This window comes from Impatiens glandulifera, chromosome 3 (assembly GCF_907164915.1).
Source record: "Impatiens glandulifera chromosome 3, dImpGla2.1, whole genome shotgun sequence".
Classification (NCBI taxonomy): Eukaryota; Viridiplantae; Streptophyta; class Magnoliopsida; order Ericales; family Balsaminaceae; genus Impatiens; species Impatiens glandulifera.
In genome coordinates, this window is record NC_061864.1 from 8,449,722 (window position 1) to 8,577,671 (window position 127,950).

Here is a 127,950-nt window from a genome sequence, read left to right on the forward strand (position 1 = left end):
TATTATTTTCAATCATATCTACAATAATATCTTATATGTTTATTATTTTATTTGTTTTTTATATTAAGACCAAGGAATGACAGTTTTATACTTTTATGTTGAGTTATCATACTATAAAAGAAAAACTAATTCTCTGTATTTGGTTTTTTCTTTTGACAGTATTGAGTATTAATGACAGTATTGATGACTGGCTGTAGTATCTAAAGCTCTATTTTTGGATTTAATTCATTCCAGGTTTGTCTTGTCTATCTTTGTTTGATTGTTGATTGAATGTTTCTATATAACATATATGATATATGTCAGAGATAACTGTTTATAGAAATATTTGTTAGTGATAGATGTGTGCACCAAAATCCTTATTAATCATGATTATCAAAGAAATTTGTCAATTATTATTGTTCATCTTTATATAATTAATAACATTATATATTAGTGATTTAAGTAGATTCACTAAGGTATTCTACTTTAAATAGTTTATATCTCTCATAATCTCTTTATTGGTTATTGAAAACATTTTTAAACTAGATATTTGTATTTCTAATGCTATTATTTTGCCTACATTGGAAACTTTTTTTTGTCTGGATTTATATAGGTAAACTATTATTTTGTGTCTATTTAATTCACATCAATATATTATTTTCATTCTTATCTTAAAAATAATTTCTTTTACATAATTGCAGGATCCAAGATGAAGCTGGTGTCCAAGAAGAAGATTAGTGGATGACAACCATTGTAGTTTTGTTCAAAAATTGTTTTTTTTTTGACAACCATTGTAGTTTTGTTCAAAAATTTTTTTTTTTTTACAACCATTGTAGTTTTGTTCAAAAATTATCTTTTTTGTTTGAAATATTTTTATGTTGTGAGAATTTATGTTTATTTAGTTATTATTAAAAATGTCACTATGCAATTATTTTTAAACGTTTTTTTCAATAAATATTTAATTTCAAAAATGAAAATTCGGATAAAATTGTTAAAATAAATAAAAAATAAAAAAAATTGTTTTTAAAATTTATATAAGGCTTTTTGCGACGCTTAAATGGATGTTACCGACGCTTAAATAAGCGTCGCTATAACTTGCGCCCACCCTGCTTATGGCGACGCATAAATAAGTGTCGGTGATATTTTTAGCGACGCTTTTAAGGGTTGACAGAAGTCTTTTTAAGCGTCGCTGTAAGTCTGTTTTGTTGTAGTGCATGAAATAATGGAATTTTTGGCATGATGTAAATTACATGTAAATCAATCAGCAGCAATGTTATCAGAAAAAGAACATCTGTTGTTTTCAACAATTTGTCAAACTAATTAGACATTATTCAACTTAATGTTGAAGATAAGATTTCTGAAGGTTAGCTCCCCTGAAGTTGTCATTATTCAAATTAAAACACAAAGAGCCATATTAAAGAAATAGACAAATATTTTGAAATTGTGGGATGTTTTGAAAATTATTGAAAGTTCATTATGAAAGCATGTGCCCTACACATAAAATGCCGTTTCAATTCAGGTCAAGTTGCATTGAATTGTCCTTCATATTGTTAAAAATGTAAAATATACTTATTTATTTAAAATATTTTATTTATAGATATGAACTTCATCACACCACAACTTGCAAGACTCAAAGCATGAACATATATGCTTAGTATATGTCCACCACAAAATTACTAGACCTTTAAAATATATTTCATATTTTCATTTATTTATCTTATTTAAAAATAATGAGTAATATAATATTTTGAAATAATAATTTTATTTTGTTTTTTTTAAAAGATTATATATAAAAATTAAATCATTTTTAAAATAAAATATTTATTTAAAAAATTAAAAATTCTATATATAATACATTTTATCCACAATAATTAATAAATAAATACGAAACAAACATTCTAATCGTATTTTATTTTGAATTTTTTTTTAGGTAAGATTAAAAATATTAATATCTATATATATATATATATAATTTTATTTATTTAAATATATTAATAAAATTATTAGAAAAACTGTATTATAGTAATATTTTTTATATATTTTAATAGTATTTTGAATTTTTTTAAAAAAAAAAACGGTTTAACACCATTTAATTAAGAATTAAGAAGACAAAAAAAAGTAAGAAGGTCAAGAATCAAAACTAGACAAATCCTAACTTTGATTATAAGATCACAAACAAACGACCCTAGAGTTTCTGAATGGTAGCCATCAAAGATTACAATTAACGTTCTTAATCTTTGTTGTTAATTATTTTTATATTCGCCTTGTAGGCCATGTTGCTTTCTTTCACGTCCCTTTCCTCGCTTATACTTCACGAAAGGTGATTGAATTATAGCAGATGATGATGCATGTATGCTCCCATTATTTAGCCTATCTCTGTATGAACATGTACTAATCTGATAAAAAGAATTCGTTTTTAGAATTACAAGACTTTTATCAATGTTTTTCTCTACTTCAGTTTTGCGGGTTTGAGTATCAACAACTCTAGTTTCCTCCTCACTCTTCTCCTCTATTTTTTCTTTGCTTTTATTCTTTTGCTTATTCCTCTTTCTTGTCTTCATCTTGAACTTCTTCAACAATCCTCTTTTTTTCAATCCTATTCTTTAGCCTACCTCTATATGAACATGTACTAATCTGATAAAAAGAATTTGTTTTTAGAATTACAGGACTTTTATCAATGTTTTTCTCTACTTCAGTTTTGCGGGTTTGAGTATTAACAACTCTAGTTTCCTCTACTCTTCTTCTCTATTTTTTCTTTGCTTTTATTCTTTTACTTATTCCTCTTTCTTGTTTCATCTTGAACTTCTTCAGCATCCTCTGTTTCTTCATTTTTATTGTTTAGCCTACCTCTGTACGAACATGTAATAAAAGAATGTGGTATATACCCGAATACCTAACTATTACATAACAGGGTAAACTAGAAACTCTAACTTTCCAATCAAGCATTTCAGATGAATGATCGATTTATTATAAATTAATACTTAAAATAATATAATCTTTTTTTTTAATTTATTAAAATAAGTTCATAGTATTAAAAAAAATTATTATCTTAATTATTTATTGTTTTATCTCCATATTTATTTAATAAATATTTTATTAATTGTTCTAAATAAATATATTATATATAGTATATATAATAATTTATAAAAAAAATAAAATAAAATCTTTGTCTAAAAATAGTTACTATAAATTATTATTGATTTAATAATTTAAGTGCCATATTTAAAAATCGAGATATATTTAATATAATTAAAACGCACTTTTTGAATGGTAAAATTAATGTCTTAGACATTTAGTGAGCTTCATATTGTCAATGTATCTATAATTGTAGGTAAATGCTAAAATAAGTTAGTTGAAGATTAACTCCTCTAAAATTGTCATTATTTAACTTTGAGGTACTCATATGTTCAAATCTTAAAGATAAGATTGATAAAAGTTAGCTCTTCTGAAGTTGGCATTATTCAACTTTGAGGCACTTGAAGATAAGTTTGATGAAAGTTAGCTCCCCTAAAGGTGACCCTATTCAATTTTGATGCACTTGAAGATAAGTTTGATGAAAGTTAGCTCTCCTAAAGTTGGCATTATTCAACTTAATTTGAGGTACTCATAGGTTAACATATATGCATGTTGAAGATTTGATAAATGTTAGCTTCCTTAAAGTTGGCATTATTCAACTTTGAGGTACTTGAAGATAAGTTTTTGAGGATCTTATCTCCCCCAAAGATTGCATTATTCAACCTCTCAACTGTACTTACATACATTTTTGTATTTTTTGGGTTCAGACAGAAGTAGAAGGTTTAAATTCATTGGATGATCCTTTTCTAGGTTAACAGAAATAAGATGGGAATACTCACCTTAAGGTTCTGGGTTCGAGCCGTCAAGCGGCAAGTTCTGCGCCTAGTTATGATTAAGTGTGTTTGCGGACTACATAATTAATTTGTTGTCCCATTTTTAAATTTTTTTTTTTAATACTCATTGAAGTTAACATCATCCCACGTTTGGTTTGAAAGAGTGAATGATGTGGAATTAATTGGGTTAAATTATTAAATTAGTTTTAATACTTTTTAAATTAAAAATAATAATTTTATTATGAAAATAGTTAGATTAAGTACTTTCTCATTCATTATTACTTAATTCATTAACTAAAATATTATTAATGGATACTCAACTTAAGCTTCTGGGTTCGAGTCCGTCGCAGCAAGTTCGGCGCCTAGTTAAATGATTAATTATGTTTGCGGACTACTTAATTCGTTGTCCCATTTGTTTTTAAAAAAAAAATCATTTATTAAAAAATTATTTTATCAATATATATTAATATATTTTATTTTTTTTACAAATAAATAAATTAATTAATCTTCTTAAAATTATCACCTGGTCAATATTATTTAAATAATTATTAAACTATTTATAAAAATAAAAATAAACTGACAAAATAAAGAATTATTAGAAAATAATTCAAATAACCCGACTAATTAATACTCTGAGGTCCATGGCTGGCCTGATTCTACACCACAAATAAACAAATATAAAAATTCAATGGATATGAGACATGCGTCTATTTTAATCATCTTCCTCTTACTCTATTTTACGTTTTCCATTCATTGCAGCATTTAATATTTTAAATTTATTATATTATAAAATTAGAATAATATATTATAATTTTAAAAAAATAGATTTGAACTGTTATTATAATAACTTACTTTTAATATATTATGTTATTTAGTTTATATTTCAAATTTTGTCATCCTTTAAAAGAGGGTAAATACGTACGTTTTATCATACATTAAATGTTAATCAATTTAATCTATTAATAGGTTTTTACCAGCGTTTACAGACGACACCATTAGTTACTTGCGCTTAAGTATGTCACGACAATAGAGATCTTTGAAATAGCATTGTTTGTTATAATACATGTTATTTTTTACCGGCGCTTATTTAGTTACACATGAATGTCGGGAACAATATATTACTTTATATTTATCTTTAGCAGTTGTTTTTATGTTTTTAGCTACGTTTTTCCATATTTCATAGTACCATTACTTTTTTAGTGAAATCTTAATTTTAAATTGATAATATTAAAATTTATTATTACTTTACTTTTGATTCTTAATATAAAAAATATTAAATATTTCAAATGAAGATAAAATTATATATATAGTTAGAGAAAACAAAATCAAATATAGGCTTAAAATAATGGTCTTGAAAATACATAATAAAAAAATGGAAGGTTGAGGCTTCTTATCAAGCAAATAGTTAATAATTATTGTACGTATTCCATACATAGCATTAAATTTTATATAATTTTTGGTAGTACAAATAATTCAAAACCCAACATTCTTAATTTATTTTTATTAAAATTAAATACAAATAAATTAATTTTAAAAGTAACAATAACATACATTTTTCTTTTATGAATAACGAATTTAGCCTTGTTTGGTCCGGCCATTTTTTGGTTTTTTTATTTTTGTAAAATTTCTGTATTATATTACTATTATTTTAACCATTAGATAATTGATTTTATCAAATAAAACATTCTTAGTTTATTTTTTTATTAAAATTGAATACAAATAAATTAATTTTAAAAATAACAATAACATACATTTTTCTTTTATGGAAAAAAAAAAAAAGATCAAACAGAGTCTAGGTCTTGTGGATAGAGAGAAGGGAAAAGGTCATCTTGTGTGACTATAAATAGAGGAAGAATAAGACTTGAACTTCACACATTAAACCTTGATTCAACTTAAAATTAGAGATATGGTGATGGAGAAGCTTCTCTCTATTCAATCTCTTGTTCTTCCTCTTCTTCTTCTTCTTCTTCTAGCTTTTTCTTCCCTTGTAAGTTGTCAACTGGATTCTCTGCCCTCCTACGATCTAACCTCCCTCAACCGAAGTAGCTTCCCCGAAGGTTTCATTTTTGGGGCTGCAACTGCAGCTTATCAGGTCGGTTCCTTTTTTTGAAAAACCAAAATTCACGGGTTTAATTCATACTTTAAACGTTTAAATAGACGTGGAAAGTTGTAGGTTCGTAAGTATGGAGTTTTATGTTAACTTCTTAGATTAAAAGTAAAATAAAAAATAAACTAACTACTGTTTCATGCTTGTTCTTGTTTTTTTTTTTTGTTTCAATAAATATTCTCTAGCTAATTAATTTTGTTGATGCAGTATGAAGGAGCAGCTTTCGAAGCAGGCAAAGGGTTGAGTATCTGGGATACGTTTACTCATGAACAACCATGTCTCTTTTCTCACTTTCTGTTCTTTACATTATGATATAATATTTGATGAATTAATCCAAATTCAAACAAAACCAAATCAAATTTAAATTAGTAATTTGGGTAAATTATATTTTTATTAGGTTTGAATTGGATTAAATTTGAATTGGTTTAAGATATGATTAATTTAATTAAAATTATTCAATTTATCCAAACTTAATATATTTTAGCTCTTTAATTATGAAATTGATCATAATGATTTACTTTTTGGTTTTTTAATAAATAAAAAAATGTATATAAAAAAAAGTTATCAAAACATATTCAATTTGCTGAATATAGGTCTGACATAAATATTGACATTATAAACTAATAAATTTGGATTTGATTTTTTATAAATAAAAAAAAAACATTTTGCATAGATCTCTTTGGTACGTACTACTCCAAATCTTGTCTTTTTTTTCAAATCAAACTGCATTATTTGTTATATGCAACCTAGCTAGCAGTAAGTTCATCATAAAGACCAAAAAAAACAATTCTAATATTTACTCAAAGGTCCATTTTTTGAAAATTATATACATATATCATTTATTTTTTTTGTCCATACAACAAAACAAAATTATTATGTGCTTATAAATAAATGTAGTACTTTAATTACCATAAAATATAGTACCTTATCTATATGTCGCCTTCATATCTTCTCATATTTTAATATTTAACTACAGGGAAAATACCGGATGGTAGTAACGGAGATGTCGCACTTGATTCTTACAAACGTTACAAGGTAAGTAATATTTTTATTTTTTATTTTATAAATAATTCGGTTGTAAAGACCCGAACTAATAACCTGGAAAGTATGAGTTATTGCGCTCTACTACTAAATTATTAGTCTCAACAAACTTTTTATTAATAGTATTAGTGATGTTAAAAGACATCGTTATAAAATTAACTTGTCGTTATAAAATTAACTTGTCATGATTGTGTCTATATACTTTTTAGCATCATAATTAAAATCAGAAAAAATGATTATTCTTATTTATTGAGGTAATACAAATTTAGAGGCTTTTCGTTTATTATAAATATCTACATTCTCACTAAAAAAAAGTAAATTTGTTGAATCGAACTCCCCAATTTAACTATATATCTTCCTAATATTATTGCAGGAAGATTTAGAAATCTTGGACAGCATGGGCATGGACGCCTACAGAATGTCAATTCCTTGGGCCAGAATATTACCTAGTAATTAATTAAATTAATTACCACTTATTTTCATATGTTGATTGTTTAAACAACAACTTAACATATTAATAATAATATTAATATTAATATTAATAATGTAGATGGATCATTGAAGGGTGGAAAGAATGAGGAAGCAATTCAACATTACAAAGATCTCTTCAATGAGCTTGAAGCTAAAGGTGCATGCACACACACAACCCCATTTAATCATTTCTATTCCTACATTAATTTGTTTTTTATTACACAATATAATATTTAATTTATATATATATATACAAAAAGGTAAAAAGCCCTTTGTGACAATATTCCATTGGGATGTTCCCCAAGCACTCGAGGATGAATATTTGGGTTTCCTAAGTCCCCATATTGTGTAAGTACAGTAAAGATCTCACAATTACAAATAATTTTTTTATATAGCTACACAAGTTCATAAAGTCGTCATTTAATTGTTACAGGGAAGATTACGTTGACTATGCAGAAGTTCTCTTCCAAGAATTTGGAGATAAAGTAAAACATTGGATCACTTTCAACGAGCCATACATGTTTACTGTCGGTGGCTACATTAATGCTAGTCTGGCACCGGGTCGGGGCTCTCCTTGGCAAACTCAATTGAATGCCACCCAAGGAGATTCTGCGGTAGAGCCTTATATGGTTGTTCACCACATACTTCTCGCTCACGCAGCAGCAGTTAAAGTGTACAAAGAGAAGTATCAGGTTAAATATATATAAGTTTTGGTTACTTAATTTACTTCTACCGTGAAAACAAGTAGAAAATGAAAAGGATGAATAAATTAATTTTCAGGAAACACAAAAAGGTGAAATTGGAATCACTCATGTTGCTGACTGGAGGATACCATTCACACAATCCAAAGATGACAGGGAAGCTACACAGAGGGCTCTTGATTTCAACTTTGGATGGTCAGATTAATCTTTAATTTAGTTTCTTGATGACCAATATATATATATATATATATATATATATATATATATACAACAAGCTTAAATATTAACTAATTCTTGTAATACATTAATTAATTAGGTTTGTGAATCCTATTGTTTACGGTGACTATCCAGAAGTGATGCGTCGCATTGTTGGCCATAGACTTCCAATATTTACAGACGAAGAATCTGCTTCGTTAATTGGTTCATATGATTTCATTGGTATAAATTATTATACCTCCACATACGTATTCAATAGACAAGTACCCGCCAATCCATCTGAACATAGCTACTTCACCGATACTAACGCCTACGTTTTGTGTAAGTTGAGATTGATGTTAATCGATCGATTTTGACTTATATAATAAATAAATTTCCTTGTTCTCTGTCTTATAAATACTCTTATTTTCAATTGTTTATCTTAGCGGAACGCAATGGACAATTAATTGGACCTGTGGTATGCATGATCAATTTAAATTATGTTCTATTTTAAAAATAATTATAATTTTTGGCTTGATGCTCATGTATAATTAATTAATTCCAGGCCGGTTCCCCTTGGCTTAATGTCTATCCAAAAGGAATTCGTGATTACCTTATCTACATGAAAGAAAAATTTGGAAATCCAAGAGTTTTTATCACTGAAAATGGTATATTAAATTAATAATTAATGTCACACTTCATTTAACTATATTTTACTATAAGAAAACATATATAAGTATTGTAACCTCATCTCTCAGGGATATCTGAAGCAAGTGATTCGACAATTCCTGTTGAAAAAGCGCTCATCGACCCATGGAGAATTAGTTACCACTTCTCTCATCTTGACTACGTTAGAGCTGCTATTTCGTAAGTTTCTATTTATAATAAGTTATATTTATAATATTATGGAAGCATTTAACATATGTTTTGCTATGGATGATCAGGGAAGGATCAAATGTGCAAGGATACTTTGTATGGACGTTGTTAGATGACTTTGAGTGGAATTCGGGCTACACGGTTCGCTTTGGAATCGGTTACATTGACTTCCAAGACAATCTCAAAAGATACAAGAAGCTTTCTCACAAATGGTTCACCAAGTTTCTTAAGCCGGATTCTAATATTTCTTGGAGTGATTTGGAGGTCACAGCGTAATGAGATTGAATGTTTGTTTTATCTGAATTATGTTTTTTTGAATAAGATCTATAGTGACATCCTCTTCTATATCGATGTCATGCGATCAATTATCTCTTACTGAATCATTTTCTTCTAGTAATGTTGTATGGCCATGGTGCACTAAATAAAATTACTTAATTTGAGTTTCATTCCACTTAGTACTCTATATATCACTTGGTGAAAGCTAAAAGATAGGGGTGTATTATTAATAATGAATATTATTCAATACATAATATATAGTCTCTCTTAATATATAATATAGTTCAACATCTCACAAAGATTAGTCAATATTTAAGTGGTAAATAAAATATTCAAATATACTAATATATATTCAACATTTATTTCAAAATATAATTAAGAGAGAAAGTTTTGGTGTCATTCAAAATAATCTGAATTTTGTAGGCAATAATTGGCTTCTGTCTCAGTGCGTGCAGAAACCTGAAAAAGTTATTTAATGATATGCCCAGGAAGTTGACAATTTTTCTTCAGCTCAGATCATCCAAGTTAATACATTTTGTAATACAAACAACAAAATCAATCAATTAAGATTAATCCTAAAATATTAATGATCCAAAAACACATTGAAATCTCATCTACTTCAGAACAAAACAAAAACATATGAGCATGTACACAAATAAAAAATAAAAAAAGTTGTGTTACATGATGCAGCCAATGTCAGAAGTTGGTAATTAACATGATAATTGGGCAGAGCTCAATTTGTGCCTAATCCATGATATATCACTAAAACAAAAAAATAACTTTTTCTGACGCTTAAAAATGGTTTGTCTGGCGTTATTAACCGCCGCCAACTATTACCGGCTCTTAATATAACGTCGTAAGGTGTAGAGTGGCAAAAGGGTTTACCGACGTATATATTTGCGCGGGTAAACATTAATTAGTAAGTAGTTCCTATCAAATTTTTAATAGTTTATGCTATGCAGCTGATTTAATTATTTAGCTATATTTGAATTTAATATTATTTTTATTTAAAATTTATAAAACTCTAAATACTTATGATTAAAACAAAATTTAATTACTAAAATATGATTATATCAACTAAAATAAATCAACAATCATTTCATATAAGAAAAAAAAAACTTATTTGATTTTAAAATAACTCATTTTCATGTTTAAAATTTCTTCTATAAAATTTAAGCATGAATATAATAAATGTATTTGATTTGTAATTCAAAATAATAATAGGGTCAGTATTCATGTAATTTAATATTATCAACAAATTTATATCCGTTATTCAACAAAATAAATAATCTTATAAGATTATAATATAACTTAATTTAACAAATTCAACAACTCTAAAAGTGATAATTGAACCTGTGATTATTGGTTTTAAATATGGATTTTTGCATTTGTACTAATTTAGTGATTAAATTAAAACCAAACCAAATGGTTGCATTATTTTAAATACCTAATAATCTTAATAATAAAAAATAAATTAACTTTTCAACAACAAAATTAACTTCATTCAACAATTGTCACAATAATTTGAATATTATTTTTTAGCTACAATTCTTTATAAAGTTGATTGAAAAATGAGATATTAAAGATTCTTAATGTATGCATAAATCTTATCACAAAAAAAGTGAGTAGAATTAACTTTAGCATCACTACTACATAATATAGCAATCAAATATCTATATATGTTCTCAAATTTTTATGTGAATCACGGACTAAAGAAGTTAGTAAATAAAGAATCTTCATTTATTTTACTAAATTAAAGTGTGTAATTAAAGAATCTTCATTTATTTTTACTAAATTAAAGTATCTAACGATAATAATTACATATAATTGACAATAATCTATCTTAGATAGTATACTCCATATTTATATAAATGATAATTAATTTTCATTAGCTTTTAAGATAGAAATATAAGACATAAGTCAACTACAAAACAATACAAACTATCAAATCAAACAAATGCACAAGAGTAAGACATTTATAAGACTACTTCACATAAACCAATCCTAGAACATGAACACATTACCAGTAATTTATACAAACCTTGCAGTAATATTTTTAATAAATTAAGTTTTTTTATTTAAAATTTATAAATAAATAAATAAAGAAGTATTTTAGTTGATTTTTTAAATGATTTGATAATTAAACAAATAGATGATGTAATAAATGTTTTTTTAGCCAAGATCATACAATTTCCAGAAAAACATCAACAAATATATATGTCAAAATCTAAAAATGCAATTTAAGATGGCAAGAGAATAATGTTACTATTTATAATCAACATTTAGATGTGTACCACCAAACATAATAAGACTTAATTATATTCAGAATCAATAAATTCAAACATAACCCGAGTGGGATGAGCTAGCATGAAATAATGGAATTTTCTCGGAAAAAGAAAATACGTTGTTTTCAACAATTTATCAAACTTATTAGACATTATTTAACTTAATCAACAATTTGTCAAAATTATTAGATATTATTTAACTTATTGTTGAAGATAAGCTTTCTAAAGGTTAGCTCTCCTTAAGTTGTCATTATTGAAAACACAAAGAGCCCACCAAAAAGGACATATTATAGAAAATAGACAAGTATTTTGAAATTGTGGGATGTTTTGAAAATTATTGAAAGTTGATTATGAAAGCATGTGCCTTACATATAAAAGTCTGTTTCCATTCAAGTCGAGGTGTATTGAGTTGTCCTTTATATTGGTAAAAATGTAAAATATACTTATTTATTTAAAATATTTTATTTATAGATATGAACTTGACACCACAACTTGCAAGACTCAAAGCATGAACCTGTTTTATGTATGTGCAGTGTTCACTAGGGGTGAGCATTGGATGGATTAATCCGAAATTCAATCCAATCAGAATCCTAACTAATTCGGATTGGATATTTCGATCGGATTGGATTGAGATCGGATCGGATTGAGTTCGGATTAAATTAAATCGGATTGAATTAGGATTATCGAAATTATCCAAACTATCTAAATAAAATTTTATTTTTCAATTATTTTTCTTTAAATTAAATTTCATCTCAATATATTATATATTTTACCTATCATCACTTTAACAAAAATAGTTATTTTTATTATTATTTTTAATAATAAAAAATTCGAAACTTAAAAAAAATTGTTAATTATTTTCAAGTTGATATATCTAAATATTTTTTAGTTTGGCTTATCCAAACCATTTTCAATCCAATCCGTATTCGATCCGTATTAATTAGTAAAATGGTTTGGATTACGGATTAGATGAATTTAGTTTGGTTTTAATACGGATTTGACAAAACATATTGGTTTTACCCATTTGCTCACCCCTAGACTGTGCACCACAAAATTACTAAACCTTTTAATATTTTGATTAAAACTTATTTGTTAGAAATATATATTTTCATTTATTTTTTATATTTACAATAATTAGTAATATAATATTTTGAGATAATAATTTTATTTTATTTTCTTAATAAGATTATATAAATATAAATTAAATTATTAATCTTATTTAAAAAAATTAAAATAAAATCTTTGTTTAAAAAAATAAAAATAAAAATTATATATATATATATATATATATATATATATATATATATATATATATATATATATATATATATATATATATATATATATATATATATATATATATAATACATTTTATACACAATAACTAACTAGTAAATAAAAAACAAAACCAACATCTTTGGTAAGTCTATAATTAAAATTAAAATTAAAATTTAAATTTGAGTTCAAATTCTTCAATTTTGTAGATCCTTTAATAATAATTAGTTATATAATTAGAATTAAAATTAAAATTTTAATAAAATTCAATCTAGTATAATTTTATAATTTTCAATTTTACTCATTTTAAGTGGAAATTATTATTTCAAATTTTATTTTTTATGTTTTGTCAAATAAAATAACTTATTATTTTACCACTTAAAACCAGATTAAAGTTTTCAATCGATAATTATTTTATGAATTTAGTATTTTAAAATATCGAATCGATATTTTATTTTTAATTTAGTAAGTTAACAAATTGATAATTTTTTTAATTTATGAATTAAATGAACCGACACCCTTTATAATAAAAATTGAAACATAAAAATAAGTTTTTGACTTTTATTTTAAAATTGGTTGTATCAAACCAATATTTAAATAAACTAGATAATATATATTAAAATTATTTTTATTATATTCATTTTTTTCAAATATCGATAATTAGATTAAATTACAATTTTATAGTTTCCCAAACATAATAATTTAATTTAAAATTTAATACTAATTTTCATTTAATTAGAATTCTAATTTCACTCATTCAAATCTTTTGGATATGCCATAATGGTATTTTATTTTGAATTTTTTCAATAAGATTAAAAATATTAATATATATATATATATAATTCTATTTTTTTAAATATATAAATTATTTTATTTTTTTATTAGAATAACTGTATAATATTAATATTTTTATATATTTTAATAGTATTTAGAATTGTTTTAGTATGATTAAATACTTTGAATTATTTTATCCCATTTTCAGAATAAAAACAATTATTAAGATTAATAATTTAAATTTATATATAATTTTATTTATAATAAATTATTATTTAAATATATATAATCCTTTTTTAATTTATTAAAATAATTTCATATTATTAAAATAAAATTATTACATATCTTAATTATTTTATTATTTTTTAGTGTTTTAGCTCCATATTTATTTAATAAATAATTTACTAATTATTCTAAATAAATATATTATATATAGAATTATATATATATATATATATTTATAAGAATTTATAAAAAAAAAAAGTATTTGTCTAAAATTATTTTACTATAAATTATTGTTGATTTTAATAAGTTTAAGTAGATTATATATATATATATATATATATATATATATATATATATATATATATATATATATATATATATATTACTTAAATTAAATTTATAATTTATTATAGAGTTCAATATATTTTTTTTAGAGAACTGTCATCTATAATATTTCTTCAATTTAAAATTCAAATACCTTTTAATAAATAACTAGACAATTAAGCACACTTTTGTTTTTTTTTAAATAGACATATATTATAATTGACAAATAATTTAAAAAAATCTTTTACCTTCCTCCAACTTATTGAGACCATGTTTGATAATATAATTTTCTCATCTAATTTAATATATTAAAACCTTATTTATTATAAAACATTTTTTGTTAACACATATTTAGAATTATTTTTTTAATTTTATAAACTAAAATAAAAATATGTTCAAAATTTAAATGTTTAGATTATTTGAAAAGAGAAAAATAGCTAAACATGTTATGTAAATAAATCACAAAAGAAAAACTTAAAATTTATACTTTTAAATTTAATAAAATTGTTACTATATAACGTATATTAAGTTTTATATTTTTTTCTTATCATTACAAAAAACTCTCTCTACATCTCTTTATAATTTAAACTCCCCTCTTCTTCTTTTTTATAATAATTAATCAAATTTACTTAGATTAATTTTGAACACCATCTAGATTATAAAAATATGATTAGATCTATATAAATTATGAAAAAAAAAACAAAAAGGAGAGATGATTATATATATTATTGGGATGTTTGAATTAAGCCAGCATTACTTAAATGGTCGGGTCAATAATCGACGTAGTTTTAGTAATGGTATTCGAGGCGTTTCATTTCCATCAATATTTTTATGATAATTTCTTAGTTTCGTTATGAAAACCCGTGAATCGGTTGTGGAGTTTATTGTATTTTTTAAGAATTTATGTGCTCTATAATTTTTTATTTTTCATTAATTTTAATTTTTATGATGTAATGGTTAAATTGGTTTTGCAAAAAGTTTTCATAATTATTAAATTATTTTAAAAAATAATAATAATTTGACCACTCTCTCCATGTATATAATTCAACATTTTTCTAAACAGTGGAATGTGTAGGGTTTAATTTCTCTCAGCAATCTAAACAAAATTCAGCAGCTATAAACACAATTTAAACAAGTTTTAAATTTGTAAACAAAAATGTGTAATGGTCATCATAATGTTACAAAATAACCAATAATTATCATTTTTTTAAATTAAGCATGTTAATTCTACAAGTTAACTATGGTCCATTTTAAAATTATCCAAAAACTATCTATACCCAACAAAAAGTTCTTTACACGTTCATTAAAAGGTCTTTACCCATAGAAGCCAGTAGTTACTTGCACTTAAGTCTATCTAAAACAACAATAGAGATATTTAAAATAGCATTGTCCATTACAATACATGTTATTTTTTAACGGCGCTTATTTAGTGACACATGAAATGTCGTGATCAATATATTACTTTATATCTATCTTTAGCAGCTGTTTTTAAGTTTTTAATTAGCTAGGTTTTCATATTTCATAGTACCATTACTTTTTAGTGGAATCTTAATTTTAAAATTGATAATATTAAAATTTACTTTTGATTTAATATAAAAATTATTAAATATTTCAAATGAAGATAAAAAAAAAAATATATATATATATATATATATATATATAGTTAGAAAAAAAATCTAATATAGGCTTAAAATAGTGGTCTTCAAAATACATAATAAAAAATACAAGGTTGAGGCTTCTTATCAAACAAATAGTTAATAGTTATTGGTACTTATTCCATACATGGCATTAAACTTTATATAATTTTTGGTAATACAAATAATTCAAAACCCCAACATTCTTAATTTATTTTTATTAAAATTAAATACAAATAAATTAATTTAAAATAACAATAACATACATTTTTCCTTTATGGAAAAAAGAAAGATCAAACAGAGTCTAGGTCTTGTGGATAGAGAGAAGGGAAGAGGTCATCTTGTGTGACTATAAATAGAGGAAGAATGAGACTTGAAATTCACACCTAAAACCTTGATTCAACTTAAAAGAGATATGGTGATGGAGAAGCTTCTCTCTATTCAATCTCTTGTTCTTCCTCTTCTTCTTCTTCTTCTAGCTTTTTCTTCCCTTGTAAGTTGTCAACTGGATTCTCTGCCCTCCTACGATCTAACCTCCCTCAACCGAAGTAGCTTCCCCGAAGGTTTCGTTTTTGGGGCTGCTACTGCAGCTTATCAGGTCGGTTTCATTTTAAAAAATTAAAAGTCACGTGTTTGATTCACGTTTCTATTTTTCTATAAATATTCTCTAACTAATTTTTTCTAATGAATTGTGTTGATGCAGTATGAAGGAGCAGCTTTCGAAGCAGGCAAAGGATTGAGTATCTGGGATACATTTACTCATGAACAACCATGTCTTTTTTCTCTCTTTCTTTATCTCTTCTTTACATTATAATATAATATTTGAATGAATTAATCCGAATTCAAACTAAATCAAATTTAAATTAGTAATTTGGGTCGAGTATATTTTTATTTGCTTTGAATTGGATTAAATTTAGATTGTCTTAAGATAGAATTGATTTAATTAAAATTATTCAATTTATCCAAACCATAATATATTTTTGCTCTTTATGAAATTGATCATAATGATTTACTTTTTGGTTTTTTAATAGAAAAAAGTTATCAATATATATTAAATTTGCTGTATATAGGTCTGATATAAATATTGAAATTATAACCTAATAAATCTGGATTTAAATTTGTATTAAAAAAAACATTTTTCATAAATCTCTTTGGTACTACTCCAAATTAGTTAGCTAGCTTGTCTTTTTTCAATCAAACTGCATTATTTGTTATATTCAATCTAGCTAGCTAGCAGCAGGTCGTCATAAAGACAAAAAAAAAAAACAATTCTAATATTTACTTATATTTTTCAATAAACTTTTGTCATATTGTTACTATTTTATACAGTAACCTAATCTCATTTGAAAATTTATTTTTGAAAAAGGTCCATTTTTTGAAAATTATATATACATATATCATCTATTTCTTTTTTGTCCACACAACAAAACAAATTTATTATGTGCTTATAAATAAGTTTAATGTAGTAATTAATTACCATAAAATATAGTACCTTACACTAGTAGAAAAAGGGGCATTAGTAAGGGCTAAAACCGTTACTGAAAGCATCTAACGCCGTTACTGAAAACTATTTGTAACGGCAAACAAAACCGTTACCAATCGTTACTAAAAATTACGTTACAGAAAATGAACTAGTATCAGTAACGGCGTTCGAAAACCGTTACTAATAGTCATGTAATAACAGTAACGGTTCTAGCCGTCTAAAAACTGTCACAGAAACAACACTAGTATCTGTAACGGTTATCTAAAACCGTTACAGATAGTAATGTGACAACAGTAACGGTTTTAGCCGGCTAAAAACCGTTACTGAAAGACTTTAGTATCTGTAACGGTTTTAGATAACCGTTACAGATACTATTGTTGTTTCTGTGACGGTTTTTTGTTTCTTAAACCGTTACAGTTAGATTTATATTAACGGTATTTCAAATTATTTAACCGTTACTAAACCCTAATAGATTTTTTTTTTTTCAAATTTTTACCTATTTAAAACCTCAATCAATAACCAATAACCAAAAACCAAAAAGCACACAATCATCAATAACCAAAAACCCAAAACTACAATCATTAATTCAAAACAATAATCATCCACAAACTACAATCCATCCAAAAGCTATAATCCATCCAAAAACTACAATCGTATCACAAATTCACAAAAACCATTAATTAATGTAATTCAAATTACATTCAACTAACCAGAAGCGACGATCACGAGGAAGGGGATCATCTCTAAGTAGGAGGGGCATCATCTCGTGTGGGAGGGGCAGGTGGAAGTTGATCACGGGGAATCCTGGCTAATAAGAAGTTCATCGTCGATCTCAGCTCAAGCATCTCATCCCGCATTCTCTCACGCTCCCTTCGAGCTTCTTCACGTTCATCCTCACGCTGCATCAATAACTCTTCGCGTTCCATTTCACGCTGCCTTTGTGCTTCCTCACGCTCCATTTGACGCTCCATTAAGGCTTCTTCGCGCTCTCTCCGTGACTGAAGCTTCTCAGCTTCACGCTCCTCTCGCATCCTCTGTATCTCCTCAAGTAAAAGGGCGTTTTGCGTGTCACCGCGCTGTGTGCTAGTACCACCCCGAGCATCAGGTCTAAAAGATCTAGGTGTGACACCGGAGCCCAAACCCACAACTCGCCCATGTCCCTGAGACCCGAATGCGCACTCAGCCAACTGCAATTCATTTCTATTCGGGTCTTCTTCTATAGCAGTTCGCAAGGCAGTCTACAAACACAAATTACATTCGATTACATACATACATAAAATAAATAAAAGAAATATAACTAATAAACACGACTTACCACTTTTTCTTGAATAATAGGGGGAACCTCCGGATTTGGATCTTGCAGAGTCGGTTTCTTTGTATGAGTGTGCAGAAATAATTCTGCAAAATTAGGCGACGTACCGGTAGTCTTCTCCTGTACAAATTTAATTATTAATAAAAACTTAATAACTTTATAAACTTTGTTATTCAATGATAAAACGAACCATTTGCTTCTCCACTTGCGAAAATGAGATGCTGCCCGCATGATTCTTGTACACAACATGCGACCTATTTTGCGCATTCACAGCACTTGTTTTCTGCAAATAAAAAACATTTGTGTTTAATGAATGATTAATGTAAGAGCTATTTATAAACACATTAATTTACCTTGAATTCCGGCGTGAGAAAGCGACGATCAAGTAGATAATTCCAATCACTAATTTCGATCTCGGGAGGGGGATTTGCCCTAATCGCTTGCTCGTCACCTTCACGGGATTTAATGTACATGGTGTTCCAATGACATCTCCATCTATCCCATAATTTGTTGGCTTGAAATAAGCTTTGTCTTCGATATTTGTTGATGTCATCCCCCACAGCCACGAAAGGATCCTAAATAGTTTTCATTAAAATACGATTATAGATTGTGTTGAATACATAAAGGACTTAATAATATAAAAAGTTATATACCGTGATAGCCATCCATATGTGATCTAGCTGTGTGGAGCTCAGGTCCGACCAACGCAAAGTCCTATGAGGTAGTGCATTGGAGTCTCGAATGACACTCCCAATATGCCTCGACCAAGCTGTTCTATTCTCGCACATTGGTTTACCATCAACAGGGTTAAAATGAAGAGTCATCTTTTGCCCCGCTTGCAATCTACCAACAGCTTTATTCTTGTTCTTGCCCCGTCTCCTTCTCGAAATAGATCCTAAAATTAAACAAAAAATTATATAGGATCACAACAACTAACTTAAGCAAAAACACAAGTACCTCCATCTTGCTCCTCAGACGGGGGCTGTGTCTCATCATCATCATCATCATCACCGGGGATAGTGTTGGGTACACTATCAACATTCATAATATCATCAAGGTCCAAATCAATTTCCCCGACAGAGTTACACAATTGCACGGGATCTTCTGAATGCTCCTCGGTCCTTCGTACAAGCTCGTGTAGCGCGCTGCTTAAACTCTTACCTTGCATTCTTTTAGGAGCCATGATAGCTGCAAATATTGAATGTAATGTTTATAAGACAAATTTACAAGTAACCCTTCATAGAAATTAATTCAACCTTAATTAGAATAACGAGGATTTATTGGTGTCACAATTTTCCATTCAAGCCTTGATGCCATATCTGTAGAGTAAAACACTTGTTGTGCTTGGCTTGCCATTATGAATGGTTCATTTAATTGAGTCTGTAGAATCCTGTTGATATTTATACTAACATAACCATACTTATCAACTTTAATGCCCCGATCTTTGTGATAAACATCAAACCATTTGCATTTGAAGAGAATCACTCGTCTTCCACAAAAGAATATCACTTCTATGATTTCATTGATCACTCCATAGTAGTTAATATTCTCGGTCCCATTATTACCAACAACCAAAACCCCGCTATTTTGGGTAGTCAAGCTCTCGTCATGTTTTTCAGTGTTAAACTTGTACCCATTTATTTTGCACGAGTTATATTTCTTTGCATACAATGTAGGCCCACGTCCTAAAATCTTAAGATTCGTTGTCCTATCGGATTGATCGGTTAGTTGCTCCACCTATATATTCATTACAAATTATTGTTAAACTTATGGTCATATACTAAAAAAAGAAAATTTTTGAGACGATTACTTACTCTTTCTTGGAAATATCTAACGTATTGTTTATCCCGAGCCTCATTGGAAATATTAGGAGGGCATGATTGAACGAAATCGCTGCGCAAATGACAGATTAAATTATTACTTTCTTAAATCATACCTCATAATGACATTAATGGACTTACTTATAATATTCTTCAGCTTCGCGACAATTTTTTAAAATGTACCAATGAGCACGCTCACGATCACCCGGTTCATATGTGTAGGATGTGCCATTAGATAAGTCTTCCATAGTGATGAAAATGGAGAATGTTGTACTTGTATTTATGGATTCATCATTTGACTCTTGATCGTCCAAATATCGGGCACACATGCTCATACTCTCATTCAAAAGGTAACTCTCGCTGATTGAACCTTCTGGAAAGTTCCTGTTTCGAAGGTATTTCTTGAGTGTGCTCATATATTGTTCAACTGGATACATCCATCGATACTGAACGGGCCCTCCAAGACAAGCTTCAAAAGCTAAATGAACTGGCAAATGCACCATTATATCAAAAAAAGAAGGTGGAAAGATCTTCTCCAATTCAAAAGCTAAATGAACTGACAAATGCACCATTATTCCTAATTTTTGATAATTATCTATATGCCACCTTCATATCTTCTCACATTTTAATATTTAATTACAGGGAAAATACCGGACGGTAGTAACGGAGATGTCGCACTTGATTCTTACAAACGTTACAAGGTAAGTAACATTTTATTTTTTTATTTTATAAATGATTCGGTTGTAAAGACCCGAAGTAATTACCTTAAAAATATGAGTTATTACGTTATACACTAAATTATTAGTCTGGACAAACAACAAACATTTTATTATTAATAGTATTAGTGATTTTAAAAGACGCCGTTATAACATTAACTTGTCAGGATGGTGTCTATATAATTTTTAGCATCATAATTAAAACTGGAAAAAGTGATTTTCCCTTATTTACTGAGGTAGTACTAATTTAGAGGCTTATCTACATCCTCACTAAAAAAAATATCTACTATTGCAGGAAGATTTAGAAATCTTGGACAGCATGGGCATGGATGCCTACAGAATGTCAATTCCGTGGGCCAGAATATTACCTAGTAATTAATTAAATTAATTACCACTTAATTTCACATGTTGATTGTTTAATTAAACAACAACAACTTAACATATTAATGTTAATATTAATATTAATGTAGATGGATCATTGAAGGGTGGAAAGAATGAAGAAGCAATTCAACATTACAAAGATCTCTTCAATGAGCTTGAAACTAAAGGTGCTTGCACACACACAACCCCATTTAATCATTTATAATCCTACATATTAATTTGTTTTTTATTACACAATATAACAATTAATTTATATATATATATATAGGTAAAAAGCCCTTTGTGACAATATTCCATTGGGATGTTCCCCAAGCACTTGAGGATGAATACTTGGGTTTCCTAAGTCCTCAGATTGTGTAAGTACAATAATAAAGATCTCACAATTACAACTAAAAATTTATATATATATATATATATATATATATAGCTACAAATGTTCATATATAAATTCGTCATTTAATTGTTACAGGCAAGATTACACTGACTATGCAGAAGTTCTCTTCGAAGAATTTGGAGATAAAGTAAAACATTGGATCACTTTCAACGAGCCATACATGTTTACTGTCGGTGGTTACATTAATGCTAGTCTGGCACCGGGTCGGGGCTCTCCTTGGCAATCTCAATTGAATGCCACCCAAGGAGATTCTGCAGTCGAGCCTTATTTGGTTGTTCACCACATTCTTCTCGCTCACGCATCTGCAGTGAAAGTGTACAGAGAAAAGTACCAGGTAATTAATTATATATATACATAAGTTTTGGTTTACTTAATTTCCTTTTACCGTGAAAACAAGGAAGAAAATAAAAAAAAAAATTAATTAATTTTCAGGAAAAACAAAAAGGTGAAATTGGAATCACTCATGTTGCTGACTGGAGGATACCATTCACACACTCCAAAGATGACAGGGAAGCTACACAGAGGGTTCTTGATTTCAACTTTGGATGGTCAGATTAATCTTTAATTTAGTTTCTTGATGACCATTATATATAAATATTAACTAATTCTTGTCACACATTAATTAATTAGGTTTGTGAATCCTATTGTTTACGGCGACTATCCAGATGTGATGCGCAGCATTGTTGGCCTGCGACTTCCAAAATTTACGGAAGAAGAATCTGCTTCGTTAATAGGTTCATATGATTTCATCGGTATAAATTATTATACCTCCATCTACGTAATCAATAGAAAAGTACCCGCCAATCCAACTGAGCAAAGCTACTTCACCGATACCAATGCCTACGTTCTATGTAAGTTGAGATTGATGTTAATTAATCGATTTTGGCTCATATATAATTATAAATAAATTTACTTGTCCTTTGTCTTATAAATATTTATATTTTCACTTGTTTATTTAGCGGAGCGCAATGGTCAATTAATTGGACCTGTGGTATGGATGATCAATTTAAATTATGTTTATTTTAAAATAATTATAATTTTTGGCTTGATGTTCATGTATAATCAATTAATTATCTCCAGGCCGGTTCAGTTTGGCTTAATGTCTATCCCAAAGGAATTCGTGATTACCTTATCTACATGAAAGAAAAATTTGGAAATCCGAGAGTTTTTATCACTGAAAACGGTATATTAAATTAATAAGAATGTCACACTTCATTTCATTATCTATAAGAAAACAATACAATATATATATAACTATTGTAACCTTACCTCTCAGGGATATCTGAAGCGAGTGATCCGACAATTCCGGTTGAAAAAGCGCTCATCGACCCATGGAGAATTAGTTACCACTTCTCTCATCTTGACTACGTTAGAGCTGCTATTTCGTAAGTTTTTATTTGTAATAAGTTATATTTATAATTATTATGGAAGCATTTAACATAAGTTTTGTTATGGATGAACAGGGAAGGATCGAATGTGCAAGGATACTTTGTATGGACGTTGTTAGATGACTTTGAGTGGAACTCAGGCTACACGGTTCGCTTTGGAATCGGTTACATTGACTTCCAAGACAATCTCAAAAGATACAAGAAGCTTTCTCACAAATGGTTCACCAAGTTCCTTAAGCCGGATTCTGATATTTCTTGGAGTGATTTGGAGGTCACAGCGTAATGAGATTGAATGTTTGTTTTATCTGAATAAGATCAATAGTGACATCCTCTGTTATATCGATGTCATGCGATCATTTATCTCCTCCTGAATCATTTTCTTCTAGTAATGTTGTATGGCCATAGTGCACTAAATAAAATTACTTAATTTGAGTTTCATTCCACTTAGTACTCTATATATCACTTGTAGAAAGCTAAAAGAAAGGGGTGTATTATTAATAATGAATATTATTCAATACATAATATAGTCTCTTAATATAGTTCAACATCTCACAAAGATTAGTCAATATTTAAGTGATAAATATAATATTCAAATATACTAATATATATATTCAACATTTTATTTCAAAATATAATTAAGCTAGAAAGTTTTTGTGTCATAAAAAATAATTTGAATTTTGTAGCCAATAATTTGATCAAACATGATACACATAATAAAGCCATAATTGCCTTCAGTCTCAGTTGTCACAGCCCAATCTTCCTGGCCCATAAAGAAGAGGCTTAAGGAGAATGTCACGATCCAATATTCCAGGCCCAAGAAGAGGAGGAGGCTTAAGCCCGCTTAACCCCAACGCAAGGAATATTCTAATTGGAAGGAAGATGCTTGATTGACGCATCACTAATTGAGAGTTGAAAGGCATGTCCTTATTAGCGCATCACTAATTGATACTTAAAAGGAATGTTCTTGATTAGTCCATCACTGATTGACAATTAGAAGGAATCCCTAAATTAGTGCATCACTGATTGACACTTATAAGGAATTCCTAAATTAGTGTGTCATTAATGTAATAACTAAAATTAGTCTTATAAATACCTGTGAGGTATTACATTGTAAATCACCAAGTATTCGAGTAATATAATATTATTCTTTGTAAGAGTTACTCTCTCTCTAGAATTCTTGTGTCAATTCTATTAAACGTCGAGTGTTGCGTCGAGTAAGCCTGACTAGTTACTCGTTCTTGAGAAGATCGTAACTAGTGCCGCACGGATCGTCAGTGAAAAGACTGAGCCCGTAACACAGTGCGTGCAAAAACTGAAAAAGCTATTTAATGATATGCCTTTGATTGCAATGTTTCAAGGAAACTTATCCTGGAAGTAGACAATTTTTCTTCAGCTCAGATCATCCAAATTAACACATTTTGTAATAAAAAAACAAAATCAATCAATTAAGATTAATCCTAAAATATTAATGATCCTAAAACACATTGAAATATATCTCTTCTACTTCAGAGCAAAACAAAAACATGAGCATCTACACAAATAAAAAATGATGTGTTACATGATGCAGCCAATGTTAGAAGTTAGTAATTAACATGATAACTGGGGCAGAGCTCAAATTGTGCCTAATCCATGATATAACACTCACTAAAACAAAAAAAAAAAACAAAAAAACTTTTTCTGACGCTTAAATATAGTTTGTCCGGCGTTATTACTTATTAACCGCCGCCAAGTATTACCGGCTCTTAATATAACGTCGTTAGGGGTATATTGGCAAAAGTATTACCGACGTATATATTTGCGCGGGTAAACATAAATTAGTAAGTAGTTCCTATCAAAATTTTAATAGTTTATGCTATGCAGCTGATTTATTATTTAGCTATATTTGAATTTAATATTATTTTTATTTAAAATTTATAATACGCTAAATACTTATGATTAAAACAAAATTTAATTACTAAAATATGATAATATCAACTAAAATAAATCAACAATCATTTCATAAAAGAATTTTTTTTTTAATCTTATTTGATTTTAAAATAACTCATATTCATGTTTAAATTTTCTTCTATAAAATTTAAGCATGAATATAATAAATGTATTTGATTTGTAACTCAAAATAATAATAGGGGTAGCTATTCATGTAATTTAATAATATCAACAAATTTATATCCATTATTCAACAAAATAAATATAATATATATATATATATATGTATTAAAATTATTAGTTTTATTAAAAAAATAATAAATTTTTTATCCATTATTCAACAAAATAAATATAATATATATATATATATATATATATATATATATATATGTATTAAAATTATTAGTTTTATTAAAAAAAATAATAAATTTTTTTGTAATTTAGCTCCCCTAAAGTTGGCATTATTCAACTTTGAAGCACTTGAGGATAAGTTTGATGAAAGTTAGCTAGCTCCCCTAAAGTTGGCATTATTCAACTTTGAGGTACTCATAGCTAGGTTTACATGTTGAAGATTTGATAGATGTTAGCTTCCTTATTCAACTTTGAGGCACTAAAAGATAAGTAGTTTTTTTTATGAATGTTAGCTCCCTTATTCAATCTCTCATCAACTGTACTTACATTTTTTTATTTTTTAGGTTCAGACAGAAAAAAGAAGAATTCATATAGTTGGACGTTGAATGTGACACTAAGAACCGGCCTGATCCATTCCAATTTATATGTGCAATTAGTACGTACTAGATAATTGAAGGCAACATAATCCCACATTTGGTTGGAAAGAATGAATGATATGAAATTAATTGGGTTAAATTATTAAATGATTTTTTTATATTTAAAAAATTAAAGTAAAAGTATTTTAATTAAAAAATTGTTTTAATTATATACTAATATATTTTAAGTTTTTTACAAATAAATTAATTAATCTTTTAAAAATTATTAAGCTATTTATAAAAATAAAACTAATACCGACAAAATAAAGAAAATAACCCCAACGAATTAATAGTACTGTCCATGGCTGGTCTGATTCTACACCACAAATAAACAAATATAAAAATCCAATGGTTATGAGTTATGACACTTACATAATTAGTCTATTCATTTAATCATTGTCCTCCTCTTTCTCTACTTTACGTTTTCCATTCTTTGCAGCGTTTTAATATTTTAAATATATTATATTATAAAATTAGAATAATATTTTATAATTTAAAAAAAAATTATATTTCAACTATTAGTATAATAACTTATTTTTAACATATTATGTTATTTAGTTTATATTTCAAATTTTGGATAAATAATAAGAAAAGCTCTAATTAATAACTTTTTTTCTTCTTTTTTTATCAAATATAAACAGATAGGTCACTATCCATTATAGTCACTGATGAATGTTCGTCAATATCTTCAAGTGTTTTTTCGCTAACATTGTTTATCATATTTGGATGGAGAGGAATGATAGAGCCTTCTCAGGTGTCCGCAACAATGCGGATACAGTCAAGAAAAATATTACCACCGACGACAACTCTCTCATCTGAACGTGTAGACGTATTCCCATAGGCGTGAAGAATTGGTGAATCTGTAAATTAAAACCCTAAATAGTCTAGAATATTTTTGTGAATATTCATGCGTTTCGTTCACAATAATATTTTTATGATATTTCTTACATTCGTTATGAAAAACCCGTAAAATCGGTTGTGGAGTTTATCTTATTTTTTTAAGAATTTTTGTGCTCTATATATAATTCTTTATTTTTCACTAATTTTAATTTTCATAATGTAATGGTTAATTTAGTTTCGCAAAAAGTATTTATAATTATTAAATTATTTTAAAAAGAAATAATAATTTGAACACTCTCTCCTCCATGTATAGAATTCAACATTTTTTAAATAGTGGAATGCGTAAGGTTTAATTTCTCTCAACATTCTAATCACCAGGATACAATGCATCTAAACAAAATTCAGCAGCTATAAACACAGTTTTAAACAAGTTTTAAATTTGTAAACGAAAATGTGTAATGGTCATCATAATCTTACAAAATAACCAAATAATTATCAATTTTTTAAATTAAACACGTTAATTCTACAAGTTAACTATGGTCCATTTTAAAATTATCCAAAAACTTCAGTTCAAATTTGGATTAATTGAGAAACATTAAGTCAAACTATCTACCCAACAAAAATATTCTTTACACGTTCATTTAAAGGTCTTTACCCATAGACGCCAGTAGTTACTTGCACTTAAGTATGTCTAAAACAATAATAGAGATCTTTAAAATAGCATTGTCCATTACAATACATGTTATTTTTTACCGGCGCTTATTTAGTGACACATGAAATGTCGGGATCAATATATTACTTTATATCTATCTTTAGCAGCTGTTTTTAAGTTTTTAATTAGCTAGGTTTTCATATTTCATAGTACCATTACTTTTTAGTGGAATCTTAATTTTAAAATTGATAATATTAAAATTTACTTTTGATTTAATATAAAAATTATTAAATATTTCAAATGAAGATAAATATATATATATATATATATATATATAGTTAGAAAAAAAAATCTAATATAGGCTTAAAATAGTGGTCTTGAAAATACATAATAAAAAATACAAGGTTGAGGCTTCTTATCAAGCAAATAGTTAATAGTTATTGGTACTTATTCCATACATGGCATTAAACTTTATATAATTTTTGGTAATACAAATAATTCAAAACCCCAACATTCTTAATATATTTTTATTAAAATTAAATACAAATAAATTAATTTAAAATAACAATAACATACATTTTTCCTTTATGGAAAAAAAGAAAGATCAAACAGAGTCTAGGTCTTGTGGATAGAGAGAAGGGAAGAGGTCATCTTGTGTGACTATAAATAGAGGAAGAATGAGACTTGAAATTCACACCTAAAACCTTGATTCAACTTAAAAGAGATATGGTGATGGAGAAGCTTCTCTCTATTCAATCTCTTGTTCTTCCTCTTCTTCTTCTTCTTCTAGCTTTTTCTTCCCTTGTAAGTTGTCAACTGGATTCTCTGCCCTCCTACGATCTAACCTCCCTCAACCGAAGTAGTTTCCCCGAAGGTTTCGTTTTTGGGGCTGCTACTGCAGCTTATCAGGTCGGTTTCATTTTAAAAAATTAAAAGTCACGTGTTTGATTCACGTTTCTATTTTTCTATAAATATTCTCTAACTAATTTTCTCTAATAATTTTGTTGATGCAGTATGAAGGAGCAGCTTTCGAAGCAGGCAAAGGATTGAGCATCTGGGATACGTTTACTCATGAACAACCATGTCTCTTTTTTCTCTTTCTTTATCTCTTCTCTACATTATAATATAATATTTGAATGAATTAATCCGAATTCAAACTAAATCAAATTAGTAACTTGGGTCAACTATATTTTTATTTGGTTTGAATTGGATTAAATTTAGATTGGCTTAAGATAGAATTGCTCTTTATGAAATTGATCATAATGATTTACTTTTTGGTTTTTTAATAAAAAAAATAGCTATCAATATATATTCAATTTTCTGAATATAGGTCTGATGTAAATATTGAAATTATAACCTAATAAATCTGGATTTAAATTTGTATTAAAAAAAAACATTTTTTCATAAATCTCTTTGGTACTACTCCAAATTAGTTAGCTAGCTTGTCTTTTTTCAATCAAACTGCATTATTTGTTATATTCAACCTAGCTATCAACAGGTCGTCATAAAGACAAAAAAAAACAATTCTAATATTTACTTATATTTTTCAATAAACTTTTGTCATATTGTTACTATTTTTTACATTAACCTAATCTCATTTGAAAATTTATTTTTGAAAAAGGTCCATTTTTTGAAAATTATATATACATATATCTTCTATTTTTTTTTGTCCACACAACAAAACAAATTTATTATGTGCTTATAAATAAGTTTAATGTAGTAATTAATTACAAATATAGTACCTTATCTATATGCCACCTTCATATCTTCTCATATTTTAATATTTAATTACAGGGAAAATACCGGACGGTAGTAACGGAGATGTCGCACTTGATTCTTACAAACGTTACAAGGTAAGTAACATTTTTATTTTTTTATTTTTGTAAATGATTCGGTTGTAAAGACCCGAAGTAATTACCTTAAAAATATGACAAACAACAAACATTTTATTATTAATAGTATTAGTGATGTTAAAAGACATCATTATAAAATTAACTTGTCATGATTGTGTCTATATAATTTTTAGCATCATAATTAAAACTGAAAAAAGTGATTTTCCTTATTCATTGAGGTAGTACTAATTTAGAGGCTTATCTACATCCTCACTAAAAAAAATTCTACTATTGCAGGAAGATTTAGAAATCTTGGACAGCATGGGCATGGATGCCTACAGAATGTCAATTCCATGGGCCAGAATATTACCTAGTAATTAATTAAATTAATTACCACTTATTTTCACATGTTGATTGTTTAATTAAACAACAACAACTTAACATATTAATGTTAATATTAATTAATATTAATGTAGATGGATCATTGAAGGGTGGAAAGAATGAAGAAGCAATTCAACATTACAAAGATCTCTTCAATGAGCTTGAAGCTAAAGGTGCTTGCACACACACAACCCCATTTAATCATTTCTATTCCTACATATTAATTTGTTTTTTGTTACACAATATAATAATTAATTTATATATATATGCAAAAAGGTAAAAAGCCATTTGTGACGATATTCCATTGGGATGTTCCCCAAGCACTTGAGGATGAATACTTGGGTTTCCTAAGTCCCCAGATTGTGTAAGTACAATATTAAAGATCTCACAATTACAACTAAAAATTTATATATATATATATATATATATATATATAGCTACAAATTAATGTTCATAAATTCGTCATTTAATTGTTACAGGCAAGATTACACTGACTATGCAGAAGTTCTCTTCGAAGAATTTGGAGATAAAGTAAAACATTGGATCACTTTCAACGAGCCATACATGTTTACTGTCGGTGGTTACATTAATGCTAGTCTGGCACCGGGTCGGGGCTCTCCTTGGCAATCTCAATTGAATGCCACCCAAGGAGATTCTGCAGTCGAGCCTTATTTGGTTGTTCACCACATTCTTCTCGCTCACGCATCTGCAGTGAAAGTGTACAGAGAAAAGTACCAGGTAATTAATTATATATATACATAAGTTTTGGTTTACTTAATTTCCTTTTACCGTGAAAACAAGGAAGAAAATAAAAAAAATTAATTAATTTTCAGGAAAAACAAAAAGGTGAAATTGGAATCACTCATGTTGCTGACTGGAGGATACCATTCACACACTCCAAAGATGACAGGGAAGCTACACAGAGGGTTCTTGATTTCAACTTTGGATGGTCAGATTAATCTTTAATTTAGTTTCTTGATGACCATTATATATAAATATTAACTAATTCTTGTCACACATTAATTAATTAGGTTTGTGAATCCTATTGTTTACGGCGACTATCCAGATGTGATGCGCAGCATTGTTGGCCTGCGACTTCCAAAATTTACGGAAGAAGAATCTGCTTCGTTAATAGGTTCATATGATTTCATCGGTATAAATTATTATACCTCCACCTACGTAATCAATAGAAAAGTACCCGCCAATCCAACTGAGCAAAGCTACTTCACCGATACCAATGCCTACGTTCTATGTAAGTTGAGATTGATGTTAATTAATCGATTTTGGCTCATATATAATTATAAATAAATTTACTTGTCCTTTGTCTTTTAAATATTTATATTTTCACTTGTTTATTTAGCGGAGCGCAATGGTCAATTAATTGGACCTGTGGTATGGATGATCAATTTAAATTATGTTTATTTTAAAATAATTATAATTTTTGGCTTGATGTTCATGTATAATCAATTAATTATCTCCAGGCCGGTTCAGTTTGGCTTAATGTCTATCCCAAAGGAATTCGTGATTACCTTATCTACATGAAAGAAAAATTTGGAAATCCGAGAGTTTTTATCACTGAAAACGGTATATTAAATTAATAAGAATGTCACACTTCATTTCATTATCTATAAGAAAACAATACAATATATAACTATTGTAACCTTACCTCTCAGGGATATCTGAAGCGAGTGATCCGACAATTCCGGTTGAAAAAGCGCTCATCGACCCATGGAGAATTAGTTACCACTTCTCTCATCTTGACTACGTTAGAGCTGCTATTTCGTAAGTTTTTATTTGTAATAAGTTATATTTATAATTATTATGGAAGCATTTAACATAAGTTTTGTTATGGATGAACAGGGAAGGATCGAATGTGCAAGGATACTTTGTATGGACGTTGTTAGATGACTTTGAGTGGAACTCAGGCTACACGGTTCGCTTTGGAATCGGTTACATTGACTTCCAAGACAATCTCAAAAGATACAAGAAGCTTTCTCACAAATGGTTCACTAAGTTCCTTAAGCCGGATTCTGATATTTCTTGGAGTGATTTGGAGGTCACAGCGTAATGAGATTGAATGTTTGTTTTATCTGAATAAGATCAATAGTGACATCCTCTGTTATATCGATGTCATGCGATCATTTATCTCCTCCTGAATCATTTTCTTCTAGTAATGTTGTATGGCCATGGTGCACTAAATAAAATTACTTAATTTGAGTTTCATTCCACTTAGTACTCTATATATCACTTGTAGAAAGCTAAAAGAAAGGGGTGTATTATTAATAATGAATATTATTCAATACATAATATAGTCTCTTAATATAGTTCAACATCTCACAAAGATTAGTCAATATTTAAGTGATAAATATAATATTCAAATATACTAATATATATATTCAACATTTTATTTCAAAATATAATTAAGCTAGAAAGTTTTTGTGTCATAAAAAATAATTTGAATTTTGTAGCCAATAATTTGATCAAACATGATACACATAATAAAGCCATAATTGCCTTCTGTCTTAGTTGTCACAGCCCAATCTTCCTGGCCCATAAAGAAGAGGTTTAAGGAGAATGTCACGACCCAATATTTCAGGCCCAAGAAGAGGAGGAGGCTTATGCCCGCTTAACCCCAACGCAAGGAATATTCTAGCTGGAAGGCAGATGCTTGACTGACGCATCACTAATTGAGAGTTGAAAGGCATGTCCTTATTAGCGCATCACTAATTGATACTTAAAAGGAATGTTCTTGATTAGTTCATCACTGATTGACAATTAGAAGGAATCCCTAAATTAGTGCATCACTGATTGACACTTATAAGGAATTCCTAAATTAGTGTGTCATTAATGTAATAGCTAGAATTAGACTTATAAATACCTGTGAGGTATTACATTGTAAATCACCAAGTATTCTAGTAATATAATATTATTCTTTGTAAGAGTTACTCTCTCTAGAATTCTTGTGTCAATTCTATTAAACGTCGAGTGTTGCGTCGAGTAAGCCTGACTAGTTACTCGTTCTTGAGAAGATCGTAACTAGTGCCGCACGGATCGTCAGTGAAAAGACTGAGCCCGTGACACAGAGCGTGCAGAAACTGAAAAAGCTATTTAATGATATGCCTTTGATTGCAATGTTTCAAGGAAACTTATCCTGGAAGTAGACAATTTTTCTTCAGCTCAGATCATCCAAATTAACACATTTTGTAATAAAAAAACAAAATCAATCAATTAAGATTAATCCTAAAATATTAATGATCCTAAAACACATTGAAATATATCTCTTCTACTTCAGAACAAAACAAAAACATGAGCATCTACACAAATAAAAAATGATGTGTTACATGATGCAGCCAATGTTAGAAGTTAGTAATTAACATGATAACTGGGGCAGAGCTCAAATTGTGCCTAATCCATGATATAACACTCACTAAAACAAAAAACAAAAAAAACAAAAAAACTTTTTCTGACGCTTAAATATAGTTTGTCCGGCGTTATTACTTATTAACCGCCGCCAAGTATTACCGGCTCTTAATATAACGTCGTTAGGGGTATATTGGCAAAAGTATTACCGACGTATATATTTGCGCGGGTAAACATAAATTAGTAAGTAGTTCCTATCAAAATTTTAATAGTTTATGCTATGCAGCTGATTTATTATTTAGCTATATTTGAATTTAATATTATTTTTATTTAAAATTTATAATACGCTAAATACTTATGATTAAAACAAAATTTAATTACTAAAATATGATAATATCAACTAAAATAAATCAACAATCATTTCATAAAAGAATTTTTTTTAATCTTATTTGATTTTAAAATAACTCATATTCATGTTTAAAATTTCTTCTATAAAATTTAAGCATGAATATAATAAATGTATTTGATTTGTAACTCAAAATAATAATAGGGGTAGCTATTCATGTAATTTAATAATATCAACAAATTTATATCCATTATTCAACAAAATAAATATAATATATATATATATATATATATATATATATGTATTAAAATTATTAGTTTTATTAAAAAAATAATAAATTTTTTATCCATTATTCAACAAAATAAATATAATATATATATATATATTAAAATTATTAGTTTTATTAAAAAAATAATAAATTTTTTTGTAATTTAGCTCCCCTAAAGTTGGCATTATTCAACTTTGAAGCACTTGAGGATAAGTTTGATGAAAGTTAGCTAGCTCCCCTAAAGTTGGCATTATTCAACTTTGATGTACTCATAGCTAGGTTTACATGTTGAAGATTTGATAGATGTTAGCTTCCTTATTCAACTTTGAGGCACTAAAAGATAAGTAGTTTTTTTTATGAATGTTAGCTCCCTTATTCAATCTCTCATCAACTGTACTTACATTTTTTTATTTTTTAGGTTCAGACAGAAAAAAGAAGAATTCATATAGTTGGACGTTGAATGTGACACTAAGAACCGGCCTGATCCATTCCAATTTATATGTGCAATTAGTACGTACTAGATAATTGAAGGCAACATAATCCCACATTTGCTGGGAAAGAATGAATGATATTGTGAAATTAATTGGGTTAAATTATTAAATGATTTTTTTTATATTTAAAAAATTAAAGTAAAAGTATTTTAATTAAAAAATTGTTTTAATTATATACTAATATATTTTAAGTTTTTTACAAATAAATTAATTAATCTTTTAAAAATTATTAAGCTATTTATAAAAATAAAACTAATACCGACAAAATAAAGAAAATAACCCCAACGAATTAATAGTACTGTCCATGGCTGGTCTGATTCTACACCACAAATAAACGAATATAAAAATCCAATGGCTATGAGTTATGACACTTACATAATAAGTCTATTCATTTAATCATTGTCCTCCTCTTTCTCTACTTTACGTTTTCCATTCTTTGCAGCGTTTTAATATTTTAAATATATTATATTATAAAATTAGAATAATATTTTATAATTTAAAAAAAATTATATTTCAACTATTATTATATTTTTTAATATATATATTATGTTATTTAATTAATATTTCAAATTGTATCATCCTCTTAAAAGAGGATAAATAATACGTTTTATCACACATTAAATGTTTTATCAATTTAATCTATTCATAAACAAAAAATTTTACTTTTGTCCATTATAAACATATATATATATATATATATGTCAGTATCTATTATAGTCACTAATGAGTGTCTTTTTTTTTCAAAACTTAAATTCTTATCTCAAATTTGGTTACATAAATATATATATATATATATATATATATATATATATATATATATATATATATATATATTAAGTCTGTTTACTTAAATTAAATTTATAATTTATTATAGAGTTCAATATATTTTTTTTAGAGAACTGTCATCTATAATATTTCTTCAATTTAAAATTCAAATACCTTTTAATAAATAACTAGACAATTAAGCACACTTTTGTTTTTTTTTTAAATAGACATATATTATAATTGACAAATAATTTAAAAAAATCTTTTACCTTCCTCCAACTTATTGAGACCATGTTTGATAATATAATTTTCTCATCTAATTTAATATATTAAAACCTTATTTATTTATTTTTTTTTGGGGAAAACAGCTTAGTGCCATTTCATTAAAAAAACCCAAAAGAGAGAAAAAAATACAAAAGTTTAAGATCAGATCTAGACAATTTCTAGATTTGACAATGAAACAATAATTGAATTACAGACAATAACAATAACAATTAGCGCCTACAGCGTTTTTACTTTTATTCTACTTGTGACCTTCTCAAACGAAATATCCCATATATGACAGAGCTTTCTATTCTCTTCATTCCTTTCGATTCCTCTCCAGGATTGAATGAGTGCGTTTCCATCTGAAGTTATATCTCTCCAAATATCTTCAGCGGTTCTACTTCTTCCACTGTGAGTTCTTGAATTTCTTTCTTTCCAGATATTGTAGATTACTGCTCCAAAGTAGCATTTCAACATACTTACATAGAAGGATCTTCCTTTTGCTTTATTCTTCATCCACTCTTGGATTTCTTCCCATATTCTTGGAAAGTTGATGATGTTCATGTTTGCAGCATACATCCTCCAGATTTGTATTACAAAAGAGCATTCCCCAAATAAATGGTTTATGCTTTCCTCAACTCCCGAACATAGGACACAGTTGATATCAGTAATGTTTATATATTTTCGAATTCTGTCTTTTGTTGTCAACCTTTTCCTGTATACCAGCCAGAGAATAAATTGGTGACGAGGAATAATCTTTGGAGACCATACCACATTATGCCAATCTACCTCCTGTCCTCTTGTTCTAACAATTTCCCATGCCTTTCCTGTAATAAACTTCCCATTGCTTTCTGTTTTCCAGCTTATTTCATCATTATTTTCATTGAGTTGCTTCTGCCTCATTAGGTTTAGGATTCTATCACCTTCTGGAATACGCCTCAAAAATGAATCACATCTACCTTCATATACGTCTCTAAATGAGTACTTGATGTATTCTCTTCTAACTCTGTTTCCTTGCATTTCTTCTTTGAATATAATGGGAATATTATCCAGCCAAGGATCATGCCAGAATAGTACCCTCTTCCATTTCCAATTGTGGTTTTCACCATTTGAAAGGCATCTTTTCTTGTAAAACCTTATTTATTATAAAACATTTTTTGTTAACACATATTTAGAATTATTTTTTTAATTTTATAAACTAAAATAAAAATATGTTCAAAATTTAAATGTTTAGATTATTTGAAAAGAGAAAAATAGCTAAACATGTTATGTAAATAAATCACAAAAGAAAAACTTAAAATTTATACTTTTAAATTTAATAAAATTGTTACTATATAACGTATATTAAGTTTTATATTTTTTTCTTATCATTACAAAAAACTCTCTCTACATCTCTTTATAATTTAAACTCCCCTCTTCTTCTTTTTTATAATAATTAATCAAATTTACTTAGATTAATTTTGAACACCATCTAGATTATAAAAATATGATTAGATCTATATAAATTATGAAAAAAAAAAACAAAAAGGAGAGATGATTATATATATTATTGGGATGTTTGAATTAAGCCAGCATTACTTAAATGGTCGGGTCAATAATCGACGTAGTTTTAGTAATGGTATTCGAGGCGTTTCATTTCCATCAATATTTTTATGATAATTTCTTAGTTTCGTTATGAAAACCCGTGAATCGGTTGTGGAGTTTATTGTATTTTTTAAGAATTTATGTGCTCTATAATTTTTTATTTTTCACTAATTTTAATTTTTATGATGTAATGGTTAATTTAGTTTTGCAAAAAGTATTTATAATTATAAAATTGTTTTAAAAAGAAATAATAATTTGAACACTCTCTCCTCCATGTATAGAATTCAACATTTTTTAAATAGTGGAATGCGTAAGGTTTAATTTCTCTCAACATTCTAATCACCAGGATACAATGCATCTAAACAAAATTCAGCAGCTATAAACACAGTTTTAAACAAGTTTTAAATTTGTAAACGAAAATGTGTAATGGTCATCATAATCTTACAAAATAACCAAATAATTATCAATTTTTTAAATTAAACACGTTAATTCTACAAGTTAACTATGGTCCATTTTAAAATTATCCAAAAACTTCAGTTCAAATTTGGATTAATTGAGAAACATTAAGTCAAACTATCTACCCAACAAAAATATTCTTTACACGTTCATTAAAAGGTCTTTACCCATAGACGCCAGTAGTTACTTGCACTTAAGTATGTCTAAAACAATAATAGAGATATTTAAAATAGAATTGTCCATTACAATACATGTTATTTTTTACCGGCGCTTATTTAGTGACACATGAAATGTCGTGATCAATATATTACTTTATATCTATCTTTAGCAGCTGTTTTTAAGTTTTTAATTAGCTAGGTTTTCATATTTCATAATACCATTACTTTTTAGTGGAATCTTAATTTTAAAATTGATAATATTAAAATTTACTTTTGATTTAATATAAAAATTATTAAATATTTCAAATGAAGATAAAAATATATATATAGTTAGAAAAAAAAATCTAATATAGGCTTAAAATAGTGGTCTTGAAAATACATAATAAAAAATACAAGGTTGAGGCTTCTTATAAGGCAAATAGTTAATAGTTATTAGTACTTATTCCATACATGGCATTAAACTTTATATAATTTTTGGTAATACAAATAATTCAAAACCCCAACATTCTTAATTTATTTTTATTAAAATTAAATACAAATAAATTAATTTAAAATAACAATAACATACATTTTTCCTTTATGGTAAAAAGAAAGATCAAACAGAGTCTAGGTCTTGTGGATAGAGAGAAGGGAAGAGGTCATCTTGTGTGACTATAAATAGAGGAAGAATGAGACTTGAAATTCACACCTAAAACCTTGATTCAACTTAAAAGAGATATGGTGATGGAGAAGCTTCTCTCTATTCAATCTCTTGTTCTTCCTCTTCTTCTTCTTCTTCTTCTAGCTTTTTCTTCCCTTGTAAGTTGTCAACTGGATTCTCTGCCCTCCTACGATCTAACCTCCCTCAACCGAAGTAGCTTCCCCGAAGGTTTCGTTTTTGGGGCTGCTACTGCAGCATATCAGGTCGGTTTCATTTTAAAAAATTAAAAGTCACGTGTTTGATTCACGTTTCTATTTTTCTATAAATATTCTCTAACTAATTTTTTCTAATGAATTGTGTTGATGCAGTATGAAGGAGCAGCTTTCGAAGCAGGCAAAGGATTGAGTATCTGGGATACATTTACACATGAACAACCATGTCTTTTTTCTCTCTTTCTTTATCTCTTCTTTACATTATAATATAATATTTGAATGAATTAATCTGAATTCAAACTAAATCAAATTTAAATTAGTAATTTGGGTCAACCATATTTTTATTTGCTTTGAATTGGATTAAATTTAGATTGGCTTAAGATAGAATTGATTTAATTAAAATTATTCAATTTATCCAAACCATAATATATTTTTGCTCTTTATGAAATTGATCATAATGATTTACTTTTTGGTTTTTTAATAGAAAAAAGTTATCAATATATATTAAATTTTCTGTATATAGGTCTGATATAAATATTGAAATTATAACCTAATAAATCTGGATTTAAATTTGTATTAAAAAAAACATTTTTCATAAATCTCTTTGGTACTACTCCAAATTAGTTAGCTAGCTTGTCTTTTTTCAATCAAACTGCATTATTTGTTATATTCAATCTAGCTAGCTAGCAGCAGGTCGTCATAAAGACAAAAAAAAACAATTCTAATATTTACTTATATTTTTCAATAAACTTTTGTCATATTGTTACTATTTTATACATTAACCTAATCTCATTTGAAAATTTATTTTTGAAAAAGGTCCATTTTTTGAAAATTATATACATATATCATCTATTTATTTTTTGTCCATACAACAAAACAAAATTATTATGTGCTTATAAATAAATTTAATGTAGTAATTTAATTACCATAAAATATAGTACCTTATCTATATGCCACCTTCATATCTTCTCATATTTTAATATTTAATTACAGGGAAAATACCGGACGGTAGTAACGGAGATGTCGCACTTGATTCTTACAAACGTTACAAGGTAAGTAAAATTTTTATTTTGTAAGTGATTCGGTTGTAAAACCCGAACTAATTACTTTAAGAATATGAATTATTATGCTCTACCACTAAATTATTAGTCTTCACAGACATTTTATTATTAATAGTATTAGTGGTGTTAAAAGACATCATTATAAAATTAACTTGTCATGATTGTGTCTATATAATTTTTAGCATCATAATTAAAACTGAAAAAGGTGATTTTCCTTATTTATTGAGGTAGTACTAATTTAGAGGCTTATCTACATTCTCACTGAAAATAAATTCGTTCAATCGAAACTCTCAGTCTATTTATATATCTTCCTAATATTATTGCAGGAAGATTTAGAAATCTTGGACAGCATGGGCATGGACGCCTACAGAATGTCAATTCCTTGGGCCAGAATATTACCTAGTAATTAATTAAATTAATTACCACTTATTTTCATATGTTGATTGTTTAAACAACAACTTAACATATTAATAATAATATTAATATTAATAATGTAGATGGATCATTGAAGGGTGGAAAGAATGAGGAAGCAATTCAACATTACAAAGATCTTTTCAATGAGCTAGAAGCTAAAGGTGCATGTACACACACAACCCCATTTAATCATTTCTATTCCTACATTAGTTTGTTTTTTATTACACAATATAATAATTAATTTATATATGCAAAAAGGTAAAAAGCCATTTGTGACGATATTCCATTGGGATGTTCCCCAAGCACTTGAGGATGAATACTTGGGTTTCCTAAGTCCCCAGATTGTGTAAGTACATTAATATTAAAGATCTCACAATTACAACTAAAAATTTATATATAAATATATAGCTACAAATGTTCATAAATTCGTCATTTAATTGTTACAGGCAAGATTACACTGACTATGCAGAGGTTCTCTTCGAAGAATTTGGAGATAAAGTAAAACATTGGATCACTTTCAACGAGCCATACATGTTTACTGTCGGTGGTTACATTAATGCTAGTCTGGCACCGGGTCGGGGCTCTCCTTGGCAATCTCAATTGAATGCCACCCAAGGAGATTCTGCAGTCGAGCCTTATTTGGTTGTTCACCACATTCTTCTCGCTCACGCATCTGCAGTGAAAGTGTACAGAGAAAAGTACCAGGTAATTAATTATATATATACATAAGTTTTGGTTTACTTAATTTCCTTTTACCGTGAAAACAAGGAAGAAAATAAAAAAAATTAATTAATTTTCAGGAAAAACAAAAAGGTGAAATTGGAATCACTCATGTTGCTGACTGGAGGATACCATTCACACACTCCAAAGATGACAGGGAAGCTACACAGAGGGTTCTTGATTTCAACTTTGGATGGTCAGATTAATCTTTAATTTAGTTTCTTGATGACCATTATATATAAATATTAACTAATTCTTGTCACACATTAATTAATTAGGTTTGTGAATCCTATTGTTTACGGCGACTATCCAGATGTGATGCGCAGCATTGTTGGCCTGCGACTTCCAAAATTTACGGAAGAAGAATCTGCTTCGTTAATAGGTTCATATGATTTCATCGGTATAAATTATTATACCTCCACCTACGTAATCAATAGAAAAGTACCCGCCAATCCAACTGAGCAAAGCTACTTCACCGATACCAATGCCTACGTTCTATGTAAGTTGAGATTGATGTTAATTAATCGATTTTGGCTCATATATAATTATAAATAAATTTACTTGTCCTTTGTCTTATAAATATTTATATTTTCACTTGTTTATTTAGCGGAGCGCAATGGTCAATTAATTGGACCTGTGGTATGGATGATCAATTTAAATTATGTTTATTTTAAAATAATTATAATTTTTGGCTTGATGTTCATGTATAATCAATTAATTATCTCCAGGCCGGTTCAGTTTGGCTTAATGTCTATCCCAAAGGAATTCGTGATTACCTTATCTACATGAAAGAAAAATTTGGAAATCCGAGAGTTTTTATCACTGAAAACGGTATATTAAATTAATAAGAATGTCACACTTCATTTCATTATCTATAAGAAAACAATACAATATATAACTATTGTAACCTTAACTCTCAGGGATATCTGAAGCGAGTGATCCGACAATTCCGGTTGAAAAAGCGCTCATCGACCCATGGAGAATTAGTTACCACTTCTCTCATCTTGACTACGTTAGAGCTGCTATTTCGTAAGTTTTTATTTGTAATAAGTTATATTTATAATTATTATGGAAGCATTTAACATAAGTTTTGTTATGGATGAACAGGGAAGGATCGAATGTGCAAGGATACTTTGTATGGACGTTGTTAGATGACTTTGAGTGGAACTCAGGCTACACGGTTCGCTTTGGAATCGGTTACATTGACTTCCAAGACAATCTCAAAAGATACAAGAAGCTTTCTCACAAATGGTTCACCAAGTTCCTTAAGCCGGATTCTGATATTTCTTGGAGTGATTTGGAGGTCACAGCGTAATGAGATTGAATGTTTGTTTTATCTGAATAAGATCAATAGTGACATCCTCTGTTATATCGATGTCATGCGATCAATTATCTCCTCCTGAATCATTTTCTTCTAGTAATGTTGTATGGCCATGGTGCACTAAATAAAATTACTTAATTTGAGTTTCATTCCACTCAGTACTCTATATATCACTTGTAGAAAGCTAAAAGAAAGGGGTGTATTATTAATAATGAATATTATTCAATACATAATATAGTCTCTTAATATAGTTCAACATCTCACAAAGATTAGTCAATATTTAAGTGATAAATATAATATTCAAATATACTAATATATATATTCAACATTTTATTTCAAAATATAATTAAGCTAGAAAGTTTTTGTGTCATAAAAAATAATTTGAATTTTGTAGCCAATAATTTGATCAAACATGATACACATAATAAAGCCATAATTGCTTTCTGTCTCAGTTGTCACAGCCCAATCTTCCTGGCCCATAAAGAAGAGGTTTAAGGAGAATGTCACGACCCAATATTCCAGGCCCAAGAAGAGGAGGAGGCTTATGCCCGCTTAACCCCAACGCAAGGAATATTCTAGTTGGAAGGCAGATGCTTGACTGACGCATCACTAATTGAGAGTTGAAAGGCATGTCCTTATTAGCGCATCACTAATTGATACTTAAAAGGAATGTTCTTGATTAGTCCATCACTGATTGACAATTAGAAGGAATCCCTAAATTAGTGCATCACTGGTTGACACTTATAAGGAATTCCTAAATTAGTGTGTCATTAATGTAATAGCTATAATTAGACTTATAAATACTTGTGAGGTATTACATTGTAAATCACCAAGTATTCGAGTAATATAATATTATTCTTTGTAAGAGTTACTCTCTCTAGAATTCTTGTGTCAATTCTATTAAACGTCGAGTGTTGCGTCGAGTAAGCCTGACTAGTTACTCGTTCTTGAGAAGATCGTAACTAGTGCCGCACGGATCGTCAGTGAAAAGACTGAGCCCGTGACATAGAGCGTGCAGAAACTGAAAAAATATTTAATGATATGCCTTTGATTGCAATGTTTCAAGGAAACTTATCCTGGAAGTAGACAATTTTTCTTCAGCTCAGATCATCCAAATTAACACATTTTGTAATAAAAAAACAAAATCAATCAATTAAGATTAATCCTAAAATATTAATGATCCTAAAACACATTGAAATATATCTCTTCTACTTCAGAACAAAACAAAAACATGAGCATCTACACAAATAAAAAATGATGTGTTACATGATGCAGCCAATGTTAGAAGTTAGTAATTAACATGATAACTGGGGCAGAGCTCAAATTGTGCCTAATCCATGATATATCACTCACTAAAACAAACAAAAAAACAAAAAAAAACTTTTTCTGACGCTTAAATATGGTTTGTCCGGCGTTATTACTTATTAACCGCGGCCAAGTATTACCGGCTCTTAATATAACGTCGTTAGGGGTATATTGGCAAAAGTATTACCGAAGTATATATTTGCGCGGGTAAACATAAATTAGTAAGTAGTTCCTATCAAAATTTTAATAGTTTATGCTATGTAGCTGATTTAATTATTTAGCTATATTTGAATTTAATATTATTTTTATTTAAAATTTATAATACGCTAAATAGTTATGATTAAAACAAAATTTAATTACTAAAATATGATAATATCAACTAAAATAAATCAACAATCATTTCATAAAAGAATTTTTTTTTAATCTTATTTGATTTTAAAATAACTCATATTCATGTTTAAATTTTCTTCTATAAAATTTAAGCATGAATATAATAAATGTATTTGATTTGTAACTCAAAATAATAATAGGGGTAGCTATTCATGTAATTTAATAATATCAACAAATTTATATCCATTATTCAACAAAATAAATATAATATATATATATATATATATATATATATATATATATATATATATATGTATTAAAACTATTAGTTTTATTAAAAAAATAATAAAATTTTTATCCATTATTCAACAAAATAAATATAATATATATATATATTAAAATTATTAGTTTTATTAAAAAAAATAATAATTTTTTTTGTAATTTAGCTCCCCTAAAGTTGGCATTATTCAACTTTGAAGCACTTGAGGATAAGTTTGATGAAAGTTAGCTAGCTCCCCTAAAGTTGGCATTATTCAACTTTGAGGTACTCATAGCTAGGTTTACATGTTGAAGATTTGATAGATGTTAGCTTCCTTATTCAACTTTGAGGCACTAAAAGATAAGTAGTTTTTTTATGAATGTTAGCTCCCTTATTCAATCTCTCATCAACTGTACTTACATTTTTTTATTTTTTAGGTTCAGACAGAAAAAAGAAGAATTCATATAGTTGGACGTTGAATGTGACACTAAGAACCGGCCTTAAACATTCCAATTTATATGTGCAATTAGTACTAATTAATTGAAGGCAACATAATCCCACATTTGGTTGGAAAGAATGAATGATATGAAATTAATTGGGTTAAATTATTAAATGATTTTTTTATATTTAAAAATTAAAATTAAAGTAAAAGTATTTTAATTAAAAAATTGTTTTAATTATATACTAATATATTTTTAAGTTTTTTACAAATAAATTAATTAATTAATTAATCTTTTAAAAATTATTAAGCTATTTATAAAAATAAAACTAATACCGACAAAATAAAGAAAATAACCCCAACTAATTAATAGTACTGTCCATGGCTGGTCTGATTCTACACCACAAATAAACAAATATAAGAATCCAATGGTCGACTCGACTCGACTCTCCCGGCTTGCTTTGAAAGAAGTGAACAGGAACATTCCTTTTCAAAGTAAGACTACGAAATCCCTAGGATAAGAGGAACGAACCTGAAACCTTCACTTCAGGATAAACAGAGTATTGCGGGGAAGCTGAGATGGAACGATTGATAGATGGTGTCCGTAGGGGCTATTGTGAACCTTTGCCGCTTCTTGCTACCGAATCTGAGTGCGTGAGGTCTTCTCCGCCACTCGCTACCCTGTTCCGGCATGCTTTCTTGCTCTTCAGTCCGATGCTTCTTTTTGTGAACCGACCTGCTTCTCTCAGGTACCAGAATGGCGCGCAGCCATGCAGGATGAGTTCAATGCTCTACTTCGCAACTCCACTTGGTCTCTTGTTCCCTACCATCCGTCTATGAATGTAGTTGGATCGTCATGAGCAATAGCGAAGCCTAGAGAGGCGCAAGCACTTCTAGGACGAAGCCGAGCCCAGGAACAAGGTAGTTAGGGTCTAATGCCATCATTTAGTGGTATAAACCTATAGACAGGAAGAGCTTCCTATTAAGTTTCGGGTTATTTGCCTCTGGAACAAAAGTCATATTTGAAAGAGAGTAAAACAACCCGAAATCCCAGGAGCTAATCCAAAATCACCTACTCGATTGACAAGCATAGCTTTTATAGCTTCCTACTTTTTTTATGCTAATGTTGGTGACTGGAGATAACTCTCTTCAATTATTCCTGGGATGGGAGGGAGTAGGTCTTGCTTCATATTTGTTAATTCATTTCTGGTTTACACGACTTCAGGCGGATAAAGCAGCTATCTCAAACGTGATAAAAGCCCTCTTTTCGGCACCTTCACGCTCTTTCTTTCAAGGGGTCCAACCCTATAATCTAATCAAGAGTTTTGCCTTAGGGAATTCAATATCAGTTTCTTTCCTTACAGACACTTACATAATAAGTCTATTCATTTAATCATTGTCCTCCTCTTTCTCTACTTTACTTTACGTTTTCCATTCTTTGCAGCGTTTTAATATTTTAAATATATTATATTATAAAATTAGAATAATATTTTATAATTTAAAAAAAAAAATTATATTTCAACTATTATTATAATAACTTATTTTTATATTATGTTATTTAGTTTATATTTCAAATTTTGAATAAATAATAAGAAAATATCTAATTAATAACTTTTTTTCTTCTTTTTTTATCAAATATAAACAGATAGGTCACTGTTCATTATAGTCACCGATGAATGATCGCCAATATTTTCAAGTGTTTTTTCGCTAACATTGTTTATCACATTTGGATGGAGATAAATGATAGAGCCTTCTCAGGTGTCCGCAACAATGCGGATACAGTCAAGAAAAATATTATCACCGACGACAACTCTCTCATCTGAACGTATAGACGTATTTCCATAGGCGAGAAGAATTGGTGAATCTGTAAATTAAAACCCTAAATAGTCTAGAATATTTTTGTGAATATTCATGCGTTTCATTCACAATAATATTTTTATGATATTTCTTAGATTCGTTATGAAAAAGCCGTAAAATCGGTTGTGGAGTTTATCTTATTTTTTTTAAGAATTTTTATGCTCTATATATAATTCTTTATTTTTCACTAATTTTAATTTTTATGATGTAATGGTTAATTTAGTTTCGCAAAAAGTATTTATAATTATAAAATTGTTTTAAAAAGAAATAATAATTTGAACACTCTCTCCTCCATGTATAGAATTCAACATTTTTTAAATAGTGGAATGCGTAAGGTTTAATTTCTCTCAACATTCTAATCACCAGGATACAATGCATCTAAACAAAATTCAGCAGCTATAAACACAATTTTAAACAAGTTTTAAATTTGTAAACGAAAATGTGTAATGGTCATCATAATCTTACAAAATAACCAAATAATTATCAATTTTTTAAATTAAACACGTTAATTCTACAAGTTAACTATGGTCCATTTTAAAATTATCCAAAAACTTCAGTTCAAATTTGGATTAATTGAGAAACATTAAGTCAAACTATCTACCCAACAAAAATATTCTTTACACGTTCATTAAAAGGTCTTTACCCATAGACGCCAGTAGTTACTTGCACTTAAGTATGTCTAAAACAATAATAGAGATATTTAAAATAGAATTGTCCATTACAATACATGTTATTTTTTACCGGCGCTTATTTAGTGACACATGAAATGTCGTGATCAATATATTATTTTATATCTATCTTTAGCAGCTGTTTTTAAGTTTTTAATTAGCTAGGTTTTCATATTTCATAGTACCATTACTTTTTAGTGGAATCTTAATTTTAAAATTGATAATATTAAAATTTACTTTTGATTTAATATAAAAATTATTAAATATTTCAAATGAAGATAAAAATATATATATAGTTAGAAAAAAAATCTAATATAGGCTTAAAATAGTGGTCTTGAAAATACATAATAAAAAATACAAGGTTGAGGCTTCTTATAAGGCAAATAGTTAATAGTTATTAGTACTTATTCCATACATAGCATTAAACTTTATATAATTTTTGGTAATACAAATAATTCAAAACCCCAACATTCTTAATTTATTTTTATTAAAATTAAATACAAATAAGTTAATTTAAAATAACAATAACATACATTTTTCCTTTATGGAAAAAAGAAAGATCAAACAGAGTCTAGGTCTAGTGGATAGAGAGAAGCTAGGGAAAAGGTCATCTTGTGTGACTATAAATAGAGGAAGAATAAGACTTGAACTTCACACATTAAACCTTGATTCAACTTAAAAGAGATATGGTGATGGAGAAGCTTCTCTCTATTCAATCTCTTGTTCTTCCTCTTCTTCTTCTTCTTCTAGCTTTTTCTTCCCTTGTAAGTTGTCAACTGGATTCTCTGCCCTCCTACGATCTAACCTCCCTCAACCGAAGTAGCTTCCCCGAAGGTTTCGTTTTCGGGGCTGCTACCGCAGCTTATCAGGTCGGTTTCATTTTGAAAAATTAAAAGTGACGTGTTTGATTCATATTTTAAACGTTTCTTTTTTTCTATAAATATTCTCTAACTAATTTTCTCTAATTAATTTTGTTGATGCAGTATGAAGGAGCAGCTTTCGAAGCAGGCAAAGGATTGAGTATTTGGGATACGTTTACTCATGAACAACCATGTCTCTTTTCTCTCTTTCTTTTTCTCTTCTCTACATTATAATATAATATTTGAATGAATTAATCCGAATTCAAACTAAATCAATTTTAAATTAGTAACTTGGGTCAACTATATTTTTATTTGGTTTGAATTGGATTAAATTTAGATTGGCTTAAAATAGAATTGCTCTTTATGAAATTGATCATAATGATTTACTTTTTGGTTTTTTAATAAAAAAAAAATAGTTATCAATATATATTCAATTTGCTGAATATAGGTCTGATATAAATATTGAAATTATAACCTAATAAATCTGGATTTAAATTTGTATTAAAAAAAACATTTTTTCAATCAAACTGCATTATTTGTTATATTCAATCAAACTGCATTATTTGTTATATTCAACCTAGCTATCAGCAGGTCGTCATAAAGACAAAAAAAAACAATTCTAATATTTACTTATATTTTTCAATAAACTTTTGTCATATTGTTACTATTTTATACATTAACCTAATCTCATTTGAAAATTTATTTTTGAAAAAGGTCCATTTTTTGAAAATTATATACATATATCATCTATTTCTTTTTTGTCCATACAACAAAACAAAATTATTATGTGCTTATAAATAAATTTAATGTAGTAATTTAATTACCATAAAATATAGTACCTTATCTATATGCTGCCTTCATATCTTCTCATATTTTAATATTTAATTACAGGGAAAATACCGGACGGTAGTAATGGAGATGTCGCACTGGATTCTTACAAACGTTACAAGGTAAGTAACATTTTTATTTTGTAGGTGATTCGGTTGTAAAACCCGAACTAATTACTTTAAGAATATGAATTATTATGCTCTACCACTAAATTATTAGTCTTCACAGACATTTTATTATTAATAGTATTATTAGTGTTAAAAGACATCATTATAAAATTAACTTGTCATGATTGTGTCTATATAATTTTTAGCATCATAATTAAAACTGGAAAAAGGTGATTTTCCTTATTTATTGAGGTAGTACTAATTTAGAGGCTTATCTACATTCTCACTAAAAAAAAATTAAATTCGTTCAATCGAACTGGAGGATATATTTCCTAATACTTTTGCAGGAAGATTTAGAAATCTTGGACAGCATGGGCATGGATGCCTACAGAATGTCAATTCCTTGGGCCAGAATATTACCTAGTAATTAATTAAATTAATTACCACTTATTTTCACATGTTGATTGTTTAATTAAACAACAACAACAACTTAACATATTAATGTTAATATTAATATTAATGTAGATGGATCATTGAAGGGTGGAAAGAATGAGGAAGCAATTCAACATTACAAAGATCTTTTCAATGAGCTTGAAGCTAAAGGTGCATGAACACACACAACCCCATTTAATCATTTCTATTCCTACATTAGTTTGTTTTTTATTACACAATATAATAATTAATTTATATATGCAAAAAGGTAAAAAGCCATTTGTGACGATATTCCATTGGGATGTTCCCCAAGCACTTGAGGATGAATACTTGGGTTTCCTAAGTCCCCAGATTGTGTAAGTACAATATTAAAGATCTGACAATTACAACTAAAAATTTATATATATATATATATAGCTACAAATTAATGTTCATAAATTCGTCATTTAATTGTTACAGGCAAGATTACACTGACTATGCAGAAGTTCTCTTCGAAGAATTTGGAGATAAAGTAAAACATTGGATCACTTTCAACGAGCCATACATGTTTACTGTCGGTGGTTACATTAATGCTAGTCTGGCACCGGGTCGGGGCTCTCCTTGGCAATCTCAATTAAATGCCACCCAAGGAGATTCTGCAGTTGAGCCTTATTTGGTTGTTCACCACATTCTTCTCGCTCACGCATCTGCAGTGAAAGTGTACAGGGAAAAGTACCAGGTAATTAATTATATATATACATAAGTTTTGGTTTAATTAATTTCCTTTTACCGTGAAAACAAGGAAGAAAATAAAAAAAAAAAATTAATTTTCAGGAAAAACAAAAAGGTGAAATTGGAATTACTCATGTTGCTGACTGGAGGATACCATTCACACAGTCCATTGAAGACAGGGAAGCTACACAGAGGGCTCTTGATTTCAACTTTGGATGGTCAGATTAATCTTTAATTTAGTTTCTTGATGACCAATATATATAAATATTAACTAATTCTTGTAACGCGTTAATTAATTAGGTTTGTGAATCCTATTGTTTATGGAGACTATCCAGATGTGATGCGCAGCATTGTTGGCCTGCGACTTCCAAAATTTAGTGAAGAAGAATCTTCTTCGTTAATAGGTTCATATGATTTCATCGGTATAAACTATTATACCTCCACCTACGTAATCAATAGAAAAGTACCCGCCAATCCAACTGAGCAAAGCTACTTCACCGATACTAATGCCTACGTTCTATGTAAGTTGAGATAGATGTTAATTAATCGATTTTGGCTCATATATAATTATAAATAAATTTACTTGTCCTTTATCTTATAAATATTTACATTTTCACTTGTTTATTTAGCGGAGCGCAATGGTCAATTAATTGGACCTGTGGTATGGATGATCAATTTAAATTATGTTTTATTTTAAAATAATTATAATTTTTGGCTTGATGTTCATGTATAATCAATCAATTATTTCCAGGCCGGTTCAGTTTGGCTTAATGTCTATCCCAAAGGAATTCGTGATTACCTTATCTACCTGAAAGAAAAATTTGGAAATCCAAGAGTTTTTATCACTGAAAACGGTATATTAAATTAATAAGAATGTCACACTTCATTAAATTATCTATAAGAAAACAATACATATAACTATTGTGACCTTACCTCTCAGGGATATCTGAAGCGAGTGATCCGACAATTCCGGTTGAAAAAGCGCTCATCGACCCATGGAGAATTAGTTACCACTTCTCTCATCTTGACTACGTTAGAGCTGCTATTTCGTAAGTTTTATTTATAATAAGTTATATTTATAATTATTATGGAAGCATTTAACATAAGTTTTGTTATGGATGAACAGGGAAGGATCGAATGTGCAGGGATACTTTGTATGGACGTTGTTAGATGACTTTGAGTGGAACTCGGGCTACACGGTTCGTTTTGGAATCGGTTACATTGACTTCCAAGACAATCTCAAAAGATACAAGAAGCTTTCTCACAAATGGTTCACCAAGTTTCTTAAGCCGGATTCTGATATTTCTTGGAGTGATTTGGAGGTCACGGCGTAATGAGATTGAATGTTTGTTTTATTTGAATTATGTTTTTCTGAATAAGATCAATAGTGACATCCTCTGGTATATCGATGTCCTACGATCAATTATCTCTTGCTGAATCATTTTCTTCTACTAATGTTTTATGGCCATGGTGCACTAAATAAAATAACTTCATTTGAGTTTCATTCCACTTAGTACTCTATATATTTCTTGTAGAAAGCTAAAAGAAAAGGGTGTATTATTAATAACAAATATTATTCAATACATAATATAGTCTCTCTTAATATATTATAGTTCAGCATCTCACAAAGTCTAGTCAATATTTAAGCGATTAATAAAAATATTCAAATATACTAATATATATATTCAACATTTTTTTCAAATATAATTAAGCTAGAAAAGTTTTGTGTCATTCAGAAATAATCTGAATTTTGTAGCCAATAATTTGATCAAACATGATACACATAATAAAGGAGAAGAGCCATAAATGTTAATTTGTATAATAATTTATGTTATTTGAAATGAAATAAATTCTAAAATATTCTAAAAAAGTCACAAAAATTAAGAAGTCTGGAACTATATAATATATCAACTCCAATAAATTTGCTATTATTAAACGTTCCAAATATTCAACATAATTGACTATATCAAGATTGGGATAGTGATATATATATGAATACACATATTTATTTTATTAATAAATGCTCAATATTATATTTAATAATATATTTTATTATTCCTGTTGAAAATTATTTATCTAACTTTACTCATTCTATATAATATATAATATATAAAATGAAAATGAAATAGAAACAAATAGTGTAAGAAAGCAATAAATAGTAAGTGGTAAATACTTACAAATAACATTAAATAAATTAAGTAGTATAGTCCAAATCATGTAACTGAAAATTTGATGAAACAATATAGACCGGATGAGTTAATGTTGTAGTTGAATATTTTTGTGTTAAATGGACCTACACTTCAGGTAGCCAAATCTCCATTTTTCTGAATGTTGGGTATTAGTTAACCCAACATTGTGGTTCAATATTTAGTAACTCATTTACTGGACTTGACCTAATAATATAAATCGATACTACTCTCTTGGTGGGAGACAGACGTCAAGCTCCTTTGTGGTGTTTGGAGACTAGAGAAAGGGTTGTCGCCTTTGGTGAGGTAGTGGTGCAACGGAATCGATAAATAAGAGGAACTGAGACAAACTTCAATCGCATTCACACCTAACAGTGATATAAGTTATCTTCACCAATAAGCGTAGATCTGTCTTATGTTTCTTCTTTAATCATCTTGCTTTTATTCTCTGCTTCTGCTACTACTGGAGGAAGAAGAAAGTTGATGCCGCCTCTGGAGAAGAGGTCGTTGCTGTCCTGTTCAACCGTTGTCGGTGTCGCGTTTGTTGCGACCGCTGAGAATCAAAGTCACCATCGTGCCGCTGCTGAGAAGACGAGGCACAAAATCCCCGAGCGGGGTGGGTAAGTCGAAACTTTATTTGAGTTTCGCAAGGTATCATAGCTTGAACCCTCCTATTAATTTTTGTCAATTGATTGTTGATTGTTTTTAATTTGTTTTATAACATGTCTGGTGTTAATCAATATGGTATGGTTCCGTTTGACGGAAAAAACTGATTTTAGTATTTTGGAAACAAAAAATGAAATGTGTTTTGATTCAGAGAAAATGCTTTAAAGTTGTTAGTCAGGTTTATGTTGCTGCTGATACCGTTGAGAAAAATAGTGAAATGAATGAAAATGTTTGTGCCTCTATATATACTTGAATTTATCTGATTTTGTGATGAGAAAAATTGGTAATTTAGAGTGTGTAAAAACCTTGTGGGATAAATTGTCTGAACTTTATACTGAAACTTCTCTGCCTAATAAAATGTTCTTACTTAAAAAGTTTTTCAAATTTAGATTGGATATGTTCAAGGACATTGAAGATAATCTGGATGTTTTCACTAAACTTATTTCTGATATTAAGTTGTGTGGTAATAAGAACATTGATGAGTATCCCCATTGTCTTGTTGAATGTTATTCCTGATTCTCTTAATGATGTGAAGTCTGCCATTAAGTATAGTAAAGACAGTGTCATTTTTGATATTGTTGTCAATGGTCTTACGAGTAAGGAGTTAGATTTGAAACACTCTAAGGGAAAATCTAGTAGGAAAGTCGTGCATGTGAGGGGTAGATCGAGTGCCCAAAAGAATGTCAGTAATGAGAGTTCTGGTAAAAATCTCATCCTACTAGTAAAAGCAGATCTAAGTCTAGGTCTAGTGCTAAAAAGTGTTATAATTGTCATGAGTCTAATCATTTTATCAAGGACTGCCCTAAGCCTAAGAGAAATCAGCATGTTGAAAATGCTAATGTGGTTGTTTGTGAGGACATATGAGTGATATTTTTATGATCAATAATTTATGTGATTATGCTAGCTTGAACTCTATGTTATCTGATTCTTTGTGCAAATCTGATTGGCTAGTTAACTCTGGTTGAACTTTCCATGTGACTCCATTTAGAGATTTGTTTTCTAACTTTAAAGAGATTGAACATGGTTTTGTGTCTTTGGCAAATTAGAAAAATTGCAATGTGTTAGAAATAGGTGATGTATGTCTAAGGTTCTCTTGTGGTTCTGTGTTTACTTTAAAGAATGTGAGGCATGTTCCTGATTTGCGTTATAATTTGATGTCTTGTGCATCTCTTGAAAATTATGGTTTGGAAGGAAAATGGGGGAAATGTGTTATGAAAATTTTGCGTGGGTCTCTTGTTATCTTTACTGCTAAAAAGATAAAAGATTGTCCATATTTCTTTTTGTTTCCAAATAATACAGATTTTGAGCTCTATCAGATGTCATATGTTAATCAAATATGTAAGATTGATTGTTCTTAAAAAGAATAAATAAGAAGTAATAGATTTATTAGATACTATGTTTTCCGTCTCCAATAGATTACTTATCCTATTATGAACCTATTCCAGTACTTAATTCAAACAAATTGTTGGGAAAAACTTATAGTTGATCCCTACTTAGATTGAAAAACTTAGGAGAAAATAAAACACAAATAAAAACGGAAGTAAATAACACAATGAACACGAGATTTTACGTGAAAAACCTCCTCAAATCAAGTAGTAAAAGCAATGGGATTTTACGTCCAATTCAATTTCAATATAATAAGATGTCGGGAATACAATCAATTTATAACAACATTTTAATAATGCAGAAAAATAAAAAGGCATAATCAAAAAGATATCAAATAAAACTCAAACTAGCCAGAAACTTTTAAGACACAGAAAATCAAATTTCGAGACGTCCAAATCTTAAAAATGTAGAGAAATAAGTTATCAACCTCTCAACAAAATCTCAGCTCAATCGAACTCCATTTGAATCTCCAATCGTCAGTTTGAATCCCTCTCGTCAAGTAAACTTGAACCACTTTTGAGTCTTTTCACAAAAAAAACAACAGGCTCCCCCTCATAACTATGGAAAAAATGTTGTTAACCCGGTGGTTAAACAACAAAACTTGAATTTGATTTGTGGTAGTGCCTTAGTCATCATATCGATGCCATTATTGTCTGTATGCACATTTTCTAAATTGAATAATTTTTTATACACGTCTCATATCCAATGATACCTTACATCAATATGCTTAGATCTTGAATGAAACGTTATATTTTTCAATTGATAAATAGCATTTTGGCTATCATAGAGAAACATGTACATTTTTTTTTGCACAATACCAAGTTCTAACATAATTTTTTTAACACAAATTAGCTTCATACAAACTTTCATTGCTGCAATAAGTAGGCTCCGCGGTTGACAATGCAACACATTTTTGTAGTCTCGATTGTCAAAAAATAACTCTCCTCCAAAAATAATCAAGTAGCCTGAAGTGGATGGAGTTATTTCTTGACAATCGAAACTACAAAAATGTGTTGTGTTGTCAATTACGGAGGCTGAACTTATTGCAACAATAAAAACTTGTAATGAACTAATTGAGTTAAGAAATTACTTAGTATTGTGCAAAAGAGGTACATGCTTCACTTTGATAGTCGAAGTGCTATTTATCTAGCTAAAAATTCAATGTTTCATATTAAATCTAAACACATTAATGTAAAATATCATTGAATACGAGACGTGTTAGATGAAAATTTGTTAAATTTAGAAATAGTGCATACAGACAATAATTACTCAAATATAACGACTAAGGCACTCCCACAAAAACAAGTTAAGTTTTGTTGTCCAACCGCATGAATGACAACATTTATCCCATAATTGTGAGAGGGAGTTTTATTGTGTTTCAATTTTATAAAAAAAAAAAATTATAACCAAGTACAATGGCAGCTATCCTTCAAAAGAGTGAGTCTTCTAAGACGTCATCAAAACCCGGAAGAGTAGATGGTTACAGTGTATATAGCAAACACTAAATTTAGGCAAATAAACAAACTTATCAATTCAGGAATCAAATTTATTTAAGGTTTAAGAATTGGTTTACAACACACGTATAATTTCCATATCTTAATCTTGAAATTGAGATTGCACAACCTACTTCACAACAGCAATAACATACTGTTCTTATTTAATATTTAATCAGGCACATAACATGGAAAGGCAGACATCGAGTTCAAAGAAAATAAGATCAAATTAAGCATACCTTCGTTTTTATTTAAGAATAATCCACATTCAACGCTCTCAGGATGTAGGTGATATGATGTTGTTGTTATAGTAGACAAATGCACCATGAAAACAGAACCGATCCAAAACCTGTCATTAATTATCATCAGCATTCTTTTTCATGAGCCCTAACCCTAGCTAGAGAGGCATAATGTCACCGCCTGGCTCTGGTCGATGAGGATTATTGAATATTACGAAAGAAGACTCGGTCGCTTAGAGCATCTCTAGCGCATGACCTGTGCCCGCATCAGCGTGGGAAAGGGGTCATGGCTTTTTTTTCATTTTTTGCATTGTAGGTAAAAGCAAAAAGAGGGCAGTGCCAGGTTATGCCGAACTCTGACATTTTCATTATTATATAATATACTCTATAATATAGTAAGGAATATTAGTTATATATTTAATTATACTATTTTTTTCTAGTATTTTTAATATTTTTAAATAATATTATAATAACATTAAATAAATATATATTTTAAAATTTTACTATAATATAGGAATATTAATTATATATTTAATTATAAAAATATTATAATATATTTTAAATTATAAAAATATTTTATATTTTATTATAATATAGAAATATTAGTTATATATATTTAATTAGTTAGATAAGGGAGCGGGCAGAAGCATTGGAGTATTTTGTCCAAGTACAACATGTACCGTTTTCTGCTGATGTGACATATTAATTTGACAAAATAAGAGGGCAGAGATCGATACTCTTATATATTACCCAATCATAGAGGAAGCGTAGGAATTACGCAGCCTTTTCTTTTATATAATAGTTGCGGTCAACATTATTTTACATCACTATAGTCTAGCTAAGTTTAAAACTTTAAACAAGTATTATTTTGCAATTATTGACTAATTTTAAAAAGTAAATAAAAAAAATTCAACCAATCATTATTTTATTTTTTCAGTATCTCAAATAACAAAACTGTTTTTCAAATTATTAATTTATATATGTATTATTTATAAATATATTTTCAAAAAATAATTATATTTATACACTTTTATTTTTTGAAATAAAAATAATTATAAATTAATTTATATTTTATATAAATTAATTAAAAAATAAGTAATATAACTTTCTACGGTAGAATTTGTGGAATTTTAATTTTTTCTTCGACATCTCGTTTTTTTTTTTATGGAGTGTCATGCATATAGGAATTTTGACGGATGATAGATGAATGAAAAATTGTGCATTATAGTTAGTCGTTGTATATTGTGATGTGAAGAGGTGGAGACGGCACTTCACTTGTTTTTGCATTGTAAAATATTACGATTTAGAGCCTACTTTGGAATATGATTGACATTAAATGATTGTGTATGAGTTAATCGTCGATTGTTGAGATATATCGATAGAAACCACGAGCTCGATCGGATTGAGTCGATGGGTTCTCATCCCGATTATATTTTATGATGGATTATTTGACTTTAAAAAATCGTAGGACGTTCAGTGATTAACCGATGCATTACTCCACAATACTATTATTATGACGATTTATGAGATCTTTTATAGAAAATTGATGGAGTCAGTTGGTTAACTCGTTTATTTTTTTAAAAATCTCTGAGATCGTTAAAATTTGATTTTATATTATGTTTGTTCGTTGGTGAGCATTTTTTGTTATGATTTCATTGTTGCTCCCCAATAGTTAATATCGTTGTGTTTAGTGACAAGGTCACTAATGTGATTTTTTTATACTTAAACAAATATCAATTATATTATATTGCCCTCTTAAAAAGAAATAATTAAACTATTAAAAAAACAAGTACATATTTACTTTATTGAATTATTATCTATAATATCACAAATATTTTATATATATATATATATATATATTATTAAAATAATTATATAAAATATAGATAATTATATATTTTTTACATAAATAATTTTAATTAATATATAAAATTATAACATATATTATATATAGTTACAATTATTTTATTCAAAAATTATATATTCTTACAAAATAAAAGTGCTTACAAAAAATAATTATTACAAATTATTTATATTAGATCATAAATTTATATTAGTCATATAGACTTTTATCTATACACATATAAATATAAAAAAAAAAATGGTTACATGTATTTTAATTTAAATATATAATAAATACATATTAATTATATATTTTCATATAAATTTGTTTAATTTATTTACAAAACTATCAACATTATATATACTTATAATTATTTTATTTTATTTTATTTTATTTATATTGATGAAAAAAATTACTTACATTACAATTTAATAATTGAAAGAAAAAAAAATGGAAATATCATTATAGACTATGTTTCAGATAATGATGAACATTAGAACTCCACCTCAATCAAAGTTGTATTGAATACATTAATCAAACCAAAGTTTTTAAATATCACTAAGTAGTTTGTATAATATTTTAAATTATACTCCAAACTTTGAAAATCGAAACGAAGAAGAAAGTGCTTAGAGATGTGCACATTTTGATGGCATATATGGCATCTATATACAATTTGGGCCAAAACCTTCTTATCCCTTAATTTGGCCCAATTGAACATAGTGTACACACACGGCTTGGCAAAAGGCAAGGAATGTTTTGTCCTAAAATAAAAAAATTTCATATGAACATGACTTGGTTTCAGCTTAGATCCTCAAATCACTCACCATATAATCATCCTAGAATGTGGTGTAATTTAAAAAATCATTTGGTATATATAATTACTAATGACACTCTATAAACAACACTAAAAAACAATTCTCTCGAGCTTGTTTGATCTTTGGATTATTGAGATAAAACTCAGGTTTTATATAAAATTCATTAATCTCATCACAAATAAAATATTAAAATTATCTTTTACTTAAATATTTTATTTTATATTATTAAAAAATAAAATTAATATATATATATCTTATATTTATTTGATTACATTGTAAATTTTATTTTCATATAAAATAAATTTATAAATTATTTTATTTAAAAATATTATATTAAATAAAATAAAAATAAAATTATAACCTAATATATTATTTAATATAACATTTAATTTTTAAATAATTTAAATAAATAATTATACTAGAAAATAAAGTTAAATATATTTAAATAAAAAATATTAATTAATTTATAAATATATCTCATTTAAATTAAATATTTATAAAAAATAATAATTTTTTTTAGTATAAATTAACTTTAAACAATTATTCTAAGTAAATATTCTAATAAATTTGTTTGATTTTTGATTATTATTTTATAAAATTTATTTCATGTACAAGTTTTATATTAATTATATTAAATAAAAATATGTACGCAATATAAATAAAATTATAATATACTATATTATCCTATCTTATATAATATTTAAATTAGGATAGTATTGATTATAAAATTAGTATTTCTTTAAAATTTTATTTATGTATAAATAAAAATTAATATTAACATATATATAATTTTTTTAATATTTTTTTATTATATTTTAAAATTTAATTTAATATAAATTAAATTAAATTATTTAATTTATATATATATATATCAATTCAATTCAAACAAGATTATTTAAAAAAAAAAATAAACTTTATCCAAATAACTCATTCATCAAACAAAACAAAACAAAAGCACCCTCCAATGTTTGATAAAAAACAGATTTCTTGTTGTAATTTTATATTTGACGGGGTAGGATCCTCTCTCCTCACAAAAAGTTTTTTGCTCTCACTTTTCCCTTTAGTATGGATAGGGGCAATAATAGTTATTTTACAAAATAGAGAAGAGAGGATTTGAGAACATAACCCTCATGATATTTGACAATGAATAAATATCTCCTATATAATAAAAAGTAAAAATAATATTCCAGGGTAAGAACGAGGATCGGTAAGAACGAGGATCGATCCTCTGCTACCAGTTTAACATGCTCCCATGTTCCTCTCTCACAAAGGGAGGGTAATATGGTAAATAAATAAAAAACATTTTTATTTATTTACCATATTACCCCTCCCTTTGTGAGAGGGGAACATGGGAGCATGTTAAACTGGTAGCAGAGGATCTCAGGTGGGTAAGAACTATTCAAAGGAATAGGGATATTTAGTAGCCTTGTTAATTACATCTTTTATTTCAGGTTTATTATGATAAAATGGAAATTTACTTTTGTCCAAACTTATAACCATTTAAAATATAATTTGATTAAGATAGAAATAAGGCTATATTAAATTAAATAAAATGTTACACTTTAATTTAAATCATGATCAAAAACATTTTATAACCAGTCAAACAACAAACTATATACTATAATCTAATCACAAAAAAAAATATACCAAACTCAAAACTTATTTTTAATTTTGCCTTTTGACAATTAATGTGAATATTATTTTCATATATAGGCTAAATTTATTTAGTTTTTCTTTGAACTTTTCTAAATTTGGAAATCCTTATTAAGGTAGGGTTTTAAAATAATTTAAATAAAATTAATTTTTTAATCAATAACTCATTTTATTAATCAAAATATTAAAATACTATCTATTTTAAATTATTATTTTTATTTTATTTATATATATCAATATCTTTTAAGTTTTTTTATCAAAAAATAATCAATATCTCCTCAAAATTATCAACAATCATTATTTTTATCCTTCTAGATTTTTAGAAAAATCTTTCAAAAAAAGCCCAAGACAACTAAAATCCAAATTAATACAAATGAATTAGAGCACATAAATTTTAAAAGGTGTGATGGGAGGAATGAGATTACACCGTTGGTTAAAAAAAGAAAAAGAATGTGAAGAAAGAGTTTTTTTCGTCAATCAAATTATGTCTAATCATTCCATCCTAAATTTATTTTCTCAATTTAAAATGATGAAAAATCTGTTAACAAAAAAACTCTAAATTAAAATCTTATACTCTAATTTAAAATTACATTAATTTTATCCAATAAGATATTTACCTCCAATTTAAAGCAACTCTTGATCTTTTATATTTAGAGACCATTATTAATGCTTCGACTTCAGTTTATTTAACTAAACAATTAACAATGAGGTTATTTAAATAAACAATAAAATTATTTAAATTAATATTTTTGTTTTAAATGAATTATTTAGATAAAGAAAAAGTTAAAATACAGCAATTTTAATAAAAGTATATTTTTTCATGAAAAATATAAATAATATTTTGATTGATAATATTATTGATGAAAGGATATATAAAAAATAGTTATTTAAATATTATTCAAATAATTCAATACTAACTAAACTTAAAACATATTTTAACATTTTTTAGTGAATTGTTTTTCTTTCTTCTAAATTTGTAATAAAAAAAATAGTTGGAATTTGTTTATTTACAACATTTTATTAGATGCTTAATTTTATTTTATAATATATTTCATTTTAATTTGAAATTAAAGAGTTGTTAAAACTAAAAATTATGAATGTTAAATAAATGTTTATTGAATTAAATACACTATATTATTTAGTTTTAAATTATTAAATTATAAACGAATAAATAATAAATTTAAGATTATTGTTAAAAGGTTTGGTCAAATTTAGAACATTTTATTTTTGTTTTTGCTTTAAGAATTATTGTTATAATATTTTGTTATATTTAAGATTTTTCAAATATTAAAAAAAATTGTTAAATTATTTACAATGTAATTTATTTCTTTATTTAATATATTTTCAAACTCTTTCTCCAATTGCTTTATTCCCGCAAATGGTAAGAGTTGCATAAATCCATAGATTTCCACTTCTTCTCATGAACGCAAAAATGGATTCCTTTGATAATTTTAACGTTCAATTTGAGAAGATTAATGCTATGTTCTGTTACGACATAAAACAATTGCAACTTTCTTCCGTTTTGTTTTGTTGAGATGATTCTCTTTCTGGTTACAGTTTCCAGCTTCTCCAACCGAATTTCGGTAACGATTAATGTCTCCGGCTACTACTTTTGTCGATTTCTAGGAACCATTTGGGTCATCGACTGATTGTCCCCTGCAGTTTTGTTTGGCGAATAATATACTCTTATAAATTAGAGAAGCAGTTGTTTACAATCTAAAATGTTGCAGAAAGTTTTGATTAAAAGATCATACAATGCTACTATATTTTTGTCTTTGAAGACCTGATCTCCCACTGTAAATTAAATATATATATAATAAAGAAGACATAATTATGATCATAATTCATCATATTAATTGGTATTTGAATTAAAAAATTAAAATAATAATAGCTCACTTAACAATCTAACAACATGAGCTCACTTAACAACCTAACAACATGTTTTTTGAGAACTAAAAAGATAATTCATTAAAGAATTCATTAATAACATTTTAATGAATAACATTTTTATTGAGAGAGAACCCGCAAGAACGAGAATAATAACGAAATTGAAGCAATTGAAAATAGAGAAAAAGACGGATATTAGAGAATTTAGAAAAAGATTGCGAGTGAAAAACCTTAAATATAACAAAATATTATAACTATAGCTCTTAAAACAACAGAAATTTAGAAGAATTTTAAATTTGACAAAACTTTCTCATAATAATCCTAAATTTTTCATTTATCCAAATTATAAACAATTAAGGTTTTCTTCAGTTTAAATTATTTAAATAACACAAACCACTTAATTATCCTTTTCCTTTCCTATATAAGAGATTGGTAATGTTAATAAATTACTTTCTTATTATTAGACGGTTGCATGAACCTATTCCTTGAATTTCAGAAGAGTGATTCCTGACTATCAAGATGAGCTAAATGATCACACCAGTGTAAGTGTACTATGAAGGAAAATTGTATGTAAGATTCCGGCTAAACTCGAGATGACTAGAAATCAAACTCTTTATGGCCACTTATCATTATGACTTTTTACACAAGGTTTGTCCTCGCTCCGTAGATGGCGAGCCTTGTAAGTGCTAGTTTAAGAGGTTGGGTTCTTTCCTGTTGCTAGGCTCGTTGGTACCTGCATCTCATCTATTATATCACTCAATTATTAACTAAATACTAAATATTTTATATTTTAAATTATTATTTTATATTTTATTTATATATATTTAAGTAAAACAAACATCACAATTCAAAATTAATTGCAAACATAATTATTATTATTATTATTTCTCTCCAAAGTTATTTAGATAACTATTCCGAATCCGCACTAAAAAAACCTAAAAAGTGAAGGAAATAAAAATAGATAACAAATCATTTAGCTTTTCATTAAATACAACTTTAATTAGAGTGAGAAGTTATTAAAGTGCTACTTTGGTCTCGGTGGCCGCGTGAATGAACGCGCAAAGACTTGCGTTTTGTGCAGGCAGGCAGGGGGCGATGATCGCCTCCTCCTCCGTTTAACTTGAACGCAACGCAAACGCAAGCACAGAGTCCTGTTCGTATATGTACAGAGGAATTGGAAAGGAAGCTGCTGATCTGATCGAGTAGTATCAATGGAGTTTCTTAGCACACTGTTTTTCATTCGTCAGTCAGGCGGTTACTTCAATCCTGCTTACTTTCCTTAATATCAATGAAAGAAAACCAGAGCAAATGCATATGAACACATAAAAGATAAAAAAGTGAAGAAAGCAGCAAAAGGGAAAAAGAAAAGGCATACTACATCTTTTGCTTTTTGTTTTCTCATAACAACAGTGTATTTTAATCACAGATCTCTCTTCTCTCTCTCTCTCTCTCTCTCTACTGCAAAATCTATCAACTGTCACCTAGTGCCCGAGCGACCGCTTTCTCTCTTTCTGATGCATTCATTCACACAACAATCACTCCTCAATGTGAAGACGATACAGTAAGGTTTTGCATGTTACTTTGCATTTCTATCATATTAATGGAAATTTTGTGAAACCGAAGCTTAAGTCCAGTCTAGCAATGGCGTTGGAGGAAAACAGGATTCCGCAGCAGCAGCAACATCTTCTCCAACAAGCTCAAGCACCGTCACGACGGGTATTACACTTTCAGATCTACTCACCACTTAGCGCTATTTGTCTTGTCAATTTATCCACTACTACTTTCTGCTTTTTGGATGATTGATTGCATCTGCTTCTCTTTTCTCTTTATTCTCCTCCTTAGAAGTTGGTTGAAGTGCTATTTTCTTTGTACATGGTGTTCTTGTCGTTGTTAATGCTCGTCTCTATCCTTTTGATTGTTATGAAATCAGATCTGTGTCATGATCAAGTGAGAGATAGAGAGATAGAGAGATAGCTTTCACTTTTCAATTCTACTATTCTCCCGTTCAATTATTGATGTGATCTAGACTTGCTACAGCCACTGATTGTGATAGCAAGGTGCGGTTGATTGCATTGCCAGATCTAACCTAGTTTACAGTAATTCTGACTTACAGATGCAATTGAGTTCTTCTTGCTTGCAATTCTATCTAGCCTATTTGAAAGTTTTCTTCTCATGTTGACCATAAGCTCATCTGTTCTAGACTATACTACCAATGGTTCTTAATCTAATTTGTTCTTTTGCAGTCTCATTGATGAAAATGGTTCTTATTATTTCTATTTCTTCTTTCCTGTTAAGAAATTAGCCATAATCTTGCAACTTAATCTCTGATTCTTCAACTTATAATAATTCACAGAACAAAAGGTGGAGAGGTTGCTTGGGTGGATTATCATGTTTCGGATCACAAAAGGGTAACAAGCGTATAGTTCCATCATCTCGAGTTCCAGAAACCAATACATTATCAAACGTGCAAAACGCGCCTCAAAATCAAGCATTAGCCAATCCAGCCACAGCACTAGTACCTTCACTCCTAGCTCCACCATCATCTCCAGCATCCTTCTCTAACTCTGCACTTCCTTCCACTGCACAATCTCCCAGCTCCTTCTTGTCATTGTCTGCAAACTCACCAGGGGGGCCTTCCTCATCTATGTTTGCAACAGGACCTTATGCCCATGAAACCCAATTAGTATCCCCTCCCATTTTCTCTACTTTCACAACTGAGCCATCAACTGCCCCTCTTACTCCACCACCGGAATTGGCTCACCTCACCACCCCATCTTCTCCAGATGTCCCTTTTGCTCAGTTTCTTAGATCCTCCATGGATCTTAAGCGAACTGATAATACCAACTATGCCCCTCCTAACGATCTTCATTCAGCATATGCCCTGTATCCCGGTAGCCCAGCCAGTAGTCTAATATCACCTGTTTCTGGGACCTCCGTCGCCCTTGGAACAACTAACGACTCGAAAGTGTCGCATGATTCGAATTTCTTCTGTCCTGCGACGTTTGCTCAGTTCTATCTGGATAACTCGTCTCTTCACTCGGGTGGAAGGCTTAGTGTTTCTAAAGAATCAGATGTTGTCTGTGGAAATAATAATAATAATAGCCATCAAAACAAGCAGTCAAGAAGCAGCAAACAGGACATGGAGGAAATTGAAGCTTATAGAGCTTCCTTTGGCTTCAGTGCTGATGAAATCATCACGACTGCACATTATGTTGAAATTTCCGACATTCAGGATCCCAATATGCAATCAATATCACGGTCTCAAAGCAAAAGAAATGAGGTTGAAGGTAAATTTTTCTTGATCCCATCCCATCCATACTTAAGTACATTAACTTGGGTTTGATCAAGTTTGTTGACTTACCCACCTATGGATGATGATGATGATGATGATGCAGAAGACATATTTGCTAGGATGGAAACATCGAAAATTAGCCGGAGATATGGGCATGGACAATCAATCTCAGATGCAGAAGTTGATTATAGGAAAGGGAGAGGGTTGAGACAAGGGTCAGGGGAATTTTGGCTGGGGTGACTAGAAATCTAAAATCTGGCTGGTTGTCTGTCTGTCTCTCAGGTGACCTTATTTCTCCTCTGGTTTGTTTGTCTGTCTTGTAAATCTCCTTTGTGATTAGGAGAAGTAATTAATATGTGGTTTGGGTGCATGCTATCTCTGTGATTAAGTTGATGATGATATGGCTTGTAATTGGACTCGGGTGTGATTTTGAAAATGAATATGAATATGAATGTATCTTGCTCAATATGTTGTTTTGGACACTCCTCTATGATGATAAGATTGCTGCAGGATCAGGATATAAGTTGAACTTGAAAATGATCTTGAAAAACTAATGGAGTTGGGGTTTGTTTAATCAAACAATAAATTTAGGAGATTTATCATTTTTACTCATCTGTTTGTTTACTATGATAAGAGTAAATAGTAGGGTAATTTTACTTCCTACAATATTCATTTTCAATTACTAATTTGTAATTTCACCCTTGAATTTGAATTTGTAAGCTTTTTCTATTACTATACTTGTTGAAATTCAGCCCAAAAAATAATAATTTATTACCTGTATATATGTGAGATCTTTTAAAGTTAATACTAATGGTTTAATGGTTAGTGTGACAAATTTGATTCTCTATATTACATTTTTTTTTTTTTTTCAAATTCAATCAAATTTATTTTGAATTCACTTATAACTCTAATTTCTATATTCGTCAATGAATACCTTATTTAAAAGTAAATCAATATCAAACTCGTTAAAATAATTCGAAGATACATAATAAATAACATGAAAAATATGATTAATAGGGGAAGAAATTTGAGAGAGGGAATTATCACTTAATTGAAGAGAGAAAAGAGAAATAAAATTTGTTATTTTTACATTGAATTGTCGTAATTTTCTCCCCAAATTTTCTGTCCAATTATTTTTCATTACAGATTATTATTTTATTAAATGAATAATTTATAATATAAAAATATATTAATATTTCACTCATTTAATAAGATATAACTAAAAAATTACTGCTTACAAATAAAAATAAAAAGTATAAAAGAACACCTAAGTATTATAGATACTAAGTACTAGTAAAAATTTACAGCAAACACATTGCCCTTCTAATCCAAAAATCTATCATTTATAAAATATTATTTGTGCAAGACTAGGCCTCCCATTGTGATTCTCATCTATAGAATATTGTAACAAAAGTCAGAAGTCAACTAAAATTTAATTCAAGAAAAAAATGCTTGAAAACTAGATCTTTTACTTGATCTTCAGAAAAATAGTAGCAGTGTGAATAACACCTATAAATAATTCAATCTATTTTTTTGACTCTTCTTATCTATAAATAATTCATTTCAACTTAGAAGAGAAATATCAATACCTTTGAGAGAAAAAATGAAATATGTAGAAACCATAGTCAAATATCAAAACTTATATTTCTAAAACCCAATTTTTCAAACCTTCAATACAAAGTCATATAATCATTTAGGAACTCAATTGGAAAAATTAAGATAATTTCATTCATTAAGCTTCTCTTAGCCTCTAGCAGTCCCATTAATAATAGGTGGCCAATGAAGTTTTTTATTTAAATAAAAAAAAAAATTGATCTTAGACTACTCATATATCATTAGATTTTAACCCTGAATTCATGAGTTGAAATTTATTTGATTAATTTGAAAACAATTTTAAGACTTTATGGTACTATTGCAAAATTGAGATGATTGACTTTGATTTGTGAATTATTTGATAGTTTGTGATAATGTTATTCAATATGATTTATATAAATTTTGTGATTGGTTTCCATGTTGCAAAGAGGTATCATCTACTTCAAAAGTAATTTAGGCCATTTTGATTATGACCGATATGATTATATGATTTGTTTTGATAGTTCAATTAAATTAATTGGTTCACATAATTTTATTTTAACTTGTTTTCCAGTTATGTCAAAAAAAAAATAGTCAGAAGTGTGTGTGGGTGTTGTTAGACCCTTAGACAATTTAACTATCCATTTAATTTAGTCTTAAATCATGATCTTTTTAGAAAAGATTATCTTCAATTAAAGTAATTAAGAAGTCTAGCAACATTTTATTTGTAATAATCTTGTAAAAAATTATATGTTCATCAATGTGGGTGTGAAATTTTGAATAATATATTAATTAACAAAACGAGTGAACTCATTAAATATTATTTTCTGATTGTAACCCAACACTATTTGTTTTCTAACTGTAAGTCAACACTATTGAATATTTGGTTGTAAATTTTTTATAAAATAGTTTTTTTTTTCTTTTTTATATAATTAAAATAAGTGGCAATTAAAGATATATTTCTTAAAATTGGCTAAAACTTTAATTTAGTTAACAAAAGTGAGATATTTTAACTTTACCACGAGCACGATGTGAAATATTCTATGTGTATATATCGGGCACGAATTGATTTGATTTTGTTTATATTTAAAATTTTATACCCACTCTGACATATACCTTTATGATTTATCATAATCATATATCCAATTTTATATATACAGAACATTTAAAACGTTTTTTCTTATTTTAAAACAAATTGTAAATTTATGAATGTGCCATAAGTTAAAAGATAGTGTAAGAAAAGGAAAGGAAAAAAATAATAATAAGAGTTTACAGATTTAAAAACATTTATGAATCACAGTGTTAACTTATTAAGTCTTAATTCTTATAAGTATGTGTTAACTTATTAAACCAATTCTTATAAGTACTTTATCTTGTTCCTCGATCTCCCTTCCATATTCTTTTGTCTTTTGATATTAATATATAAATGTTAATTCATTAAAATCTAAAACAATATTTAAAAATATTAGATGTCATTAAACAAAAATTGTGTTATTACAACCCAAAAAAACATAAAAAAAAAATATCTACACAAATATTTAAGAAAAAATATATGAAAAAAAAGTTAATAAACAAATATTCCATTAATACCAAGAAAAAATATTTGATAAAAATTTTTAAAAAAAATGTCATAAATCATTAATTTAAATATAATTTATTTGTAAATTGGGCCACACAAATAAATGTACCAAATATAGTTGTAATATAGATTACTCTAAATATTGGGATATAATGATAGTTATTCTTTACCTCATCAATAAACATTTAAGTGTTGAATTAATATATTGCTCACCCTATATTTAAGTTTGTAAATAGTAAATCTATGAAATAAAAGTAATATAAGAAAATGAAATCAAATAAAGGAATCAATCATGTAATCTAAATTATGGAGGTAAATTAGCCGGATGTGAGCCTGACAGTACCAGACTCATTCTCGACTCGTTTAATATTATGCGAGCGTGAGCTGAGATCATTTTGTCGGACTCACATGCAGTTCGGGAACCATTCACAAATCGAAATTTTGAGGATCGTTTTGCATATATTTGAGCTTGAGTCGAGCTCAAACCTTTTATAGTCGAGCTCATGAGTTTTTCCGCTCAACTCATTTATAACATTATCTAATAATGTTTATTTTAACTTAAAATATATGTATTTTTATATAAATTATTTATTTATTAATCTTATATACAAATATATATAACTAAAAAAAATGGAAGAATGTTAATTTTATCACCGAAATATAACGGAATATTCACGTATATTACTGAACTTTTGTTCATTTATACCACTGTATTTGAACTTAATGTTCATCTATATCACTAGTTAACAAAAACATTTAAGTCCGTTATGTTTTCCGTTAAATGATGATAATGTCATTGATATGTTATTTTTTATATATTATATTTTTATTTTTATTCATAATTTCTAAATAATAAAATTTTATATTTTCAGAGACATTAACCAAATAATCTAAACATTTTGAGAGACACTAACACTAATTATTTTTTTTTTAATTAATATATTTTTAACATTTATTTTTATTAACAGATTTTATTATTTAGAAATGTTAATAAAAATAAATGTTAAAAATATATTAATTAAAAAAAAGTGAATTATTAAAAATGTATAATTTATTTGATTAATGTCTTTGAAAATGTAAATTAAGTTTTATTATTTAGAAATAGTGAATAAAAATAAATTATAATATATATTAATTTTTAAAAAATGACATGTTAATTACACGTGTCATCATTTAACAGAAAACTTAACGGATTTGGATGTTTTTATCCAGCATTGCCATAGATGAACATTAAACTCAACTACAATAGTATAAACGGAAAAAAAAAAAGAGTATAGTGTAATAGAATGTTCTACAAGTTTCTTTAACATATTCGCGAGTTAATAACCGAGCTTTTAAACGCGAGTGAACGAGACAAATGTCTAAAAGTTTAAGCTCGTTCAAGTTTCGAGCTTTGTAAACGAGCTTAATACCTTTTTATCGAGCCAAATTCGAATAGCTTACAATTACTATATTCATTTACATCCTATCCTTGATCTAAATCATCATCCCTGAAGATAAACTTTATAAAATTGTGTTTTAAGGAAATGATGAACATTGCTGATCAATCACAACTGCAACTCCATTGTTTTGATTTCTTAAATGCAAAATCTCAATAACACCATTAGTATCAGAGAACTTCCAAAAATATTTTCCTAACATTTATTTCATCATCAAGATTCCTGTATGTAATTAAAATGCATAAACATGAAAGATCTGCACATAAAGAAGCATTAATGATCAATTGTCAAGAAGAGGCAACATACAGAGAGATCGAATTCGAATTACAGATGATGATGAATTAATTAATCTTCGTAGATGCGGCACTCGTCGGTTTCAGGATGATCAGCGCAGAAGGATTCGAGCGGATCGTGTTGAAGCTCCAATTTAAGGCGAAGATCGGCCTTAGCTTGACTAACTTCTTCAACTTCATCCCAAGCCACTTTACACTCGTCTGATCTTTCATCTCCTTTACAAACCTCCTTCGCTTCCATCACCATCTTCTCTATCATCTCTGTAAGTTGTTTTTCTCTCATCACTGTTCCTTTGTACTTCGCTTTCGCAGATTTCATCAATTCATCATCTCCGCTCGCTCTTGCCGCCGCCGGCGGAAAAATTAACGATCTCTTCTTCTTCTTCTTCTGATCAAAGAGCTGGATCTGCGGACAAGAAGACGGCCAACCGTAGATCTGACTCGATCTTAACGATGAACGGTGGAGAATGAGGAGATTCGTCGTCGTCATCGATGGAGGTGCTGCTGCCATGGCCAGTTTGATCTTCTTCTTTCTTTGCTCCTAATGATAACTGCCTTTACCCTCTTTTAAAGAAATATATTATTCTATGCTTTAATTATTATGCTAAATAAATTCAATATATTTCAACCATTTTTCATGTCTGCCACTTATTTTCTGCTTCACCTAATATATAATAATATATTTATTTATTTATTTTACATCAACCTTTATTCTTCTTAATTGAGATAATTATATAATGTGTATTATAAATGGTATTGTTATTCTTTTTTATTGATTATACTGAGAATATTTTATATGATTTATGTAATTCTCTTAATCTATGATTTATTCTTAAATTAAGAGTGAGCCTCCACATAAAAAAAAGACAATATTATGTAAGAATAAAATAAAAATTAAGACTCAAATATTTGGAAGTCTATAAACTATTATTATTATTATTATTACATGACAAGAAGACTCCCTCTACAATGGAGATCTTATCTCCAATGTTTCTGAAAGTAGAAGCATCTGATGCCATTAAATGAATTAAAATACTAAGGGGACCATTCTTCTTTTATTTTTGGGTATGGAAGAGATTGTAATGACATTCTTGGATATTGTTATTTGGAGGATCAATTCTTGCAAAGAGGTCTATAAATAGAATAATAGAATCGTCTTCTCGAAAAATATATATGGACGGGACGATAGAGAATTTGGCCGAGTGAAAATGAATAATGTTTGATCTTACTATTCATGTGAATGTTCACATGAAGTACTTCAATTAAAACTTTGAGCTATTTTAATTTTTTGGAGAGTCATATTGAACTTAAAGAAAAATATATGATTTTATAAGTATACCAAATACTAAATGTTTGGACAAAGAAGACTAATATTATTATAATAAAATTATATATTATAACATATTTTTAAATATATTAATAAAATATATTCTAATAATAATATATTATATTATAATATAAATAATATAATATAATATATTATAATAGAGAAAAGATGGAAAATATTATTAAGAAAGTGCAAACAATAATTTTAAAAACATTATTTCATAAATTTATTAATTAATTTAAAAAATTGAATAACTGATTCCTAGTTAAACCCGATTAACCGATTGAAAACGGTAGAATCAGAACTGATAAAATCGATATCATTACTAGCCGATTAACCGATTTGTAAAATAAGAGGTAAAATCGATCTTAATTAAAACCGTTAAACCGTTTAACCAGCCGGTTGAACACCCTGCATTTTGTCTATATATTTTCTCTTATGCTAAATCATCCATCATATATTCAGATTGTGTTAGTGATTCTAAAACCTTCTTAATTAACATTGAGGAGTGGCCCAAAGTTAATATTTTTTTATATATATAAATATATTTATATTTAAACTAAATATTTTTTTTTTTTTAAAATAAATGAGTTGTCCGGTGTGGCTGCTCTCGTCTAACCGAGGACTTGTTAGACTTAATCAGGACCGACCCTATCTTAGGAGTAAATGTGATGAAATTATTGAATTTTAAATTATTTTTATAATATTTTCAATAATGGGTTAACCTTAATTATTTGTGTTATCAATTATTATTTAAAAAAACATTTTTCTGACTAAAAAAATTGAGTTTATAATTGGAGTACACTACACCAAATTGGTGTGATTATTTTATCTTTTTATCATTTATTCTTAATATCTAAATCATTAATGGTTGTTATTAGTTTTATAAATAAATTTTAATTAAAATGTTTATAATTAAATAAAATAATAAATAAAATTATAAAATATATATTTTTATTAATTTTATAAATAAATGATAATTATTTTATTTATAAAATATATAATTAAATAATAAAATAAAATAAATTATTTTGTAAAATATATCTTTCTATTTGTCTATTATATTAAATAATATTAACCATAACCTGAATAATAAAAACATGAGAAGGTTGATAAATAAAATAAAGAGGCATTTTCCCTGGTTGGAGAAGATGATCCAAGATCCTTTGGTTTTGCAGAAATTAGGGTTTCCTTAAAAGCTTAAGACTGGCAGTCGGCAAATCTTTCTTTGCGTGTTTGTCTTTGCCCTAACCTAACCGAATAGACCCTGCGAAATCGGCGTTCTTTGTTTCTCCTAGTGTAAATGGCGGAGCACTTGGCTTCCATCTACGGCACCGAAAAGGACCGCGTAAACTGCCCCTTCTACTTCAAGATCGGCGCTTGTCGCCATGGCGATCGATGCTCACGGATCCACAATCGTCCCACAATCTCTCCTACCCTTCTTCTCTCTAACATGTACCACCGTCCTGACATAGTAACCCCAGGTGTTGACGCTCAAGGTCAGCCAATCGATCCCAAGAAGATCCAAGAACATTTCGAAGATTTCTACGAAGATATCTTTGAGGAGCTGAACAAATTCGGCGAGATCGAGAACCTCAACGTATGCGACAACCTTGCCGACCACATGATCGGCAACGTGTACGCTCAGTTCAAGGAAGAAGATCATGCCGCGGCAGCGTTACAGGCTCTTCAAGGCCGTTTCTATTCTGGGCAGCCGATTATTGCTGATTTCTCTCCAGTAACCGATTTCCGTGAAGCCACTTGCCGGCAGTACGAAGAGGATAGTTGCAATCGCGGAGGATACTGTAATTTCATGCACGTGAAGCAGATAGGAAGGGATTTAAGGAAGAAACTATTTGGACGGTATAGAAGATTTGGTGGGAATCGAAGCAGGAGCAGGAGTGGTAGCCCTCATCGTCAAAGGGACAGGCGTGATCGAGACAACAGGGAAAGAGGGGATAGAGATCGTGGTGGGGATTTGCACAGACGGAGTGGGGAGCGAGGCGGGAGGTATGACAATGAGAGTGGCGGTGGTGGTGGGAGGCGGAGAAGGGGAAGTCCGAGACAGAGTAGAAGCCCAGCAGCAAGGGAAGGTAGTGAGGAAAGGAGAGCTAGAATTGAGCAATGGAACCGGGAGAAGGAGGAAAAAGAGTGATTCATCGATGGGGGTTAATAAATATTGGTAAGAAAGAATCATCACATTCTTGTTTTGTAGTCATGAAACTATTATTATTATTGTTTGTTAAAGTTTGAATTGTCTTCTTCTTGTTACTTAGTTTTTGAACTGGTTGTTATACATCTGATCTCAACTGAGAAGTTGATCATTGTAGTAGTAGTAGGATGTTGAAAAGTTCAAGTTTTTCTGCTTAGCATTTTATCTATCAAATAACTAATGCTCATTGTATTCATAACCCTTCTCCTAAAAGCTTTAAAGTTTATATTCTTGTTTCGAAATCTCCAATGTCCATCCATAACTATGCACATATATCCTCCTCCCTGTGTAATACTCCTTACTTTGGTTCTTTCTTAACAGTTGGACTGACTTTGATGATGGGTAGAAATTGTGCCTAGGGTTAGGAAAATGTGTAGGTTCTGAATCAATCAATCATTCATTCATTGAGCCATTTGTTTTATTATTATTACAGGCTGTTGCATTCTTGTGCAAACCTCATGGTGTTTGGTTAAAAAGAAAAACCATTCTTGAGCCTTAGATCCTTCTAGTTGTTTCCTTGGAAGCTTTCTTCTGTCTCTTTCATGGCTGCTATAACAACATTGCTTTTACATGAAACAATTAAAGAGACCAGGTCTCTAATCCACTATCACAAGATTAATTAAGAAGAAGAGCCTTAAGCTATACTAAGATGATGGCTGCTTAAATATCTTATTCTTTTATTTACCTCACTAAATTTCTAATTTTTTTTTCTATCTGTACACAGCCACATCACCAACAATGTTTGAAACTAAATGCTTTAGAAAACTGATCAAACTGTTAGATTGGAAAGACAATGATGTCGGAGTTGGTTTGATTAAGTGTTAGCGTAATAATAATTTGCTATACTGTAATAAGTTGACGAAAAAAATTATAATTAAATACATTTTGCGTTTTTTTACCTAGTTTTCATTTTTCTGCAAAAAATGAATCTAATAAACATATTGTTGAATCAAAGTTACCCTAAGATACAATTTCTCCATAAAATTAACGTGAGGACTTATATTATGATATTTGTTTTAGCTAATAGTTCAATTTATTTATTAAAATATTAAATAATTAAATAAAAAATATTATAATATTTTAACTAATTAAAAATTCACTAATTCAAATAAATAGTCTTTAAATAAAAATAAAAGATATCAAGGTCAATCTGCAGTACAAAATATCTTTCTCCATGTAATAGTTAGATTTGTTTGGATAGAATTTTAAGGTTGATTGGTGATGATTTTGAATTTATATTTTAGTTTTTATAAAAAGACTTAAAAAAAATATATTAATATATAAGAATGAAAAAATATATTGGGGTTGGTATGGTTTATGTTTTTTTTAATTAGATTTGAAGTATATTTTTATTGTTAAAATTAATTTTGACTAAAGAACAAGAGGAACATATGAATAAATTGAAGTAGATGATTTGAACATACGGTTAGATAGAACACTATATCTAAGATATCCTTGATCACTTCATCAAGCTTGTGATTACCCAAGTTATTATGGTTTCAATAAAAATTGAAATTAATTTTTTTTACCTTTCATTTTTTTTTAAGTGAGAATTAAACGCGTGATATTTTATCTTTTATTTTCAATTGAACTATTAACATGGTGTAAGCGTTAGTTTTTTAAATTTAAAAAAAATCAAAATAGTGACCTCTATCAAATGTGACAATATTAGCAAGCCCTTAGCCCCTTACCATTACCAATCTATTGCAGATAGTTTAGCAAAAGAGTTGATATTGTTGCTGTAAATAGGAGGCCTTTTCCAATTTTGAGGAGAATTTTGGTGATTCTTATCCTTTCTCAAAAAGAATGCTGGAGACCTTTTTTGGACGATAAAAACCATCTTACCCTTAAAAAACAAATGGAAATTGTGGAACCCTTGCATCAGTTTAGAATAAAAATGTTTTGAATGATTAATTACCTAGCTCTGCATTATCTTCTCTGTTGGAAATGATAAATAGTTGGGTAAGACTTGATTTAGTGTGCACTGCAATACTACTTGTAATGATAAGTTGCAGTGATGAGTAGTTTTAACAATTTCCAGTCCACCCTGAGTTACATAGAGTTATGGCCCAGACTAGAATTGAACATCATTCTCATTCATGAACAAACACATTTCATTACATTGACCAAACTTTCCCAAGTATTACAGTACAACATTTAACATTTTCTTAATTTAGACCCAACTTTATAATCTCTATATTATTACAAGTTATGTCACTCTTCGGTATCACTCTTTAGTATTGAAGAGTGTATGTTCTTCATTTGATAGACAAGACAAGAATCCAAGAAACCCTAAAAAGTTCAATAATATATATAGTAAAAGAAGAAGAATGAATCCAAGAAGAAGACAAAAAAATCTGAAACAGAACAAAAATCAACATAGCAGCAAAGGAATTTTCAAAACCAGTGTCTACACTTGATTTTACTGGCTTTATGCACTGAATGTCCAAAAGAAATAGTTGTTATAGAAGAGTAGTCAAATTTCCATGTATTGATAATGTTAATATGCTAATGGACTTCGAGCCTTTGAGAAACAAAACAAAATGATGCCATTGAATAATAACACTCGTTCAGAATTCGGGTAAACAACAATGGTATGCCCAAGCGACTGAACAAGTACTAAAACTGTCTGCTTATTCTAAAGGCTAATTGTCATCAAGAAACAGGAATTAAGGTAAATGAAGAGTAAAAAAGACTCTGCATTGAGATTGCAGAAAGACTAATAAATATATAAAAGCATCATCAATGGGAAAACAATCTGCAAATAATTTATTATTCCTTAAGGAACTCTCCTACAATAAATAAGATCGAAGAAGTTGGTATTCCTCTCCATTGTGTATACAGTTAAGAATTAATCACATAAGTAGTAGTAGTACATATATGATCCAATTGCTCTTACTCGCATTAGTATTGAACCACCATTATTGGTTTATTCATCGGATTTATCAGCTTTCTTCTTGTTTCCATATATTAGACCATTATCCTAGAATGCAAAAACCAAGAAGTATCTATGAGTCAAAGCTAACAGAGATTCTACAATCAGGATCAAATGCAGTGGAAGATGTATAATTGGAGCTTAAAACATCCAATATCCATTAATTAAACCTGAGGATCTGGAATAGGTTTTCGTTTTTCGACATAACGATAAGGGTCTGAAGCTGCGGCAAGAGCTGCCCTTTCCTGAAACAATAGTGAAATTAAGAAGGAGAAGAGATTAGAGAGAATGGAGTTTAAGTAACCTGTTGTTCTCTGCGGAGATCTTGGGAAGGTTTGACCCAGAGGAAGTAGGCTATGGTGCCGGCGACGATCCAGGAGGCGAGGTTAGTCCTTCCTCTCAATCCTCCCATGGAATTGCCGGCGAATGTTCTTACGTTACCAAACGTTCTTCTCCAATTGCTGCTCCCCATTATTCAGTAAGAGATTATTCAAATTATTAGCTTTGTTTGATGCTACAACTCTGATTACTGCCTTCCAATCAATGAAATTTCTCCTGTGTCGTCGTCGTCGTCGTCTCCGACTAGGTTTTACTAAATTCTCTCTCTCAACAATCCAGAACCAATTTTATAAGATAAAACTCAATTTATTTATTTATTTTTGTACTTGATCACAAATTTTAATTACTTTATTTATTTGTAATCATTATTATTATTTTTTTTTTTATAAAATACTAAAAAAAAATCTCTCGTAATTATAGGGAGAATTGTCAAATTTTGATTACTTATTTAAGGTTGATTGTATTTTACACCTCTTACTTTTAAATATTATAACTTGGAATTACATAAAAAAAAATATATATATATTGTAACGAGGATTTTAAAAGTTGTTAATTTATTATCTAAATAATATTTATAAATAAACAAAAGATCAATATCACTAATTTAACTATTGAATTTCGATCAATTATTGAATTTAAGATAATAAATAGTTAATACTCTTAATTCTCTTAGATTCAATAATTAAATTAATTACATGTATCTTTTATTTATTTTCATATATATATATATAAAACATGTAAATAATAAGTTTAGAGGTACAAAATCTCAATTGTATCAATAAAGAGCCCAAATTTCACAATTGATATTAGTGTTTATATAAATTAATCTTGTAAAATATGACTTTTTAATTATTTTTTGAATAAAGAATTATTAGCACAAATCTATTAATATTCAAATGAGTTCAATTACCGAACATTATATATAAAAGGAATAGAAGAGAAAATATAATAAAGTTATTTGAAGCATATTTAATTATTTTGAAAGTTCACAATACCATAAGCGTGTATAATTACAACACTTACATCAGAACCACTCATTTGTTACATTATTCCACAGCCACATTTATAAGCAAACTTGGTTAAGGAATATATATATATATATAGTTATAACAAAGTCACCCCACGAATTACTTATTCATTCTTTGATGCTTTTGCTCTCTTTAACAAATATTGAAGAGAAAATATCCCCAACAGAGAAGTCTGCCAAAACCAGCCTCTTGCATTAGCAGGATCCACTTTCTTGGCTAACTTCCATGCATATATTCCCTCGCCAATATGTAAGCCTAAAGCTGTAATGAAAACCCATCTTACAACCGTAATTGTCCTGAAGATCAGTAGACTGATTCGTCTCAATGGCGATACGATTCCATTGTCTGGCAGATATGCAGCAGCAAAAGTTGAAATCATTCCGATTATAACTAGCAGCCATACGTGTATCTTTGGCCCGTCAAGAGATCTTCTTTTCTTCTCCTGCCAATACGCGATTGTTGCTGCCATTCCCTCTTGGGAACTTACCATAGGGAAGTAGCCAAGCTCAGCTTTTGCTTTTAAGAAGGAGCAATAATGATTAACACCTACCTGTATGTTAATAAGATCAAGACATTTGATATGAAGTTCTTCATCTGGATTATAATTTACAAAAATCTACTCTTGTTGTTATGTTTGCCAAAAAAATACTATTCAAAAGAAAAGTTTGCCTAATCTGAATCATGATTCAGGAAAAATATAATTATGGGTCATCATTTGTAAAAAAAAAAATCTATATAAAATGGAAAAATTAGTTACTTTCAATTTTAACTTTGACAATTTTCCAATAGAATCTTGATGGTGACAAAATTCCGTTTCCAAATAGGCTCATTGAAAGCATATATATGGGTGTTGTGAGCAAACATGTCATGTAGTTAATGGAATTTAAAGGGGAAAAAAGTAGTGAATAATGCCAAAAACTTTACTTAAACTGGAATATGGATGTAATTGGTAAGAACCAAATGTATTGGCCAGCAGTCATCAATCACTTTATCAATCAATTCATTCAAATCATCAACCAAATTATCCTACATGTTTTATATTGTATGATTTTAAGTATTAAATAGAAATAACATTTTAGTCATTTTAACCAAATATAATCCACTTTTTCATCAAAACAAGTTGTTTTTCCCAAAATCGGATTATTAAAAAAGAACTATATCAAACAAGCTCATATGTAATCAATGGAAGTAAGAACCGTGCTATTTCTAGGCAACATCTTATTATAGACAATGAATGCACGATTTGTCCAAATTCAAATAATTTAACCACGTTTTAAGAAACACACCTTGTACACTTCAGCAGGAAGCATCAATGGTGGAGGAAGCCACCAACGGTCCAACAATGGATACAAGGCAGAGTAAATGACCAAGAATATCTTTGACAGGAAAAGGGCAAAAGGCAAGGATACAGATCTCTTTGGCATATCATAATCCAGACTCTTGAGTAGCTGACCAAGAAATGTAAAACTGTTGACTGGAAACCCTGAGAAAATGGAACATATCACATGATCAACATAGCTAACCGACAATGTCATCAACCAAGATACCAAACATAACTGTCCATTTCTTTATCAAACAGATTTGTTTTTCAAATAACCTTACATCAATCAAGCTCTTGCTGTCCAAGAAGAAAAAAAAGGATTTGATCTTACCATCTGATATGAAATAGGCTTGTCCAGCTGCTACTGGTTGTTTGCTCCTTCCAGGTATATCATCCAACAATCCCATGCTAGCCAATATTAGTGACAATACCAGGTTATCCACATATACCCAATCTGATTTAGTATTTTCATCACCAATTGTAAAAGGAAGCAAGCCCCATTTTGAAACAGTTACTAATCTGGGAATATGCTTCTCTTCTTGTGGTCCATATATAGCAGCAGGGCGAATAGCGGCTGTGTACAGGTTCCCATCCTTCTTCCTAAAAGAGACTTCCAAGATTTAAGATGATGGCCATGGCTAAAAACATCAAATATATTCAATACATACTTGAATGGACGGCCATTGCTCTTAAGAACCAACTGCTCAGCGATAGATTTACTCCGGCTATACGGATCAACATGAGACTCTATTGGGAAATAAGGTAAAGTCTCATTCCCATTAAGAATCTCATTTCCACAAAATACGACATTGTATGTGCTAACATAAACAAGCCTCTTTATCCCATACTCTATACATGCTTCCAATACATGAGAAGTTCCATTGATATTTACATCATCAACAACTCCATATCGAATCATCTCTTTCCCAGACATCCCATATGAAGCAATGTGAAAAACACAGTCCGATCCTCGCAATGCTTTAAGAACATCTTCCTTGTGTGTTACATCTCCTGTTTTGATTAGTAAATGGAAAATAAAGCTAATTAGTAAATGGCATCAAACATCTTAACTTCTTCGATCAATTTCTAGAAGGGAATTCAATTGCCATCCAAAATCTAGACCATGCGTGCATGATTCAAAATACCCTCAATTTTAATTGATTAAAAAGTGAAAAACATATTAGAATCTTAATCGTTAAGGGTAGGAGGAAGAAACAAGATGGGTAAAATTGATTGATAATTGAGTTCTTCCTCCAAAGAATAGTAATTTGAGGAGAGAAATAGAATGGGTTACCTACCTTGGATGCATTGGACTCCATGGGTGAGGAGATCTGATGAGAAGGGAGAAGATGATCGATTATCAAAGGAACGAACTTGGCGAGCACCGCGACGAACTAGTTCAAAGCAGAGAGAAGCGCCAACATAACCTAAACCCCCTGTCACCACGAAGGTCTTTCCTTCTATGCCTTCGTTCTCGCTCAAATGCATCCTCGATTCTCTCTCTCGGTCTCTCTCTCACAACACGCAGTCGGCGGCACACTGCAGATGCCTACTGCTGCTATATTATTCTAACTTGACTTTGGAAAGACCGAAAATGTGATATATAATATATAATACAACTTGTTTGATTATATTCAATCTAACTTTATCATTCTATTTTATATTACAAAACTAAAATCTTATCAAATAATTAAAATTTTTAAATGTTTTTTTTTAAATAAAAAATGAAAAAATGGATTAAGTATGTAACCCGCAAACACACTTAATCATTTAACGAAGCACAGAACTTGTCGCCCGACGGACTCGAACTCAAAAACTTTGGTATCCGCCTTTTTTTTTTAATGTTATTCTTAACTCTGAGTTATTTTGATTTTTTTGATTAAAATAATTATAATGGGGTTCGTATTTATGAATCTGTTGCTCTATGATTCCAAATTTTGATATATTTCTTGTTATGCAACTTATACCATTAATGGTATGAATTGTTTCAATAAAAAAACTATTAATGGTATGAATTAAATTCTGGCTAAATTTATCTAATAAAAATTCACTTGTATAAACTAATTTGTGATGACATATATGGATCACACTTATAGTTAGTTTGCATTATTTAATTTGAATTTTTTATCATTGACTATTTTTCTTTTCGGTTTGATGGATAATTCACTAGTGATGGCAGATGAGTGAGGAGTTGGGATAGTATTTATGTTTTTACTCCGATTCCATATCTATTACGATTTGAATACATATAAACACAATTAAATATATAGTATTATTAATATGTTTGTTTATTATTAATATTTGATAAGAATTTTAAGTTTATTTATTTATAAAGGTATATATATATATATTCTAATATCTTATAATATATATTATATAAAAAAAAGATAATTAGGAGATTTTGTAGTTTTTTCTTTATTCTTTATAAAATTCTTTAATTACCTTTATTTGACATTTTTGTTCTTAAATAACATTTTATTTATTTTAACTATCTTTTAAAAAGAAGAAGAGGAAAAGTATTTTGTGGTGCCATCACGAGAGGCTGTCTTCTTATTGTTGATATTTTGTCCAAATTATGAACATTTTGTGGTGTGAGTATGATACATTTTATTTGTTAAGACTTTTTAGAAAGTGATATTTTATTCAAATAAATCTGAAACCTTTTTAAAAATTAATAAGGATTATTAATTTAATAAGAAAATTCTGATTGAACTTAGGTAGGTGTAATTGTCTTGTCAATGTGATAATATTTTGTTAATTTGGCGCATAGATGAGTGGGTTTGCCACTAAAATTTAAAGGAAATAGTTAAAATAATGAAGAAAATATAAGTCAGGGAAACAATCATATAAAACCTTAAATTAAGGTTAAAATAATGAAGAAAATATAAGTTAGGAAAACAATCATATAAAACCTTAAATTAAGGTTAAAATAATGAAGAAAATATAAATTAGGAAAACAATCATATAAAACCTCAAATTAAGGCTTTGTTCTAGTTTGTTTGTGTTATTCTAATAACTTAAAAAATCAAACATCACTCTCACTTTCTTCTCGTCTATTAAATCAATTGATCAAAATATTAAAATAATTTCTATTTAAAATTATTATATTTTACTTTATTTATATATATATAATACATTTTAAATATTTTTATTAAAAAAATTCTAAATCCTCAAAATCATCATCAATCATCATTTTTTTTTCTCTAGATTATTTCAATAACGTCAACCAAACAAACTTATGAATAAAAAAAAATACTTTTTTTTACAAAGAGTTAATTTACAAATAATACAATATAACATCTACACAATCAAAATAATTAAATAATAATTAAATGATAATCTATATATAAAATAATATATCAAATTTGTAACAATTAAATTAAACGAAGATGATCCAATAATTTTAATTTTTTAAGGTGACTCCAAAGACGAAATCGTTTGAGTTCCGTAAGATAAGTGAAGTAAATAGAACAAACCAATTAAGCAATATAAGAATAATCTTTACCAAATATTCTAAGCAACAATAAAAATTGTCTTTGCCTATAATTGGTAAGTAAAAATATTATATCAAGTGATAACTAACCTCTCTATATATATATATATAAGAAAATATTAGAAAGTGCCCAACTTTTTACTTTGGTGATTCTCAACTCTAAAGGGCGTGCAATAACTTCCCGTGTCTGTAGCCAATAGCTAATTTCTGGCTATCTTGATTGACTCTATGCCTTGCTTTCCTGCTGGATTGGTAACTGTACCCCAAAAATCTCTTATTTAGTTGAGAATGTCTCTTTTGTCCGGATCATCCTTACCGATTTTATTGGTAATTGTATTCCGGAAATCTCTTATTTAGTTGGGAAAGTCTCTTTTGTCCGGATCATTCTTGTCGATTTTTACTTAACCTAGTTGTTCAGAAGTAGCTCTAGTTCGATAAAAAGGTAAAAAGATGTTAGAATTTCTTCAATAAGAAAGTATATGATGTCCCCATGAATGAACTCTTTCTAATGCGTGAAGGCACAACAAAAATCCAATTTTCGAGAGTCTTGTCTTAGAGAAAGTTTCAAGGATTGAAACATGGTTAGACCGCTCTATCTAAGAATCCCTCTAGACAAAAAAAAATATATCTTACTAAGGGATAACTAACCCCTCTCTCTATATTCAAAATAATAAAAGAAAGCTCATAAAAATGTAAGAATACCTATAAAAATCCTCTAAATGAAATATCGATTCAAATAACTTATTATTGCATCAATAAGAAATAACTCTATTATCTTTGTTGTTTAAAAATGGATACACATACTAAAAAAAACAAAAAAATAAAAAAATTATGAAAACAAAAGATAGGTACAAGTTCTTACCTACCCACACACAAAAAATATATATATAAAAATCAGCAAAGTCTGGAGAGATTTTTTGTTTACTTACATTAAACAATAATAATTGGATTATTTAAAGAAATAAATCTTATGTATAATAATTGGATTAATGGGTATGGGAAATTAAAAGAAATTGTGTATCAGTTATTGATGATCTTCACATCCGGATTCCTTATATGCTTGAGCCACATATCAGCCACAACTCTTGACGATAAACTCCAAAACAAATCCTGACCCTTGGATATCGATCCGCCGGCGCCGGACTTCCCTCTCTTCCCCAGCCCATAAGCCACCAGCCATTGCATTGAAGTTAATCTCTGCTTCTCGCTGTCCCATGAACTTCTCTTCCCCCCTCCTCCTCCTCCTCTACTCTTCACTTTCATTCCTCCAACATGTAAGCTTGCAATCTTGAATCTCTTATCGCCATCATCATTAACCCTAGCTGCGTTTATAAACGCTATCATTGGTCCTCCAACCGCTTCATACCGTCTCATCGGATCTCTCAACTGCGTTATCACTGTTATAGTCACAGTCGATGAAGAAGAATTTGATGTCATCCATTTCTCCAGCGGAACCGCAGATGCTAATGCCTGATTATCTTTCAATGGTGAAACGTCAAACGGAGCTTCTTCCTCCGACATCTCTGCTTGAATCTTCAACGCCTCTACCGTCATAGCCTCTATTTTCTGCATTGAGAACGCTAGAATCTCTTCTATAGATATCGGCTCTTCTCCGACGTTCCAGAGTCCAGTCGATATCCTCTCCGATCGGCCGATATTCATAGCTGTCGCCATGGTCTTAACCGCAACTATTGTACGGGCAGCGGTTGAACTCGCGCCTTCTTTGCTCCTACCGTCGATTATAGCTGAAGCTAGTCCTTCGAACGCTACTTGTTCGGCGGTTTTGCCTGTGATTTCGTCCATAGGCATTAGAGATGCGATCTCGGAACTTAGCGATTCGAAACCTAGTCCGGCTATTCTTTGAAACAATTCGAATCCGCCGATTGACGAAACGACTAGCGGCTTTGACGTTTGTATTGCGAGTTTCGGACTGTCTTTCCGATCCATTTCGATGTCGAGAGGATTCAATGCGGACAGGTAACCTCCATCCTTTGTTTGAACTACACACCCTAAACCTTTGCCGAGATCAGGTAGATAAACCTTACCTTCTCCATCTCCAGAATATTGATGAAGCTTTTTCAACGAAGGGGAATGATCGTCGATTTGAAGGAATCCTCTATCGTCGTCTTCATCTTCAAGCATTTGAAGGAATTCTCTAGTTACTGTTTCTTCATCTGCTTCCAATCTCTGTGCTGGCTCTTCTACATCCTCTAGTTTCAGAGACTTCTCATCTCCCATCATTGATTCAAGAGCTTTAATCTGTTGCGCAATGGAATCAAGCTCAGACAGCCTGTTCAAGTGAAGTTGATCTTGAAGAACTTCCTTTACAACCTCACTGGAAACCGATCTCTTATCAGAGTTATCCTCCGATTGTGCTTCATTATCAGTAGCACTGTCTGCTGCTCCAGCAGCAGCAGCAGCTTTTTCCTGAAACTCAACTCCTTTCTCTTCTACATCGAAATCCAGGAAATCAACTTCCTCTATATTCGACATTTCCTGCTCTTCTGGTTTCTGAACAATTGTCTCCGGCTCCGGAGCAGGATCATCGAGATTAAGGTCATCGATTCCTTGTAAGTCGGCGCTTGTTCCAGTATTGGATGGCGTCCAGGACGCCTCCGGTCGGCTTGATAGTCTAGGGCTTGGAATGCTGAATGATGCTTTGGACTGTTGACGAGCAGAAGAAGAAGAATAGTTTTTAGGTTTAACAGATTTCTGTTCTTCGGATTGTGAATAAATCCCAATCCCTCCATCTTTCTCCATCAACTGGAATCCAAGCTTTAATACAAGCTCTCCTCCTTTAGCTTTACCAGAGAGATTGAAGCTGGTATCCCACTGTCTTACACGAGTACCTTCAGAATTCTTTTGAACTGATTCCTCAATCATTCGACTGAGATCAACAGAGCTTCTTCCGAAATCAAGCTCATGAGCATCAACAGCAAACACATAGATCAAGAAGGGTCTAGGTTCAAATTTGGGCAGGGCATTTCCAGGGCCAGTGGGTGAGCAATAAACATGGCACCTAATAAACAACGTCTCTTCAAAATCAGCCACCCCTTGAGAAACCCGGGAAGGCATGGTGTGAACTGCGCCATCTTTAGTCTCCTTCTTTCTGACGCAAACAGAGAGTCTGAGACCATTCATGGAAGTAGGAAGGCCCTGAACGCTTACAACTTCAACTGAGAACAAACAGCTCATCTTCTGTTTGGCGATATGAGAGAGTGCCCGAATTGGTTTCCATTTCCAAAGACCACCACTTTTCTTGTCGGAGGAAGATGGGTCGTCTTGAAATTTATTGGTATTGGTGGTGGTAGAAGGCGGAGGAGGAGGTTGTTGTTTGGGTTGGTCGTTTGAGCGGGAGCGCCATGGGGATAATGAGAGGCGTCTAGTTCTGGGCTTAGGATTGATGTTTTGATTGTAGAGATCATTTTTGGGATCGTCTGCTGATGCTGGTGGTGCTGATGAGATGAGTTGAGGGAGGGATGATCGAGGAAGAGCTAGAGAGGCTGTTCTTCTTGCGGCGGGAGCGTGGGATTGGTATAGGGATTGGCTGAGTACTTCAAGTTCGTCCAAGAGTTGGGTATTGGAGGAGGAGTTCCTCCGGGCTGCTGAATATTGTGCCGCCATTAGAGAGTTGTTGAGAAGAAGAAGATAAGGTTGGTTGTTTGGTTATTGAGAAATAAGACAGATTTGTATGGGTAAATGCTGAAGCTTTCTTAGCCAAGAGATATATGTGTGGGCTGCATTGGACATGAAACTCTATTCAGTGTAAGAAGAAGAAAAGAAAAGGATAATATGTGAATACCTAACTAATCTTTGCTATCTCTATCATAACAGATAGATAGTAGATAGATAGATAGAGGAATTAACTCCTGTTTGTATTTTTGTGAGGCCTACCTATCAGAAGAATAAGAAAGTCACAACTTCTTTTTCACACACTCACTCCTTCAAGAAGCTGTTTTCATTGCCTATAATTAATATGCTTTCTATGATCAAGAATTTGCTTTTTTTGCAGAGAATGAGAAAAAAACTTCAAAAATAAAAACTAGCAATCACACCATAAAGTTTACTAAAATTTATGGTTTTTCTTTTTTTTAACAGCAGTTCCAGGTTCATTTGCATTCCCCCACCACACACACATAAATCTAATTTGAAATTTAGTTTTCAAACTATTTTTTTTTAAGTGCGTAAGAATACCAACCAAACCAAATATCGAACCGACCAAACCAAATTCATTATGGTTTCTTTTTTACCAAATCGATCACAACAATTATGTTGGTTGGTTCAACATTAGTGAAACCGTTCAAATCGATCTAATGTTTAAAAAGTAATATTTAAATAAGTCGATAATAAAAATTAAACATTAAACCGACCATGATGAGTAATAGAGAATATCATGAACTAGACTATAAAAATAATAGACAAATTTAATTTTATAATTGTTGATTATTTTGAGAGAAAAAAATATTAGTTATAATGTATTTATATTTTGAAAATTAGTCTAGTGATTCATAAATTATGTTACCAAATTTTATTAATAATATTTGTATTTGTTCATATAAATGAAGGTGTATGGGTTGTTATTGATAATTTAATTTATTTTAACAAATTTGTCAATGGATCAAACGGTTTAATAAACTGACGGGTCTTCTAACCGTTCAAACCAAACTGACAATTTAAAATTTAGTAAATCGACGTCAACGATTTGGATTTACATTTTGGTCAATAAACCGATCAAACCGAACCGCTTACACTATTAACTTATTTTATTCATTATACTATAAAATAATTTAGTTTATTATTTAAACTCATTTATTTTATTTTTAATATTTATCATTTTATTAATATTTATTAAATACATCTTAAATTTAATTATATATTTATATATTTTATTATTATTTTATATAATATAATAAATATTCACCAGATATTTTCATAAGTAATTATTATTACAAATTAATTTAAAATATTTTAATAATTACACAACAATAAAATAATAATTAATAAAAATGATTACAATAATTTTATTTTAAAATTAGTATATTGTTAAAGTACATATTAACCTTCTTAAGAATACTTCCACAAATTTTGGGTATAGAAAAAAAATTTTGTCTTACATTAGTATGGGTTATTAAATAATTATAACCGAAAAACATTGTATAATTTATATGATGGGCTTATTTCCAAAGTTTGGATTATTGCCAAAATCATTCCTAAAGAAATCTATCATACTATGCATGCTTAAGACAGGTAAAGGGAAGGTACTACGCTCAGACACTAGCAATTTATTGGTTTGCTCACGGGTTTTGGCTCCTTTATTTGCTTGGTACTCTTTTTTTTTTTTGCTAAGGAGAATGCAAGAATAAATATAAAAAAGTCTGCTCTCGCAGTTAGGATTGCAACTTTGTAGATTTCCAATAAAAAAAAGCCCCTTTTCCGTACTCTTTCGTTAAATTACTTAATTCATTATTTAAAATATTAAAATACTTTTTATTTTATTTATTTTTTATTTTATCATTATATACCATCTTCACATTCTCAAAATCATTGCAAATCATTATTTTTTAAATAACCCAATTTTTTGAATAACTATAATCCGAACTTGGAAATAATTATAATCCGAACCTGGCCTTAGTATTGACGTCTTTAAGCAAAATGGTCCTTAATTTTTAAAAATTAATTAGTAATAGTAAATATTTGTGTTAATAATTAAGTGAATATTTATTTTGGTGGAACATAAGATATTAAAATGAACTTCACTTTAAGTTTTTTAAATGAGAAATATATTTATTATATTATTTAAATAATAATAATAAATATAAATATAATTTAATAAGATAAATGATACATATCATAGTCTTGAAAATAGCGGCTCAAAGAAACCTTACTGTTATACAAAAGTGTTCAAAAGAGACTTTGCTGCTAACTCAAAGAGACTCTGCTTTTATACCAAAGAGATTTGTCTATTGTACAAATAAGACATTGTTGCTATACAAAGGTCCCTGGTCGGTAAAGTTGAATTCAATTTTAGAGTTGTGAATTGTATCATTTTCTATTTAATAATAAATTATAATATTAATAAAAATGTTAAATATTTAAAAAGATAACTGAAGTGAAGCTGATATGGGGAAATTTGACGAAATGACCTTAAAAACCGGGTTATTTGATCAGGTGGAAATTTATAATTTTTTTTGCGCTCGTGGTGCTTTAATTTTTTTATACGATTTTGCCCTTGTCGCGAAACGCTAAGTCACTTAGCGTTTCGCTAAGTGGATTAGGGGTTTGTATAAATACTCAAATAATTTCATTTCCCTAAATTTCTTTCTCTCTCTTCTCCAATTCTCTCTTTCACTCACGGTGGCCGGCGACGACGGCTGCCGACGGCTCCGTTTCCTCCAATATCCATACAAATCTATACCGATTAGAGCTCTTCTAACCTAACTAATTCATTTATGTTTATCTATTGCCGATTTCTAACCCTAAATCTATTTTGCATGCAGGTTTCTTATTCTAGGGTTTATCTGAGGTCTCCGATTCTAACTATTTGAAGGTCGTCGAGGTAGATCTTCATTTCAGATGTCATAAACAGTTATGTTCTTGTTTACATTTTCTTCATTTCAAAAACCTTTTCATATTTCCTTTATGTCCATCATTTTCTCCGTTTTGTTGATTCTTATTTCTTATATGGTTCATATTGGTTCATGTTTGAGCATTTCGTTAGGTTATTATTTGTTATTCGTTCATATTTGCAGAAAATCTCTGTCTGATAAGAGCGTATGTGTTTCCGTTTCAGATCTGCTTACCGTTTCGCTACGGACTTACCGTTTTGCTACGGACTTACCGTTTCGCTAAGTAGTACCTCGCGATTCGCTAAGTGTCAAGATTTTTTGTTCTTTATAGTTAATCATGAACTTCATTTGACAAGGTATCTACATCACTTCATGGTTATGAAGAGAACTTGTTTTAGTAAAATAAACCTTATAATTTTACATTAATGGAAACATTTAGATTCTTCAGAAAATGCCTTTGAAGAATCTATCATTAATGGAGATCAATGATAGCATCTTCAAAGGCTTTTTCTGAAGAATCTAAATGTTTCCATGTAAAATTATAAGGTTTATTTTACTAACACAGGTTCTCTTCAAAACCATGACTTTGTTGTTGATACCTTGTCAAACGAGATAGATTACCTATGAAACCAATAAAAAATTTTGTACTTGACGATTCGCTAAGTACTACGAGCTCCAGCTAGGAGAATGGTTTGAATTCAATTTCGTTATTAAACAAATATAGTAGCGAAAACGTATTCAAACCATCTTCTCTTAGCTGGAGCTCGTTGACCTTGCGATTCGCTAAGTCCATCCCGATTCGCTAAGTCCCTCCCGATTCGCTAAGTCTCTCCCAATTCGCTAAGTGCCTCCCGACTCGCTACGGAAGTTGAAGAGACGCGCGTACTCACACGCGCTAGACCTTATATATTCAAAAATTTCAGAACATTTCATTTCAACCGCCCAACTCTCTCTCTCTAACCCATTTTCTCTTCACTGAATCTTGTCAAGCCCGATCATTTCTGTTTTCTTCTTGTTCGTCATTAAGGTTTCTTCATTATCATTTTCTGCTTTTTTGTTCATGGGTGGTTTTTGCATGTTAGTGTAATGTTAAGTGTTTCTGTTCAGTATATATTTTTTGCCATTAGGGTTTCTGTTCAGTATATTTTTTTTGCCATTAGGGTTTCGCTAGGTACCTTCCGATTCGGTAAGTACCTAGCGATTCGCTAAATACCTAGTGGTGGCCGATCATTTTCTGGTTTTTTGTTTATGCATTTTGGTCTTTGCATGTTAAGTTTAAGTGTTTGTTTCAGAATTTTTGTTTAGGGTTTTTGCATGTTAAGTTTATTGTTTGTTTCTGATTAGTTTCGTATGGTTAATGCTGTCTTATGTTCAGTTAACGGTTTCGCTCGGTACCTCTCGATTCGCTAAGTGCCTCCCGATTCGCTAAGTACCTAGCGATTCGCTAAGTACCTCCCGATTCGCTAAGTACTTAGCGAATCGGGAGGTACTTAGCGAATCGAGAGGTACCTCCCGATTCGCTAAGTTCTTACGTTATATGTGTTTGTTCTAACATTTTTGATGATGTTGTTTCCTTTTGTAGATGGCAGAAACAACTGTTACTGAGTTTCCCGGTCGGATTTCGTGGAAAAGTGCCCTCACCCTGAAGAAGATTGTTAATAAGTTCGAGGAAATGGATCTTCTGGAGAGTGTGTACAATACCCAGTTCAGATCATTATTCACAGTCCCCCTCTTGCAGTTCTCAGGAAGTATTGTACATCAAATGTTGTTGAGGAGGTTAAGCTCAAACTCCAAGGAGATAACTTTCATGGTGAATGGGCAAAAGCTTGTATTTGGTATGAAGGAGTATGCGTTGGTTACCGGCCTATGTTTCGGCGTTTATCCTGAGTTGGACCAAGAAAAATTGCGCTGTTGTCCACCTCTCTCGGTGAAATACTTTAAAGGGAGCATGAGTGTGAAAATGTGCGACTTCGAGAAGGCTTTTTTCAAATGCAAAGACAAGGAAGATGCATTCAAGATGGGGCTGGTATGCCTGATTTGCCAGTACCTATTCACATTTGATCCAAAAAAAGTTATATTTCCAAAAATACTCAACATGGTGGAAGACAAGGACACTTTCCTCCAATATCCATGGGGGAAGGTCACCTTTAGAGCCACCCTCAAGGGTTTAAACAAGAACATGAAACATCTCTGTACCTCATTTTTTGACAAGAAGGAGAAGGCTGAAGATCCTTATGCTCCTTTTGCATATAACATCTATGGGTTCGCATTGGCACTTCAAGTGTGGACGTATGAGGTCATCGAAAACTTTATCCCTAAATTCGCCAGAAGGAATCTGATTAATGACCCTCTACGCCCAAGGTTGTTACTCTATCATTCCAACAGGAAAAACACATCGATGAAGGTAAAAACTGCCATAGAGACCACGGATGTGACTGAGATGGAAGAGTCCTCCATGGAGATGAGGTTATACAGTGGTGATGTATTTGAGCAAATCGACGAGACAACTGATGATTTTTTTGAGGGATTTACTGATGGGAATGTAATAAAAGACGATTTTGATGAAGATGAAGAAAGTGAACATGAAGAAGTAACTCCGATTCCCCCCAAACCTGCCACGAGGAAGAGAAAGGCTGATGCTACTCTTAAAGAAGCAGTCAACTTGAAGAAGAAGCTTGCTTATGAATCGATTCCGGCCCGCATTCTTACTCCCCCCTCCGCGACCTCAATTCACATGTGCCAATTGGGGATTGCGTATTGTCGGATAGAATCAGGCGAGAGCACAGGGCTTTTATTAAGGATCCTGCAAACTATCAAGTCGCCGAATTCAAAGACTATTATATGGGCGCACCACATAGATATATGCCCGAATGGTCAACAATTGACGATGTCTACATGCCTGTGAACATTAACCAGAAACACTGGATTTTGTGTGTAGCACGTCTTCAAAAGTACCGCATTGACGTGTACGACTGTGATGCCTATCTTTATAAGAATCTGGATCCTTATTTGAAACCCTTCTGCGACATGATTCCATTTATATTCGCAAAGACAATCACTCCTGGTGAGAGGGTAATGTATCCTAATTTCAACTTCGAAGGCCCCATCCAACCAATGACTTACAAACGGTTCCCACACCCCAAAGTGAAAACCGTTGCTGCTAAGGTTGGAGAAGTCCCACGGGCAACAGAGAGCGGGGACTGTGGGGTCTTCACACTAATGTATATGGAACACTTGACCGCTAATCAACCCGTGCACAATGTGACCTTAGAAAACATGGGGTTTTTTAGGCAGAAGATGGCGGTCCGGTTATTCCATCAGATTATGGAACCTTAAACATTATTTTGTGTAAATTGGATAACTTATTGTAAACCTTGATGAATATTTTGGAAGTTGGATGATGTATTGTAAACCTTGATGAATATTTTGGAAGTTGGATGATGTATTGTAAATTATTTTGTGTAAATTGATGTATTGTAAATTGACCCTTCAACCTACAAAAAAGATAAGTTAGTAGCCTTCGTTTCGCCAAGTACTCTTCGTTTCGTTTCGCTAAGTACTTGTCGATTCGCTAAGTGTCACCCGTTTCGCAAAGTGCCTCCCGTTTCGCAAAGTGCCTCCAGTTTCGCTAAGTTAATACTCATCGTTTCGCAAATTTAATACTCATCGTTTCCCTACTCATATACTACTACTACTAGAACATACAACATAAACATTAAACCTGAATTAACAACATAGTATTTTACGCATAGTATCTTACCAGTACCATAGTTCAATTAACAACATATATTACAACATAGTATCTATCAAGCTAAAGGTTCATATTGTTGAGATGATGAGTCATGCTGCTTAGATGATGAAGCTCGTGCAGTAGATGGTGCAGGCATCACTACTTTGCATGTTGCCCTATTATGTCCAAGCCCAGCACATGAGCTGCATCGTCTCGGGACCTTACGGACCTCACCCTGGGATGACCTACGCTTTGTTTGTGGTCTGCATTTCTTAACCTTCACATTTGGTTTAAGACACGAACGTTGCTTGATATGTTCGGGAACATCCCAATTTTCTTCATCACCGGGAGGATAACATGTCTCGGCATATGAATTTATCCAACACTCAGTTGTGTAATACCTGTGTGTAGGGAAAATATAACGAATTATTAATTGGTTAAACAGAATGAACACGTGAGCTAGATATTAATACCTTGAACAGAAGTCATAAGAAACCAAATTCCGACTACGGGCAGCAGCCATTGCATGCGTACAAGGAAGATCCGAAACTTCGAATACTCTACAAGTTCAGTTCATGTCTTTCAAATTGACTTTGAAATGGGACTGATTGTCATGCACATAAAACTCGAATCGGTTAAGCGATTGGAGTGTATAGAATCTGGCCTTCTCGTATCCCTCACGTAACACCTTCTCATAATTTGGAGATAAAACTTCTTCGTGATTAGACGCTCTTTCTCTTCTATCGTTAAACCATTGTTGTATTGTGAATCTTAAATACTCAGCCATTTCTGAAATGGGATACTTTCTGGCTTCCCTGCTCTGACTATTGAAATTCTCAGCATAATTGCTTGTGAGTTGATTGTATCGCTTACCGGGAAAAAATGCTCTACTCCATCTTGGGAACCCAATTTCTTCCAAATAGACAGCAATCCTGTGATCTTTAACCTTAATCTTTTCAAACCACCGATTAAATTCGTGGACAGTGTACGCCCTTGAAGCCGAATCAAACTCCGCATGACACTTATCACTTTTGAATTTGGCCACAATATTCGTCTTTATGTGATATGTGCACGCACCGTGGTCTGCTTCTGGAAAACAGCAGACAAGGTATTAGCGATGCTTGGGTGTCTGTCGGATACGAAGACGAGATCATCAACTAATCTAATTGCGTCTCTCAGTTTTTGCATGAAATAAGTCCAGGAGTTATTATTCTCTGAATCAACAACGCCGAATACGACAGGATATAGTTGCTCATTCGCATCCAATGCAATAGTCACCAATAATTGACCACCCACCTTGTGCTTAAGAAAACTAGCATCAACACATAATACAGGACGGCAAAAGGATTTGAAACCCCTAATTGAGAGGCCTAGGGACATGAACATATACTTGAAGTGGCCGAGCTCGTCTGTCTGTATGTCGGTTATGGTACCAGGATTACACTTCTCCAACATGTAAAGGTATGATGGCAGTATTCCATAGTAATCCTCTACCGTTCCTCGCACCGCTATTAAAGCATTTTCCCTTGCCCTCCATGTCTTATTATAAGTCAAAAATATCCCATAAGTTGTCTGCATGTCTTCAATTATTTTCTTAGGCAAGTGGTTATGATGATGGTCCATGTACTTGCTCTTCACGCACTGCCCAATAACCCATGCTGGTGTTTGCATTTTTTTCTTGAGCCTCGACAAAACTGAGCATGAGTGTTGATGCTCAAATGTCCGGATCTCAAACATCTCATAAAACTTACCTTTCACAGCCCGCAAGCTCCACTTGCATGTCTCATCCAAACATTTGAGTTCCCAAAGATTTTTTCTTGACTTCTCCACTTTGAATTCAAATTGATTGGTCATCGCATATTTATATAGAGCAAGTTGAAGTTCTTTTTTATTTTCAAACAACGAACCGACTTCCAATACGGTTTCACTAGTTAACGTCATCGCAAATGTGGGGTTTGGCGGTGATGTGTCTGTCGGGTCTGTCGATGGTGTACCCATTGAAGATCGTCTTGCACTAGATGGTGTACCCATTGATGATCTTCTTGCACTTGTTGGTGTACCATTTGATGCCTTTCTTGCACTAGTTGGTGTACCCAATGATGATCTTCTTGCACATGGTTGTATAGGTATTGATGTTTTTTCACCACTATTAACATGCAAGTCCTGAGTAAGTGGGATGTGAGGCAAAGAGGTTTCTTCGGCTTCATTTTGACTTTCAACAAAGAATTCCAAGGGTACAACAGGTGGAACAAATTTCTGAGTAAGTTGTGGTGGTAGTATACTTTCTTGAGTTGGGTATGTAAGTAGTGGTATCTTTTCTTTAGTAAACGCTGACTTCTCCACTACAGATACACACAATGGTGACACTGTTCGACCCAAAATCAAGCGTGATAGATATGTGTTCAAATCCCCATCATTATCAATAAAAACAGGTTTTGGATTTCTGATATTCGGAATATCATACTTCACTTGGAGCACTAAATCGTATGTTGATATCTGGAGATTAAGTCTATCGTAGAGTATATCAAGTAATTCAGCATAACGAGTATTTTGGGGTAGATCAAATGTTTTGATTGAAGATGCATCAAAATACAGTATTCCATCAGCATCAAGTTTCCACTCTCCATTATAGAAAACGAAAACTTCAGCTGCAATAAAAAAACATGATTTGATTTAGAGACGGATAATTAATACTTCGCGAATCGCTAGGAACTTAGCGAAACGGGAAGGCCTTCGCGAATCGTAAGGCACTTAGCGAAACGAGAAGTCCTTCGCGAATCGTTGGGCACTTAGCGAAACGGGAAGTAAACCCTAATCAATCTCAGAAACCGAACATCAATAAAACATGCTTCAAATACTTCAAATAGACGTACCTATTGGAACAGTGCTCGTGCACGTCGTCGAGCTCATAGTGGATTTCGAACGAACTTCGCCGCCGAGATCTCCGACGAGTTCGCCGCCGCCGCCGGAGTTTAGAGAGAAGGAGGAGAAGAGCGGGAAGAGAGAGAAGGAGAAGAAAAGAAATGAAAAAAAAGTACGGAGGTTATATTAAATAGTAAGGGTAATCTGGACATTTCACATATCGTCACTTCGCGAAACGCTAAGTGACTTAGCGTTTCGCAACAAGGGCAAAATCGTCCAAAAAAAATAAAATCACCACGAGCGCAATTAAATTATCAAATTACCACCAAGTCAAATAACCCGGTTTTTAAGGTCATTTCGTCACATTTCCCGTGATATGAATTGGTTGGTTGGGAGAGAAGGTTTCTGAAAAAGTTAATTCAACTTAGCCAACCCAACCCATTAATATATACATTTGCAAAATGAAACCATTTTATAAAAAGTGATTCTAAAAGAATTCAAATTCCGCATTTTAAGTAACTCTCAAGGCTTCTCAAAGGAAAAATCGATGTGATGATTTTCGTAAAAATTCCTCCGAGGAGGAGGCAGCGGATCGGATTGTGGTGCGTGAGCAGGAGATGGGTCGGTGGTATCGCGGTCAGGTGATGGGGGAGCACCATTGGAGGACCTGTGGGCATATTTGTGAAGCAAGTGTATCGGCGATGAAGACGATGAAACATTGCTCTGGTTATCAATCTCCCCACCACTCATCATCATCATAGAAGAAGAAGACGAAACAACATCTGCTCCATTTCCTGTTTTCCTTTGCTTCTTTCTATCTTTAGCTGTTTTTCTCCATTTCTGCAATGCCTTGGCCGTTTGCTCCTCAAATATTGCTAGCTTTAAATGCGATCCCATCTGCATAATTGAATTGCATTGCATATTTGGTTAAGTAAATCATGTCAGAAAACAGAGTATATATATATATATAAATCATACATACTTGAGTGACAAGAGCATAAAGAGGGAAAGTGATATAGCTGCATATGAACTGAAGTGCCACTCCCAATATCACTCTAGCCAATGCCATCCCCATGTCATTGTGTAGACATGATTTCAGCCCGAATTCATACTGCAATTTTCAACCCTTCTTTCTATTTTAGCTCTCTCTGCATTATTAACTTAATAAAAAGAAGAAGAAGAAAAAGACACCCACCCATATCCATAAGAACAATGCAATCTGGAAAGCATTCTGCAAGAAAACAAAATTGAGAGAGTGACGATGATTCATAGAAATCTAAGATGGGGGGGATTGGTGAAAAGAGTATATATATATATATACCTGTAGTGAGGTGAAATGGATCAAGATCAAGATCCAGTGAGGGCTGTTGAACCAAAAAAGACTGTTGCTTGGCTCCACCACCGGAACTCCTCTGATAACTGTCGTCTTCTCTTGTATTTGCTCTGCCATTTCCATTATCACCATCTCCATTTTTGTCCCAACCAATACAAGTACCTGAAAAACAACACAAACAAACAAACACATTTATGGGTACTCAAATTCTATATTATTAATACAAATTAATGAATGAATCCAATCATCTTACCACGAGTGGAACTAGGGCAATCCATGTAAGCGTGTACCAATCTGCAAATTTTGCATCGAAGGAAATTGATACAAGTTTTTTTTATCGATAAAATTGATTGATAATTTATTACTTTTACTTACTGTATACATTCAGAAGCAGCAATGTGATGGCAAACATCCATAGTGGAATACTGTAATTAATACAAAACTTACAACTTTTATATGTAATAAATCAAAATCAGGGAAGGAGACAAAGAGATAAAAAAATTAAGTCACCTTATCCCAACTACCACCTTGAAGTCATCTTGCATAGATCTCTTCACATATTTGTGGAAATCAAATTTGGTATTTTGAGCAAAATGTGCCTAAAAGTTAATAAAACAACACAGATTGAGAAAGTTGAAAGTAGAGATGAATTTGTAAAATTAATCAACTCTCACATTGATAAATCCATGTCGAATGGTCATGTAGTCCACTTTGGTTACGGAACCAAAAAACATCCTGAAAAATGCCACCTATTCCCAAAACCCACAAAAACATAAATTACATAGCATTTTCGGGGTTTGATCCCATTTCAAAAAAGTAATTACTAATGGGTTAACACTTACAATCCATCTGATCCCTGGAATTGTGGAGAATCGGCCATGGCGCTTGATGAATGAAGTTTGATGAGTAAATCTGAATCTTGAAGGATCTATATTCACCACCAAAAAAATCAGCACATAATATACCCTCTCTTTTCTTTTGGTTTGGTTAGTTAATTTGGTTTTACCATTTGTGAACTCGTATTCTAAAGAGGATGTCTCGATCTCCCAAGCCTTCCATTTCTTGACCTGCATTGCATGACACAATCAGACGCAATTCAAAGGCAGTTATGAAGAAGAAGATGGAGTCAGTCATCACCTTTGCCTGCGATAGAGCTAGAATGGAAATGCTATAGAGAATGTGGACAATAGCAAGCATGAAGAGAAATATATGGAGCTGGTGAATCCCATAGTACGAAATCAATGACTCCTTATCCTAATAAAGGAATCAAACCTAAGCTTTCAAACAAATTGTGTAACGAAACAAAGACATTCATTCACTCATTCATTCTTTACCTTTCCACACACATCCCCTGTTCCATCATCTTCTTTGTCGGCTAGTATTCTACGAAAGACTTGATCTTGAGCCACGGAAAGCAGTTTTCTCCTTTTGGAATCATTTTTGTTGTGGTTCTTGGCACAAGGAAGCATGAAATGTCCAACACTCTGAGGAATGCATATGTTTGGAATGAATCTCGTCCCAACAGTCAACAACAATGATATGAATCCCAATGTCATCAGCTCTGAATTATGCAGAGATCATAATCATGTTAATGTTAATCAATTAATAACTCCTATAATCTATTCACTAGATATTCAAGATATATAGATGCTGCTGACCAGACTTTATCTTCTCTAAAGCTTCTATCATTCCTCTGTTCTGTCGTTTCTTGAACACCTGTGAATGTGATCACCAACAATTATACACAATAAAGATGATTATTTCCAATAATTATAACAAAAAAGTTGTTAATTGGTTACTTTTTCAAGATATTGAATCCCATGCTCAATAAGAATGGAAATGGCGACAAAAACCAAGCAAACCACTGCAACAGCCCAAGTGGGCGTCTCCTCTAAAGACCTCTCTACTTTCTTAGAAGACATAGCTAACTAATCTGGTCTCTCTTTTACTTACATATATAATGAAAATGGAAATCATGTATTTATTTATTATGCATGAGCAGATAACACGGTTTGGAAGATGAACCAAATACAAATACACAAATATTATAATGTTTTTGGAGTTTATAAGGTTGTCATTTGGTGTAAAAAGAATTGTAAATATTGGCAGATGAAGACATGATGATGTATTAGTTAATTAATATGGGGACTATGGCCGGCCTTCTGTGGGAAATTGCTTGGTTAACGATGGATCAGTGTGTTCAAATTATGATTTTGACATAATACATATTAATAATGGAGACGAACATAACTATGTTTCACTAATTTGGACATGAGTTAACGTTGATTTAGTCATCCTATCCTATGATCACTATTCACAATGGATTTTTTGGTTTGTATTGTAATGTAAAATAAGATCATTTTGGTTCCTAGCATAATTAATTAATTAATGATGTCTTTAATTGTGTCATTTTGTTTGTTTAAATATTGGTCATATAGTTTTCACCAAATTTCTTTATTTGACTTGGTCTTCAGCTTTTTGATTGCCAATCATATTAAAAAAATTGTGCAATATAGAAAAAGTAGTCATTACTCTAAATTCAGCTTAAGTTCTTTGTAGTGGAAATTGAATCGATCAAATGATTTTTTGGGCACTAATTTTGGTATTTAGAACTACCATATTTTATTAAATCAAATAACAATATTTTCATTAAAAATAATATATTGAGAATAAGGATGGAAAGAAAACTTGTAATTGAGAAGCAACAAACTAAGATATCTTACGTAGAGCTGAATTAGGTTTTTTCGGGTAATTGAGAAGCAACAAACTAAGAGATCAAACAATCTTGTATTATTTTGCTACTTTTCCCTTTCCCCTCTATTAAGAAGTAATGAAAATAGGTTTATCCTAAAAATGATCTTACATCTAGCCATTTCAATTATGATATTTAAGCTTAGAATGTTTCATAATTCGGTTAAGTTGGGTTGGGTTAAATTAGACCACTTACAATCTAATCTAAGGGCATTCTTATACCTAAAATCCAATACAACTGCCCGCAAACTCATTTTGAGTTTTTTACCATTTTTTTTGTATCCACAAAATGTAAATATGTAGTTTAAATTATGTTAATTTTATATATTTAGTTTTTTTTATATAATTTTTTATATTTTTAATTATATATATATATATATGTTTACTTTTTTGTTTAAATTATTTATTAATAATTAATTTATCATAACTTTCTTTTAATGGAGTGAGTTTGAATGAATATTAGGGTTTAATTTGTAAGGTTTATAAATACATATATAGTATTAAAAAAAATTAAAAAGTTTGTGTCAAAAAGAATATTTTGAAAATATTATTTTAATTTTAAAATTGAATTTAGGTTGAAAATAAATTATTGTTTCATTTGAAACTTAGTGCATTTTAAGTTTAAGAGTGAATATTTAGGTTGAAAATGATATTATGTTAGGGTTGATTGTTTCATTTAGGGTGTATGATTATAAAATGTAATTTATTTTTTAGAAATAATTGTTTGGCGAAGCTTTGGCATAGTAAAAGATGCAAATAAAAATCTCTTTCTTCAATTTTAATGTCTTACATAGTGGGATTGTCATTGATGCAGGTATGAAAAAACATATAAAAATGAGTTATGTAATATTCTATTCAAAAGTTATTCGGAAGCCTTATTTAGAGTTTTTATTCTAAATTAAATTTGATTTATTTTTGACATATTTTATGGCTGTATCTAATTATCCATTTTGAATTTTATTGAATAAAAAATAGTTATAAATAATTATTTTTAGTCGAAAAATAATAAAAGTGAGACAATTGAGTCACATTTATAAGATTAAGAGCAAATTTAGCCAAGACTAATTTTAGTGGACAAATTAACTATAATGTGTTGGAATAAATGAAATAATAATATATAATGAAACAATGTGTAAAAAATAAAATATTAATAAAATTGAGTTTGTGAACATCGATTTCATCGAAGTTGGCCTCTCTCTCTCTCTCTCTCATTGAATCACTCACGTAGTATTCTCGTGGAACACCAAGATCGATCTATTTGCTTGCAGATTGTTCAGTAGACATGTCTTCTCTATCAAATGCACTGCTTTTACCCAACAATCCGGCGGCTGTTCTTTCCCGTTCAGGTGATCTTTCTTCTTTTCTTTCTTTCTTTCTTGCATTTTCATTATTTGTTTATGTTGAATAAGAAAGAATACTGCTTTGTTTTACTGCGATCGATCGAGGAGAATGTTTCCAGATTCATTTCAACAACTGATTTCTTCTTCCTTCACTTCACTTCTTTTGTTTGGTGGTAGTAGGCTCTTCTTCTCCACTTAAGAAACTGCAAATCTCCACTTTGAAGAAGAAGGGATTCACTGTTCAGGCTTTCTACAGGTATATATATATATATATATATATATATATATATATATATATATATATATATATATATTTCTAAAGCTTTTGCTCTATCTATATTATACTGTTTTGTTTTTGATGATGATGATGATGAATGTAGTGAAAGAGAAAACAATTCCAGTTCGTTTCTTAATGGCTTTATATTGGGAGGAATTGTTGCTGGTACACTCGGTTTTGTATATGCCCCACAGGTTCTACTTAATACTTGCTTTCTATCTATGAATCATTCAATTTTTTATTTTTTTTGTTTATTTCAGATTTCTACAACAATTAGTTGATTGTTGAGTTGATGAGGTTGTTCTTGTTGCAGATCAGTAAGACTCTTGCTGGAACAGACAAGAAGGAGATAATGAGGAAATTGCCCAACTTCATCTATGATGAGGAAAAGGCCTTGGAGGTCACATTTCCTCCCTTTTAACAACTTCTACGCTTTTACTGTTTTTGTATTACCGGATACTTTAAGATGTTGTTGTCGAATCTCATCATCTTAGTAATAGGGTTTTTTTCTCAATGATCATGATCATGATATACTTCTTTTAGATGGTGATCTACTTTTGTGTAATATAGATTTTTCACATGATGATGATAGACGAAAAGTTGGTAACAAAATGGCCTAATTAACCTATGATTTGTGTGATACAATCTTTGCAGAAAAAGCGTCAAGTACTTGCTGATAAAATCCAACAACTGAACACATCCATAGATGACCTTTCAGTTCGGCTCCGAACTGAGGATTCCCCAGATGAAGTTGAAGTCCTAACTAACGAAGAACTTTAAGCCGCCTACAACAAGATCTTGAGAGTGAGTGAGTGAGAGGGCTAAAGGATTCTTTTTTTTCTTTCTATTGGTTGGGTAAGTTTGTTGCTTTCTTTCTACTATATGTAACATTAGCACAACAACCAAATGGAAGAGGATTTTCAGCAACAAACATAAGCAAGCTACTCTTATGACCAAATAAAACAACAAAAATCAATTATATTATTTCACTTCCAGTTTTAACCAAATTTACACAACAAGAGCAGTTACATTAAGTATAGCCTTTTCACTATCTATTGAACCCCCTCTTCTTCATGTTTCTCTCTTTGTTTTATTCTTTTATGTATTCTCACCATCCATCTCTTGTTTCTTCTTCCCTTCAACTGAATTATCTTCCTTCTGATCAATCAACGACAGTAACATTCTGAAACGCCCTGAAAGCGAGCTACTCGAAGCTCGAATAGACCCTCCAAACCGGTAGATAAGTTTCACAAAATAGACTATGATAGATAATAGACAAGCAGACCCACATAAGAGAAAGAGACCAACAAAACTATACAGGTTAAGACGGTCAGACTCAATGTCAACATTTTCCTCCGAGCCACACCCGCTTCCAGGCAACCATTTCTCATGAATTCGCTGCAGATCCCCGTTTTCCGATAACGTCAGAATTGCAGTTGAGATGTCAACTGCTAATGGCGAGTCTCGAGGGAATGCCTATATATATTCACATACATATTCAAAAATTATATTTAGAAACAGAATGTTGTTTTGTTATTGGAGGATGACAAAAAAACAATCACTTACAAAGCCCCAACCACTTTTTGTGAATTCTTGACCAACAATCCGGAACTTGCACTGTCCAGATAAGAAAAGCTCAATATAAGGGAGTTCATCAACAATAGCCAGAACACCACCTTTTTCCGGACCTAGTTGAAGAGCTTTGACATATTCCTCTGGACTTCCAAGTTCAACTAGCCTAGATTTCGCTATACCAATCTCCTCCATCAAGTAATGTTCAACAAACGACCCCACTTGGTAACCAATAGGAGCGTCGCTCTTTTTCAAGTCATCGATACCCCCTATCGGAGAATGCAGTAGCTGGACTGTGAGGATTGTTGTTAAACTCGCGATATAGCTTGAGTTTATTATCAGTACCACAAATAGCCAAATTAATAGAACTGCTCGACCCACAGTGCTCACAGTGTTCTCTCCTGCACAGACAGAACCAAGATACATTGGAGCTTGAAAATATATCCATTTAAAAGTATGTATAGTAAGAAATGTTGAGAAATTACTCACTATGAGAAAAGAATAGAGTTGAAAGACTAAACCTGAAATCAAACAACACATCAAATATAAGTGAGGAAAGCATTATAATCCAAGATGAAGATTACAGTTTTTTCTAGATAAGCCTAGCAAAGTTTCTCCACCACAATGAACCCAAATTTCAGTCGAGTTGTTATGAGCTTGAGAACTAAAATAAAAGAATTTAAAAAAGGAAACTTACCATAAGATGGTTATAATCTGTTGTTTTGGGGTTCCTCTAAATTCGTCGTTTAACCTGTGTTCCAATATCCAAATTACAATGCCAATAAAAATGAAGAAAGCAGCCGTGACACCCCACAATTTTGGAGAAAACGGCTGAAGAAAAGCCCATGGACCCGTATTCGATTTCTTGAACGAGGTCACAACAACAAGTCCCGACGAGGCATAAGGCAGCGTGAAATCCACTATCTTCGTCCTATTCGTGACAATAGCTATGTCACCAACAGCAGCATCAAAATACTGTGAATCAAAACAAAACAAAAAAATCAAAACAAAACAAAAAAATCAAAAGAATGTGAGTGAATCATCCATCCATCACAATTGAAATAGAAAATGCTCTATAATTCAAACTTACACCGTTTGCCATCAAACGCACAAGTTCTCTGTAACTGGGGTTCTTCTTTCCATCTCCATATGGAATGAACTGATAAGGAACTGCATAAGGCAAGAGGTTTATAGCAGCCTGAAATACGTCTATACAGAAGCCTTGGAAATTATTAGTGCCTTCCACCTTTGACAAAAACTCACGAAAACTCACTCTATTCGGTATCCCAACTCTCAATAATTTCCCATGGTTCGGGAAAACCCATCCACGTGGCTTCATAGTCGTCTCTCCAGGCCATATAACGCTAAACAATTTATTGGTGGAGTTTGTTCGCCTGGAATTGATAGTTTCAGGAGGAACTGTAGATAATCCTGAATGATTTGACCAATAGCCTACCCTTCTATAACCATTTCCAATCACATTGATAACATCGAAAGCAGGATGAATCAGAGATCTATCAGGACTAAATTTGATTGAACCTGTCAAACCAGTAAAATTGGTCTGCAGTATTTTCTCGAGCAGGAGAGCTCCTCCATCGAAAACCTTCAAGTCTTCTTCTCCAAACGTATGAAAGTTTGGATTGCTGGAAAATGAAATTATGCCGCCATTGTTGAGGAACAAGTTGATAGCATGAGCAAGCATCCATACAGTATCGTATGCATATAGGCCGTAAGAATTTAAGCCTATAGAAGAACCGCTAGTCAGCTTATCCCATCTAGACAAGAAAGCCCTCTTTTTATCTGAATCGGGAGTATGATGACGCAAAACAATAACTCCCTGAATAGCCTCCATTATCTCCGATGGAAGAGGAGAAGATGTATCCAAAACAGAAGATAACCAATCGGTGGATATCCAGACAAATCCTTCATTCGTCATTTGAAGATATTGGGCGACGGAAAATATCATGAAACCCACACTGGGATGAACATGAATAATGATGATCCGAGTATCCAATAAGCCTACCTTAACCAGAATATCCATAATCCTACTCCGATTGAATTCTGATCCCGGGGAAATGCCAACCTTGTACGAGATTCTACAGCGCTTGGCGGCCATTTCATCCTCTAGATGAGAGACACCGTTCCTTCCATAATCGTCGTCGATGAAGATGACGACGACTTGTTTCCAGCCATAATAATCAACTATTTCAGCAATAGCAGCCATCTGGTACGAATCAGATTGTGTTGTCCTGAGGAAATAAGGGAACTGGAGAGAGGAGAGAGTAGGATCCGTAGCTGCAAATGACAAGAGTGGTATTCGCAGTTCATTGGCGATATGAGAAATCGTATGCGCAACGACAGATGACTGTGGACCTATAATACCAACAACTTGAGTCTTCATGAACTGCAGAGCTGCAATCAGTCAGTCACAGAAGCAAATTTCAACTCAACTCAACTCAACTAAAAGTTTAAATGAAACAAACCAAGAGAATATTACTACTACTACCTCCAAGCAAGCCTTGAAATCCGTTGCAGTTGGAATTTTGCATATGAAGAACAAGTTTGGTTCCTTGAAGAAGACTCGAATCTGAATTAACATCCTTGACAGCCTCCTCGATAGCTATCTTGGCAACTGCACCAATGGTGGAGTTAAATGAGAAAATGGCGCCAATGTTCACCAAAGCCGGCCTCGAAGCAACAACCACCTTCATGTTTGAACTGAACCCAATTTGAGTAGAGAGAAACAGAACAAGTATGGATGATCTAATGCCGGCGGCGGCAGGAATCATGATCGCAAAACTGATCGCGCTCGTCCCTCCCAAATGTTTGGGGAGGGAGCTGCTGACAGTATTAATATATATATATATAAATAAATAAAAAAGCCATGATTCGAATACAGTGAGTGATCAAATCAAATCAGTAGCACAGGAGAATTCGTGAAGCTCAAGTTCTCAGCAAGCATCGAATATGTAATTTAGGGTGTCAATCTGCTTTCCTAGCTGGTGTATTAGTTTATCTACATGGGCATCTTGAATTTTACGCAAATAGTATCATAGACAGCATATAGCATATAATCTGAGGGATTTATTAAAGGAAACATGACATTTGTGGAGGAATTAGAATAAAATAGACTAGAAATAGAATCACTTTTTGATTAAACAATAACAGCAATATTAATGTTAATAAATACATTTCATACTATAATCTTGATTTACCCATAACAGCATTTGATCGCAGTAGTGGGAAGAATTATCATATTTCCTGTGAAAGAAACCTGTTCTTCTTCCATAACAAGCAAGAAACAAGAGATGATTCAAGAAGAACAGATCACCAACCATCACAAACATATATAATGTATGAAGAAAAACTGATGACTGTAGAAATCAGACAGTTGTATATTCTAAAAGATATGAGTTCTTAATCCAATGGCAAACAAAGCATCCGGATTGACAAGTTACAATAGAAAAGTAACAAGAACATTGAATGATATAATATGGTCAGTATTTTATCTTCTAGACTGCTAAAGATCCAGGCTAGTCTAATCATCTCCCTCCTGCAGAAAACAAGCAAATTGATATCTAAGAGATTGAAACACATTGAAGCAGCAAAGTAATTAGGATTATAAAATAACATACATCACCGCTTTCAGCATCATCTTCATCATTGACCTCAGACCTAGACTTGTCAGATTCTTCTTCAGCTTTACCTCCAGCCTGATGATTTCAATTGTCACAATCATATATCTCAATTGATCAAAAGTGAGAGCAAAGTAATAAGACATTATTATACCAATTTTCTGTTATATGCCTCCATCTTCTTCTCATATTCAGCTTTTCGCTTCACTGCTATTTCCACAAATGACACTTTCTCCTACATTAATTGAATATTGTAAGAATCCATGCAACAATGCATTTGAAGCACAAACAGAAACAAACATTTACTGATCAAGTAGTTTCAACTTACAGATTCAGACATGGACTTCCATTTCTCTCCACCAGCCTTACCAACCTATAACCAGTACAATAAGATCCATGTTGAACATAAATACAGAATCATATAATGTATAAGGAGTCTAGTTGCTTACAACTGATACAGCTTTGTTTTCCGGATGCTGTTGCTTGAAAATCGGCCTGAATTCCTCCCTTCAACAAGCAGAATTATGCAAATGAATTCAGAAACAATAAGAAGAATCAATGACAGAAACAGAACAAAAAATAGGGAGTTGTCGTACATAAAAACGAAGAAAGCACTTGGAGGTCTCTTAGGCTTGTTAGGATCCTTCACCTTGCCTGCTTTCGATCCTTTGCCTCCTTTCTTAACAGCAAGTCTATCGTGATCAAATGTCAACTCAATCATTAAGAGACGCAATCGAACGGTTATTCTACGGAACAAACAAACAAATAGATAGATAGATATTACTCACTTGGAGTCGTTCCTCTTGGACTCCGCTTTCGATTTGCCTGCTTTCATGACGAAACCTGTAGCAATTGTATGAAAACATCAACATATGATAGAAAATCGATTGAAACGATAAGCAAACAAAACAAATGGAAGAAGAAGGATCGAGAGAGGGAGAGCGAGATAGAGAATCCATTGAAACAGTAAACGAACCAGAAAGAATGGAAGAAGAATGATAGAGAGAGGGAGAGAGCGATAGAAAACCTCAAAGTGCAGTTAGGGTTTGGAGATTTGAAAAGGCGGACGAGGATCAAATAGGAGAAAAGACTACGAGAGAGAGAGAGAGATGAGAGGAGGTATTTGTGGAGAATATGGGGGACGAAAAAAGGGGAAGGGCAGCGGCTGATTTAGGCGGGAATTAGAATGTTAATTTAAAATTTTATTATAATCATATTTTGAAATTTTCACAATTTTTGGATATTAATATTAATGTTTTACCTTAAATTATTTATTATATAAGGTGAAAAATCTTGAATTTATGAATTTTAATTATATACAATAGAATTTTTGTTTATAATATTTGAAAAAAATATTATATTTATCTATGACTCAGTTTAGGTTATGTCAAAATATATTGTATTTATTTAATTAAAAATAATATAAAAGGTTGCTTGTTTAGAATATATATATTTCATATTTTTATTTAATGATTTTATTTAAAATAATAAAATATTATAAATTTATACATTTATTTACAAGTTTTTAATAAAATTAATAGCTTTAATATATATATTATTTATAACTATAAAAATCAAACATAATTTCAAATAAAATATTTTTAAATAAATATTTTATTTTAAAATTAATATATATATATATATATATATTAATGTAAAAAATTAGAATTACATTTCAACCTTCACTTCCATTTGAAATGTTATGGGTGGGAGAAAACATTATCTTTTATCACTTACAAATCACTTTTATCTTTATTATATATTTTATATAAAACTATTACTAAATAAATATCAAATAGATAAAGACATGAAAAAAATTAAAAACACGTTACCAACATATTATCGAGTTAATAGATTTTTAAAATAACTAATAACTCATTAACCTACTCCACCGACTTTTCAGAACGAATATTAAAATCATTAAAATAATAGTATTATGGATGATACGTATCGAACGATTACGATCATTGACAGTTTGGTGATTTCTCACTAATTAAATAATTTTAAAAAAATAATCGAAATGATAATTCAAATATGTATTAATATCATATTAGCCTCATCAATCCAAACTTTGAAATAATTACTCAAAGACTTAATCATCACCTAGTGAATCTCAATCATAATGCACAAAATACTTAATATACTTATAATGCAACTATTTTTCATAATGTCACAAAAATCTCATGAGACGCCATATAGAATAAGGAGGCTCTTAACTACACAACCATCAATTACATATATCTCTAAAATTAATTGATTCATCTTTTAAATTTTAGTCTCACTCAAACAATATGTCACAACCAATATTTCTCAATAATCACTTACTAACGTTTATCTTCATACCATCATTGATTTCATAAACGTTTTAATAATAATCTTTTTCAATTATTGATAAAATATAATCGGAATAATATTTTCTCGGCTTCAAAACACATTTTCCTTCTTGCATATAACCATGCAGTAAATTATTTGGTTTCTTCAACTGACAATGTTGATAGTTGTTCGATGAAGAAGGGCTTTATTAGGAAGTATACGGAAGTGGGATCTCACGCACATCATACAACTTTCGTCTTTAATTCAATGACCTCTCTCGAGTGAAGTTATTTCAATCAACATCATATTATCTATCAAAAAATTATATTAAAATATATTCTCATTGACATCATAATCTAACTCAAAATCCATCGATTTATCATCAGACATATTGTGAATGAAAACAGACAATTTATTTTTTTACTATTTCGGGATAAAGGATTACAATAGAGTGGCTTGGATTATGTTTTCATTGGTGACCAACATTCATTTTCTACATAATCAATAGTCCCTTTGTTCGTATTAAATCTCTCTGAATTTGTCATATCGACGACTAGCCTTTTAACTTTTGTAAGGCTAGTCATACGAATATGATTAACGTAAAATGAGGTTATCATTGACTCTCTCATTTGACTAAACAAAATCGATGACTTCAACACATATGGATGCGATGTGTTTGTTCCCGATTAAGGAGATTAAGGAGACACGACAATAGAATATTAATGTCATATTATCACTTTATATATTTTGTTTCGTTAACAACACAAATTGATTATGGATATTGAATATGTGAATCGGAGTGATGCACCATCATTCTAACACAATCGGTCTTTTCCAATAATTTGGTGTTCTCATCGAGCTCAATAAATCTATCAAGATCATTACTGAGCCGACTAAAAAGATCATGATTCCACATATTTGTTGGCATTCCAAACAAGAGAATCCATGTACTCTCCATATCTATGTGGGGTGTTATGATGTGTGTGGGTCCAACAACTTATGGAAACTCAATATTAATTAACCAACCATTAACGAGTCGTTAGATTTCTCTTCGATTAACGGTCTAATACATTTACCGATTGACACGATAATGTTATTTTAATCATAAAATAACATATCTTTTTGAGAATTGAATCCATAGGTCTGGGTCTGATACGCCCTTAATTCCCGGCCAACGGAAGAGTCCGTCGTGATAACTTTAATTGGGTCAAGTCTACCTCAAACACTTTTATTTTCCCGTTTTTTTTTTTTTTGAGATAGCTACAACTTTGAGACACACCTCCAATGTTTAAAATTCAAACAATTTAGGTTTGACATGAACCGTTTTCGTTGAGTCTACCCAAATAGTTTGCCTCTCATGTATCACTGCTACAAAACTTTGAGCTTTTAACGCACAAGGTTCTAATTGCACCACTTTTGGCTGAGTTTACTACTTAAGTTGTGTGTCAACCGAAGACCTCTCCCTCATTAGGTTGTAAAAATGAAGTCTATATGAGAATCGACCCCTTTATAGAGTCATCCTCTATCATCAATAATATTTACAGTACAACGTATAGTCTCCTTGGACTTGTCGAATGAAGCGCCCTCAGGAGTGGTAAGAAAGTTAACTAAAGACCGATGGTTGGTGCAAACCTTTGAATCTTCGTCCCTCTCTACGTAATTTACTCCAAAACTCACGTGATGTTATCCGTCCACCAATTGAACTGCACAACCTGCTTACTCACCAAAAATTAAGCTTCCTTAGAAAGAGAATGCACATCATATACAGACCTCCAATAATTATTTTGAGGTGTAACTTTACATCTCTTACTCCCTCTCTAATTTCTTTGATCATATTTTATAATTTTAAAAATAAATTCTCATAAATATGACCTATAGTTGAGACTCAATCGAGAGATGTTTCGACCTATATAGAATATTATTTTTTTGAATAGTATTAAAAAAATGGTTCGAGTCTACTTCCGCTCAAATGATAAATTCCCTTAACTTAATTCTTGATTAAGCAACTACTTTGGAATTCACGGTATCGAGCTGGAACAACCTGTTCTTTCTGAATACCCCGATTCAATGCTAAAAAATTCTGATGACTATTGAGTATTGAGAACGAATTGAATCAGATGATTCTATTTCTCAATTTTCTGACTTGGTTAAAGAGAATCCTTCATAAATTGCTTTAAATGGGTAAATCAATTATTTGTTTTTTGGGATCCGACATTAATCATTTTTCTCCTTTTAAACAAATTAAAACAATTGAAGTTTTTCTATACCAAAGTGGATGATTGATTCATTCCATACTATAAATAATCCAGGAGTGAATATGCAACAGCAATCCAAGGTCGCATTTCGTTGAAATAACTGAATTTTAGGTTGTTCGATAAAGTAAGGCCGAAAACATATCTTGGACTGATGTAACTCCAGTTCCTTCAGAAATCTTTGGACTCTACCCAGACCCGATGAAAAAAATGGGATCACTAAGGTTTCATCGGTACAATTCTTTATTTTTCAGGGTACCCCTTGTTTTTCTTTGTGTAAATAACATAATATTGGTTCACAGTCAATAACATCTTCACTCCAGAAGATAAATTATTAAGAGCTATACTTGGTCAAGTCCAGGATAGCCTAGTTGCGCTTAGGAAAAGAATAGAAGAAACAGACATGCTCATGGCTCGGGAGAGTTCTGTAAGATATAATTCTATTTAGTTAAAAAATTCTCTTTAATTTTTAAAACATAAAAAATCTAATTATTTTGGTTCTCTACACTGAGAAAATAGAATTATATGGTTAGATTATCGTCTATTTTCATGAATTTTATTGATAAAAAAAATCAAATATAAGAAATTATTTTCTTAATTATTAGAGTAATTTCATACTATTAAAAAAATATAGTATATATTATAATCATATTTTGGTTTTTTAAATATGATTAATAATGTTTTTTAATAAGATTAAAATTTTGAATCTTTATATAAAATTCTATTTATAACATATTTTTATTCAAAATATATATAATTCTTGTTTTATGGAATTGCTAGAATCCATTACTTAGTCAATTCTTATTTTTCTTATTTATTTATAATAAAGTTATAATAGAAAAAATATATTTTATTTTGTTTTAAATGAAAATGTCTATCAAAATGCACTTTCCAATAATCAATTAGTCGTGTAAATGAAAACTTCAATAAACACCTTAATAAATTTGAAAAATAATTTATATAGATATTATGAGTATATATCAAGTTTAAAATTTTATGAAAAATCATTTAAATTTTTCATAATTTATAGATATTAATTAGTAATATTCAAATATTAGTTTGTTATCTTAAGCTAATATTACTGCATAAGTTAAAATGGTAAATATATATAAATATATATATATATATATATATATATATATATATATATATATATATATATATATATATATATATATATATATATATATATATATATATATATATATATATATTCACAAAATGAAATGCGTTACATAATGCACATAAATAATTTGTGAAAATCCTAAATTTATGAATCAAATAAAATAGACACTATATAGCAAAAATACTTAGGCCTGGTTTGATGTAGTGGTTTTTTATTTTTATTTTAAAATTTAACCATCATTTTATATATTATTTCAACCATATCTAATCACTTTTTATTTATTTAAATACTAAAATTATCATTTATTAATTATATAAAATTAATTTAATTTTCAGTATAGAAAGAGAAAATGAAGGATATTTTTTATTTTTCACATAAAAAAAATAACTAATGATAAATGAGCCCTTCAAGAACTTGTATACATATTGCATAAAATGACAAGTTTTTCATATTTGACCATTTTTTCCCAAACAAACAAGCCAATATATAATAAATTTCGAACTATAATAAGTTTTATTTATTTATAAATTTCTCCTATTATTTTTTTAAAAACAACGATTTTTTTTATATATGTTAGCATATATAAAATAAAATATAATTCCCTCGTTTAACTCAATCTATTGATATTAGAAAATAAATAATTTGAAAACGGTACATAAATTAAGCAGAATATATAAATATAAAAGAAATAATTGATATTTATTTTAATCTTATCCCCTCATTTAAATTTATATTTAACTTTTTAGATTAAATAAACTTTTCTGTTTTAGATTTTAACTTTAAATTTTTTAATTTATTTTAATTCAACTTTTAATTATTATATTTTCTATTAGACTCTGTTTTAATAGTATAACTACTTTTTAAATAATAACATTAATTATTATATTTATTTAATAATATAACATTACAATATTTTATATAAATTAAAATAATAAATATTTTAATTTAATGAAAACAAAGAAAGTGGAAGAAAAAGAATGTGGATAATATTTTTTATTATACAATGTCAAATGACATGAAGTATTATTTTTATTTAATAATAATATTATATATAAAAAATATAAATTAAAATAATAAATATTTGTCAATTCTTTTAAAATATCACAAACCACACATAACGCGTGAAAATATGTATAATTAATTATACTAGCATTTAGCCCGTGCATTTGCACGCGTAATAATATAAAAAACCGTGAAAAAAATTACGGATAACATTTTTAATTTTATTTTTAACCGTTTTAAATTTATGGGTGAGTCAACACATAATCCGACCCAAGTATCCATTTACTCAACATTAATATATATTAGTTAGTTAAAAAGTTGAACTTATATTAATATTAAAACGTCCCGCATTTATCAAATTTGGTGTTTGAATTTTATATATAAAGTCTTTGTACCTTAGTTGGTTAAAGAGTTGTACTTGTTTTGTTAGGTTGTAAGTTCGAAACATACCTCTAGCATTTTTTATTTTATTTTTAACCGTTTAAAATTTAAAAAAGGGTAAACCCACAATCCGACCCAAGTATCCAAATTAACCACAGCTCTCGACCTGGCAATCCGGACACTTTAAAAATTAAGCATCATTATATATATATATAGATTAGTACATTAATATAAAATGACAAAAAAATCATATTAAATATATTAATATTTAAGTAAAAAACTTTTTAAAATAAAGTAAAAAATATTTGACTTTTAATAAATAAATAATATATTTAATAAACTGTAAGAAACACGTTTAACTTTTAAATTAATAAATAATATATATTTATTTATTTTAATATAAAATTATTAAAGTAAAATAAAAAAAAAAAGGAAAAGAATAAGTATGCTAAATTTAGGAGGGAAATGTTTGATCCATTCTGTCACGTAAATTGCTACTCCTGGTTCATGAGCGGATATCGATCAATTGCAAGACTCTGGTTTTCGATTTGGCTTCATATATATATAAAAATCTCTGTTTAACCCTAGTTCCAGGCGGGGAAGAACACCTAGCATCATCGCCATCTTTCCCCGTTTCTCTCTATCCCTCTTTGTTTGTTTCTTTTCAGATATTGCATTCATCGAATCATATCATTAGATCGATCTATCCGATTGAAAATCTCTATATTAGATGATGTGTCTTTCCTGTCTGACTGTTCGACGAAAAGACGTGATAGATTCTGACGAAGAAGAGGAAGAAGACGGAGTTACAAATCAATCTGTTTCTTACAAGTCCTCAGGTTGGTTTATCTAGATTTGTATTGATTTAGAGCTAGAATGTTTTGTTGAATTTGAAAATTCGTCAGTCTCAGGAAATTGGAGCGGATCAGGTGGTGGTATGGGAGATGTAATGGAAAATCAAGATGGAGAAATCATCCAACAAAGGAGGCCAAATGTAGCTAGAAGTTTCACATTTCGTGAGCTCTCTTTGGCAACACAGAACTTCAAGGAAGCCAACTTTATTGGGGAAGGTGGATTTGGTAGGGTTTATAAAGGCCTAATAGATTATGATCAGGCAAGTTTTTCTTAGTTTTCATTCCTATATTCAAATATGCAAACATGCTATGTTTCTTATTCATTTTTAACAGATAATTGCAGTTAAACAGCTTAATCCAAATGGGTTGCAAGGAAATCAAGAATTCATGGTGGAAATTCTAATGTTGAGTCTTCTCCATCATCCAAACCTTGTTAACTTGATTGGTTATTGTGCTGATGGTAATCAAAGACTATTGGTTTATGAGTACATGCCTAATGGTTGTTTGGATGATCATCTTTCAGGTGAACAATACAAAATTTCACGAGTTGTGTTTGGAGGAAGAGATTTATAAGAACTCCTTAATTGGTTTGATTGATTTGTGTTTTTGTTTCCTTTGAAGACATTGAACCTGCAGGAAACAATCAGGCTTTAAATTGGTATACAAGGATGAAGATTGCAATGGGTGCAGCTAGAGGGCTTCAGCATCTCCATTGCAAAGCCAATCCGCCAGTTATATATCGTGATCTTAAACCAGCCAACATATTATTAGATAAAGAATTCAACCCAAAGCTCTCGGATTTTGGACTTGCCAAAGTAGGACCCGTGGGAGATAAAACACATGTTTCAACCCGAGTAATGGGAACTTACGGATATTGTGCACCTGAATACGCAATGACAGGGAAATTAACTATAAGATCAGATATATATAGTTTTGGAGTGGTTCTGCTGGAGCTTATAACTGGTAGAAAGGCAATTGATAACAATAGAAGACCAGGAGAGCAGAACCTTGTTTCATGGGTAATAATCTAATCTAATTGTCTTTTTGTTTTCTTCTGAAAAATGAACTAATCTAAGTAAATAGACTGTTGTTTTAATGTTATTTTGATCAGGCGCGTCCATTGTTAAGGGATCGGAAAAAGTTGGTGCAATTGGTGGATCCAATGATGGAAGGGCGGTTTCACAAACGTAGTCTATTTCAGGTTTGTGCAGTGGCAGGAATGTGTCTGAACGAGGACGCGAGTTTCAGACCGCTTATTAGCGATATTGTTGTGGCGATGGAACACGTGACATCGGAATCGAACAAGACTGAATTCCAAACACCAGATCCATCAACCCGGGAAAAGAGTATTTCTTTCTATAGACGTGGAAACTTGAACGCAACCATCTAAGTTTGAGACGAGGACACAAGACACAAACTTTATACCATAATTTGATCCCTTCTCTATGATAGTCAAAAAGATCAAATCAATGAATTTAGAATAAATTATTGGGGGTTCATAATTCAAATGGTAAATGTGATTATAAAATTGACATTGGTATCAATTTGTAGAAAAACTTGTTCCCTTCTCTGTCGTATAGACAACAAGATTGAATCATTGGATTTGGAACCAATTATTTAAAGCCTAATTCATCAAAGTGCAATCATTTGGATGGTTATGTGAGGAGCTATCTTATTCAAATGTCAACTAATATAAGTTTATTTTAAAAAAAATTATTTTATTTTAAGGAACGGTTTAATTGTGGGTTATTTAGAAAATTAGTAGGTTAAAAATAAGGATAACAATTTAAAACCGTTCAGCGGTAACAAACTCGAGTAATGGAAACTTACGGATAAACAAATTATATGGGGCGGGGATAGTATTTGTGTTCTCCGTTCCGCTCCGATCTCATCTTGATTATCTCACAAAAATCATTAATATATTTATTTATTCATTATATTTTATAAGCGTGATAAATTTATTTATTTATAATAATATAAATTTTCAATATATTATATTAAAAATTTTGTTTATATAATTTTATTGTATAAATTTTAATTTTATAAACGGTATTTCGCGGGAATTTCTCAAAACCGAACAGGACAGATATGACCCAAAAATAAAAATGGGACATGTATAGTAAATACATTCTCTACTCCGTAACATTGTCATCCGTACTTAAAAAAAAGACTTTAAGAATGTAAATTTGGGTGATGTATATATTTTTTATTTATTGAAATCATATTATTTTTATAATATTTTATTTAAAGACGATTTAAATAAATTAATGTTATATTAAAAAAATTAATAATGTTGACAAAAATATATATATATTTAAATGTTAACTTTATTAAAAAATCACAAACTTATTTAAAATATATATATATATATATATATTTAATTAATTGTTAACTTTTATTAAAAAAATCATAAATACGTCAACCGTTACAAAAATTTATATATATATATATATATATATATATATATATATATATATATATATATATATATATATATGTAAATATAAAGTGTATTTGATTGTTTATTTTGTTTTTATAATTTAATAAGTGTAAAAATGAGAGTGGTTGAAGGAGGAGAAAATAATCATATTGGGCCGATGGACAGAACAGGCCCAAGCGTCTACCCTTAAATTAATCACTTGATGCTTAAAAACTCTAATTCACTTTTGAAATTATAAGATTTTAAACAAGATTAACTAGTCTGGTTTATTAAAAAAAAAAAGTATTTAGTTAAATTTATAAGATTTTATATATATCATTTTAAAATTTTACAAGTTTACAAAAATAAAGTTAATTTATATTTATAAATACAAAAGAAAAAAATCATTTTATTCAAATAGATGAACTCGTACAAATAATTATATAACTTATTTTTTAGATTAATTATATATATAAATAATAACAATATATGTCTAATATTTTGTTTAAGGTAAACTTGTATGATTTGAGGTAAACTCTCAATTTTTCTAATTTATAAATTATAAGAATAATTTTAAGTAATCACTCATTTTAATATCATTCTGTTTATCTATGCAGAAAATAAGAAGCTCAAATGTGCACTACCTCACATGACTACTTAACTTTATAATCTATTTAATAAAAATTTACAAGTTTAGTAAAACTTAATTAATCAAATTAATATAATTTTTTTAATTTTTAATACGGTTAAAAATGGTTCATAAGAAATCAAACTCTACATGTTGGACTTCTGTATAGAAATTTTGATAAAAGTAAAAATTATGATATATATGGAAATAATTTCAATATAAAATAAGATCATTATTAGTATAGAGTTGTCTTGTTCGAATTTATGATCGAATCAGTTTTTGATCCGTGTGCCTTTTCAATGGGAATCAATTTGGTATTGTTGTATTTGAGTTATTTATTTTGAATACTTTTCAACATTGAAGCTTTTGTGTGGTGTATTTTATTTCAAATCTCTTTCATATTTAATGACTGTCAATTGCTTCTATGAAAGTCTCATTCCGCTTTTCAATGCAATATTTATTACTTTTTTGTATATAATATTTCAATTTTACATCTTATCAAATTATTTTCATAATATATTATAATAAATATATAGTTTAACTTATCTTTAGTTATCTTCATATAACTTTTATTTATTTATTTTAGAGAGCCAACATAACTTTCATGATCATAGTTCCGCTTGAAATTAAAAAAAACTATATATCAATACAAAAAAAATTACAAATCACAAATTATAAAATTTGTAAATACAATTTGGTTAAATTATTTACCTAGATTCTGACATTATTGAAAACATTCTTGAAATCAAACAGTAAAAATAATATATTTAAGTTGTAGTGAGTTTAATTTTGGTATGATTTATGTTTTATGCTCATAATTAAGTTTAATTGATAATGTAATCATCAAAATAATGTTAATTTTTTAAATTTAAACGATAAATTAAAAGTAAATAAATAATAAGTATTACTTTGAACCTACTAGCTAGTTCACTTATATACAATAAAAAAAGAAACAAATATCACGAGTTGAGAGAAAATAGTTACAAACAAAACTCAATATCAAATTTATTAACTCTCGATAATCATAATTATATCCCACAAACATTTATAAACAAATAATCTCTTTAATAAAATGATCTCTAATATATATCCAATCATCATATGGATAAATTATGTTGCCAAACTTATGGGGAAGAGCAAATAGCTAGGGAAAATATATGGATTGGATTGGTATTGTGTTCATATAGTATAATACTTATTCTTTTAATGAAAATGGGTCAAAGTAGGGTAGGGAGATGATATAATTGGACAAAACAAATATTTGACTCAACTTATTCAATTTCAAACCAAACTATGCAAAATTTACATACAAAAATGTTAAGAAACTAAACAAAATGAATCTAACTATCTCTTGTTATAATATTTGATTGTTTTGTCATTTCGATATAATCATGCTCAGACTTTGACATGTTTATTAGTTCTGTTGGACGATAAAGACTCCTTCTTCAAGAGCGAGTGATCTCATGTATATAAGTTCGAATATGCTGTCAAATTTTTTATTTGTTTGTTCGTCTGGTTACTAAGTTGCATTTATGTCTAACCAAATTTAATATATTAAAAATTCAAATTATTGTTGTAAACGATTAGCTACAAATATATTAATTCTTACTTATTTGTCAATTAATGAAAAAAAAAGTTAATGAAAATTGATCCATTACAAGTTATTCCATCACTTTATTGTGAACATTTAAATTTACACACTAAATACATGCATGTAGGTATATCATTTCTTTCTTGTGGATTTAATTTAAACACTGAATACATTGTACATACAAATTCGAATTAAAAATTTGAATTATGCATATAATTTTACAATTAAATTAGTTTATTACAATTATAATAAATATTTCATTAACTGGATTAGTACTGGTTAGTTTGGTACTGTACAAACACGCCACAGATCCCCATGCTACCACTAATCATTCCGACCAGCATGCACAGTATAACAAATGAATATTTAATATTTTACTTTGATCAAATAAATAAGCAAAAGAATCTTAAAAAGAGAATAATTAAAGCAAATACATATATAATTAATTAGTACTATGTTTTTTGAATCATGCCAATTTATAAATTAGTTTTTTTTATTCAATCCAAATTCATTCATTATGTTTATAATAAAAAAAGTTACATTTTTTAGGCTCAATGTTCAGCCTCCAAGGCTCCAACCACCTTTAATTAGGGCGAGGGTTTAGACTTGCAATATTGTGGATAAACTATATAAGACTAATTAACAAACAAAACTTCATATATGCAGTGTTATATAATTTATTAAATATTGGTTGAGAATTATGTATACAAAAATTGATCATATGCCACAAAATTTACAATTAAATTATTTATATATAAAATGTTTTAAAGATTGGTTGAGAATAACAAGAATAGTGACAAAGATATCTTATTTTTAAGTTGGAACATTATACCTTGAAAATATTATCAATCTCTTAAAACTGTATAATTAGTGTTGATTTTTTTTATTAATTATGTTAATATGAATATCTTTAATAATAACTTATTTTTTCTAATATATTCGTAATTATTTAATTAATAAGTAAGTAAAGTTTTGATGCGTCTAATTATAATTTCATAAATCATAATATAGTTTCATAAATGGCTTGTTTTATGTTTTATTAATGGGAAAGATCACAAGAAAATAAACAAGAAGTTGTTAATTGATGCTATTAGTGTATTTTAAAATAAAGTATTAATTAATTAATTAATTAATTAACTAATCAAAGGTGACTAGCTGACGTGGACCCCATTAGCGTGAATGCCAATTGGCACTTTAGAGCTAATGATGTTATGATTATATGGCATGCATGATGATGATAATCATGATTAATTACCCAAGAGACAGCGTGGAAAAGGGCAGGTCATTGGTTTTTTTCATTTTTTGCATTGGAGATAAAAGCAAAAAGAGGGCAGTGCCCTCTATGCCGGTCAGGCCCTCTTCTGACTTTTTCATGATTATATAATATAATATATTATATAATATAGGAATATTAATTATATATTTAATTATAATATTTTTTTCTACTATTATTAAGTAACATTATAATAACATTAAATAAATATATATTCTAAAGTTTTACTATAAGATAGGAATATTAATTATATATTAAATTATAATAATATTATAATATATTTTAAATTATAAAAATATTTTATATTTTATTATAATATAGAAATATTAGTTATATATACTCAAATTTTCCTATAATATAGGAATATTAGTTATATATTCTCAAATTTATTCTTAATGTTTTTATGTATGTCATTTTTAATATTATAATATATTTTAAATTATAAAAATATTTTCTATTTTTTATTAATTACATTAACATGTTTTAAGGGTGAAATTTTCAAATTTTCTTATAATATATATAATATAGGAATATTACTTATATATTTAATTAATAAATATATATTTTAAATAAATTAATATGTTTTTTTATTAATTATATTAACATGTTAATATATATTTTAAATAAATTAATATGTTTTTTTATTAATTATATTAACACGTTTTAAAATTTAAATTCTTAAATTTTTCTATAATATAGGAATATTAGTTATAATAGTATAAATTAGTTATTTATTTAAAACACCTTTAAATTATTTAGATAAGAGGGCGGGCAGAAGCATTGGAGTGTTTTGCCCAAGTACAATTTGTGCCCGCTTTCTGCTGAGGTGGAATATAGATTTGACAAAATAAGAGGGCAGAGGTCTTGTGCGCTGCGGATGCTCTTAATTCCCACCCGATTATCTTTTCAACAATAGATAACCATTTTTTTTTATTTTTTTATTTATTTATGACCAATTACAAAATTCATGAGTGTAGGGTGCATTATTCTTATCATTCCTCTATCATGATCTCTCTTGGTTTTCCTTGACATTTATTTGAGATCCAAATAAGCTTAAATACATCAAAATCAACTTTGCCAAAGTATTCAATCACACCAAAATTGTGATGGTTGGAGTGTTGGGAAGAGCATCAAACTAGGATATGACAATAAGTATCCGTATGCCGATATATGTGGATACCCGATGATCGGGCCAATTCGAGTATTTTAAATCGAATTCGGGATTAAGATCAGGAATGAGGAGTGAAAAAGATTACTCAATCGGAGATGAGGAGTATATAAAAACAAAAACCGATACCCGGAATATTAATATTAATATATATAACTCTTAATCTTCACTTTTTTAATGACAAAATATTTTCTTTATATATTCACTATTCGTTTTTTATTTTCAAGTTCAACAATCTTTTAACTCTTTTAACATTTTTCTCAAAGTTTTGTTGAACTCAAATATATATATATATATATATATATAATAACAGAAAATTATTATATTTTTTATTTTTTTTATGAAAGTAATATTTTTATTTATGTTTTTAATATTTAGTATATTTAGAAAATAATAAATATAAATTCATATTTTAATCGAGTAATAGAGTACTCGTCGAGATAGGATACCCGACGAATCGGGTATGAGATACAAAAAGAGATATTCGTCGAGTTCAGAGTCGGATAATAAAATAAAAATCGGATTCGAGAATTGATACTTCACTATGGGTAGGGTACCCGTTGTCATCCTATACCAAACCATCCTATACCAAACCGATAGTCAACAACCAAAACAAAATGGGTCAATGATAGCATGCACAAGTCTGTCTAGAAGGCATGTCGGTTTACACTGTTGGTTTACACTGTCGGAACACACTAGAATTCGATTTGACTTTGATTCCTTCTCCAAACAACCAAAATTCCCACAATTTCCTTTCACTGTTTTCAGACGCCAATCCTAAAACAAAATGTCTATTCCTTCATAAAATCCCTTCCATAAAGGATAGATCATGGCCAAATGATTCAAACTAAATACTTATAAGTTAATGTCTACAAATAAGTTATATTTACACAATAATCTTTATAAAAAAAATAGTGTTTATATGACAGTAAGATTTTTTTTTTAAAAAAACATTATTTTGTAATGTAATAAGTAATTAACATAACATTCATATACATTACTTTCACTTCATTTAAAAAGCTTTAAAACGTTTTAGGTTAGAATTAGTTAGTAACCTATATAATATAAGAAACGAGTAGATCATTTAAATAAATATATATTTAAAAAATTAAAATAATATAAAATTTCTTGTTAAAAAGTTTAAAAATAACACATTACAATATTATGTTTTAAATTATTTATAAGTTTAAATACATTAATAAATTATTTATACTGTTATTGAAAATTTATATTATAAAGGAATAATAAAATGTCTCCTGGTTCATTAAATGAAATGTTATATTTTAGATAATTATTATATTTATAATAATTATTGGTCAAATTGTTATTTGAGATTCGAATTAAGTCGTTTCTATAAATTGAGGTCCTATATAGGGTCGAACAATCAAAATTTTAGTCATTTGATGCTTTATCTAAATTGACAAAATGTGTTATCTCATTAGCGTTTTTCTAATTAATTTGTCATGTTCTTAAACAAAATTATATTTAGAGACGTTTTAAATGTATTTTTTAAAATTGAGTATTCGTTTTGAAATTTACGCATTCTAATTTGTTAAAAATAGTTTTGGTGACTACAAAAATGTGTAATCTAAGAAAACATTTGAGAAAATTTTAATAGAGAAATTATGTATTTATTTTTCAAATAACTTCAAAACAACATAACATTGTTTACGTGTTCACAAATTTGAACGTATTTATATTTTAATTTGAGTATTTTTTTTTTTAGATTTACACGTTCAAAACGGTTGAATATAGTTTCAATGTGTAATGTGTGAGAATATATTCAAAATTCAAATAATATATTTGTACTAACGTGGTAAATTAATTAAGAAAATAAAATCTCTATGTTAAAGACTTAAAGTAAGAAGACATATGTATATAGTTTGAATGTATAATGTGTGGGAATATATTGAAAATTCAAATAATATATTTGTACATGTTAAAGACTTAAAGTAATAAGACATATGTATATAGTTTTTAAAAACTTTAAATGATTAAAATTATGATAGTTTAAACACAATTCAAAATTTAGATTTCATAAAAATATCCATGTAAGTCTCAAATAACAATTAGACCCATAATTATTTGTTAATTTAAAAATATTATTTAGACATTTTAATTATATATATATAATTTACATGTATAGAGTACATGACAAAAATTGTTTTCATAAAAATTTACATGACAACGGAATGTTTTGAAACTTGCTATGTCTCTGTTGATAAATTTGATCTTTTAACTTATCAATATATAATAGATCACCTATTAATGACACCTCCTACTTTATTAGTATGGTTGGTTGTTTGTGTTTATTTGTTTCAATGCATCCATTTTTAGGTACAAGTCTATTCAGTGATAGATCATATTCTATGTAATATATTAAAAAATTAAAAAATTATATTATCTTTTAAAATATTTAATATTTATTTTTCTTCAGTTTACTAATAAAATCAAATGAAAATATATTCCTCAATAATTGTATTGATTTAATATATTTAAAAGAATGCATTTCAGATTATATTATTATTAGATGAGTAAAATCAGAAATGCTTGCAAAGTAGGCATTCTCAACTGTGACTAATTTTGTTTGTTTTCACGCCGAATTTGAATTTTTAACTTATCTTTCCTTAATTTCCTCTTTTCCCATCACCACCTTATTTGTTGTGATCACATCTTTTATTCGATTTTATAATAAAAATAAAATATTATGAATTTTATATGATAGAGGCGTGGAAGAAAGATGTTTGATGATAAGATCAGGACAACATCAATAATGACACACTCGAGAGTGATACATATGAGAAATGTGAATACAAGAAAAATAACAAACAAACACGACCTTAGATTTATTCCTATTTAGTAGTACAATTATATTCTTGATGGAGGGAGGCTATTTAGAGATCTTTTTCATAGACTAGCTATTTAAATTAATTTGACTGATGGGTTCTATCATTTCATTTAGAAAAAAAAAAAAGAAGCTTTTTTGATTGTTATAATGAAGAAAGTTATATCTTATAGTAAAAAATAAATAAAAATGTCCCCACTCAAATTCCCACACCAACCCATCATGAATCCCACTTTCATGATTCTAAATGTCCCATCTCTTCTAAGTAGCTTGTTTGAGTAATCGAGACGACGTGTAACTCCTAACTATTACCTAAGTGATTAAATTAAATTAGTTGTATTCAATATTAAAATACGTTTTAAATTTAATTTAGGGGATGAGATTGTATTAGTTTTTCCACATGATAGTGACAATTTAATCAAAATAACAGCCAAAGTCAATACAAATATAAAAATATTGTCCCATCTTCTAGTCTAAATGTAAATAGAATAACATATCCCAACTTTGTTGTGATCCTGAGTTCGAGTTTGTCGATGACACGTCGATTAAATTAGTATTTGCGGGTTATATGTTTAACCCGTGAAAATTAACCGCACTTTGAAAGAGAAGCGTAACCACGTTATAAAAAAGAAAATATAAATTTCAAATACAAGCAATATAAATCTAGCTATATAAAACTCTTCTTTATAAGGAATTAATTAATATTTTATATGTAAGAAATTAATTAATAAATATTATAAAAATAAAATTAAATTTAGTTCATAAGATTAATTGTCATATTTTTTTTTTTAAAATTGATTTTAAATGATAATATTGAAGTAGAGATATTTGAACGAACAAATTAACGTGTCTGTACTAATTATTCTGAGCAACTATAAAAATTTATTCTTAACCGATGGTTAATACAACGCCGAAAAATGTCATATCAAATTATATATATACACAGAAATACTAAAAAATCATACAAATTAAAGAAAGATATTTGTAAACATGTTTTTATATGAAATATTAAAAATCGCGGATACAATTGAAGTGAATATGTAACAAATTGTCCGCCAAAATTGATAATATTATTTGAATTATAAAATTTCAAGATAAAAAATTTGATCCGATTAAAAAAAATGTCATACCAGACAAAACACAACACAAAGTAAAACTGATTGGTGAAACTAAAACGAGACACAATCCCGATGCAAGTAAATAATCATATAGACTAAGAAAAAATGATTTTTCAACTTTTCTATAATTTTTTTTCAAAAATTAAAAAATAAGAATTTTAATGATCTACAATTTAAAAATAAAAAAATAAAAATAAAGTCTAAGGTCACTAAATGAAGATGAATCGGTTATTGTGCATTTTAAAGATGTCATTGATGATAGTAGATAGGATAACAACATAGAAACTTGTTATATATATAAAAGATATAGCAAGTTGTTGGCTTTAGTAGCTAAAACTTGAAAGTACTTTAAATATTTCTGGTTGGTAGACTATTATTTTTAATGATGCATATGATGTATTGTTCCAATTTGAAAAAAAGTTATTTGTTATATATAATGAGATATTTTTTAAAAAATAATATAAATATTTAAATGTTATTTTTATACATATTTTTTTTGTGATAATACTCTTTATTTGGAGGAAAAAATTAATTTGACAAATACACAATAATTTTTTTTATTTGATTTCCTACCTAATTTATATCATAAAACAAAAATTTATGATATTTATTAAAAATTACAATAATATATAATAAATATTGTAACTTTAGATGGTCAAATATAATAGTATACAAAACTATTTCCTTTTATTTTTTTCAATGAAATCGTTATAATATATATATTTTTAAAGTTCATACATTTTTTTTATTACTTAATAATATTGCAAGAAAAAAAAATATTTTTGTGTAAACAAAATTAAATATAACAAGACAGCTTTAACCATTTCTCTCATAAGCTAGTAACATAACATCATCAAACAAAGAAAACAAAACCAAGTTTATATATATATTGAAAAATTAAGGTTTGATTTGTGTTATATGTGAGATTTCATATTCTTTATTAAATTATTCAAATCACTAATTAAAATAAAGATATTTATTTTTAAAATATTTTTTAATATATAAATACAAGAATTTATTCATTATACTTTTTTAATTCAATTATAATTAAACATTACCTCACCCACTCTCATACTAATCACATAACTCAATTCTTTAATCAAAATATTTTATATTAAAAATTTATCAACTAAATTACTTATATATATTCTATTAATTATATATACTAAAATCTTAATTTAATATGTTTTTATTATAAAACAATTATAAAAAAACAGCCAAGTTTGATAACTTTAAATGTGTCCGATTATAAATGAGTGACCTAAGTTGACCTGAAATCATTATTACAATTTACAAATACACTTGTAAATAAATCATGTATGAGTAAAAATTACTCACATGTCTAAAAATCTAACATATTTAATAATTATTGATTAATAAATTAAATGGTTTGAATTCCAACAATGAATAACCTTAATCCATGTGGGGACAAAGCCTAATGAATGCTTTCAACTGCATTATTCAATCGAAATAGTTGACTATATTCTATTAATTAGAATGGTCACATAAATACATATAAACATATTAATTAAAAATAAAATAAAAAATCTGATTTCTCAATAACTTTCAACCATCAATGCTGATGATAAATAAGAAAAAAAACCATCAATACTGACACGTAGATTGCATAAACTCGGTGGGTTTGGTAAAGATTTTAAATATCTTCAAATATATTGCTTGTTCAATTTTTACCATTTTGTGCATTAAATCACTTTCCTTTGTGCACCATAAAACGCTCTACCACTAAAATCCACACAGAAACACATTCCCACCTAAGCATTAATGGATCTAGGTAGGAACTCGGAAGTTCATCCGAAAATATATATTTGTACGGTACTAAATATTTTTTTTTAAGTATATCCCAACTCGAATTTCTTAATATATTTGATAATCCACTAACATAATTTAAAAGAAAATTTGTATTCTCTAAAAGATCTTATTTACTTTTTAAAATAATAAATTTCATTAAAAAAATCATATTATTAAAATGATGGATAAAACCTGATTTTCTATAACAAAAATTATTTTTGTAAAAAGTAAAAAACTAGTTTTTACAAGGGGTATTTACTTGATTTCTTTTAAATAATATTATAATAAAATTATAAAATATTTAAAGGATGGGTATTTTGTATATTTAAAAGAACAATTTGATTAATA

At 29.4% G+C, this 127,950-nt stretch overlaps 15 protein-coding genes and 1 long non-coding RNA gene across 21 annotated transcripts in view; 9 read left to right on the forward strand and 7 right to left on the reverse strand.

Annotated features, from left to right (window-relative positions):
- Positions 1-858, forward strand: part of LOC124932049 — a 2,726-nt gene extending 1,868 nt beyond the window's left edge. For both annotated transcript variants that reach the window (XR_007098728.1, XR_007098727.1), the window contains 2 exons: positions 160-234; positions 681-858. This is a non-coding gene — a long non-coding RNA (uncharacterized LOC124932049). The remainder of the gene's footprint in view (positions 1-159; positions 235-680) is intronic.
- A 4,875-nt stretch (positions 859-5,733) lies between these two features.
- On the forward strand, positions 5,734-9,664 carry LOC124929640 (beta-glucosidase 13-like). The gene is made up of 13 exons (XM_047470041.1): positions 5,734-5,919; positions 6,142-6,211; positions 6,911-6,969; positions 7,349-7,424; positions 7,526-7,603; positions 7,707-7,794; positions 7,880-8,138; positions 8,227-8,342; positions 8,464-8,684; positions 8,789-8,820; positions 8,908-9,010; positions 9,101-9,209; positions 9,287-9,664. Exons 1-13 carry the CDS (start codon positions 5,734-5,736, stop codon positions 9,492-9,494), a joined length of 1,605 nt encoding a protein of 534 aa, XP_047325997.1. The 3' UTR covers positions 9,495-9,664.
- A 6,718-nt stretch (positions 9,665-16,382) lies between these two features.
- On the forward strand, positions 16,383-23,812 carry LOC124932048 (beta-glucosidase 13-like). Its single transcript, XM_047472649.1, has 13 exons — positions 16,383-16,609; positions 16,715-16,784; positions 21,269-21,327; positions 21,638-21,713; positions 21,813-21,890; positions 21,992-22,079; positions 22,193-22,451; positions 22,550-22,665; positions 22,748-22,968; positions 23,077-23,108; positions 23,198-23,300; positions 23,394-23,502; positions 23,581-23,812. Exons 1-13 carry the CDS (start codon positions 16,427-16,429, stop codon positions 23,786-23,788), a joined length of 1,602 nt encoding a protein of 533 aa, XP_047328605.1. The 5' UTR covers positions 16,383-16,426; the 3' UTR covers positions 23,789-23,812.
- Positions 23,813-28,373: 4,561 nt separating this feature from the next.
- LOC124929096 (beta-glucosidase 13-like) lies at positions 28,374-41,981 on the forward strand. Of its 3 annotated transcripts, none has more exons than XM_047469366.1 (13): positions 28,374-28,599; positions 38,604-38,673; positions 39,441-39,499; positions 39,835-39,910; positions 40,006-40,083; positions 40,181-40,268; positions 40,369-40,627; positions 40,723-40,838; positions 40,921-41,141; positions 41,250-41,281; positions 41,371-41,473; positions 41,563-41,671; positions 41,750-41,981. In XM_047469366.1, exons 1-13 carry the CDS (start codon positions 28,417-28,419, stop codon positions 41,955-41,957), a joined length of 1,602 nt encoding a protein of 533 aa, XP_047325322.1. In that variant the 5' UTR covers positions 28,374-28,416; the 3' UTR covers positions 41,958-41,981. The 3 variants fall into 3 exon arrangements, with proteins under 3 accessions (XP_047325322.1, XP_047325321.1, XP_047325320.1); XM_047469365.1 differs by lacking the exons at positions 38,604-38,673; positions 39,441-39,499; positions 39,835-39,910; ... (7 more) ...; positions 41,563-41,671; positions 41,750-41,981 and adding exons at positions 28,704-28,773; positions 29,485-29,543; positions 29,820-29,895; ... (7 more) ...; positions 31,577-31,685; positions 31,764-32,227 and having other exon boundaries at positions 28,375-28,599; XM_047469364.1 differs by lacking the exon at positions 28,374-28,599 and adding an exon at positions 38,297-38,498.
- Positions 41,982-47,464: 5,483 nt separating this feature from the next.
- LOC124929097 (beta-glucosidase 13-like) lies at positions 47,465-51,260 on the forward strand. Its single transcript, XM_047469367.1, has 13 exons — positions 47,465-47,690; positions 47,805-47,874; positions 48,573-48,631; positions 48,964-49,039; positions 49,142-49,219; positions 49,317-49,404; positions 49,508-49,766; positions 49,862-49,977; positions 50,060-50,280; positions 50,389-50,420; positions 50,511-50,613; positions 50,700-50,808; positions 50,886-51,260. Exons 1-13 carry the CDS (start codon positions 47,508-47,510, stop codon positions 51,091-51,093), a joined length of 1,602 nt encoding a protein of 533 aa, XP_047325323.1. The 5' UTR covers positions 47,465-47,507; the 3' UTR covers positions 51,094-51,260.
- Positions 51,261-62,990: 11,730 nt separating this feature from the next.
- On the forward strand, positions 62,991-65,694 carry LOC124932640 (uncharacterized protein At1g76660-like). Of its 2 annotated transcripts, none has more exons than XM_047473300.1 (5): positions 62,991-63,171; positions 63,351-63,488; positions 63,551-63,643; positions 64,281-65,214; positions 65,326-65,694. In XM_047473300.1, exons 1-5 carry the CDS (start codon positions 63,139-63,141, stop codon positions 65,457-65,459), a joined length of 1,332 nt encoding a protein of 443 aa, XP_047329256.1. In that variant the 5' UTR covers positions 62,991-63,138; the 3' UTR covers positions 65,460-65,694. The 2 variants fall into 2 exon arrangements, with proteins under 2 accessions (XP_047329256.1, XP_047329255.1); XM_047473299.1 differs by having other exon boundaries at positions 62,994-63,171; positions 65,323-65,694.
- A 4,382-nt stretch (positions 65,695-70,076) lies between these two features.
- On the reverse strand, positions 70,077-70,651 carry LOC124932029 (calvin cycle protein CP12-3, chloroplastic). The gene has a single exon (XM_047472628.1). It carries the CDS (start codon positions 70,611-70,613, stop codon positions 70,155-70,157), a length of 459 nt encoding a protein of 152 aa, XP_047328584.1. The 5' UTR covers positions 70,614-70,651; the 3' UTR covers positions 70,077-70,154.
- Positions 70,652-72,546: 1,895 nt separating this feature from the next.
- Positions 72,547-73,837, forward strand: LOC124929529 (splicing factor U2af small subunit B-like). The gene has a single exon (XM_047469915.1). The coding sequence runs from the start codon at positions 72,733-72,735 to the stop codon at positions 73,582-73,584; it is 852 nt and encodes a 283-aa protein (XP_047325871.1). The 5' UTR covers positions 72,547-72,732; the 3' UTR covers positions 73,585-73,837.
- A 2,550-nt stretch (positions 73,838-76,387) lies between these two features.
- On the reverse strand, positions 76,388-77,186 carry LOC124932197. The gene is made up of 3 exons (XM_047472814.1): positions 76,881-77,186; positions 76,747-76,821; positions 76,388-76,624 (listed from the first exon to the last, which is right to left on the reverse strand). Exons 1-3 carry the CDS (start codon positions 77,046-77,048, stop codon positions 76,571-76,573), a joined length of 297 nt encoding a protein of 98 aa, XP_047328770.1. The 5' UTR covers positions 77,049-77,186; the 3' UTR covers positions 76,388-76,570.
- Positions 77,187-77,861: 675 nt separating this feature from the next.
- Positions 77,862-80,833, reverse strand: LOC124929186 (short-chain dehydrogenase/reductase family 42E member 1). The gene is made up of 5 exons (XM_047469480.1): positions 80,563-80,833; positions 79,933-80,275; positions 79,596-79,864; positions 79,230-79,426; positions 77,862-78,493 (listed from the first exon to the last, which is right to left on the reverse strand). The coding sequence occupies exons 1-5, from the start codon at positions 80,750-80,752 to the stop codon at positions 78,047-78,049; spliced, it is 1,446 nt and encodes a 481-aa protein (XP_047325436.1). The 5' UTR covers positions 80,753-80,833; the 3' UTR covers positions 77,862-78,046.
- A 2,787-nt stretch (positions 80,834-83,620) lies between these two features.
- Positions 83,621-86,435, reverse strand: LOC124932434 (protein PLASTID MOVEMENT IMPAIRED 1-like). Its single transcript, XM_047473061.1, has one exon. It carries the CDS (start codon positions 86,379-86,381, stop codon positions 83,778-83,780), a length of 2,604 nt encoding a protein of 867 aa, XP_047329017.1. The 5' UTR covers positions 86,382-86,435; the 3' UTR covers positions 83,621-83,777.
- A 10,613-nt stretch (positions 86,436-97,048) lies between these two features.
- Positions 97,049-99,170, reverse strand: LOC124929642 (MLO protein homolog 1-like). Its single transcript, XM_047470042.1, has 12 exons — positions 99,048-99,170; positions 98,907-98,964; positions 98,583-98,809; positions 98,386-98,502; positions 98,255-98,315; positions 98,091-98,176; positions 97,923-97,997; positions 97,776-97,847; positions 97,624-97,673; positions 97,502-97,542; positions 97,237-97,410; positions 97,049-97,146 (listed from the first exon to the last, which is right to left on the reverse strand). Exons 1-12 carry the CDS (start codon positions 99,168-99,170, stop codon positions 97,049-97,051), a joined length of 1,182 nt encoding a protein of 393 aa, XP_047325998.1.
- Positions 99,171-101,165: 1,995 nt separating this feature from the next.
- LOC124932664 lies at positions 101,166-102,600 on the forward strand. The gene is made up of 5 exons (XM_047473329.1): positions 101,166-101,345; positions 101,520-101,595; positions 101,720-101,810; positions 101,930-102,016; positions 102,271-102,600. Exons 1-5 carry the CDS (start codon positions 101,282-101,284, stop codon positions 102,394-102,396), a joined length of 444 nt encoding a protein of 147 aa, XP_047329285.1. The 5' UTR covers positions 101,166-101,281; the 3' UTR covers positions 102,397-102,600.
- Positions 102,601-102,625: 25 nt separating this feature from the next.
- LOC124932665 (glutamate receptor 3.3-like) lies at positions 102,626-106,165 on the reverse strand. Its single transcript, XM_047473330.1, has 6 exons — positions 105,695-106,165; positions 104,279-105,600; positions 103,886-104,163; positions 103,678-103,709; positions 103,183-103,589; positions 102,626-103,092 (listed from the first exon to the last, which is right to left on the reverse strand). The coding sequence occupies exons 1-6, from the start codon at positions 105,975-105,977 to the stop codon at positions 102,715-102,717; spliced, it is 2,700 nt and encodes an 899-aa protein (XP_047329286.1). The 5' UTR covers positions 105,978-106,165; the 3' UTR covers positions 102,626-102,714.
- A 402-nt stretch (positions 106,166-106,567) lies between these two features.
- LOC124932612 (HMG1/2-like protein) lies at positions 106,568-107,960 on the reverse strand. Of its 2 annotated transcripts, none has more exons than XM_047473269.1 (8): positions 107,851-107,960; positions 107,612-107,666; positions 107,420-107,515; positions 107,273-107,330; positions 107,152-107,196; positions 106,978-107,058; positions 106,824-106,901; positions 106,568-106,741 (listed from the first exon to the last, which is right to left on the reverse strand). In XM_047473269.1, exons 2-8 carry the CDS (start codon positions 107,656-107,658, stop codon positions 106,727-106,729), a joined length of 420 nt encoding a protein of 139 aa, XP_047329225.1. In that variant the 5' UTR covers positions 107,659-107,666; positions 107,851-107,960; the 3' UTR covers positions 106,568-106,726. The 2 variants fall into 2 exon arrangements, with proteins under 2 accessions (XP_047329225.1, XP_047329226.1); XM_047473270.1 differs by having other exon boundaries at positions 107,800-107,869.
- A 6,670-nt stretch (positions 107,961-114,630) lies between these two features.
- Positions 114,631-116,141, forward strand: LOC124929643 (probable serine/threonine-protein kinase PBL21). The gene is made up of 5 exons (XM_047470043.1): positions 114,631-114,736; positions 114,803-115,011; positions 115,085-115,274; positions 115,373-115,770; positions 115,863-116,141. Exons 1-5 carry the CDS (start codon positions 114,631-114,633, stop codon positions 116,139-116,141), a joined length of 1,182 nt encoding a protein of 393 aa, XP_047325999.1.
- The last annotated feature ends 11,809 nt before the right edge of the window (positions 116,142-127,950 follow it).

Bases quoted from the DNA above. Each gene is read 5' to 3' on its own strand.
- LOC124929640 (XM_047470041.1), top strand. From the start codon at position 5,734: ATGGTGATGGAGAAGCTTCTCTCTATTCAATCTCTTGTTCTTCCTCTT. The intron at 7,425-7,525 runs GTAATTAATTAA...TTAATAATGTAG, and splicing joins TTGGGCCAGAATATTACCTA to ATGGATCATTGAAGGGTGGA. The intron at 8,685-8,788 runs GTAAGTTGAGAT...TGTTTATCTTAG, and splicing joins TACTAACGCCTACGTTTTGT to CGGAACGCAATGGACAATTA.
- LOC124932048 (XM_047472649.1), top strand. From the start codon at position 16,427: ATGGTGATGGAGAAGCTTCTCTCTATTCAATCTCTTGTTCTTCCTCTT. The intron at 16,610-16,714 runs GTCGGTTTCATT...GTGTTGATGCAG, and splicing joins CTGCTACTGCAGCTTATCAG to TATGAAGGAGCAGCTTTCGA. The intron at 23,301-23,393 runs GTATATTAAATT...CTTACCTCTCAG, and splicing joins AGTTTTTATCACTGAAAACG to GGATATCTGAAGCGAGTGAT.
- LOC124929096 (XM_047469364.1), top strand. From the start codon at position 38,313: ATGGTGATGGAGAAGCTTCTCTCTATTCAATCTCTTGTTCTTCCTCTT. The intron at 40,839-40,920 runs GTCAGATTAATC...TTAATTAATTAG, and splicing joins CTTGATTTCAACTTTGGATG to GTTTGTGAATCCTATTGTTT. The intron at 41,474-41,562 runs GTATATTAAATT...CTTAACTCTCAG, and splicing joins AGTTTTTATCACTGAAAACG to GGATATCTGAAGCGAGTGAT.
- LOC124929097 (XM_047469367.1), top strand. From the start codon at position 47,508: ATGGTGATGGAGAAGCTTCTCTCTATTCAATCTCTTGTTCTTCCTCTT. The intron at 50,421-50,510 runs GTATGGATGATC...AATTATTTCCAG, and splicing joins GTCAATTAATTGGACCTGTG to GCCGGTTCAGTTTGGCTTAA. The intron at 50,614-50,699 runs GTATATTAAATT...CTTACCTCTCAG, and splicing joins AGTTTTTATCACTGAAAACG to GGATATCTGAAGCGAGTGAT.
- LOC124932640 (XM_047473299.1), top strand. From the start codon at position 63,139: ATGGAGTTTCTTAGCACACTGTTTTTCATTCGT. The intron at 63,172-63,350 runs CAGTCAGGCGGT...GTATTTTAATCA, and splicing joins GCACACTGTTTTTCATTCGT to CAGATCTCTCTTCTCTCTCT. The intron at 65,215-65,322 runs GTAAATTTTTCT...ATGATGATGCAG, and splicing joins CAAAAGAAATGAGGTTGAAG to AAGACATATTTGCTAGGATG.
- LOC124932029 (XM_047472628.1), bottom strand. From the start codon at position 70,613: ATGGCAGCAGCACCTCCATCGATGACGACGACGAATCTCCTCATTCTC.
- LOC124929529 (XM_047469915.1), top strand. From the start codon at position 72,733: ATGGCGGAGCACTTGGCTTCCATCTACGGCACCGAAAAGGACCGCGTA.
- LOC124932197 (XM_047472814.1), bottom strand. From the start codon at position 77,048: ATGGGGAGCAGCAATTGGAGAAGAACGTTTGGTAACGTAAGAACATTC. The intron at 76,822-76,880 runs GTTACTTAAACT...CTATTGTTTCAG, and splicing joins ATCTCCGCAGAGAACAACAG to GAAAGGGCAGCTCTTGCCGC. The intron at 76,625-76,746 runs GTTTAATTAATG...TTTGCATTCTAG, and splicing joins AACCTATTCCAGATCCTCAG to GATAATGGTCTAATATATGG.
- LOC124929186 (XM_047469480.1), bottom strand. From the start codon at position 80,752: ATGCATTTGAGCGAGAACGAAGGCATAGAAGGAAAGACCTTCGTGGTG. The intron at 80,276-80,562 runs GTAGGTAACCCA...TAATCAAAACAG, and splicing joins TGGAGTCCAATGCATCCAAG to GAGATGTAACACACAAGGAA. The intron at 78,494-79,229 runs GTGTGTTTCTTA...ATTAACATACAG, and splicing joins TTCCTGCTGAAGTGTACAAG to GTAGGTGTTAATCATTATTG.
- LOC124932434 (XM_047473061.1), bottom strand. From the start codon at position 86,381: ATGGCGGCACAATATTCAGCAGCCCGGAGGAACTCCTCCTCCAATACC.
- LOC124929642 (XM_047470042.1), bottom strand. From the start codon at position 99,170: ATGTCTTCTAAGAAAGTAGAGAGGTCTTTAGAGGAGACGCCCACTTGG. The intron at 97,848-97,922 runs GTGAGAGTTGAT...ATTAACTTTTAG, and splicing joins TTCGACATGGATTTATCAAT to GCACATTTTGCTCAAAATAC. The intron at 97,147-97,236 runs GTATATATATAT...GTTTTCTTGCAG, and splicing joins TCCATTTCACCTCACTACAG to AATGCTTTCCAGATTGCATT.
- LOC124932664 (XM_047473329.1), top strand. From the start codon at position 101,282: ATGTCTTCTCTATCAAATGCACTGCTTTTACCCAACAATCCGGCGGCT. The intron at 101,596-101,719 runs GTATATATATAT...TGATGAATGTAG, and splicing joins ACTGTTCAGGCTTTCTACAG to TGAAAGAGAAAACAATTCCA. The intron at 101,811-101,929 runs GTTCTACTTAAT...TTCTTGTTGCAG, and splicing joins GTTTTGTATATGCCCCACAG to ATCAGTAAGACTCTTGCTGG.
- LOC124932665 (XM_047473330.1), bottom strand. From the start codon at position 105,977: ATGATTCCTGCCGCCGCCGGCATTAGATCATCCATACTTGTTCTGTTT. The intron at 103,710-103,885 runs GTAAGTTTCCTT...GTTTGATTTCAG, and splicing joins CAGATTATAACCATCTTATG to GTTTAGTCTTTCAACTCTAT. The intron at 103,590-103,677 runs GTGAGTAATTTC...CTGTCTGTGCAG, and splicing joins AACTCTATTCTTTTCTCATA to GAGAGAACACTGTGAGCACT.
- LOC124932612 (XM_047473269.1), bottom strand. From the start codon at position 107,658: ATGAAAGCAGGCAAATCGAAAGCGGAGTCCAAGAGGAACGACTCCAA. The intron at 107,197-107,272 runs GTAAGCAACTAG...TACTGGTTATAG, and splicing joins AAAACAAAGCTGTATCAGTT to GTTGGTAAGGCTGGTGGAGA. The intron at 106,902-106,977 runs GTATAATAATGT...TGAAATCATCAG, and splicing joins AGGCATATAACAGAAAATTG to GCTGGAGGTAAAGCTGAAGA.
- LOC124929643 (XM_047470043.1), top strand. From the start codon at position 114,631: ATGTGTCTTTCCTGTCTGACTGTTCGACGAAAAGACGTGATAGATTCT. The intron at 114,737-114,802 runs GTTGGTTTATCT...AAAATTCGTCAG, and splicing joins TGTTTCTTACAAGTCCTCAG to TCTCAGGAAATTGGAGCGGA. The intron at 115,012-115,084 runs GCAAGTTTTTCT...CATTTTTAACAG, and splicing joins GCCTAATAGATTATGATCAG to ATAATTGCAGTTAAACAGCT.